This window comes from Cyprinus carpio, chromosome A7 (genome assembly GCF_018340385.1).
Source record: "Cyprinus carpio isolate SPL01 chromosome A7, ASM1834038v1, whole genome shotgun sequence".
Taxonomy (NCBI): Eukaryota; Metazoa; Chordata; class Actinopteri; order Cypriniformes; family Cyprinidae; genus Cyprinus; species Cyprinus carpio.
In genome coordinates this window covers 32,434,120-32,578,298 of record NC_056578.1, presented here as the reverse complement: position 1 = coordinate 32,578,298, position 144,179 = coordinate 32,434,120, and the positions used below count along the sequence as shown (strand labels likewise).

Genomic DNA, 144,179 nt, shown 5'->3' with positions numbered 1-144,179 from the left:
TTGATTGGCTCGTTCAGCCTGACCATTAGTCTGTGGGTGAAAACCCGACGAAAGACTGACGGAAGCTCCGATTAAACGGCAAAATTCCCTCCAGAACTGGGACGTGAATTGAGGGCCCCTATCAGAAACCACGTCAGAGGGGAGACCGTGAAGCTTGAAAACATGACTGACCATAATCTGAGCCGTCTCCTTGGCAGAGGGGAGTTTAGCGAGTGGGATAAAATGAGCCGCCTTAGAAAATCGATCAACGACGGTAAGTATCACAGTATTACCCGCCGACGGAGGAAGCCCAGTGATAAAATCAAGGGCGATGTGTGACCAAGGACGTGACGGGATGGGGAGAGGTCTGAGAAGACCCGCTGGAGGGGAGTTGCTTGACTTAGTCTGGGCACACACGGCACAAGAGGCAATAAAGCGACGTGTATCTCGTTCATGTGTGGGCCACCAAAAACGTTGGCGAATACTAGCGAGAGTACCCCTAACGCCGGGATGGGCAGTTAATTTGGACGTGTGACCCCACTGAAGGACCACTAAACGTGCAGAAACGGGAACAAAAAGGCGATTCTTAGGAACGTTACGCGGAGAGGTGGAGTGAGAAAGAGCACGCTTAACCAGTCTCTCGATTCCCCAGATGGCAGCGCCAACTACACGACCCTGAGGAATAATAACCTCCTGGGGTCGAGGGACCTCAGAGGAATCGAAAAGACGGGAAAGAGCATCAGGTTTCCACATTCTTAGAACCAGGACGGTAAGAAATTGAGAAATTGAAACGAGGAAAAAACAAAGCCCACCGGGCTTGGCGCGCATGCATTAGTCTCTTAGCGGAACGGATGTACTCTAAGTTTCTGTGGTCAGTCCAGACAATGAACGGAACGGCGGCCCCCTCCAGCCACTGTCGCCATTCTCCCAAAGCTAAACGAATGGCGAGCAGTTCACGATTCCCCACATCGTAATTACGCTCTGCGGGCGATAAGCGGTGAGAGAAGTAAGCGCAGGGGTGAACCTTCTCATCAGAGGAGGAGCGTTGAGAAAGAATAGCACCAACGCCCACCTCTGAAGCATCGACCTCGACTATGAATTGTCTAGAGACGTCGGGGTCATAAGAATAGGAGCGGTAGTAAAAAGAGTCTTAAGAAGGTCAAAAGCCCTCTGGGTGGGATCGGTAGACCTAAAACAGGACTTGACCGAAGTGAGAGCTGTCAACGGCGCGACCACTTGGCTAAAGTTCCGTATGAAACGTCGATAAAAATAAGCAAAGCCAAGGAAACGCTGAAGCGCAACGCGAGTGTCAGGGACTGGCCAATCAGTGACCGCCTGAACCTTAGTAGAGTCCATGCTAATCCCCTCTGCCGAGATAACAGACCCGAGAAAAGTAACTGAAGGCGCGTGAAAGGTACAGTTCTCAGCCTTAACAAAGAGTCGGTTTTTCCAGAAGGCGCTGGAGGACCCGGCGTACGTGTTGTACGTGAACTTGGAGAGGGGGAGAAAAAATCAGAATGTCGTCAAGATACACAAAAAACGAAAATATTAAGCATATCTCTAAGAACGTCGTTAATCAATGCTTGAAAAACTGCTGGAGCGTTGACAAGGCCGAACGGAAGAACGCGATATTCAAAGTGTCCTAAAGGTGTATTAAACGCTGTCTTCCATTCGTCTCCCTCCTTAATGCGAACTAAATGGTAAGCATTGCGGAGATCCAACTTTGTGAAGACCTTTGCTCCCTGCAAGAGCTCAAAGGCTGACGATCATAAGCGGCAAAGGATAGCGATTCTTAACGGTTATGTCATTCAGCCCTCGATAATCTATACAGGGACGCAAAGAACCATCTTTCTTCTTCACAAAGAAGAATCCCGCACCCGGCAGGAGAGGAGGAAGGAACAATCGTGCCGGCGTCAAGGAGTCAGATAGATACTTCTCTAACGCTTCTCGCTCAGGAAAGGACAGAGAGTATAGCCTTCCACGGGGCGGGGTTGTACCAGGAAGGAGCTCTATACTGCAATCGTAGGGACGGTGGGGGGGGAGAGAAGTGGCCCGGGAACGACTGAAAACCGCACGCAGGTCGAGATACTCCTCCGGGACCCCAGTCAAATCACCCGGTTCCTCCTGAAAAACAGAGACAGAAGAGACAGGGGGGAATGCTGACGTTAAACACTCGACATGACAGGACAAATTCCAAGAAAGAATAGTGCCCTTAGACCAGCTAATGTGAGGATTATGTATTACTAGCCAAGGGTGCCCTAAAACTACAGGGAAAAAGGGAGACTGAAAAATTTAAAAAAGAAAGAATCTCGTGGTGGTTACCAGAAACAGTGAGAGATAAAGGAACGGATTCACAGAGTACCCGAGGGAGGGCACTACCATCTAGGGCGAAAAGGGAGGTGGCCTCCTCATGTTCCTTCAAAGGAATACCTTGTTCCAGAGCCCATGCCTTATCGATGAAATTCCCCTCTGCCCCTGAGTCAACCAAGGCATTACAGGAGACTGAGAAACCCGGCCAGTGAAGCGTGATAGGAATGGTAGTGCAGGACTTGGGGGGAGAGATCAGAGAAGTTGCGCTCGCCAGTAACCCCTCCTCTACTGGCGAGCATTGGCTTTTAACGGACATGTAGGAACGAAGTGACTGGCCGAGCCGCAATACATGCATAAGCGGTTGACGATTCTGCGTTCACGTTCCTTAGCTGAGATGTGAAGACCCCCCAGCTGCATGGGCTCAGACTCAGAGCTGGCGGAGGCGGGCGCTGATGCGGCGGAAGGGGCTAGAAGAAGGGCGGTTTCCATGCCTCGGGAGCGTCGACGGAGATCAAAACGCTTCTCTATACGAATGGCTAGGTCAATAAGAGGGTCAAGAAGCTTCGGTACCTCACACGGCGATAACCTCCTCCTTAATGTCAGCGTTCAGTCCCTCCAGAAAGCGAGCGACCAGAGCAGGCTCGTTCCAACCGCATGTGGTGGCTAGGGGGCGAAAACTCAATAGAGAAGTCCGCGGCGGAACGTCTTCCCTGACGGAGGGTGGAAAGGATGCGGGATGCTTCGTCCCCGTGAGCAGAGCGATCAAATACGCGTATCATCTCCTCCTTAAACAGATCAAACTGATTAATGCACTCTGCCCCAGCCTCCCAGGTAGCGGTACCCCACTCACGTGCCCGTCCGGTAAGGAGCGAAATGACGTAAGCAATCCGGGCTCGATCCCTTGAGTAAGTGGCTGGCTGAAGAGAGAGAAAACCACCTCGCATTGAGTCAAAAAGGAACGACACTCTGTTGGCTCACCAGCGTAACAGGGCGGGTTGTTTATTCTGGGTTCAGGAGTCTCTGGTGTGCTGGAATGAGTAGGTGGATCTCGACGAAGCTGAAACACTTGCATGGAAAGATCTGACATCTGGGGGCCGGGGTCTCAACGGCGTGTCTGGCTGCGGTCAGTTTCCTCATCATGCCTACCGAGCATAGCTCCTTGGAGTTCGACAGCAGTCTGAAGAGGATTCTCCTTCGCTGGGTCCATCGTTGGCCGGATTATTCTGTTATGAATTGTGAGAAAGGACCCAAAAGCGAAATGCAAGAAAAAGTCTTTAATAAAGAAAAAGCAACAGTCCAAAAAAAACAGAAATCCTCTTCAGAGATAAATTCCAGCCACAGCCGTCAAGACGATAAGGCAAATAAAAATATCCTTATGAAAAAACAAAACAACAGCAAAGGGAACAGGTCTGGTGGCGTGAAGCCTCAGTCTCTCAGAGGAGGTACAACACACGGCTAGCAGGTAGGAAGCTCAGGCTGGCAGACATCAGCAGGTAAACTGGACAGAGTGCAAAGCAGCCTGATAATCAGCAAACACAGAGTAATAAATGGTACAGACCAGATCCAGACAGGACTCAGACTAGACAGGTACATAGAACGAAGAGCAGCAGCCTCTGCATAGATGACTCTAGGAATAATCCGGCAATGAAGCAGGGAATGGGAAGCTAGAAGTAGCAAACACAATCAGAGGGAAAGGAGAACAGGTGTGAGAGAATTAACACAAATGCTGATAGCAAACTAGAAACAGCTGAGGAGAGTGAATGAGTAACCAGTAGAGGGAGACAGAGACGGATACCAGGACCATGACACTGCCAGGTTTCTCTTCCTTGGGCACTTATTAATTCAAGAATGGTGTCACCAAGTTTGTGGGTAGAGTCAGCATAGGAGTCTCTTAGGTATTCCCTTTTCATATTCTTTGAGAGTTGGTAGTATTTCACTTGACATTCCAGCAATTGGTTTTCATTTAAACATATTAATAGCCGCAGAAATGTAGTTCAGGGAAATGTGTAGGCCCATATAGCCTACATTACAATGAAACAAAATATTATATCAAACAGTATTGCCTCTTTTTATTTTCATTTTAACAAATTAATAGATTAATTGAATAAAGACCAAAGATTACCTGTTAGATTTACCCAAAACGAATTATATTTTATGTTTAACCGCTAAGTGACATCAGAGCCAGCGGCAAATGTCCGAAGGACTAGCCAAGTTGAGACTGCTCTGGTTGGTAAACATGAGCACTGAGCTCCCACTGTTTGGGTGGAGCTGATCTTCTCCGAAATTGGCGAAACATTTTTAAATAGGCACTGCCTTTATAATATAACTGCATATTTGAGTTTTTAATCAACTACGTTTTCACCTGAAATACTTTTAAAACTACATTTCATGACACGATAACAGTAATATTTTGAATATTATCCGAATATATGGTGGTTGAAAATCACAATGCTGTGTGAACTCAACTGGCAGAAGCCCCTCCCATGACGCAAATTCTCATCTGTTGTGATGTGAATTTCATGCGCCAATGAAGCGAGTTTCACGTGCCAATGAAGCGAGTAAACTCAAAATGTTCAAGCATCCAACTACACGCGAATAGCACAATTTATTTGCACAAGTCGCGTCTGGTGTGAACGCACAGTAAGGATGGGCCCATACAAAACGTAATTCTACACTTCGTATAATAGGAAACAGTACTGGATTATGTGAAACATGCCAAGTTAAAGGAAACAGTTGATCATGTGCTCTATCTGTCCCTATGTATAAACAGGAAAGGAATGAACTAAATGGGAAAAATTTACAGACACCCCTAGGATGCAAAGAATTTTCAATCTGCCAACGTCAATACGATAAGGCAAATAAAAATATCCTTATGAAAAACAAAAACACAGCAAAGGGAACAGGTCTGGTGGCGTGGAAGCCTCAGTCTCTCAGAGGAGGTACTACACACGGCTGGCAGGTAGGAAGCTCAGGCTGGCAGACATCAGCAGGTAAACTGGACAGAGTGCAAAGCAGCCTGATAATCAGCAAACACAGAGTAATAAATGGTACAGACCAGATCCAGACAGGACTCAGACTAGACAGGTACATAGAACGAAGAGCAAGCCTCTGCATAGATGACTCTAGGAATAATCCGGCAATGAAGCAGGGGAATGGGAAGCTAGAAGTAGCAAAACACAATCAGAGGGAAAGGAGAACAGGTGTGTGAGAGAATTAACACAAATGCTGATAGCAAACTAGAAACAGCTGAGGAGAGTGAATGAGTAACCAGTAGAGGGAGACAGAGACGGATACCAGGACCATGACAGTACCCCTCCCCTAACGAGCGCCCCCTGGCGCTCCCAAGGGAGGAGTCTGGCGGGCACGGAGGAAATCTTCAATGAGCGAGCGGTCCAGGACATCCCGGGAGGGAACCAAGCTTCTCTCCTCAGGACCATACCCCTCCCAGTCCACTAAGAACTGGTGTCCACGACCCCGGCGGCGCATATCAAGGAGCTTTACGAACCCTGTAAACCGGAGCTCCCTCGACACGAACGGAAGACAGAGTAGGGCGAAGAGAAGCACGCACGACAGGCTTGATGCACGACACGTGGAAGACCGGGTGGATGCGACGTAGGTTAGGAGGTAGTTTGAGTCTGACAGTAACTGGGTTGATAATCTTAACGATCTGAAACGGACCAATAAACCGGGGAGCCAATTTGCGGGAGACAGACTGGAGTGGCAGGTTGAGGGTGGAAAAGCCACACTCTCTGACCACAAATATATCTCGGACTCTTGACACGTCGCTTGTTAGCGGCTCTTTGGGTGCGAACCTTAGTATGACAGAGAGCTGACCTCACCCTTCTCCAAGTACGTTTACAACGCTGCATAAAGGCCTGAACTGACGGCACGTTAGATTCAGTGTCCTGAGAAGAAAAAAGGGGGGGTTGATACCCCAGGCAGCAATGAAACGGCGACAGACCGGTGGCGGGACGTGGGCAGGGAATTATGGGCATATTCTGCCCAGGGAAGCTGCTCAGTCCAGGACGCGGGGTTACGAAAAGCCAGGCTGCGCAAGATACGACCGACAATTTGATTGGCTCGTTCAGCCTGACCATTAGTCTGTGGGTGAAAAACCCGACGAAAGACTGACGGAAGCTCCGATTTTAAACGGCAAAATTCCCTCCAGAACTTGGACGTGAATTGAGGGCCCCTATCAGAAACCACATCAGAGGGGAGACCGTGAAGCTTGAAAACATGACTGACCATAATCTGAGCCATCTTCTTGGCAGAGGGGAGTTTAGCGAGTGGGATAAAATGAGCCGCCTTAGAAAATCGATCAACGACGGTAAGTATCACAGTATTACCTGCCGACGGAGGAAGCCCAGTGATAAAATCAAGGGCGATGTGTGACCAAGGACGTGACGGGATGGGGAGAGGTCTGAGAAGACCCGCTGGAGGGGAGTTGCTTGACTTAGTCTGGGCACACACGGCACAAGAGGCAATAAAGCGACGTGTATCTCGTTCATGTGTGGGCCACCAAAAACGTTGGCGAATACTAGCGAGAGTACCCCTAACGCCGGGATGGGCAGTTAATTTGGACGTGTGACCCCACTGAAGGACCGCTAAACGTGCAGAAACGGGAACAAAAAGGCGATTCTTAGGAACGTTACGCGGAGAGGTGGAATGAGAAAGAGCACGCTTAACCAGTCTCTCGATTCCCCAGATGGCAGCGCCAACTACGCGACCCTGAGGAATAATAACCTCCTGGGTCGAGGGGACCTCAGAGGAATCGAAAAGACGGGAAAGAGCATCAGGTTTCACATTCTTAGAACCAGGACGGTAAGAAATTGAGAAATTGAAACGAGGAAAAAACAAAGCCCACCGGGCTTGGCGCGCATTTAGTCTCTTAGCGGAACGGATGTACTCTATGTTCCTGTGGTCAGTCCAGACAATGAACGGAACGGCGGCCCCCTCCAGCCACTGTCGCCATTCTCCCAAAGCTAAACGAATGGCGAGCAGTTCACGATTCCCCACATCGTAATTACGCTCTGCGGGCGATAGGCGGTGAGAGAAGTAAGCGCAGGGGTGAACCTTCTCATCAGAGGAGGAGCGTTGAGAAAGAATAGCACCAACGCCCACCTCTGAAGCATCGACCTTGACTATGAATTGTCTAGAGACGTCGGGGGTCATAAGAATAGGAGCGGTAGTAAAAAGAGTCTTAAGAAGGTCAAAAGCCCTCTGGGCGGACTCAGACCACCTAAAACAGGACTTGACCGAAGTGAGAGCTGTCAACGGCGCGACCACTTGGCTAAAGTTCCGTATGAAACGTCGATAAAAATTAGCAAAGCCAAGGAAACGCTGAAGCGCAACGCGAGTGTCAGGGACTGGCCAATCAGTGACCGCCTGAACCTTCGTAGAGTCCATGCTAATCCCCTCTGCCGAGATAACAGACCCGAGAAAAGTAACTGAAGGCGCGTGAAAGGTACAGTTCTCAGCCTTAACAAAGAGTCGGTTCTCCAGAAGGCGCTGGAGGACCCGGCGTACGTGTTGTACGTGAACTTGGAGAGAGGGAGAAAAAAATCAGAATTTCGTCAAGATACACAAAAACGAAAATATTAAGCATATCTCTAAGAACGTCGTTAATCAATGCTTGAAAAACTGCTGGAGCGTTGACAAGGCCGAACGGAAGAACGCGATATTCAAAGTGTCCTAAAGGTGTATTAAACGCTGTCTTCCATTCGTCTCCCTCCTTAATGCGAACTAAATGGTAAGCATTGCGGAGATCCAACTTTGTGAAGACCTTTGCTCCCTGCAAGAGCTCAAAGGCTGTCGACATAAGCGGCAAAGGATAGCGATTCTTGACGGTTATGTCATTCAGCCCTCGATAATCTATACAGGGACGCAAAGAACCATCTTTCTTCTTCACAAAGAAGAATCCCGCACCGGCAGGAGAGGAGGAAGGAACAATCGTGCCGGCGTCAAGGGAGTCAGATAGATACTTCTCTAATGCTTCTCGCTCAGGAAAGGACAGAGAGTATAGCCTTCCACGGGGCGGGGTTGTACCAGGAAGGAGCTCTATACTGCAATCGTAGGGACGGTGGGGGGGGAGAGAAGTGGCCCGGGAACGACTGAAAAACCGCCCGCAGGTCGAGATACTCCTGCGGGACCCCAGTCAAATCACCCGGTTCCTCCTGAAAAACAGAGACAGAAGAGACAGGAGGGAATGCTGACGTTAAACACTCGACATGACAGGACAAATTCCAAGAAAGAATAGTGCCCTTAGACCAGTTAATGTGAGGATTATGTCTTACTAGCCAAGGGTGCCCTAAAACTACAGGGAAAAAGGGAGAGTGAAAAATTAAAAAAGAAAGAATCTCGTGGTGGTTACCAGAAACAGTGAGAGATAAAGGAACGGATTCACAGAGTACCCGAGGGAGGGCACTACCATCTAGGGCGAAAAGGGAGGTGGCCTCCTCATGTTCCTTCAAAGGAATACCTTGTTTCAGAGCCCATGCCTTATCGATGAAATTCCCCTCTGCCCCTGAGTCAACCAAGGCATTACAGGAGACTGAGAAACCCGGCCAGTGAAGCGTGATAGGAATGGTAGTGCAGGACTTGGGGGGAGAGATCAGAGAAGTTGCGCTCGCCAGTAACCCCTCCTCTACTGGCGAGCATTGGCTTTTAACGGACATGTAGGAACGAAGTGACTGGCCGAGCCGCAATACATGCATAAGCGGTTGACGATTCTGCGTTCACGTTCCTTAGCTGAGATGTGAAGACCCCCAGCTGCATGGGCTCAGACTCAGAGCTGGCGGAGGCGGGCGCTGATGCGGCGGAAGGGGCTAGAAGAAGGGCGGTCTCCATGCCTCGGGAGCGGCGACGGAGATCAAAACGCTTCTCTATACGAATGGCTAGGTCAATAAGAGGGTCAAGAAGCTTCGGTACCTCACGGGCGATAACCTCCTCCTTAATGTCAGCGTTCAGTCCCTCCAGAAAGCGAGCGACCAGAGCAGGCTCGTTCCAACCGCATGTGGTGGCTAGGGTGCGAAACTCAATAGAGAAGTCCGCGGCGGAACGTCTTCCCTGACGGAGGGTGGAAAGGATGCGGGATGCTTCGTCCCCGTGAGCAGAGCGATCAAATACGCGTATCATCTCCTCCTTAAACAGATCAAACTGATTAATGCACTCTGCCCCAGCCTCCCAGGTAGCGGTACCCCACTCACGTGCCTGTCCGGTAAGGAGCGAAATGACGTAAGCAATCCGGGCTCGATCCCTTGAGTAAGTGGCTGGCTGAAGAGAGAAAACCACCTCGCATTGAGTCAAAAAGGAACGACACTCTGTTGGCTCACCAGCGTAACAGGGCGGGTTGTTTATTCTGGGTTCAGGAGTCTCTGGTGTGCTGGAATGAGTAGGTGGATCTCGACGAAGCTGAAACACTTGCATGGAAAGATCTGACATCTGGGCGGCCAGGGTCTCAACGGCGTGTCTGGCTGCGGTCAGTTCCTCATCATGCCTACCGAGCATAGCTCCTTGGAGTTCGACAGCAGTCTGAAGAGGATTCTCCTTCGCTGGGTCCATCGTTGGCCGGGATTATTCTGTTATGAATTGTGAGAAAGGACCCAAAAGCGAAATGCAAGAAAAAGTCTTTAATAAAGAAAAAGCAACAGTCCAAAAAAAAACAGAAATCCTCTTCAGAGATAAATTCCAGCCACAGCCGTCAATACGATAAGGCAAATAAAAATATCCTTATGAAAAAACAAAAACACAGCAAAGGGAACAGGTCTGGTGGCGTGAAGCCTCAGTCTCTCAGAGGAGGTACAACACACGGCTAGCAGGTAGGAAGCTCAGGCTGGCAGACATCAGCAGGTAAACTGGACAGAGTGCAAAGCAGCCTGATAATCAGCAAACACAGAGTAATAAATGGTACAGACCAGATCCAGACAGGACTCAGACTAGACAGGTACATAGAACGAAGAGCAAGCCTCTGCATAGATGACTCTAGGAATAATCCGGCAATGAAGCAGGGGAATGGGAAGCTAGAAGTAGCAAACACAATCAGAGGGAAAGGGAGAACAGGTGTGAGAGAATTAACACAAATGCTGATAGCAAACTAGAAACAGCTGAGGAGAGTGAATGAGTAACCAGTAGAGGGAGACAGAGACGGATACCAGGACCATGACACTGCCAGGTTTCTCTTCCTTGGGCACTTATTAATTCAAGAATGGTGTCACCAAGTTTGTGGGTAGAGTCAGCATAGGAGTCTCTTAGGTATTCCTTTTCATATTCTTTGAGAGTTGGTAGTATTTCACTTGACATTCCAGCAATTGGTTTTCATTTAAACATATTAATAGCCGCAGAAATGTAGTTCAGGGAAATGTTTAGGCCTATATAGCCTACATTACAATGAAACAAAATATTATATCAAACAGTATTGCCTCTTTTTTTTTTTTTTCATTTTAACAAATTAATAGATTAATTGAATAAAGACCAAAGATTACCTGTTAGATTTACCCAAAACGAATTATATTTTATGTTTAACCGCTAAGTGACATCAGAGCCAGCGGCAAATGTCCGAAGGACTAGCCAAGTTGAGACTGCTCTGGTTGGTAAACATGAGCACTGAGCTCCCACTGTTTGGGTGGAGCTGATCGTCTCCGAAATTGGCGAAACATTTTTAAATAGGCACTGTCTTTATAAATAAACTGCATATTTGAGTTTTAATCAACTACGTTTTCACCTGAAATACTTTTAAAACTACATTTCATGACACGATAACAGTAATATTTTGAATATTATCCGAATAAATGGTGGTTGAAATCACAATGCTGTGTGAACTCAACTGGCAGAAGCCCCTCCCATGACGCAAATTCTCATCTGTTGTGATGTGAATTTCATGCGCCAATGAAGCGAGTTTCACGTGCCAATGAAGCGAGTAAACTCAAAATGTTCAAGCATCCAACTACACGCGAATAGCACAATTTATTTGCACAAGTCGCGTCTGGTGTGAACGCACAGTAAGGATGGGCCATACAAAACGTAATTCTACACTTCGTATAATAGGAAACAGTACTGGATTATGTGAAACATGCCAAGTAAAGGAAACAGTTGATCATGTGCTCTATCTGTCCTATGTATAAACAGGAAAGGAATGAACTACAAGGAAAATTACAGAACTTAGGATGCAAAGAATTTTCAATCTGCAACATTAAACACAAAACAAGGATGTGGTAAAATAAAGACAATTTTAAAATTCATTAAGAATAGTGGACTAAAGAATAGAATATAGAATTCATAATACAGGTGCTGTCATATAATTAGAATTTCATCAAAAAAGTTGATTTATTACACTAATTTCATTCAAAAAGTGAAACTTGTATATTATATTCATTCATTAGACACAGACTGATATATTTAAAATGTTTATTTCTTTTAATTTTGATGATTATTACTGACAACTAAGGAAAATCCCAAATTCTGTATTCCAGAAAATTAGAATATTGTGAAAAGGTTCAATATTGAAGACACCTGGTGCCACACTCTAATCAGCTAATTAACTCAAAACACCTGCAAAGGCCTTTAAATGGTCTCTTAGTCTAGTTCTGTAGGCTACACAATCATGGGAAAGACTGCTGACTTGACAGTTGTCCAAAAGACGACCATTGACACCTTGCACAAGGAGGGCAAGACACAAAAAGTCATTGCAAAAGAGGCTGGCTGTTCACAGAGCTCTGTGTCCAAGCACATTAATAGAGAGGCAGAGGGAAGGAAAAGATGTGGTAGAAAAAAAGTGTACAAGCAATAGGGATAATCACACCCTGGAGAGGATTGTGAAACAAAACCCATTCAAAAATGTGGGGGAGATTCACAAAGAGTGGACTGCTGCTCGAGTCAGTGCTTCAAGAACCACTACGCACAGACATATGCAAGACATGAGTTTCAGCTGTCGCATTCCTTGTGTCAAGCCACTCTTGAACAACAGACAGCATCAGAAGCATCTCACCTGGGCTAAAGACAAAAAGGACTGGACTGCTGCTGAGTGGTCCAAAGTTATGTTCTCTGATGAAAGTAAATTTATTTTGCATTTCCTTTGGAAATCAGGGTCCCAGAGTCTGGAGGAAGAGAGGAGAGGCACACAATCCACGTTGCTTGAGGTCCAGTGTAAAGTTTCCACAGTCAGTGATGGTTTGGGGTGCCATGTGATCTGCTGGTGTTGGTCCACTCTGTTTTCTGAGGTCCAAGGTCAACGCAGCCGTATACCAGGAAGTTTTAGAGCACTTCATGCTTCCTGCTGCTGACCAACTTTATGGAGATGCAGATTTCATTTTCCAACAGGACTTGGCACCTGCACACAGTGCCAAAGCGTCCAGTACCTGGTTTAAGGACCATGGTATCCCTGTTCTTAATTGGCCAGCAAACTCGCCTGACCTTAACCCCATAGAAAATCTATGGGGTATTGTGAAGAGGAAGATGCAATATGCCAGACCCAAGAATGCAGAGGTGCTGAAGGCCGCTATCAGAGCAACCTGGGCTCTCATAACACCTGAGCAGTGCCACAGACTGATCGACTCCATGTCACGCCGCATTGCTGCAGTAATTCAGGCAAAAGGAGCCCCAAGTAAGTACTGAGTGCTGTACATGCTCATACTTTTCATGTTCATACTTTTCAGTTGGCCAAGATTTCTAAAAGTCCTTTCTTTGTATTGGTCTTAAATAATATTAAAATTTTCTGAGATACTGAATTTGGGATTTTCCTTAGTTGTCAGTTATAATCATCAAAATTAAAAGAAATAAACATTTGAAATATATCAGTCTGTGTGCAATGAATGAATATAATATACAAGTTTCACTTTTTGAATGGAATTAGTGAAATAAATCAACTTTTTGAAGATATTCTAATTATATGACCAGCACCTGTATATACCTAGACTGAAATCACTTCACACTCCAGCACAGGAGGTGCCTGTATGCACCTTAAAAAGCTGGTATGCGACCCGCCAATAAACACACAGAAGAAGAAGAAGATGTCACCCTCTTATTTACCTTGCGCAATGTTACAACAGAAAGCCTGTCACTCATTCAGTGCTTATCAGAGCGGAGATACTGTTGACAAGAACCAAAAACAAAGCAATATGCTCGATTTGCAATGCTCAGGTAAAATTCTATAGTAATACTAAAAATCTGTGGAAGCATTTGACATCACGCGTAAAGGCGCCATAATTTCCGCAATGAATGAATGAATGGTGGATGGTGCAACGGACTGTTTTGTTTACACAAGTGCTGACGATGTTTGCAGTGTTTTCAGCCTCTGTCGTCTCACTATGATGAGCAATCCGGTGCAGAGAAAAGAAAACGGAAGTAAAAAAAAAAAAAAAAAAAACGGCATAACGTTGGCTTGACGTTGGACATTCGATATTCGCAAATTTAGGGACCATCTCTAAAGTTACATGTACATATTGGTATACACTTTTCTAACGTCAATAGCATTTGAGGAGAATGACTTAAAGTCATAAAAACAAGTCAAGTCAAGTCACCTTTATTTATACAGCGCTTTATACAAAACAGATTGTCAAAGCAACTGAACAACATTAATTAGGAAAACAGTGTGTCAATAATGCAAAATGACAGTTAAAGACAGTTCATCATTGAATTCAGTGATGTCATCATTCAGCTCAGTTCAGTTTAAATAGTATCTGTGCAATCATTTGCAAACAAGTCAACGATATCGCTGTAAACGAAGTGTCCCCAACTAAGCAAGCCAGAGGCGACAGCGGCAAGGAACCAAAACTCCTTTGGTGACAGAATGGAGAAAAAACCTTGGGAGAAACCAGCCTCAGTCGGGGGGCCAGTTCTCCTCTGGCTAGACGAAACCAGCAGTTCAATTCCATGCTGCAGCAAAGTCAGATTGTGCAGAAGAATCATCTGTTTCCTGTGGTCTTGTCCCAGTGGTCGTCTGAGACAAGGTCTTTACAGGGTATTTGGGGCTACAGTCAAAACAACTGTAATGTGTTCATTTAGGTGTCAACTACAATGCATACCTTATACATTTTTAATATTTTTTAAAATAAATTGTAAATCATTTAGGTGAAAATGAGGCCTGTGTATCACTTTCAGGCACATTCCTGTGAATTTTTGTTTTAATTATTGTTTTATTTTTATTTTTTTTTGGCTGTTGACATTAATAATGAGTTTTAATGTCGGAAATAATTTCATCAACACCAACGCATCTAATATTCTCTCTGAGTTTCCAAGTTCCCTTACGAAAATTAGCCATGGTTTTAACAAGAAAAACACCAAAATTCATCATTTTTGTAGCTATGGTAACTGCAAATTAACCATGGTTTTGTTTCTTCAAATAATAATTTACAAAGAAGTATTAATATAATATTTTAGTTGTTGTTATAAAAACAGACCTAAGCCATCAATAGCCTTTAATGTGACTTAAAATGCATTATATAAAAAACAATGAGGCAATAATGATTGTTTAATAACACTGTTAAAATACATAATGTAGTTGCTAATACAAAATAAACAATTTATGTACATAACATGTTATTACAAATGCCTGCAAAGGGAGCCAACGGCCTGGTAATTGTTGCTGCTACACTTACAAGAACAATCAAACAATCAAATCCTTGTTTAGGCTATTGGTCAAACATTTAATTCAAATAATCACTACATCTTTCATTTTGGGCCAACTTTTTGCTATAGATGACACAGCCTCTGTAATTTCTTGAACAAAAACATGTGGACATCACAACCCTTACAAAAATAAACCTTGGTTTTATCATAGTAATACTACTTAATTTTCTTTTGCATGGTTTCTGAATGCTTGAGACTATAAAATCAATTAGAGTCATAATAAAGTCATAGCCATAGGTAAATATTGAGAACTACAATTGTAATTTGTAAATAATACAATTTATTCATGTATTTATTAACTTTTATTTATTTATTTTTATTAAAGTTCTATTTTGACCCATACAGTAGGTGTTTTTTTTGTTTTTTTTTTGCGGTCCGGAAGAGACTCGTGTGCGTGTGGGATGCGGGAGAATAAAAATATTTGCGGGACTCTTGCAAAATAGAAATTATCTAAACATAAAGTGTCTAAAATTGTTATTTGTCTGTTGCACAAAAGCAAAAACAACAACTAATATTAACATTAAAATAATTGATAAGAGCAAGCTAGGCATAGTTTCTATTTATAACACGTGTTTAAAGGGTTGCGCAATGTAGCCAATCACAGACTCAGCTGTTGATTTCTGGAATGCAATGGCCAATCAGAGGTGATTAAGTTAGAATCTACTCACCGTTCAGTGCTGAAATTGCGTGCTCACGAATCCTCTCATTTTAACACACGAAGTGTAGACATAGTGAAAGATTCATTGGGCATATATTTATTGTGTTATAACCATAGACTGTATAAAAACATGGACGTAGTGTCCGTGACGTCACCCATAGACTCCGTAAGAGTGGTTTTGAAGCTCAAAGTGTGCAGAGCGGGCCGTCGCCATCTTGGCAGCACGTCACCACGCGACTCTCCCGGACAATCGAAAATGGGCAAAAAGGCGGGAGCTGGTTGGTGAAGTCGTGATCTTGTAGGGAAGTGACATTGTCACTAGGGTGAATCCACCTTTCACTCAAGTGGCCACGCCCTTAATTATGCAGAACTTTAAGGCTTAATATAATTTAAACTGATGAGTTATAAAAAAAAATTCACCCCCCCCTCCCACAGTTGTCGTGAAGGGCAAAATTAGCTATATAGACCAAAATAATTTTTTGAACCAGACTGTAAACATGTTTTTTGTTTTGTTTTTTTTTGCTGTAAAATTGGGCATTTTAACATGGGGAGTCTATGGGATTGACCTCTAGTGGCCAGTCGATGAATTACAGTTTTAGTCACTTCCTTATTGGCTTCAGGAGAGAGAGCGGGAGGTTGCCGCTCGGTTATAACAAAGCTTTATGAGATCGCTATTAACTGAGATGTAAGCTTTTAGTGATAATAAAGTGTAACATCATGGAACTATTCTTTATTAGCATTACCTAGTTCCCTTCACAGGTATCTTAAAGGATTCAAAGAAAGGGAGAAAATGACTGGTATACAAGAAAGTTTCAGTTTATTATCACAAATGGTATGGTTAAAAGGTTGGCAAACAATACTATCCATAGGCACACAAATGGCCAACAGCTAAACCTCACTATCACACAGAATCAGTGTATCAGACACCGCATCTCAGTTAACACAGCACCCCCAATAGGACAAACCCCGTACACAGCAAACTCCAAACTGAATAGTACATGTGAAACCACCCCAAATCTATGCTACAGGCTAGCTTTGGATAAGTGCTGCACAATGTTATAATATTGTTTGCCAGACCATTCAAAAAACGACCACCCCTTCAGAAAAGAGGAAAAAACAACAAATAAACAAAATGTACAATAGACCTTGGAGGTACAGTATAATTGTTAAAATTACAATAGGGGAAAAACGGCAATTACACCCATAAGCACTCAGTTTCTGCAACAAATCAAAAACATACCATAAGCACACTAGCTTAAAACCAACTATACAAGTTTCTTTCTATTTATATTGTCCTTCCCTGGGTTACAAAATAGAATTTCACCCACATAATATCCCACTTACAGCATGCCACACAGAATAAATATATAAAATCTGATTTTACCCACAGCAATAATTCAACACGTTTAAGCAGGGAATACAACAAAAAAATAGCACAGTACATCCCACATTAATTAATTATATCATTACATAATTACCTTAATGAATGGCTACCTTGCACGAAGGGTCCCCGCTCTTGGTTGCATTAACTACTGGTGCCTCGCTCGGCTACTAGGCTTCCCGATTAAAACCAAGGAGGCTGAGAGCAAGGAAAATAGCTCTGTTGAAGTGCGGCCTCAGTTACAGCGCTTCCTAAATTGCACGCGACAATCAATAAACAGATGCTTACAGTTCCTGTTTACCGCTATGAACAGCAGTACGTTGTCAGTGTGAACGAAAAGCTCTCATTGCTCCAGCCCACAGCATCCCCGCTTTCGACCGAGAACAAAGGCGATGCACCGACCAGTATGAATTAACTACTCTTCCAACTTTAACAAGCTGTGCTTGAAGCGAACGATGAGAACTCAGACTCCTGTATAAATAACCTCTACCAGCTCGCACTTGACGCACGCGAACCGGGCGAACCAAACAACTCATCAGCCCTGCACACTGCTTTTATCGCCTTCCTAATTCCAACCACGACCCACAGCACCTGCGTGGTGAACCAAGCAAAGGAGGCTAGCCCGCAACAAACCTCCTCCATAGGAAGGGAGTAGGTATAGATAGCCTACATAGCCGTATAAGTCTTAAAAACACTTAATCCGGTCACATCCACCCCAGCTTTGAGAGCTCACCATCCCGGTGAGGATATCCCCCTTTCTAGTTATATCCAGGGTCTAAATGTTACTAACAAGGGAGCAGGGGTTATACGTCTACCCTTAATTGAGTTGGTTTGGCCCACATTGCCACGGACATTTCTAGGCAGATGGAATGGGTTACTATGTTGACCTGCAGTAGCCCTTGCTGAGCGCCTTACTACAGTGCCGGGGTTTGAGGGGAAGCCTTGCTCAATCTCCATTTTGGAGTTGACGTAGACCTCAAGGCACGTATGGTCCTCCGTCCCATTAGACACTTTTGCCATCGGCCCAGAGGGGCTAGGTGGGTTTAGGTGAGATTTAGGAGGCACGCCCCTGTTACTCTCCATATTAGTCAATGGTTCCATCAGCACAATCCCATCCTCAGAATCACTATCCTCTGCCGACCGCAACCTACTTAATCCCGACTTCTCTGGGTCTCGACGGTCCCATACGCTGAAGTATTGTGGAAGGGTTCAGGTCTGCCTGTGCCTTAGTTGGAATAACTCGAAGCTCTGATCTATGAATGTTCTTTTCTGGCCCAGTCCCTTCCAGTGGCCGAATCTTGTACTCTGAACTCTGAACTCTAGCCTTGCCTAAACACCCTTTGCTGTGGAGGTTCTCAATGGACTGGCATGTGGTGAAAGCCTGCCACCATACTCTACTGTCTTTATCCATAGGAGAGGCCTGGGCTGAGGTTGTCAATATGTCGGCGAACAATTCTTTATAAAAGCTCCAGATGATGTTCATACCTAATAGACTGGGGACTGCGCGCTTCTGTTGTTGAGTAAAAGGATCGGTTGGATCACACACTACTAAAATGCCCATGCTAGGGGAGGTATTACCCAACACTGTCACATCCAGTTCGAGGTAACCGGAGTATGGGATTTCATACCCATTAGCTGCTTGTAATTGTAGCCAACTACAGGTTTTAAGGGACTCCTCACAGGATTGAAAATTTTCCCCAAAAAAATGTTTCTGTTATTGTGGAGACCATAGAGCCCGTGTCCAGTAAACATGCAACACTACTTTTCCCCCCATGCAGACATGAACCACTGGACACTGACCTATGAGGTGGGGCATGCTATCAAAAACCGAGTGACAAGAGCCTAATTGAGCCCCCCTTGGTGTTTGGCTCTCCACACCAGAGGAAGCTAGTTTTCCTGCGGCTGCAGAGGAGCAGGTGATTCCACTAGCTGATTATGAGCTACAGCCCTCTGCCCCACCCACTGGGTTGCTACATTAGTTGAGTTTGGATCGATATGACAGTATTTGGCAGTATGACCTGCTCTGTTACAGCGAATACAAATCGGCCTACCATCAGCATTAAACCGATATGTTTTAGACTGGCCTCCTACACCTCTTAGGTTAGCCTGTGGGCGAGACAAATTTAATTGCGACAAAATGGCATCTAATTGGGCCTGCTGACGCCGTAGACATTCCTATAGCTCTGTCATTTCAGTGTTAGCCCCCGATATTGCATTAGAATCTGCACCCCGACTACCCCCAACAGATACGTGAGTATCAAAAGAAAAAGCTCTAGGTCTAGTCCTCGTTCCTTGTTTCCCCTCATCCACCCATTTAATGGCTATGCTATGGAGTGTGAAAAAAATCATATCAGGGTCCAATGCAAGCAGTCTTTTTGGCTCCCTTCTCAGCATGTCATCGTTTACATTTTCAGCGAACTGGTCGCGTAGCACTAAGTCAGGATTTAAAATTCCACCCGGTGTGTTTTTAAAATTACAGCGTCCATTAGACACTTTAAAACATGAGAAAAATCACATAGGGACTCTCCCTCTTTCTGGTGTCGCTGAAAGAAACACAACTGTGCTGCCACATAAGACTGAGAACAACTGAAATTTTCAGCAAGAATCTTAAAAATCTTTTCAGCTGTATCTCTATCTGAAGCTTCATGAAACTCAACCTCTGCACAAACTGCACAAGTTTCTTTCTATTTATATTGTCCTTCCCTGGGTTACAAAATAGTGTTTCACCCGCATAATGTCCCACTTACAGCATGCCACACAGAATAAAAATATAAAATCTGTTTTTTACCCACAGTAATAATTCAACACGTTTTAGCAGGGAAAACACAAACAAATAGCACAGTACATCCCACATTAATTAATTTAATAAATACATAATTACCTTAATGAATGGCTACCTTGCACGAAGGGTCCCCGCTCTTAGTTGCATTAACTACTGGTGCCTCGCTCGGCTACTAGGCTTCCCGTTTAAGACCAAGGAGGCTGAGAGTGAGGAAAATAGCTCTGTTAAAGTGCGGCCTCAGTTACAGCGCTTCCTAAATAGCACATGACAGTCAATAAACAGATGCTTACCATTCCTGTTTACTGCTATGAACAGCAGTACGTTGCCAGTGTGAAAGAAAAGCTCTCGTTGCTCCAGCCCACAGCATCCCCGCTTTCGGCCGAGAACAAAGGCGATGCGCCGACCAGTATGAATTAACTACTCGTCCAACTTTTAACAAGCTGTGCTTGACGCGAAAGACGGGAACTCAGACTCCTGTATAAATAACCTCTACCAGCTCGCACTTGACGCACGCTAACCGGGCCAACCAAACAACTCATCAGCCCTGCACGCTGCTTTTATCTCCTTCCTAATTCCAACCACGCCCAACAGCACCTGCGTGGTGAACCAAGCAAAGGAGGCTAGCCCGCAACAAACCTCCTCCATAGGAAGGGAGTAGGTATTAGAGAGCCTACATAGGCATATAAGTCTTAAAAACACTTAATCCGGTCACATAAAGGAAAAGCTGCTCGCATTCTGCCATGACAAACCATGCTTGCACCAGCCCATGCTTGCTTTTCTGTTAAAAATAACAGTGGTTTGTGAATGTTGATGCTTAGTCTAAATAACAAATATTATATCGGGAGTGTTTATGCTGGGATGTTGTGGAGTTTAGGAGATGTTACAGAACCATTTCATGTATATTTCTTCAATGTACAAAAAACAAAATCTATATAGATTATTTTTATGCGGCCTTTTGTGGGCGGGAGCGGGACAAAACATGAATGCCGCAGGCGGGAGCGTGACCAGATAAGATATATTTCTGTGAGAGCGGGCGGGTGCGGGACAGAATTTTGCAGGACCGGGACTGAAAAATCCGTCATGCGCAGGTCTCTTTTTCAAAGTCAGGCGCGCTGCTTTGTACTGCCATTACCGGGGAAACGGCTAGGTCCGAAAGTGAAACTTGCTGGCAGATTAATAATTTTTCTGCTATTTTTGCTATGTGAACCAGTGAATCGACAAAAAGCTGATGCATTATACAAATCTAAACAGTTAAAACACTAGACATATGTAATTATTATGTAATTTAATATAATAATTGATTAATAATAGCTTAATTGTTTAAATTAATATAATAATTTATACTTTTGACTCTTCCCTTTTCTTAAAAATTGTTTAAAGGCTGAAATGTGAAGTGCAGGTCTTAAAAGGTTTTTAAAGCTCTTACATTTTATTTTAAAAATCCTGCACTTACCCAGTTATTTTATAGTACAATTTGGAATAACTATTTATTTATTTGTTTGTTTTTAATAAGCCACTTTTAACTGTCCTCTTATGTTGTTTTGAGAATGTTCTGTAATAAAAAATAGGACCTCTGTACATTTGTTTGTTGCAAGTTTACAGAAAATGCAATTGATATGTTTATTTGTTGGGGTGATATATCAACTGACAACAAGTTTTCCTTCTGAATTAGCTTAACTGCACAAGTTTTATAGTTAATAAAATCTTTAAAAACAAATTACATTATTTATACTTTAATTTCCTTCAATAAAAAGGAAATTGAGTAAGACGATGTAAAAGGTATGTGGACGTGGATTAATAATCTGGCCCCTTAAAGAAGAAAAAATGTTGGCCCTCGTCACTATCAAAGTTTCCCATCCCTGCTATAGAGCATATGAGCACTATATTATAATCCCAGGACACCCCTAGTCTGAACGTTCACTGCTGTTTATTACTTCGCATTGTCTGAATGAATATTCCATTCATTCACAGCAGCGATTCTACAATGGGTTACATTTGAGAGATAGGCCATTGAGTTAGAAAATAGAGTAGCCTAAATGAAATCGCCTATAAGGTGATATGTCTGATTAACATGACACACACATACACACACACACACACACACACACACACACAGAGAGAGAGAGAGAGAGAGAGAGAGAGAGAGAGAGACATGTAAATACTGAGATTGAAGAATTAAGGGTAACACTTTATAATAACTGCACACTATTAATCATTAATTAAGCATTAGTAAACAGATAATTCATAATTTATAAAGCATTAATAGACATTAATAAGCAGTTTATAAATACAGATATAAATGCTTTATTCTTGATTCAAAAGCATGTCTACAATGTGTTTAATAATTTTATTGTCATACTTTATTCATGATCAATTTATCATTTCTCAATGAAGTATAGCATTATTTACAGACCAGTTATTTAGGAGTTGTCAGTGATTCATAAGATCACAAGAAATTGTAAGTAAATGTAGTAAATTCAGGTATTTATAAAGCATTTAGTAGTGGTTAGTTAACTATTTATGTGAGCTCATCTAAAGTGAGGACTAGTTATGCCTTGTAAAGCATTTATAAAGGATATTTAAAGGCTCAGTTATCTTCTAAACAGAAAAATACAGAACATAGAAATATTAACAGCCTTTAAATCTCATTTGTAAAAGCTTTATAAGGCATAAATAGTCCTCACTTTAGATGAGCTCACAAAAATAGTTAACTAACAACTACATATGTTTTATAACTACCTGAATTAACCCTGAATTACAGCAGAAATACATGTTAATAAATCATTTATTAACACTCTAAGTAACTATTACTATATGTCTGAATAATAAGATGTATGAATGCACATTTAAATAGTTTATTAATCATTTACTTACAATTTCTTAGTGATCTTATGAACCACTGACAACTCCTTAATAACTGGTGTGTAAGTAATGCTATACTTCGTTTAGAAATGATAAATTGATCATTAATAAAGTATGAAAAAACAATTATTAAATACATTATAGATATGCTTTTAAATCAAGTATAAAGCATTTATATCTGTATTTATAAACTGCTTATTAATGTCTATTAATGGTTTATAAATGATGAATTAACTGTTTCCTAATGCTTAACTAATGATTAATAGCATGCAGTTATTATAAAGTGTTACCGAATTGGGTTGTTTCAGGTTTCTAGATTCTAGGTTTATGCTTATTATTGTCATATTATACATTTTGCATTCTGCTCTTTTTATATAGATTTCAAGTATTTTAGTCCATACAATAATACATTTATTAAAAAAAAAATAAAAAAATAAAAATAGAAACCATGAAATTGTATTGGTTTAAATGGAAACTGTAATGGTGCCTGTTGGTCTCTACTGTTAACTGATCGCCTTCTATTGATGGCTTTTGTTAAAACCACTAAATCCTAATGTAATATGTCAAAAAACAACAACAACAAAAAAAACACACACTACATGATACCATTATTTGATGGTTTTAATGGTTAAAGGTTGATGGTTTTTTAGTGGTATTTGTAGTGGAAATCATTAGAATTTTTTGTGATGGTTTCTATTGTTTTTGTCAGCAGGGTCACCATGGGTTTTGTGATGTTATTTGCCATAAATACGACAGAACTGCTGTAATACTGTGAGATAGTAGCGACTGTTTGTAGTTTTGGTGGGCATATTTGGGAGAAAATCCAGGGCCATTTTTCTCTCCCAGTCCGTCCTTGCATTGTTGTTTTATGAATGGTATCTGCTCTCGATCAGAAATTACATCTAGGCCTGTGCTCAAGCGTTGTCTTCGCATGAAGACTAGAAGAGCTTTTTTTCCTAATTCAGGACAGGAGTAGGCTTATCTCACTAAATGGAAGCAAGATGATTATAGTCAGCCTTCTCTAGTTATTTATTTTATTAATAGCCTACTTATTTTAGTTACATGCTTAAATTCTAAATTGCCTATGCATTTATTCAATTATTTTATTTAGTGCATTTGTATTTTTGTTTAGTTTTTTCTATATACTTTTGCAATAAAAGCATAATTACCAGGTTTCAGAAATAATCACTGAGGGTGCTTCTGAAATTAGTGAGGGTGCTCTAGTCTTAATGCATATTTTCACATATTTGGTCCCGTCTATTGCTATGGTTATCACTATGTAAATCACTGCTACTTTGAGAGTGAATCCTGGATACTGCATAAATATGCAGATGTCATTCCCGAAACTTTGCAACATGTGTTGCCGAAAAACAAAGTTCATTTTAAATGGATTGTAGACTAGACAGCTTGCAAAGAGTGCTCATAACCACTAAAAAGTCACTCTAAGTTTAGTGAGTGTATACACAATGTATTATAACAAACATAGTGTCGCAAACCAACCCCCCAGATAAATAAAAGATTTATAATGATCCTAGTATAATAATAATAATAATAATAATAATAATAATAATAATAATAACCCTCTTGTTTTATTTTTGAGATGTCAGTAAGCTCTTTGCAGAACTTTATGCTTTGCTTTGCAATACTTTAATGACAATATAGATTAATGACCTTTTTATTATTATTTTATATAATGTTATCACATTTGAAACATGCAATTTATATATTTTATGAGCTGATGCATGAAAATGAAAACATCAAATCAAAAATGTTTTTAAATGTCATGTAGTTTACATTGAGCACTAGATCTACATTATTAATGCTGTAGCAGACCCTGTGTCCATCTTTAAGGGATCTGGTTTCTCTGGGTTCAGTGAGAAAGGCACACATGACTCTGGCTGGGGCCCTTCAGCTGACAGGTATCAGATTTAACCACCCTTTCTTTGCCAGGAACATCAGAGATCAAGGAGAGAGTTGTTTGATAGGAACAAGACAAGTGAAGGAGAGAAAGTGGCACGAATTGGAGACATGTTATACTACCACGGGTGTGTGGTGGGTGGTAACTAGGGCTTTTAAATTGAGTGAATGACGTCAGACAATCTTACATTGCATCAATCATATTGTTTTGGTGTCAGATTCTAACCCCCAGCCTCACAACAAATTTCAACTAAAAAAAAAAGACCCCGCACACCTCAAGATATAAGTGGTACAGTCCACAATTGAGGAACACCTGTTGCCTCGGGATGATTCTTTTCGTGTGACATGGGAATGAGTTTGTGGGGAGGGGGTTATAGGCAGAGTTTGTGACCTCTGAGGCATGTGTTCCAAAATAGTAAGGGATTTTTAAGCTATGAAAAGCTTGACAATAGGGACTAGTTCAGTCCAGTTAACCACTCTTGGCCCATGCTGTTGGGTTCTAAAACCATCAGGCTGGGCATCTGGACTCTCTTGAGCCAGCTAATCGTGTGGTAGAAGTTGAACCAACAAAGTAAATCTCTGATCTCAAACCATACATTCAAATAATACTTTTAGCTTATAAGTGAGGATATACAGAATGTCTATAAAACTTCATTAATATTTAACTTTATAGTAATTTGTCTCAGTTCTATGGTAAATTTAATTTGTCCACCACTCTTTTTCTGTCTCTTTAGATCTGTGCAAAGACAAAAGCTTTTAAAACAGAAATAAAGCAAACTTAATGCAAACCATGTTACTGTACCCCTTACTTTTTTACGCAATGACACATAAGGTCAAGACAGTTTGTGCGTTGACAAATCAACCTTGTAGAAATGAAGCTAGTGGAAAGTCTAGTCACTGTTGCTACACTTTTCACGTAGATCTAAACCCCTCCCCTCTGCCTTGGCCCAAACTTCAGAAATACATGCAGGGGAGAGTGTGTGAGCATGTTTTCCCATGCCCTCCTCTTAAAACCTCATGTGTCACTGAGAAAATTATAGACACTGGATTAAAACTGTAGCCTAGATCCATATTCTATACTTTTTTTGTCTAGCTCTTGTCTATGCGTGTGTTTAAAAGGACCAATTAAATTCACAGATCAGTGCTTTGGAATAATACTGTTTGGAGAAGACTTGCGAGACAGGACCAAAACTTTGAGTCTCGCACACTCAGCATCATGCCGGCTGGGTTTCAGCAGTTGGGAGGGGAGGTAATGACAATGTAGATTATGTATTAGTATGTTAGATAATATGATCTGTGTTACACTCTGATGACGATTGTTGAGCTTGAATCTTTAAAATATAAACATTTTAAACACAATTTCTAATTGCTTGCAATTAAAACAATAATATGTTCATGTTTGCATTAATGGCTGTGATATTATTTGATTTAAAAACCTAAAATAATAGATTATGAGAATGTGTCTGATTAAATATTAGACTCAAATTCAGATGTGCAGCTTCTGTCATTTCTGGTAAGATGATAAAATTGTCTTGGGATATGGCGATCAAGTGAGAGTATTAGATGGCAATTAAGTCAACTTTGCATTTGGAGGAAGTATAGTCATATGTTTCAAGGTCAAATATTTGCTATTAAATGACCTGGAGGTACTCAGTAAAAGCATTGCAGACTTTAAATGATAAAGTGTAACTAGCTGAATACCAGTACTTGTTGGTACCGCACTTTGTGGTGTGATGATAGTAATGAATCGGAGACACCACTAATGGCCAACCTCAACAATATTGTTATTATTCCAGCATGTGTAAAGACCTCATTTTTAACGTTTTGTCATTCATAGGAAGTATAGCATACTATAAAACCATATATTTGTCATGCTAATGTGTTTGCAAAAGTATACACCTCCAGATATGGTAAGCAAGAAAACTTTTCTTGTAAACATTTACTGTTCTTTAACTTAAAAAAATAGTTTTGCATTGTTTTAATATATCATTACAACTTCATAGCCAAATCTCAAAACAGCTGGGTCATGCTAGGGAACAAACCCACAATAAAGTTAATTTAGTTTTAGTTAATTGTGTTTTATATCATACAACAATGAAAATATAAGCAACACATGTTTTTTTTATTTTATTATTTTTTTTTATTTATTTATATATAATTCATTTAGAAATTCATTTAGATATGCATATTGTAAGAGTTTTTAAAACATTTATATGTGTATTTAGTGCCAGTAAGTGTTACACAATGAATACAGCATTTGGTTAGAGAGGTGTATTCAACATTCAGTGTCAGAATATATAAACAAGAAAGGGGTTATTTTGTGGTGCTTACAGTCAGTGAAAAGACAGGTGTGTGGCCCATGCTACTAATGCCAAATGAACCACAAAGACATAGGAACAGTCTGAACCATTTACCTCTGAACACATGATATATATATATCCCAATAAATATAGAATTACAATATTTGAAATATAAAATGTATATTTAAAACTATAGACAGATAGGTCTGATAGTCATCGTATTGCTGTAATACAGGTATGAAAGTATTGCTGTAAGTACTTTTTAAACCTTAGTTTATGGTCTAGATAACCAATTTTAACCTTTTTTGTAACTTTTACATTACAGATTTGTAACTGTTTTATTTTGACATGTGATTATATTTGAATAGTTCCAGTTGTTCACAATAGTTAACTACATTAGTAAACATGAACTAACAAAAAAAAATACTTTTAAAGCATTTATTAATTTACTAACATTCAAATGAAAAGTTGTCTATTAATATTTAATGGGCCTGAGCTAATATGAACTAACATTTTTTATTAACTAATGTTAACATAAACTATCAATGAGCAATATATGTTATAGTATTTATTAATCTATGTTAGTAAATGCATTAAGTGACATTAACTAATGGGTCTTATGATATTTGACATTTGACTTATGATATTGCTGTTATAAACATTGTAAATTTTGGTGTCCTGCAGAGAATAACTGGAACCCTTGCACTGTCAGTGTTCACTGCTGTACTGGGTTCCCTTCAGTTTGGCTACAACATTGGAGTCATCAACGCTCCACAGAAGGTAATATTTCATCCATACTTAAATCAGTTACTCATAGATATTTTAGACATATTATAAATGTATTGTTAAAGCTTAATAATAAAAAAACAACAACAGGATATTATGTTGTCTAAATGATTGTGATTATATTTACGACAGCTCAAAAGGGAAATGTATATAAATAATTACTATTATTTATATCAGCTGCCTGTAGTAACTTTAGCAGTATTAATATTACCATCAACTAATCTGTTCGTACGGCGAACATTCAATTGTCACACAACGTGTTGAGGAAATGCGCACAAAGACGAAGGTCATCTACACAAGAGTTTAATAGAATCCAAGATGATGATAACCCATGAAGGCAAAGGGAACACACAGCAAAACAACATCAAACAATACCGGACAACATAAGGAACAGAAAGGGGAGCACTTATTCTAACTCAAACAAGGGAGCAATGACTAGATTAACTGAACACAGGTGAACAGAATGAACTAATCAACACATGAGGGAAAACTAGGTCAGGGGAAAACATGAGGGTAGAAAACAAACTAATAGTCCATGGTGATGACAGAACTCCCCCATCCCGGAAGGTGCAACCTCGGAGCGTGACAGGGCGTACAAAGGAGGGAGGGGGTTTGGGAGAAGGACGAGGCAGTGGTGAAGGGCAGGAAGAAAGGCAGGCAGATAACCAGGGCGGTGACGATGGAGGGAGGAGCAAACAGAGGTAGAAGCCAGGACGGAGACAGGAGGGACTTGGAGCAGGAAGAGCCAGGCAGGACCCAGACCACAGCCTTGAATACGGCCCACGGTGGAGCCAGTGGAGGAAGGAGCCATGGTGGAGTAATGGCTGACGATTCCAGGAGCCCAACCAACAGTGGTGGAGCAGGTGGGAAAGGAGCCCAAGGCAGAGACAGAGAGCCGATGAGAGACACTAGGGCCGCATTAAGACCTCACTGGGCCCCTGTGCTATGACTTACTGCAGGGCCCCCCCATCACAATAATGATATATAGTTTAAAATAGGATTTTTATCCAATCAAAATTTTTGATGCATTGCAATTTTGTAATACTTGTTACCAATTCCAATATCACAAAAAAAAAAAAAAAAAAAAAAAAAAAAAAAAAAAAAAAAAAAAATACTAGCCTATGTAAAAACAAACTTACTGAAGACAAGTAAACAGTCATGAAATACAATATAACAAAGAAATCGACCTACAAACACAAAGCACTGAATAAGAAATATTAAATAGACTAGACTACAAATAGACTGAATAGACTTCACTGTATAAATTCAATATACTTTCTTATTTATTTTACAAAAGTAATTCGGTCAAGGACAGTGAGTGATTTTCGTTCTAATGCTTAATTTACATTATTGACACAAATGGCAACAACAGCTACATTAGGCTGCTTTGGAGGAATAGTTCACAGAAAAATTTAGTTTATTTATATAGCACATTTTTAATACAACAGAGCATTGACCAAAGTGCTGTACAAAATCAACACAGTTTAAAACACATTTAGTGTTGGAGCATGTCTAATATGAGGCAGAAGTTATGTTGTTGTTCTAAACCTGTATGAGTTTCCTTCTGCTGTTGAATGCAAAAGTATATATTTGGAACAATACTGGTAACCAAACAGTTTCTGTGCCCCAATGACTTCCACTGTATGAAAAAAAAAAAAACACGATTGGAGTCAACAGGGACCAGAAACTGGTGGTTAAAAGTATTCTTCAGAATACCTTCTTTTATGTTGAGGAGAACAAAGTAATTCATACAGGTTCAGAACAGCTTGAAACTGAGTAAATGATGACAGCATTTTAATTTTTGGGTGAAAATCCCTTTAAAATCTCATTATATAATGCCAGGATCTCATATAGCCAACTAGTTCACATGCATCTTTTAATTATTAACGTTCATTTAAGACACAAATGACTGTGCTGACAAGGATACAGGCATTTTGGCACATAACTATGTGTATTCAAACGTTTAAACACAAAGCACGAAAAATAACTCTTAGTTTAGTCAGGCGCTGTATGAACAGCAGAGTTGCCAAGTCTGCATATTATACACGACCGTAGGCTTCTTTTTTTGTAAAGTTGCCTGAAAAAATCCCGGGTCACAGGTTGCGGTTTTTTGGGCTTATTTAAAAAAAATATGGTTGCTTGTTATGGAAATCTGACAAGCAACTTCGTTTTTTTATGTTCGCCGTATCCTCCAGTGCACCGATTGACACTCTGTCTGCTCACAGTAAGCAATTTTACATGCACACCAGTAATGCTGATTACTCACAAATATCAGCTTATTAAAATAACAAATTCCATTTTGATACTACACTTGTACTGCGTCTTAAGCCGTTTAGGCTAAGACGCTATGGGAAAAAACTCCTTTTCTCCGATTTCTGAAGTCTTTTTCAATCACGCAGTGAAACTGCATGGCTATTGGTTCGTGGAGTTGAATAAAACAAACCAATGACGGCACGGCTGGGCCACGTGAGCCTATAGAGAGCGAGTTTGACCGAGCCCGCCAAAGGGGCGGGGTAATGGGCTAAATAAGCGGGCATCTCACCTAGGCAGACTGATTCATTCTCCTTCAGCGACGTAGATCTCTTCTCTTCGCTGGAACCCAAGACTTGAAGCCGCCTTCACCTGCAAGCAGCTGGATTTCGCCGCTGATCAGCTCGCCGCTCTGCGCAGCCAGTTCAGCTTGCCTCTCCTCTGCTCGCTGCTCTCTAACAGTACTGCGTCTTGCTAGACGCATATGGGAAAAAGCCTTTTTTCTCCTGAAGTTAAGCCTTTTTTATTCACGCAGTGAAACTGCAAGGCCATTGGTTCATGCAGTGTATTAAAAACGAACCAATGCCAATGCGTTCGCCACAGGATTCTCAGGTTACTTCGACTGAAGCAACGACTGAGTCGTGCAGCTACATAGCACGGCTAGAAATGGAGTACTCGTTCCCGTATCTCAGGGTTACGTTTACTAACCGAGTACATTACCTTTCGATACTAAACTCATACTGCAACTTGTTAGACGCATATGGGACCAGTACAATCATGCCGTGCTAATGTAGTGGAACGACTAAAAGTATCAAACTTCCATAAGCATCCAATGTCCACAGAGAATTTAACAACAACCCAAGGCTAAGACGGGTTGAGCTTCCTAAGGTCACACCTGGCCTGGTTAATCGTTCCAGAGTACTCCTGTAACATCGACACCCCGGGGTGTCGAGAGCTAACAGGTGAACTAATGCCAGAGAGCTTGAGCATGATATGGCCAAGGGTTCTCTGACAGATCTGTTTACACAGCGCGTGCCTCTTCAAGAGGAAAGGACCCTGGCTTGTAAGGCTGGGGCTTCCAGGTTATATACCCTTGCAAATGTGGACGGCGAGGCCCAACTAGCCACCTCACAAGTATCCACAATGGACACACCGCTGGACCATGCCCAGGATAAGGCGATGCCTCTAGTTGAGTGGGCCCGTACTCTAATGGGGCATTGAAGGCCCAAAGAAGAGTACGCTAGCGAGATGGAGTCTACTATCCATCTAGAGAGTCTTTGCTTTGTGACCGGAAGTCCTTTAGTGTGGTTATCGAATTTGACAAAGAGTTGTTCCAACCACCTATAAGGGGCGGAATGCTCAATATAGATTCTCAGAGCTCTGATGGGGCAGAGCAGAGATAACTCTCTGTCCTCATCAGAGGGGCACCTTAGGTACGTAACCGTGCCTTGGTTTCAGGATGACCTTTGTGTCGTTAGGCCCGAATTCCAGGCAGACAGGCAGGGTTAATGGACAGTGCCTGTAGGTCCCCTATTTGCTTTACTGATGCCAGTGCTAAATTCAGCGCAGTCTTCAGCGATAGCGACCGAATGTTGGCAGACTGTTGGCGGGGCACTTCAGAGCCCTCAGCCCAATGGGCAGATCCTATGAAGGGATGGTAGGGGGACGTGGCGGATCCAGCCTCCTGGCACCCCTTAGGAAGCAGATAACCGCCTACCAATTGGCCCGCAATAGGAGTATGAGTAGCCTCTATAGCCACCACATAGACTATGAGCATGGATGGGGAGCGTCCCTTATCCAGCAGCTCCTGCAGAAATGTCAACACTTCTGTCAAATTGGAAGTATGAGGGTCTTTGCTGCGGTTTAGACACAAAGTGGAGAAAAAAGACCACTTTAAGGCATAGAGGCGTCTCGTAGACGGGGCTCTAGTTTATTAAATTTTGTTTAAGACTCACTCTGGGAGGCTCAAAGGCTCCCGTCGGGCGGCCAGAGGTGCAGGTCCCATAGGTCGGGCCGAGGATGCCATATTGTCCCATTTGCTTGAGAGAGGAGATCTCATCTCAGCGGAATGGGCCAAGGGGCCACTATCAACAGCTGAGTTAGCTCTGATAGCCATGGCTGGTCGTCCAAAGGGGGGCCACAAGGAGAATCTTGTGTTTTTGTTCCCTTACTCGCCTGATTACCTGTGGGATCAGGGCGATCAAGGGAAAAGCATAGAGAAGGAGGTTGGGCCAGTCATGGGCCAATGCGTCCCTGGTCTTTGAGAAATAAATTGGGCAGTGAGAGTTGTCTTCTGAGACGAAGAGGTCCACCTCGGCCTCGCCGAAGATCTCCAAGATCCTCTGAACTGTCTGCAAATGGAGCGTCCACTCCCCTGAGGGGACATTGCTCCTTGATAACATGTCGACTCCTTGGTTCAATTTTCCCGATATATGCGCTGCTTTCAGTGAGTACAGGTTGAGCTGAGACCATACCAGGAGGCGTTCTACCAGAATGAAGAGATGCTTTGAGGAGAGGCCTCCCAGGCAATTTATGTAGGGCACCACAGACATGTTGTCCGATCGGATAAGCACATGGTGTCCTTTTAGGACTGGCAGAAAGAACTGACAGGCTCGACATACTGCTAGCATTTCCAGGCAGTTGATGTGGAAGCCTTTTTCCGCTTCCGACAAGTGGCCGAAAGACAGTATGCCCTTGAACAGCACCCCCCAACCCGAGTTGAAGGCATCTGTCATGACAGCTGTTCTTCTGCAAACCATGCCCTTTTCCATCCAACGGGAATTCTACCAGGGAGCCAAGGCTGTTACACAGGCCTGACTTACCCTGATGTGCAGGCGTCTGTGACGCCATGCATGGGATGGAACCCGTGGTTTCAACCAGCACTGAAGGGGGCGCATACGAAGCAGACCCAACTGTAGCACTGTCGATGCCACTGCCATATGGTCCAGCATCATCTGAAAGGTACCAATCTTGAAGGAGGTTGCCAGCCTCCGTATGGCCAGAGCCCATTCTGGCATGACTACAGCTCTCATTTGGGCAGAGTCAAAAACTGTTCCTAAGAACGATATTCGTTGGATGGGGAACAACATGCTCTTGCCAAATTTACCCTGAGTCCCAGGCACTCCAGGTGGCTGAGAAGGAGGGTCCTGTGTGATATTAATTCTGCCTCCAACTGGGCCAGAATGAGCCAGTTGTCGAGGTAGTTGAGAATGTGGATTCCCATCTGTCTCAGAGGCTAGTGAGCGGCATCCATGCACTTCGTAAAAGTGCAGGGGGCCAGAGACAACCCAAAGGGAAGGACCGTGTATTGATAAGCCTTTCCCTCAAACTTGAATCTCAAGAATTGCCTGTGACTGGGGGCTATCTGGATGTGAATGTATGCATCTGTAGCCTTTTGACCAATCGGACACACCACTATCTGTTATATTTAACAAATAATATCTAACGCCCGGTCATCTAACCAAAGGGTCTATGGACCCTTCCCCCAAAATGCAACTACCCCCTCAAGAAAGGCCTCTGGTTCCATACCAACCAAAGGCACACTATCTGATAACACTAGGTTTATTGCTCTCAGGAATATGGCAAAACAACTCTTAACTATAGTCTCTCAAAAACAGACACATAATGCACATAAAAAGGGACTCTTCTCTAATTAATTCATAGAAAAACCTTTCTTTGAATGAACACACATATACTTTAGGGTATTTTGCATGCTGTTACTGTCTTTGTATACTGTCTTTTGTCTATTGTATATGTTTTATGCATGCTTATGATGGATCTATATGATGTTTGGAATCTATGAGTTCGTATTTTCATGATCTAAATGAGAGTGTATATTATATGTTGATACCTATGCATTAGTTAGTTAGTTGATACTTATGCATTAGTAACACATTAGTTTTATAAGAATCTTAAAGATTCTTCTCTTGAACCCCCCAATCTAATTTCATATGCAAGACAACATACTAGAGACAAAGAGTTGAAAAACTTTCCTCCAAAAGGTACCATTCCTCATTGGCTCACTCAAATCCCGAGGGTGTGACATCGTCACCCTATATAGATCACTGATCACCAGATCAGGGCGGTTCTTTTAGATTCAGGAATTCCAGGAGAAGATGCTGAGCTAAGAGCCTTAATTTGTTTTTAATACACTGCATGAACCAATGGCCGTGCAGTTTCAAAAAAGGCTTCAGTTCAGGAGAAAAAAAGCTTTTTCCCATATGCATCTAGCAAGATGCTGTACGAGTGTAGTATCGAAAGTGAATTGGTTACAGCGTTTACATGACGAAGTGCATTTTCAGCTTATTAAGAATAATCGGCTTAAGAATGTGCATGTAAACATGCTCATTTAATAGACAATCAGTGCAATAATATAAAACTGCTGCAGTGTAATTTTTTACAATTTTTTTGTAATGTTTTAATTATCACAGGCTGTAATAAAAAACAAGTTGTCCTATACTAATACTAAGAGCAAATACATTTGGTTCGAATAGCTTATATTTTACTAGGATATTTACAGCTCCCCTTTGAAGCTTTTGTGTTTTTCTCCTTTTCCATCTCTCAAATCCTATTCTGCTCACAGGTGATTGGAGATGAGTTTTGTTCCCATTTTGTTGCAGTTTGCTGATTTTTGTAACATAAATTATGTTTTTGCCTTTCAGATAAAAGGGTGGTTTCAGTTTAATATGTTGCAGGCTCATTTATTGGTAATAAATAATTGATAATAAATAAAATTGATTATAATAAATCATAAAAAAAAAATATTGGGCTTGTTTTTGAAGCTGCCATTGCTTATTTATCTTGTGAGAGTTGGCACGCATTTGCCAAAATGAATTCTTTCCCACTGTAAGTAATGTCCCTGAACAGTTATATACGTATTTAAACCACAATGCTTGAAATACGTTTAAATGAAAAGCTTACATCATGACGTGCAAACTGAATTTCTCAACCCATATGCGAATATATAGGCAGGGGCGTTTCTAAGTTGTTTTTTATTTTATTTTAGGATCCCCAGTGAGGATGAGGATATATTCAAATGAAAATGGAAACATGATCCTTTTATAAAGTATGCGTTCATATGTGCTTCATTTTCACTAGAGGAAACCTGTGGTACGCAGGGGTGAACGCAGCAAAAAATATTATAGAAATATAATGCTATAAATACAAAATATACTACAGTATAGATGGGGAACCGATTGCTTGCCTATTATATTTTGTAAACTGTATTTATGACAAATAACTGCACAGATGCAGATATTATAACAATCTAGATTATCTATCGATAAACACACACCTTGTCCTCGGTTTCTCACTCTGTGCCGAAAAAGAGCACGCTGAAATACGGGGAGGAGCCATTCGAAGTCTGCCGCCATTTTCATTTGAAATTTAAAGGGGACTGAGGCGATCACGAATTCATGTACAGTACAGAGCTAATCGCAAAATTTTAGGGGGGCTGAGTAGTCATATATAGCCCCCCTAAAAATGGCCTAGCGACGCCCATGATACTAGGCCTATAGAATTTGTTCAAACACAAAAAAGCTAAACATCCATCACGTTAATAATCAAACTAACCTAAGATTGTTTTGGTTTGCATGACCATTTCAAGATTACACCAGATCAAAGTGAAGATAGGTGAATGCAGATATTAGACACAGCGATTACCTGATAGGAGATACGTGCACAGGTCATTTAAAAGTAAAATATAGAATTAATGCATTTGGTAAACCAAATTCAAATATGATGTTTTAATCTCTGATGGTAATGCATGGAATTTACAGAAAAACTTCACTAAATAATGGCGCTAAAAAGTGAGGGGCGTGGTGGGGCTACCGATGTCCGTGAATCTACTCCGCAGCCAATCATGGACCCCCTTCTTGCTTGGGCCCTAGGGCTTCAGCCCCGCCTAGCCCAATGGTTAATGCGGCCTTGGAGATCATGACTCCTATGACAGGGAGTGTCACAGAAAAGGGAACGACCTCCATGGTCGTGACAGGACAGCCAGACAAACAGTTCAAAACAGACCTCCATATTTGTGTATCGTATGAGGCCTGAACCAGACAAATTAAAGATTCGATCGGGAGCCTGGTTGAAACATGAGCCGAATTCTACAGAAAGGCAGGATGTTGTAAATCAACTCCTAGCACCACAGTCTGAAGCAAGATAACTAACCAACTCTTTCAGAGAACAGCTTTCAACATTAACACCATTAGAACCATTATTGACAATTTCAATTCGAAGAAGAGATTGTCTAATTTGGGGCAAGTAATCGAAGAGATGGACAGTCTGACCCTCACATGTAAAGCCATGAGAGTAAACCAGATCATTGGATTGACTTCCCCCGCACCTAGCAGAACCAGACTGAAATTCCTAAGGAGACCTGTTAACCCCTCTGGTCTTCATAGGACATATCCTTACCCCACAGAATGGCACAGAGAATGCCTTCCAATGCATATATGCACCAAAATGAACTCAAAAAAGACTTCTAAATGGATATCAGTCCATTGCTTAACTCCATATCATTTATGTAACCCACACATTTGACTTTAATGTTTCTAATCACTTATTGTGTATGTCTTTTTAAATAACTCTTGAATAGCTTAAGGGATCATATTCATGTTTAGTATGTGTGTGTTCGAATCTTCTTGCTTGAAACGTTTCTGACCATCAGTTATTTGTCAAATGTATCATATTCTTGTTATAGGAATCATGTCCAAATTATACCCTGCAAGAGCGGGAAAATTCGGACCACGTGCTTGATAAGATAACATATGATTTATGAATGGGTGGGGACAAACAATTCAACACCCCGAGAAAAGACAATATCTAATTGGTCAAGACAACATTTGAGGTGTGGCCAAAATGCCAGTTTAAATACTCAGGACACCATCAAATTTGGCTTTTAGCTTTTAGCTTTCGTTTAGCTTTTGCTAGCAGCTTTTTAGCTGCTGCTTTTAGTCATGCTTTGTCATCACTTTTAGTGTTCTTCGAGCGCCGTTCCAGCGTGCTTCGGACTGCACGCCTGCTGCTACTTAGCCACGATGAGAAGAAACACCACCTAGTCTCGTCAAACTTTACTTCTATTCTTTTACTTTAGTTTCTTTTCCGTTTGAGAGTTTCGTGTTCTGAGTTAAGTTTTGTAACGCTGTGTCTCCGAGTCTGATCTCGCGTGTCCGTCTGAAACTTCAACCAGCCCACAACTCCGCATCTTCAGCCTACGCCCAACCACGGGCTTCCCAAGACGTCACTTCAATGACTACTGAACTTCCGGCCAATCAGCAACTTCGGGAAACCCCCTTTTCAGCGACAACAAAGGGAACCCCATTACACAGGCAACACAAGTAACCTCCAGACTCACATCTGTACTGGTGTTATCTAATATAATTTTAACCTAATTGATGAACTCAATGCGAGGGTTAATTAAGTGACTGATGGTTGTTCATGTCTATGCAATTTCACGTATTGCTGTAAACTTGGGATTTCACATTTCCATTCTCTTAAACTCATTCTTTCCCAACTCTCTATCCTCCTGCAACTTGTGTGAATGTGTGAGCTTATGTGTTAGATTAGTTTATATGTCTTAGATTTATCTAATAAAGCCTTATTCATATTGAAAAGAGAAGTACATTGTGTTTTGTGCTTACAAGTTAATGTCTTAAACTGCAGATCTTGTTACTGTGCTAATTAATAGTGTTTTCACTATACTTTGGATATTAATATCCAGCGCAGATTTGATGTTAAACGGCTCGTTCAGTGAATCGCTGGCCGTTTCAGTGATCAGCCATGAAACAGTGATTCTGTTCAAATTCCCTTTAAAATCTTAAATGATTCCCTTTGAGCTAAATTGACCTGTTTCCCTTACATTTGTTTCAAGAAATACAGGGAGTTCGTAATCTGCCTCATCGGCCATAACAGGACATGCAGATATTTCAGAAAAAGATGGAAGACTGGGGATAACTGAATAAAAGTCTATTAAATCCTCAGAGTCATGCCCTCGCTCTCCACCGTTTCATCCACTGTTGTGTGTGTTGTTGCCAGCTCTTGCACCTGGTCAGATGATTGTGAGGCTCTGGCTCAATTGTTTGCGATGGCTCTTTGGTCGCGGAGGGCTTTGGCTCTCTGCCTGCGGTAGGCTCTGGCTGTTGCTCTGCACAGTGGGGTGATGGTTGGCTTGGCTCTTGATCTAGAGTGGGGCCGGTTTGACCGATGGTGAATGGCGAGTTATTGATGGTGATACAATGTAATTTTAAAAGAGCTCTAAGAAATGTTATTTTTGTGGCCACAGAAAATAACTTTCTTAGAGTACTAATAAATTAGAGCATGTGAAAAGATCAGGAATGGTTAAAGAGACATTGATTTAGAAACAATGACAGAATCAGAAACTCATGTAATTTGTGCACAAAAGGTTTTATTAACTAAACACTAACACAAATTAGTCTAAACAAACATATAATCACTCATACGTGGGGGAAGGGCAAATGAGACTGAATGAATGAACCCGGGAAACAGGCAATGACGCCATGAAAAGGAGTCAGTTAACCACCCGCGTCATACCATCAGCACCGTTTTACAACGGGGTCTACATCTTATACTAAACCTCTGTTTTGTTTAGTTAAATGTACGTTACTTGTATTGCCTTGGCCACTGAACGAGCACCTGGATGCAGTGTCAAATGAAAGTCTTAATGGTTTGAAGGTTTGGTTGTGTTGGAATTGCATTGGAATTCTGGGTTTGAAGGGTGGTGAACTCCAAAGATGTTATTCTGAATGAGGTGGTCAGGACAGTTTTCTCCCAGATGGAAAGCAAAGACATAGCTGTAGTTGAGGCCTGCCAGGTGTGGCTGGACTGACCCTGTGACTTAGCAACCAGAAAACAAAGTGGAAGACAGAAAGCTGATGAGAGAAGAGGCCTTACAACTTCTGTGGAGGACACACCTCTGGGAGGTCAAAGAGCCAATGGTGACTTACACTTTCAAAGGAAAAGTTTATGACTCTGTCTTTCGAGCATGGTATTTTGCATATGTTACTGGATTGGGTGCTGATGCAAAAATTAAAGATTCATAGAACACTAATATGTTGCATAGGCATCCACAAATAATATACACTCATTTAGATGATCAAAATGTGAATCTGTAGATACCAAATATGGTATAGGTGAGGTTATATTAACTAGTGAGTCTATCATAACATGCATAAAACAGTGTACAATATAAAAGGCAATATACAGGAACAGTAATAATGCACACAATGATCTGGGGATAGGCATAGTCATTCATAGAAAGGTTTGGCTATGAATTAATTAGAGAAGAGTCCATTTTTATGGGCAGTGTGTATCTTTCCTATCGGGAAATGGAGTAAGAGCTGCTCTGCCAGCATTCCTTTGAGAAATAAAACCATTGTTATCAGATGATTTGTCATTGCTTGCCATGGTAACCAGAGGCCTTTTCGGCCTTTTTGAAGTGTTTGTACACATAGTTTGCTTCTCTGGGTTAGGGGGTTTTCTGAATTATCCATTAAATATAATGAATGATTGTGTGTCTGATTGGTCCAAATGCTACAGTGACTAAATGTTTAAAGCACAGTCTTAGCTATATTATAAAACATTTTAATATTCAGCTATGATAATATCAAGTGTATCTGCAGTCTCTCAAAATCATTTTAACTTTAAAAAAAAAAAAAAAAAAAAAACTTTATATAATAACTTTCTATCTATCTTTAAGTAAGCAAGTACATTTTATTTATATAGCACATTAAACATAGCAAAGCTATCCAAAGTGCTGAACAATGTAAAATAAAGAGAGAAGGAAACACAGAAAAGAAGCAAATAAGACATAATACAATAAAACAACAATGAAGTGAAATTAAAATGCTAAAGGAGAAAAGATACGTTTTCAACCTTGATTTAAAAATGTAATGGAAGGTGCAAGGTGGCAGTCTAGAGGCAATTGGTTCCACAGATGGAGGGCAGTGACTGAAAAGGTTCTGTCACATTTAGTTTTCAAACGGGAACGAGGGACAGATAAAAGAGCCCTGTCAGTGGATCTTAAAAGTATTTGACACATCAGCATTTTTATCAGTAAGGGGATTTCTAAGTGGGTTATTGATACAAAATTTTCACCAGATGTAGCCATCAAGCCAAATATTGAATTCATACAAAGAAATCTGAACATTTAAGTATACAAGTTGAGTCATAATAAAAGTGAAATGACACAGGGAATAAGTATTGAACACATGAAGATAACAAGGTGCAAAATGGCATAGAAAGCCAGGAGATCACCTGAAATCTGTCAGTATTGAGAGAGAAACCCTGCCCCCTATCAGTACTTATTGATATCAGCTGCTTTAGTCCTAACTGATGGCCTATAAAGGCTTCTCATGACCCAGGAGGCACACAGGAAAGACTTCATGATGGGTAAAAGCAAAGAACTCTCTCAAGATCTTCGTAATCTTATTGTTGAAAAGCATTTTGATGGGAATGGTTATTGGCATATTTCCAGAATGCTGAATGTTCCTGTGAGCACTGTGGGGGCCATTATCCGGAAATGGAAAGAGCATCAGTTCACCATAAACCGGCCATGATCAGGTGCTCCACGTAAGATCCCTGTCCGAGGAGTTCAAAGAATAATCAGGAGAGTTCTCCAAGAGCCAGGGCAGAACTTCAGGAAGACCTTGCATCAGCAGGTACTGTTGTTTCAAAGAAAACTATAAGCAATGCACTGAACCGCCATGGCATCCATGCACGCTCACCACGCAATTCACCACTCCATTGTTGAACAAAAAGCATGTTGAGGCTCAGTTAAAGTTTGCGAAAGAGCATTTGGAGAAGCCTGTGGATTATTGGGAGACTATAGTATGGTCAGATGAAAGCAAAATTTAACTTTTTGGCCGTCATTCTACACACCATTTTGGAGAAGAAATGGCACTGCCCACCACCCCAAGAACACCATACCGACAGTTAAGTTCGGGGGTGGAAGCATCATGGTTTGGGGCTGCTTTTCAGCAAGGGGTACTGGCAGACTTCATATTATTGAAGGCAGGATGAATGGAGAAATGTACTGGGACATTCTGGATAAAAATCTGCTGCCATCTACCAGAAAGCTGAAAATGAAAAGAGGGTGGACATTTGAGCAAGACAATGATCCCAAACACAAGGCCAAGGAAACAATGAAGTGGTTTCAAAGAAAGAAAATCAAGTTGCTTGAATGGCCCAGTCATTCACCTGACCTAAATCCCATAGATCTATGGAGAGAACTGAAGATCAAAGTTCATAAAAGAGGCCCAAGGAACTTTCAAGATTTAAAGACCATTCGTGTGGAAGAATGGGCCAGAATCACTCCTGAGCAATGCAGATGACTGGTCTCTCCAGACAAGAGGCGCCTAGAAGCTGTAATCACCAACAAAGGCTTTTCTACAAAGTATTAAATAAAGTGTGTTCAGTACTTATTCCCTGTGTCATTTCACTTTATTTATTATCACTCAACTTTTATTATTAAATGTTCTGATTTCTTTGTATGAATTCAACATTTGACTTGATGGCTACATCTGGTGGAAATTTTGTGTCAATAGCCCACTTGGAAATCCCCTTGATACTGATAAAAATTCTGATGTGTCAAATACTTATTTTCCCCGCTGTAAGATCTTTAATATGAATCTTGATTGTTAAGAGCTTTAAAAACAAACAAAATCTTAAACCAAACTCTAAAATGGACCGGAAGCCAGTGAAGAGGAGCTAAAATTGGAGTGACATGGTCATATTTCTTTGCCCCAGTCAGCAGCCCTGCAGCTGCATTTTGTACCAATTGGAAGCGAGAAAGCGATGATTGAGGGAGACCTGAGTACAGTGAATTACAGTAATCTAATCGAGAAGTAATACAAGCATGAATAACCTTCTCCAAATCCTGAAGACACGATAAGTTTGGAGATGACCCATAACTGATAAAAACCGTTCCTAACGACAGAATTAATTTGGACAAACATAATTCTGAGTCTGATAACGCCCAGGATTCTAACCTGTGAGGAAATGGAGGGGAAATGATTGCCCAGCTCCTTAATAATATCCTTCCTTATTTTTTAGGGACCAAAAACAATTTCTGTTTTGTTCTCATTGAGTTGGAGAAAGTTATTTGATAACCACTTTTTAATATCTGAGATACATTCCAGCAATGGTTGAATGGAATCACCAGCTTTTAGCAGGAGGTACAACGGTGTATCATCAGCATATAAATGAAAAGAAACATTGTGCTTCCTGATAATATCCCTCAGAGGGCGCATACAAGTTAAAAAGAAGTGGTCCTAGAATAGAGCCCTGAGATACTTGGGGCAGATGAGGAAAACTTGCCTAGCTCTACAGAAAAAAAAACTATCTTTGAGATATGAGCTGAACCATCGTAAGGCTGTGTCCCTGATACCGATCAGATGTTCTAAATGGCAAATAAGAGCATTATGATCCACGGTATCAAAGGCAGCTGTAAGATCCAGTAGAATCAATACTGCATTTTTACCGGCATCAGCTGCAACCAAAATAACATTGAACACTTTAAGCAAAGTAGACTCTGTACTGTGAGAAGTAGTGAAACCAGATTGAAAAGGTTCTAATAAATTAGCTGTATTTAAGAATGTGATCAGCTGTAACTGCACAACTTTTTCCAAAAGCTTTGACAAAAACTATAGCTTTGAGATAGGTGGAAAATTGTTAAAGCAACTTTCATCCAAACCTTGTTTCTTAAGCAAAGGCTGAACAACCGCATGCTTAAAGCAGTTCGGAACCACACCAGTGTCCAAAGATGAGTTAATCAACACTTGGACACTGGGGCCAATTACTGGAAAAGCTGTTTTTATGATCTTGGAAGGAACAACATCCAGTCAGGAGTTAGTAGACTTCATTTTGTTAATGAAATCAGAAAGTTCTATTAAAGAGACATGTTGAAAATGGCAAAATAAAAATGGACTAGCAGGCGAGTTCAAAGACAGGTCTGAGAGCTGTGAAGTAAAAGATAAGCGAATGGCACTCACTTTGTCAAAAAAATAAATAAATTAAACATTTCTCACAGAGCCCTGCTAATGGCTCCCTAGAAAACTGGGAATTCGGATTAATTACTGAATTTATTGCGGAGAATAAAACCCTAGGTCTATGACAGTGTGCAGTAATCAGTTCTGAAAAATATTTTGATCTAGCTGACTTTAAACTTTAAAAATCTCAAGAACTTTAACTTCAGTATGTGTCATTACAAGTTTCCAAGAGAGTGAAAATATGTGTTCTCCTCTTTGATGTACAGCAAATCAAGAACTTCTAGATCTAGAGTGTGTTTTGAGGGCACATGTGAGAGTGAACATTTAGATGTAACATTTCCACTGATGAGACCAGAATAACATACAGCTTATGATTATGTTATTGTTTCATCTACTAAAAGTCACACTTTGGAAAATATTTCTGTTCTAGTGCCAGGGGGAACTTACAGGTCTGAACTCGAGGCTTGGAGCCCTCCGTGGGCTAAGCAGGGGATCAGGAGGCCTCCCTGGGCTTAACGGGATATCAGGAGCCCATGCTGGGCTTGACTCAGGAACAGGAGCCCTCCGTGGGAGCCCTTTGTGGGCGATCAGGAATCCCCCCCCCCCTTGAATTTAGGAGCTGAAGCCGACACTGGAGAGAGCTCTGGGGCTGGAGCCGACACTGGAGAGAGCTCGGGGGCTAGAGCCGACACTGGAGAGAGCTCAATGTTCAATGGGCTTGCCCAATCAATGTTCAACGGGCTTGCCATATTAATGTTCAACAAGCCTGCCATATCAATGTTCAATGGGCTTGCCATATTAAAGTTCGGCTGACTGGGCTCGGGAACTGCCGGTTGACTGGGCTTGGGAACTGCCGGCTGAAGGGTTCCGGATTGGGACCGGAGGCTCTCCAGACACCGGATGACTGCCTTCTTCCAGTCAAGGTTGGTTGTGTCTGGGAGCTCCATGGAATGATGGTAGGTAATCCCGATCCGGAACAGCGTCACAAGCATTTTCCCCTCGAGGGAGCTGGCGAGGGCGAGCGGCACGAATGCCCTTATGAAGGCGATGGGGTCTGGGCTCGCCTGAGCCATGGAAATGAACATTGCCAGTTCCTCCATTTAGGTGTGGCGGAACGAGCGGGAAGAACAAAACACTTCTTAAAAAGTGAAAAATAAACACAGGGTAAGGGGGTGCCGATTACTTTGTTTAAGGTCTGCTGTTCTGTCACGGTTCACACAGGCAGGAAGGGACGAGGAGACACTGGAGAATACTTTGATGGAATTTATTCAAGAAACAAGGAGCCAGTGAACACAGGAACATCAGGGATGACATTTAGCAGCAGACAAGGGAGAACAGAATGGACTAGGACTAAATAGGGCAGATAATGTGGGGCAGACAGGTGAGGAGGATAACTGATAATGAGACACAAATGGAGACGAATTCAAATGACAAGGACAAGCACAGGAAGGGCCAAATAAGGACAACAGGAACTAAGACTGGGGTAAAACAAGGAAACACAACACCGACAATAGTATAGTCATGTCACTTAAAGATCTACTTTATACTTTAGTTTTTTATTTTATTTTATTTTTTGCAAAGCTCTTTCACAGAACCATAATATATGTACTTTAGATTTACAATCTACACTAATATTCGAAAAGTTTGGGGTTGGATTAAATTGATCAAAGTGACAGTAAAGACATGTTACAAAAGTTTTTTTAAATGCTGTTCCTTTGAACCTTTTTATTCACCAAAATATATATAAAAAATAAAATAAAATGAGGAAAGCAGCACAACCACTAATAGTATTAAGAAATGTTTCTTGAGTACTAAATTAGCAATATTATAATGATTCTCAAGTATAATGTTAAATAAAATTCAACTTTACCATCACAGGAATAAATTACTCTTCAAAATATATATTAAAATGTAAAGCTGTTATTTTAATTAGTTGTTTAGTTTGCATAATTGCTGTTAATAGTGTTAATCGTCTGTTTAGTAAGCTACTACTAAATATTGTAGAAACTTAATTTTCTGTAAAGTTGCTTTGCAGTGATTTGTATCATAAAAAGCGCGATACAAATAAACTTGAACTGAATTGAATTGAATTAATTTGCAATGATATTCACAGTGTTACTGTTTTTTTCTGTATTTTTGATCAGTTAATTGCAACCTCAGTGATAAGGCTTTTTTTTTTGAAAACATCTCTCAAAAACATTTAAAATATTTCTGACCACAAACTTTTAAATGATAATGTATGTAAAACCCAAATTTCCTTGCTTAATTTCTTTTGCCCATAAAATCAATGAGTTATCTGTAAGTAATTTTACATTTGCATCCATGTACACCTCACATGTTGCATTCAGATTCAGCACAGCTGAAGCCCTTTCTCCTGCTTGAGAAAACAATGTTAGGCATGTGCATTCAAATGTGATTAGAAAGATTTTTGTGTCAGGAGGGTGAAACTTAGTATATGAACATAAAATTAACTAATGCTGTAACCAGCATTTGAATGTGATATGGGATATGAGTTTTTCCTAGAAGTACTAATGTCTCACGTCATCTTGTCTTCTCTTGTTTCTCCACCTATCTGATCTCAGATCATTGAACAGGACTATAACTCAACATGGAGGGAAAGATACTCAGAACCGATCCCTTCACAAACTCTGACATCTCTGTGGTCACTTTCTGTGGCCATCTTCTCCATTGGGGGCATGGTTTCATCCTTCTCTGTGGGAATCCTCTCAGAGTACTTTGGCAGGTGAGACAGCTCTATATTGACTCTTCATTATATATATATATATATATATATATATATATATATATATATATATATATATATATATATATATATATATATATATATATATATATATATTTACACAGAAACTGAATGTAACTGAAAGCAATTTTTGGACTTAAGATTGGAATTTACAAGAAAAATAGTAATAATATAAAATAATAATAATAATAAAAAAAGCTACTTGAATATTGTGGCACGTCAATGATAATGATCAGCATTCTTAGGTTTCTTAGTTTATTGACTCTGTAACAGTTAGTCCACTGTAGGTGAGTTGAAGTGAGAACCAAAGTGCAATTTATTCAAAATAATCCAAACATAATTCAAACAAACGAAGACTTGACTTGAAACAGACCTGACTTGGCATGGCATGAACATGACTTGACCAGAAACAAACTTGGCATAACAGAAAAACAACTCACCGACTGCATGTTACACAGTTTATACACGAGCGAGAACAATGGGAACATGAGGGCTATTTGTATCAAACACTGAGGGTCACATGACAAAAACCATGACAGGACAATAACCAATCAGAACATGACACAAAGGAATTAAAGCCACAGCTTTACTGTTAATAGAGAAATGCGGCAAAAAGGTGGCAATTCATACATACACAGCTTCGCTCTCTCTCGTAAATAAACACTTGATGAATTACACTTGTCTGAGAATATTGAAGTGGAGTTCGCTTAACTGCAAGCTAACTGATGTTTTCAGAAAGCAAGCGCGTTTATCTACAGTGGAGAGAGAGCGTGTGCACAGGGTTGCCAGGTTGACAAATATAAGTAGCACACTTCGTAGATATTTCCATATTGCGCAAGTGGTTAACTATGTTTCTGGGATTAGACTTTAGACTATATTGTCCCTTTAGGGAAATTCTTATTCACAGCATCATTCCATTCCACATACAGTGTCACCATGACACAAAAACATGTCATAAGTATTACACATCTAGATGTCAAAAACTACATTAGCAAAGTCCGCCCTATATCAATGTCCGTATCCTGCCCTATTCAGCGAGGCCTTTTATTCAAGGCCTCTATGACAGCAGGAATCAAGCTTTTCCTGAAGCAAGCCCTTCTGTACCTTGGTACCCTATATCTGCATCCTGAAGGCAGTAAGGTGAGGTACTCATTTAATGGGTGTGATGTCCTGTTCTCCATACATTTGATGGCCCTATTATTGAAGTCTGTCAAATTTATTGTGGGAAGACCAATTATTTTAGAAGCTTTGGTGGTTATACGAATGAGTTTGGCCTTATTCTTGACAGATAGCATACCAAAAAAAAAACAGGTAGAGCAATATAAAATAATAGATTGAATCATGCTCTTGATATAGCAGCAAAAGATGATGAGAAGCAACATAGAGTCCTTTTAATTTACGGATGGCTGACGGTCTTTGATGGCTGCTTTTCTGAATGTCACTGATATGCTGATCGAAAGTAAGTTGATTGTCCAATGTTACCCCAAGGTATTTAAAATTCTCGACTGTTTCTACCGCTTGGTTGTTAATAAGGATAGAATGCTGAGGTGAGGGAGAACTGATTATTAATTATTTTGTTTTGGTGACATTAAGATGAAGATAATTATCCTCACACCACTGAATGAAGTGTGCAATGGTGTTATGATGATTCAGTACAGAGTTGATCTCTGTAAGCAACCCAGGCAACGATTGGTTTTGTTTAACAAAGTAAAACTAATGTTTCACTGTGTCTACCCTGGACGTGAGTGGCGCGGCGTGACAAAATATTATAGAACTCATTATAATCAGTAATGTTGTCTACACAATAGATATATATACATATCTATGATCTACACTGGATGCGGCACGGCACGACATGACAAATCACTGACAGAATATTGCTGCTACGTTCTATTTATGACGTATTGACACAAATTTCAAGTGATTTTCAATGGTCGCTTTGTCGCGTCCAGTGTACTAGACAGACTTTAGCTTTTGCGTCACAGACATGGTGTTACTCCCCTATCAAGAAGAAATGAAGCAACCTCTGCATCTGATCGCAGGCCTTCTGCCCCTTGAGTTCTCTCCAGTCTCCAGCGCTGGAAAGCTGATCTGATATTTACACGGGTCCTACTTCTTGCCTTATGCCTTCTTTTGTGCCGCAGACGGTTTCTTCTTTTGTTTTTTATCCCCCATCTCTATCTGTCGCTTGGCTCGGCTATTGTTCGTCCTATGCACTGAAATCTCTCTCCTCCACATCATGAGTAGACACGCCCCTTACTGCTGATTGGCTACAAGTTTGTTTTGCTAACTAACTTGGTGTGAGCAGGCGCTGGCTTTGCAGGCATGATGTGAAGAGGCCTTGGCATAGTAAATGTGACGTGAGAAGGCCTTGGGGTAACAGGAATGTCGTGAGCAGGGTGTGGCTTGGCAGAGATGATGTGAGCAGGCTTTGGCGTAGCAGGCATGACATTAGCAGGCTTTGGCGTAGCAGACATGATCTGAGAAGGCTGTGGCTTTGCAGACATGATGTGAGCAGGCTTTGGCTTGACGTGAGCAGGCTTTGGCTTGACTGGCATGACGTGAGCAGGCTTTGTCTTGACTGGCGTGACGTGAGCAGGCTCCGTAGACTCTGATGTGACTTTAATAATCCCAGACATAACATGCAAATACTTTGGTGTGGTGGATACTGGAGGATAGCAGGATTCCTCATCAACTATCCCCACAGTAAATGGTGAGCCAGCCAAACAGAGTGCAAAGTCAATGTATTGTTCCAGTGACCAGTGTGGGTTATCGCGTGGCATTAACTATGATATACTTTTATCCAAACCAAAACGGAAAATGTCCTTGAGGAACGTATCATTGAAATCTACCTGGTAGTACAGTTCGCAAAAGTCTGCCACATAGTCCTCAACAGAGCGATTACCTTGACAGAGGCTCACTAGGCGATCTGCTGGATTCATTTTCTTTGGTCGTGTATTCTGTAACAATTAGTACACTGAAGGTAAGTTGAAGTGAGAACCTAAGTGCAGTTTATTCAAAATAATCCAAACATAATCCAAACAAAAGAAGACTTGACTTGAAACGAACTTTATTTGGCATGGCATGAACAGACTTGACCAGAGACAAACTTGGCATTACAGAAACACAACTCAAACAACAAACAGCAGGTTACGCAGTTTATACACGACCAAGAATAATGGGAACATAGGCTATGTGTATTAAACACTGAGGGTCACATGACAAACCCAACCAATGATCAAACAGAACTGAGAGTTACATGACAGGACAATAGTCAATCAGAGCATGACACATTGAACAGAGGAACCAATAGCAGGAATACAAGAGGGCAAGGGAAGCTTGAAACAAACAGCATAAATCATATTACAAAAAAAAAAAAAAGTCATGAAAACAAGAACATGAAACAAACCCCAAAACCCCACATTACAGACTGATTGTAATACCAACAACAGCTTCAAGAATATAGTGATTAAATGAAAAGGAAAGTGAAAGAAAATAAAAAGGGAGTGAAGAAAATCACAAAGGGGATAGGCAAATGCGAAACATAGCATCAAGTGAAAAAGTTTAAGAAAGGACTGGATTATTGTTTAACTAATTAATGCAAAGGCATTTAAACTACTCTTACTATAAGGCAACTCTATTGAAGGGCATTGTGGTGATACAAGCATTTAGATCTCCAGTTACAGATTACAAAAGCTGTGTAGGTAATGATGCCCTTAAGGATTCGTGGTCAGAGAAGGCCACAGTGCTTTCCTGTGATTGATTTTAGGTGGCATGCATAACATTGGGATGGCACACCTGTACTAGCCTACAGAACGTAATTGTAAAAATACTGTCAGCAGAAGTGACCAAATGTTCTTTTAAATATATGGAAAAAATTATAGGATTTCTGTTTCTGTTCTGTTGTCAAATCCAAATGTTTAAATTTTGTTACATACAGGTACATTATTTGATGTTCTCTGTTTATTATGCTAGGAGGAAAGCAATGCTTATCAATAATGTCCTTGCGTTTATTGGTGGAGGCCTGATGGGAATGTCCAAAATCAGCAGGTCGTTTGAAATGATGATTTTAGGACGCTTTACCATTGGGGCATATTGTGGTAAGCATTCACTCTTTTTCTTACACATTACAAACAAGGTATCTAGCATGTATGTGCTTAAAGAGTACATTAAGGTTCATTTCATTACAGTTTATTCTTAAATATTCTTTCAGCCAAAATTATTAGTTTAGTTGAATTTCTGTGTGTAATTCAGTAAATAATAAATTACAATGAACTTCCTCTATAATATTCATGCAAGACTGCTGTCACGAAAATAAAAAAAACTCAGATCCAATTGTGTGAAGGAAGACAGTTTATTACAAATACACAGCAGCAGTTACTAGTGATGTTCGGTTCTTGAAGAAATCATTCTTTTGAGCCGGTTCTCGGAAAGTAAACGGTCGAGCCAGTTCACAAATCAAACTGAATCAAACTTTAGTTCTGGGCTGATGACGCAGGACGCACGTTCAACCAACTGTCGAAGTTTACAGAGGTTTACCGAAGTCTCAACCAGAACCGAACCGAGGATTATCGAAGATTCTGATGAGCGAGTTGACGATACTGCACAAGCCTGAGGCGCGTACTGGAAATATGCTGATTGTGAATGTTATTAATTTACATTTTATTAAAACCTGCAAAAACTTTTCTGTCAAGTGTTTTGTGCATGCATATTATATTTAAAGTTGCTTAAGTGAAATCAAGGGTTTTATAAGACTGGTTTATTCATTCTTTATACTGTAGACATGTAAAACATATCCGCTTTTGTGCATTAATGTCTGTAATGTGTGCTGTAGGTGTGAAACTTTTAGGAATCTTATCCAAGTTGGCTAGTCAATAGGCCTATTGGTCAGTCAGTCATATCTGACATAAAAGATCCGTGAATGAAACGGTGACCAAAACACCATTAACTTAAGTTAATTATATGGTAATAATCAGCAATATGCTCACACAAGTAACTTTATTTTTTAATGTTTCAATATGTGTTGACAAAATGACTTATTTGAATTTTCCATTGATACAACATTTCACTGAGTTGTTAGAAAAGAAATGTGTAGAGATGTTATTGCTTGTTGATGTCAGGAACCAATGAGTCGGCTTTTTGAACCGGTTCAATGAGAAAATCTGTCTGAAGGCTAGTGAGAAGGTTGGCAGTTGGCAGCACTGAACTGTGACTGGAGCTGAGATGGTAGGCAGTGACGATGGATCAGGAAGTGAACAGGAGGAATGGATGGAAGAAGCTGGTGAGGGAGGTAGGACTGGAATGGAGTGGAATCTAGTAAATAGGAAAAGGAAGAAAGTACATCAACATAATACGGATAGTGATAATGAGGAAAGTAGTCGAAGAAACATGCAAAGGAAAGAAGAACATAGGGTTATCATTAAATATGAAGTGCCTAGATCAAAGAGCCCATTAAAGATGACAGAAGCACTAGGGAACATTAAGTATGCAAAAACACTACGTGATGGCAATATAATGCTAAAATGCAGAGATGAAAAGCAGAGAGAAAAGGCATTGCGATTAAAAACACTGGCAATAATTCAGAAAAATGCTTAAAAAGAGCTTAACTGGAGCAAAGGTTTGCAATGTCAAACGGATGCAGTATACAAGGGATGGAGTGAGAAAAGACAGTTTGTCTGTAATGATCCAATTTGAAGAAGATGTATTGTCAACAAGTGATGGTTGGGTTTATGAGCTACAGTACAGTGCAAGGGAATATGTAGCACTGCCATTGAGATGCTGTAAATGCCAAAGATATGGTCATGTGGCTGCTGTATGCAAAGGTAGGCAAAGGTGTGGTAAATGTGCAGGAGAACATCAGTATGGGGAATGTGGAGAAACTGCAATGCTGTAACTGCAGGAGAGAACATAGCTCAGCATATGGAGGATGTGAAGTCAGGAAATGGGCAATAAAAGTACAAAATATCAAGATAACAGAAGGAATATTATATGCTGATGCTATTAAAAGAGTGAAAAGTAGTGAAGCACCAAAAATAAATCTACAAGCATGAAAATCCAAAATCAACAAGGATTCATTAGTGGTTGATAAAGTGAAATTTGTAACATTCATGGCAGAGGTGATTAATACCTGTCTCAAACAACAAGTAAAACAGAAAGAATTAAGATAATAATTAGAGCAGCTGAGAAATAATTGGACATAAGAGAAACAACAGTAGAGCCAGTTAAAGAAGCACTTGTAGGTGGCCCCCAAGGTTAGCAGGCTACTAATGGGGAAGGTACATAATGTATTTTGAGATAATTCAGTAGAAAGCAAGGAGTCTTTTAGCAAATGGACAGGAATTTAAAAAGTATATTAAAGATTTACAACAGAAACCAAAGGTTATTTGTGTACAAGAAACATGGTTAAAACCTCATCTTGATTTTAGAATTGAAGGCTATGAAAATGTAAGGAAAGACAGGGAAATAAGAACCAGGTGGAGGTGTAGTAACTTTTATTGAACAAGTATTGAGGTATAGAAAAATTAGTAATAATGAAAAAGAAGTTGTTATGGTAGAAATCTGGACTGATAAAGGTGACGTCAGGGTGATCAACTTATATAAACCTTGTAAAAAATTACAAAAAGAAAAATTAGAAGAGATGGTGGAATTAAGTGGGGATAAACTGGTGTGGTGTGGTGACTTTAATAGTCACAGCACTTCATGGGGTAGTAAAAATACAGTTATCATTCATCTTCAGTAAAAGTGTTATTTAGAAGCATATTGGCTCATCTATGGAAGTCATATATGACACTTCTAATGGTTCTGTGTAACACATTTTGACAAATGTGCTAATTAAGCAACTTATCTTTAAGAATATGTGCCAGATAGTAACAAAAGAGGTTCCCCTATGATAAAAAGCCAAAGAACCACTGTTGAGCATCATTTTTGTTGAAGCAATAAAGTGTTATATGGCACCTCTTATGGTTCTACATAGCACCATTTGACAAAGTGCTATATGGCACCTCTTATGGTTCTACATAGCACCATTTGATAAAGTGCAATATGGCACCTCTTATGGCTCTACATAGCACCATTTGATAAAGTGCTATATGGTACCTCTTATGGTTCTACGTAGCACCATTTGACAAAGGTGCTATATAGCACCTGTAAAAATAGGTGCTAAATAGCACTAAAAGTGCTTCCCCTATGATTACGAGCCAAAGAACCGCTTTTGGTGCTATATAGCACCATTTTTTTTAGCGTGATCTTCCTGGTCTTCCATTTCAATGATTCTATTACTACAAATATAACTGAATACTTCTCATCCTGCATTCTTTAATTTCCATCTTTCTAGGTTTCCTTGTTCTGACTTTTTACTTTAACACCAATTCTTCTTTTTACTGGATAAGGATCCTACTGTTGTTTTCTTCAAAACTTTCCATGTACATACATATGCCATATTTTCTGATACTAATGTAAGATCTAGTACTGATTCTTGGCCATTTTAAATGTTCACCCTTGTTCCTGATCCATCATTAATACACACCAGTCCATTTTCATCCAGTAATTCTTCAATTACTTTACCATTAAAATCTAATAATTTCTTACCAAATTGCAGCTTTAAAAATTCAAATTCCTGCTAAATGCTTACTGAGAAACGAAATACATCCCATTTTCAAAACCTTTTAATTTATTTCTTTCAGCAGCAAATAAAATTAGTGGTGACAAGCTGGGGAATATACATATAAACATCACAATTTACGGGTAGTTGTTGTTTTATACACATACAAAATAATGCTTGAAATATGTAATTTTTTGAAGAAGATAGAGTCCTGGTTTTTCACTGTCAACAGTGTACTAGCATTTCTTTAAGTCCTTCAGGATTTAAAAAACAATGTAAACTGCAACTAGAGCTGGAAGAGGCCCAGTCATAGAGAAAATACTGACTTAGAGTGACAGGAAGTAGTGTACATCTGTGAATGAATGTTCCGTGTAGGGACACTGTGTAGGGACCATGACAGTCAGAGCACAGTACATTTATGGAGCTTTTTTCTAACAAGCTCATGGTTTGAATCCGGTGTGTTAAATAAGTGAGACATGCAAAACATGTGGGGGTGGGTCACCAGGACTGGAATGGAGGTCCGCTGCTTTAGGATACCGGATTCCAAACACAAAATATACACACAGGAGGAGTCCCAGTGCCGTCGAGATATCCTTGCTCACCTCTGTGATTAACTGTCCATCCAACGTGAGCACAGTATGGTCATACTGCACGAGATGACCCTCCTTACAGCCTTTAAGCTTCATCTTAGGTGTTGGGATGGGCTGGTCTGAGAATGGCCCTGGGGGAGAGGGGATAATAGCATTTATTTACAAGGTAAAACTTATGAGTTAAATTACTTTTAACTACTGTCATATAACTGAGGTAGGGTGTCAGTCAGTGGTACAATGAAAATCTAAGCAGTAATGATTTAATTACCTTTTTACAGTCTTAAGTCTTCAGTCTTTAGTCATCAGTCATGCACCTGAACTTCTCCTTCAGGGGACTCCGCAAAACTTGAAGGACTCTGGGTGTCATTACAGAGAGCTGTGTGAGAATTTGTTTGTCCACATCAACACTGGTGTGGTCTCACAGATCTGAAAGGAGCTTATGTTAAGAGGAAGGCAAAGGAGGAAAGACATGTATTAAAATATAGTCATAACTCATACAATTAAATAAGTAGGCAATTTTTTCAGACTTTCTTTCTGATTTTTGCGGCCTAAAATGACTGATTTTGCTTGCTCATCTGCAGTACGTTTCTAGGATGTTTCCTGTCAGATGTCAAATAGACATGTATAAGAATGCATGTAAAACTGCTTCTGAGACGTTTAACAGAGTGCACAGCAGATGATTCCCAGATCTTCAGCAGACGTCTTACAGATATAATAAATATATTACATCTGATAAAATGTACTTTTATTACAGTCATTCAAAATGTCTAAATATAATTTAATGAATACAAAAATATATTAGGGAGTGGAAATGGCCTATAAGTACTTCTCTGCAGCCATCTTCTAGTGGTCATTTAATATCTTTTTTATTTTTAAATACGTGTTTTTATAAAACTTTTAGTTTTATTTTGGTTTTATACATGTGGAGGATGAACAAATATCATCACATTAAAAATAACTTTCAAATTCGGTAATACTTAAAGCTTTGAAGTGCTGGGAAAAGTTGTGTCAAGCATTTAAAAACACTCGAAAACATTAGACCATTTCTGCCACAAGTTGTTCCTGTAGTTTTACTGTTAAATCCATGGTGAACGGTGGTGGTTATTTGTGTTTACTGAACAATGTTTTTCCTGGTTTCCACATCAGTGGCGTTTGTACTGATATCAGCTTTAACAGAATTCTGCGCCGAATTTGAATGCTTCTCACAAGATTTAACAGAGATGTTGATTCTGTGGCGAATTTGAATGCTTTCTTCACTGTATCTCCCAGCGCTAGGCATGGGCCGGTATGAGATTTTGACAGTATAAGCAAAAATATCACAGTTTCACGGTATCACGGTATTGTTGTTATTTTTAAATGACTGGGTAAAAAAATTTTTTTTTTTTTTTTTCCGCTGGATACAATATATTTTGTTTTTGAGGAACATAAAGAATATTAGAAACAGCAGAATTAGTCTATTTTTTCTTTGATTTGTTTCCTAAAAAGAAAAAATTAAGACTGACATCTTTATTTAACCTAAAACTGTAATTACAGTTATTTAATTTTAGTTATATAATTCATATACATATAATTTATATCATTTCATATCATTTAGTTATACAATAATAATCATACACAAAATCTGATTTAATAATAACCCAATTTGAAGCAAAAGCAGAATGTTTCCCTCAAGCTTTGTGAAATTATACTACATGCCTGAACGAAACAAACAGCAGAAGCTCTGAATGAGATGCATATTCACTCTCTGACAGCAGGAGGTGCCTCTGGAACACCAGATACAGAAAAGATACAGCATTTCCTTGGTTACCACTGTAAACAAAGCTGCTGCGCTGAAACACTGGTTTAATATGAACTATACAGAGACGAGATGAAAAGAAAATACCACGTAAACTTTTCAGAAGACAGTCAGGTACCATCAGAAACACATTCATATAAATCCCCAAATCAATATTGAGGATTTTATTCCAATAGTTCGTGCATCATGAACAGTGAGTGATCTGCCTGCTACAGTATTTTTCTCTGTGTGTCCGTCTTCAGCGTCTCTGGCCTGTGTTAACGGGCATTAACAAACTTCATATTTTCACATAGATTACATTTTGGAAAATTAGTCCAGAACAGAGGTTTGCAATAAGGCAAAAACTGGCCGGTTGCCGATCGCATAAAGGCCAAATTATTCGGCCGTCCGTGCACTGTCAGCATTATGTTATTTTCATCATCAAGAGGGCTCGCGGACAGCCATACACCCCGTGGTACTGCGCATGTGTCAAGCTCATCCGTCCACTCTCATCTGCGGTTGAGTATACTTTTGAAAGCTGTGCGCAAGAAGGAAAGGAACGCTGAATGTGAAGTGTACCCGGGCCTTAAGTTCCGGGGTCAGCTCCTTAAGTTCGGCCATCCTACACACACGGAGGAGGAGGGGTCAGTGTTACCCTCTACACTGCACTCAGTCTGAGGGATTCCTACTCTTTCAGTCATTGAGGAGACATGGAAAACAGCGCATACCGCAGGAATGGTATCATGGAAAATATTAGTCGTTTTGAAACCGTGACATTTTCAAATCGCGGTATACCTTGAAACCGGTAATTGGCCCATGCCTACCCAGCGCTGTGTATATCAGTGTCGTGTGATCGAGATCAGCCCACGGCTCCGGCTCAAGCAGATAAATGGTCTGCGCTGTGTAGCCCAAACTATAGTAGCACGGGTTTGTTCTGCTTTCAGTTCGTTTATCCAATGTAGCTCTTGTAAATCGGCCATGATGAGAACGCAAGGCTGTTCATTCCATTTTTGGAACTGAGAAACAACCTTTCATTGACTGAATGCGCATTGCGATGACGTCACAGGACACGTCTAAGCCCAAATTCTGCAGAAAATTTGCGGCAATTACGAAAATGTCTTTTTTTAGAAAATTGCAGAGTTTGCTTGATTTTGCAATAAATTCAGCTATAGCAAAATCCTTGAGGGATTGTGTTCTGAGCATTTTGGCCAGTACGAAACACAGGAACTCAGAGAGTCTCCTTTGTGCTATATTTGGACACAAAATTTGTCCGATAGCATTTTATCAGCCCCATCCTTTCTTTGAGGAGCTCTAGGTTTGGTCTAAGCTTCTCTGTTTACTCCTTCATTACACGCAGATGTTCCCTGATACTTTGTTAATTTTCTCCTGCATCAACCTATTGGGGTAGTGAAATTGTAAAAAATGGGGGCTGCCAAAAAAAAAAAAATTTAGAAAATCTTTAGTCGAGGGCAGACCTACTAAAAAAGAGTCCAGACGTCTAATTATTTTTAGGCAAATAACAAATATTAATGATCAAAAAGTTATGCATGACAATCAATAATCTCAAATATGGAAATGTGGCTTACCCATGTCTGTTGTATGGGTCCTAAAAATGTTAACAAGAGCTCTTTTCATCAAACTTGACAATGTACTGATGATTTTACGCTCAACCAAATTTTCTTTTGATTTTTAAGTTATTCCAGGATGAACCATCTGTAACAACATTAGAGGAATAATTTACTCAAAAATGTAATTCCAAACCCATATAACTCACTTTTGATGAACACAAAAACCCATTCTTAAAAAAGGCACCCACAAAAACTTGTTAAAAGTAGCTTATGTAAGTCATGTGTCATATCTTATGAGGTGACAAAATCACTTTTTTTTAACTCAATCAATATAGAAAGTTTGAGTATACTGTAAAGAGTTATTTCAAATGAATATTCGAAAATTGCAATCAAATCCAATAAATTGACACATCAAAATAACTTAATTTACAAGCTTCACGATATGATATGATATTTGGTCACAAGACATGCAAGTTTACAATGGTTTGATTTGACAATATGATGTTACAAAAAACATTGTAAATGAGGTATAACACTTACTTTAGTTCTCTTGTTGATAATTGTAACCTCTTTGCCTGCTCCGCATCGTGAATCAAAGCAAATATCTCCCTGAGAAAAGTTTAGGAGTGCAAATCACATGTCTTTGTAAAACAATATGATGTTATAAATACATTTTGTTAATGAGGTAAAGCACTTACTTCTGGTGTTTTCCAAAAAGTAACACCATCTCAGTCTTCTCAGTGCACAGCAGAAAAATATCATTATAAAATAATATGGCGTCATAAAATACATATGTTAATGAGACTAAACACTTACTTTCAGTGTTCTCTCTGTTAAAACCTCTATGTCTGCACCGCGAGTCAAAGGAAATGTCTTCTGAGAGAAAAGTTTTGGTCTGTTTAAACGTGCACAGCATATAAATATCACTATACTGTAAATCAATATGTTATAAAATATATATTGTAAATGAGATAAAACATCTTAGGTTACATATGTAACCATGGTTCCTCGAGGGAACGAGACGCTGCGTCGTAAAACGATTTGGGAACGCCTTCAGCGTGACCGGCTCTGAATCATGTGTGTAATCAGACCAATGGATGGGTGATACGTCATAGGCAGGTGACGTCAGAGACCAGGAAGCTTAAAAGCACGTGCGGCAAAGCTGCCATTTAGCCTCAAGGAATGAAGCAAGAGCCGGCAGAGATGCCGGAAGTGTGGCGCTGCGACGCAGCATCTCGTTCCCTCGAGGAACCATGGTTACATATGTAACCTAAGACGTTCCTCTTCAGGAACACGAGCTGTGTTGTAAAACACTTTGGGAACGAGAATGCCCATGCCGCCGGACTTTCAAATCTCTGCCTAGTGTGGGAAACTGCACAGCTAAAGCAAGAGAAGGAGCCAGGAGCCTGACAGTAATCGGGGACAACCCTTCCAATGGCCAAACTTCAGAAGGAGTGAGTCTTGACCCCCAAGAGAGGAGAGATCAGAGGACTCAAGGCTTTAGGATAGCATCCTGATCCACCGCTTAGCATAAGCTTTTTCTGGCCGGAGGCCTTAGCCTCAGTGCACCGCAGAGGAAACGTGTAACCAGAGGGTGTCTGCCCACTGACTGGCCACCTAGAGGGGCGCGGTAGGCCTTCTCTCACTCTCGCGACTGCAGTGAGGATTGACTCGATCCGAGCAGGTGACATACGTGCCTGAATTGTGGTCGAATCCCACACCACGCCCAGATAAGTGGTTCTCTGTACTGGAGAAAGCACACTTTTCTTGGCATTAAGTCTTAACCCCAGCTCTTTCGTTTGAGCGAGAACGACACCTCGATGCCAAACCACCATTCTCTCTGATTGAGCTAATATCAACCAATCGTCGATGTGGTTGAGTAGTGAAAGTGTGGGGTGAGAGTGCAAGGCCAAAGGAAGAACCAGTATTGGTAGGCTTTTGCCCCCAAAAGCAAACCCTAGGAACATCCGATGAGGAAGGATGGAGATAAGTGCATCTTTTAGATTGATCGTGACACACCAGTCCTCAGACTTGGTCTGTGCAAGTGTGCTGAACTTTAGTCCCCTAACTGAGTGGTTCAAAAAATGCAGATCTAAAATAGGACGCAAAACCTCATCCTTACTCAGAACAGTGAAGTACCGGCTGTAGGACCCAGACTCTGCAACGTGAGAAGGGACCACCTCGATGGCCTCTGTCCTCAGAGAGTGTCTACTTCTGTTACATTACCAGAGCCTGCTCGGGGCACCTCCAGGGTGGGAAAGTCCCAGTTGAATTGAGGTGGAGGAGAACCAAACTGAATTCTGTGACCTCTCACTACAGTGTGAAGGACCCACTGAGACATGTTTGGCAGTAGTTTTCATGCTGCCAAATAGTCTACTAAGGGAATCAGCCTCTCAAAACTGATCTCTGGTGTCATCAGAGCAGTTAGCTCGGTGCCCTGAAATGGCGCACCGGCAGGAGAGGGCTGAACTAGCTGCTCTGGAAACTTCCCAGGAGGTTGCGAGCCTCTTAGAACCACTACGTTTCCGGGAGGTAACTGAGAGAAGCACTTGCCGGAGACCGCTGCACCCTGGAACTCCGGCAGGGCTGGCAGATTGATCTCCTGAGGGCACAGAGGAGAGACGGGCACCATGTAATGTGGTGTACACCGCTCTTCCCCAGAGGGGCCTGCCCTCTGAGGTCCTGAGCCACAGCACCAGGACTCTCATAGATGAAGTCTCTTAAAACGACGGTCCTCAGACCCACATCGTCTACTAGGAAGACTAGACCAGAGCCTGCTCGGGGCAGGACCCCATGAAGCACACTTGGCAGCGGCTCCCACACCGCCATGTGACCTCCTAAGGGAACAAGTCTTGCGAGACTGGCCTCTGGTGCGCCCAGAGCCACTAGCTCGGTGCCCTGAAGCGGCAGACTGGCAGGGGACGACTGGACTAGCTGCTCTAGAGACCTCCGTAGAGGTAGCGAGCCTCTTAGCACCGCTACATTTCCGGGCGGTAACTGAGAGAAGCACTCGCCGGAGACCGCTGCACCCTGGAACACCGGCAGGGTTGGCAGATCGATCTCCTGAAGGCACTGAGGAGAGACAGGCACCATGTAATGCGGTGTACAGCGCTCTTCCCCAGAGGGAGCTGGCCCTCAAAAAGTCCTAGGCCTTTAGGCATCAGGACATTTATGACGAAGGCTATCCAGCGAAAATGACGGTCCACAGAACTGCTTACCGCTAGAGCCTGGGAGCACCACTCTAACTCTAGACTCTGCGGAGTACAAGAAGTGACACCCCCAGCACGAGGGGCTGGAACACGGTAGGGTTGGGACTTATCCCGCCCAGCAGCCCATGCTGACCACCTCAACCTCCTCAGAGGAAGAAAGGTAAACACATGTTCTCACTCGAGAAATTATATCCCAAGAGCCCCTGTACATCTAACTTCTCATATTCAGATAAATATTTCATTTTATTCCTCAGAATTAAATGTAGTCAACAACCAGATGAGTAAACACGGTCTGGTGTAGAAAAATTCCCATCAAAAATGAAAAGATATCCACATTGGCTCGGCAGCACGCAAGTTTTTTTTTTTTTTTTTTTGCCACTCAGTCACAAAAACAACATCAATCTCCTCAAAGAAAGATGCACGCTGCTCTCACTCAGAGGGGGAAGAAACCGCAGCACGGGCTTCCAAGCCTCGAGAACGAGCTCTAAATCCAAGGAGCACGGGTGGAAATAGGAGCCGTCTCCAACCCATCCGCCAGATCATGTGCGATCCCCGCGATCTTGGTCACTGCCGTGCCTCAGCAACAGCGGGACCACAACCGCAAGATCGCATGCACGGACACACTCCTCGGAGCGTGCCCGGCAATAGTGGACCGCTTAACAGCGAGAAAAGCACAATCAGCCCCCCGAGAGCCGATTGCGTGTGCTCCACTTCTCATTAATGCTGCTCATTATAATATCAGGCATAATATGCTTGTGTAACTGATGTTTGTGCAACTGGCGAGTTTATCGATGCCCTCCACATCAATCTCCTCAGAGAAAGATAGGCAGAGCATCGCGCCCTCTCACCTGGGGAAAAGTACCGCAACACGGGCTTCCGAAACCCCGAGAGCGGCCACTGGATCTGGTGGTTAAGGAAGAAGATAGGGACTTGCCCGTCTACATCCCTTTTCCACCAAATCCGAAAGCGAAACCCTTGAGCACAACCACCGCTCTGCCTCGGCGAAAGTGGCGCTGGCACTGCGAGAAACGGCAGTGAAAGCTCCCTCCTCAAAGAGAGCCTTCTGAGAGTGAAGTGAAGCAGTAACAAACGCTCGCATCGCAGCCGCCAGCTCCCTCGAGAGCTGATTCTGCGTGCTACACTCTCAAGCAGACAACACACAAACTGCGCGTGTCCCTACCCCCTTTTTTTTTTTTTTTTTTCGGGCAGGGAAAATACACAGCCTGAATGCTGCCTGCTCTCGCCCAAAACTTCTCTTGACTGAAGCTTTGACATAATGGAGCTTATCAGTGGACAAACAACACTAAATAAGACTCACAAACAGATTGCAACTGACACACACACAGAGCGCTTGCTGAAAGACACAAGGCCAAATGCCGGCATTGCCACACATGCTTTTAAGCTTCCTGGTCTCTGACATCACCCGCCTATGATGTCTCGCCCATCCATTGGTCTGATTACACACATGATTCAGATCCGGTCACGCTGAAGGCGTTCCCAAAGCTTTTTACGACGCAGCTCGAGTTCCTGAAGAGGAACACTTACTTTCAGTGTTCCTATTAAAAAGCAACCTCCTCGTCAGCTCCTGCCGGGAGCCACACCAACAGCACATAAATATCGTTGTAAAACAATGTGATGTCATGATTTAGCCATGATTTAGCCATGATTTAGCCCTGGGTCCAAGACGTTTAAGAAATTCTGGCAGGATGTTGTCATATCCTGCGGCGGAGCCGTCCTTCACCGTATGGAGAACCACCTCCAGTTCTGACTCTGTGAATTCCTCTGGGCAGTCACTCTCCAGTCCGACTGTCTTCAAGCAACAATACTGCCGCCACTCGTTGCGCACAGATTAACAATGTAGTCTCGACAGTGGAGCTTTTGCCACCTGGAGAAGGTGGCTGGCAACGGCGTTTGGACTGATGGCTGGTCTGGACTGTCCTGGTGGTCGTTGGGAGGCACCCAGTTGACGAATCAGGCTCCAACTCTTCCGACTAGAGTGGGTGAAGTTGAGTTTTTCCACTGATTCTTCCCATCGGCTACATCTGGCAGCATCCAGGGAGTCAATTAGGTGGTCGGCAGTGTCGGAGTTTCTAGATCCTTCGTACTTCTCAAGGAGATCTTGGCATTTGACATCCAACACAAGTCCGATGAGTAGTCCTTTTACCATCTTGCCGAATAGAATGTACCATGTTGCTTGGCATCATGGGTCAGAACGAGATCACTGCTGGATGCCCATTCCACCAGTGCCTCTCCATCCTCGTCAGGTTCTGAATAGCCCCACTCAGGGTGATGGCTGTTAAAGTCATCCACGTATGCCATGGGATGGTGGGCTATGGTGCTGATAAGTGTTCGTTTGGCTGCAGATAGACCCTCGACGTTAAGTTGTAAAACTCTAAGTGCCGGTCCAGTGGCTTGAAAGTCACTGCACACTGGCTCGTCGGGATCTGCTGATGATTGTGGCACGTGACCAGGATTTAATACTGGAGTTCGGTCTGTTGGTTGGATCACTGCAACTTCAGGTGCTGGATAGAAACCAGGTCGGAGTTGACAGGGAGCACGATGAGAACACTGATCCAATGCAGCTAAAAGAAACTATTGGAGAAATTACTGCAATAATATTGGATGGGATATACAGATTTCAGATATTTGGAGTATGATTAGTAGGATGGGAGGTATTTGCAAGAATTTTAACATGCCAGTATTAAAGAATTGAAATGAAATTGCAGTTTCAAATAAAGAGAAGGCAGAGATGCTAGCTAAAGTAATTTGTAGTAGTAATTTGACTGAAGAGGCTAAGGAGTGTAGAGAGAGAGAGTAAGGAGAGAAAATGCTGATATTTTGAATAAGTGTGCAGCAAGTGGAAACCTGCTAGATGTAGACTTTTTCACTTTATGAATTAAAAATGCAATTGTTAAAGTATAAGAAACATCTCCTGGGCGGGATGAGATATGTTATAGTATGATAGGAAAATTATCAGATGTAGCACTTTTTAAATTACTGAAATTATACAACAAAATATGGGCAGAGGGCAAACTTCTTTCAGCATGGAATCATTCAATAGTTATACCCGTAGGAAAGCCTGGCAAAGATAGGTCAATAGCAACAAATTATAGATCAATAGCACTAACATCAAACATGTGCAAAGGAACGCGGCTTCCGGAAAAGTAGAACGACAGTGGATTCAATATTATGTTTAGAATCAGAAATAAGAAAGGTACAGATAAATAAGTTGTAATTGCAGTTTTTATTGATATGGAAAAAGCTTATGACATGTTATGGAAAGAAGGGCTATTTATACAACTCAATAATATAGGAATTAGAGGAAGAATTTATAACTGGGTGTTGGATTTTTTATTTGAGAGGAAAATTCATGTTAGAGTGGGAACATTCTTGTTCTACTGTTTATGCAGTTGAAAATGGAACTCCTCTAAGGGATTGTGTTTAGCCCTCTTCTATTCAATATAATCAGTGGTCGAATTGTAAAAAAAATTCAAGGGGGGTGGTGTAGTCAATTTCTTTGGGTGGGTGGGGTGCTTTTTTGTTTGTCCTGTAGCTAATTTTACACAATGATTACAAAATTTGTCTAAAAAGGTTTTTATTTAATGAAAAATTAGTCTTATTAAACAAACTATTATTTTGAAGCTTTTTTTTTTTCATCTGGGGCCTTAAATTGAGGAATTTGGGTCAATACTGCTAATTAAACAATATTTTGCTGAATGTGTTTTTGTGCTGCGCATGATTTGTTCAAAAACAGATTGATTCAAGGATTAAAACACCATGTTGCTCTACACCAGCGGTTTTCAATTCCAGTCCTCGCGCCCCCCTGCTCTGCACATTTTGTATGTCTCTCTTTTTGCTTTAGACGTTTGTTTTATTCGAATGTAAGTGCCCTGCGAAATGGACATCACAGGATATTCCGCCATGATTCCAGTTCGAAGCGAACTTATATGTTCTATTTAAAGTCCATAGAAGTGTGTGAGACATGAATTTAAACTGTATTTATTTACAGAGGTACATGATGTCACACTTGTCTGTGTGTGAAGACGTTGCGCAGTGCAAATCCATGAATGAATGTTCCAAAGTGAGGTAAACTTTAACAGATTTCCCCTGCTCAGGGAGTAGGGAGCAATGAACTCTGTGTAGGGACCATGTCAATGGGAACACAATTCATGCATGGAGCTCACTTCTAACGAGCTGGTTATTAACCTCATGTGGGAGACTGGCAATCTACATAATCATTAGTAAAACTGGATTGTTAATACTTAAACTTTATTAATAATTCAAATAATATCTACTGTACTGTAAATTATACTGTTGCACTTTGTTCATGTATTTGTGTCAGAGAAATAATTATAAAGTGTTGATTTATCAGTAACTCGTTTTTGTGTTTCATAATATATTTGTACACAGTGGATTTTATTAGAAAGACTTGGATGCTCAATTCTTTAACTCTTTAATAATGGCATAATCTCCAGTTGTAATGATCTCTGTAAGGAAGGAAATAAAAGAAGAAGAATGCTCAACTCCAATTTATTGAAGCACAATAATAAATGCAGTACAAGCCGAATGGCTCCAGACCAGTTCTGGATCAGGAGGAGGCAGGAGAATGGTCAATTAGGTAAAGTCAAAGTCCGGGGCAATTCATCAGTAATCAAATCCAATCCATAAGATGAAAGGCGAGAAGGTCAGGCAAGGCGCAGGCAAATCAATCCAGGCAATCCAGAGCTCACAGTTCCAACGGGCAGAAGATTGTAACAGCTGGGCAATCCAAAAAGGCAAACAGAACCCCTGGGAAAATCCAAACTACAAAGTCAGTGACTGTCCATTAGGTCAGCAGCATGTAACAATCCAGGATCAGCAAGTTCTGATGAAAAACAGGTAACCACAACACAACTGGGCAGATAGAAAATAGATTAAATAAAACAAACAATTAAATAACAAATACTTAAACAAAAAGGAAATAGACTAGAGAGCAGCAAAGAAACAGAAACACACCAGCAGAAAATAGAGAAAGATACAGAATAGATATAGGAGAAAAATCAAGCAATGAAAGAACAGGTGTGTGGTAACGAGCGATTGCGCTGATTAGAAAACACCATCAGCTGTGCATGAATGAAAGAACAAATGTGGCGTATCAGACCCGAACCAGACAAATTAAAGATTCGATCGGGAGCATGGTTGAAACATAAGGAGCCGAATTCCACAGAAACACAACAGGATGTTGTAAATCAACTCCTAGCACCACAGTCTGAAGCAAGATAACCAACCAACTCTTTCAGAACAGCTTTCAAAATTATCACCATTAGAACAATTATTGACAATTTCAATTCGGAAAAGAGATTGTCAAATTTGGGGAGAGGGATCAAGATTGCTGGTCAAAGAGTTGCACAGCCTGACCATCACATATAAACCCATGAGAGTAAACAAGATCGTTTGATTGACTTCCCCCAACTAGAAGAACCAGACTGAAATTCCTAAGGGGACCTTTTAACTTCTGGTCTCCACACAGAACATCCTTATGTCAGAGAATGGCACAGGAACTGTCGTTTATAGATGCAGATGCACCAAAATTAACTCAAAAAGACTTATAAATGAATATCAGTCCATTGCTTAACTCCATATTCATTTATGTGTAACCCACACATTTGACTATCATGTTTCTAATCACTTATTGTGTATGTCTTTTTAATAACTATTGAATAGCTTAAGGATTCATATTAATGTTTAGTATGTATGTGTTTCAATCTGGTTGCTTGAAACGTTTCTGACCATCAGTTATTTGTCAAATGTATCATATTCTTGTTATAAGAATCATGTCCAAAATTATATTCTGCAAGAGCGGGAAAATTCAGACCACGTGCTTGATAAGATAACATATGATTTATGATACCCCGAGCAAAGACAATATCTAATTGGTCAAGACAACATTTGAGGTGTGGCCAAAAGGCCAGTTTAAATACTCAGGACACCTGGTGGAGTGTACTGGAAAGTGTACCCCTGTCTTATAAGTTTAAACAAAAAAGATTGCGTCAAAGCAACTGAACAACAATAATTAGGAAAACAGTGTCAATAATGCAAAATGACAGTTAAAGGCAGTTCATCATTGAATTCAGTGATGTCATCATGCAGCTCAGTTCAGTTTAAATAGTATCTGTGCAATAATTTGCAATCAAGTCAACGATATCGCTGTAAATGAAGTGTCCCCAACTAAGCAAGCCAGAGGCGACAGCAGCAAGGAACCAACTCCATCAGTGACAGAATGGAGAAAAAACCTTGGGAGAAACCAGGCTCAGTTGGGGGGCCAGTTCTCCTCTGACCAGACGAAACCAGCAGTTCAATTCCAGGCTGCAGCAAAGTCAGATTGTGCAGAAGAATCATCTGTTTCCTGTGGTCTTGACCCGGTGGTCATCTGAGACAAGGTCTTTACAGGGGATCTGTATCTGGGGCTCTAGTCCTGGTCTCTGCTGTCTTTCAGGGCTGTAGAGGTCCTTTCTAGGTGCTGATCCACCATGTGGGCTGGATACGTACTGGATCCGGGTGACTGCAGTGACCCTCTGACTTGGATACAGACTGGATCTGGTGGCTACGGTGACCTCGGAATAAGAGAGAAACAGACTAATATGAGCATAGATGCCATTCTTCTAACGATGTAGCAAGTACATCGGGTGTTATGGGAAGTGTTCCCGGTTCCGGTTTACCTAATTAGTGCAGCCTAAAAATCCTTTAACGGATTTGGATATTAGAAGTGTATTAGTATGTTATGTGTAAGCCAGGTTAAAGAGATGGGTCTTTAATCTAGATTTAAACTGCAAAAGTGTGTCTGCCTCCCGAACAATGTTAGGTAGGTTATTCCAGAGTTTGGGCGCTAAATAGGAGAAGGATCTGCCGCCCGCAGTAGACTTTGATATTCTAGGTATTATCAAATTGCCAGAGTTTTGAGAACGGAGCGGACGTGGAGGACTATAATGTAACAAGAGGTATTTGGGGTTCTGGTGTTGTTAACCATTCAGGGCTTTATAAGTAATAAGCAAGATTTTAAAATCTATACGATGTTTGATAGGGAGCCAGTGCAATGTTGGCAGGACAGGGCTAATATGATCATACTTCCTGGTTCTAGTAAGAACTCTAGCTGCTGCATTTTGGACTAACTGGAGTTTGTTTACTAAGCGTGCAGAACAACCACCCAATAGAGCATTACAATAGTCTAACCTTGAGGTCATAAACGCATGGATTAACATTTCTGCATTTGACATTGAGAGCATAGGCCGTAATTTAGATATATTTTTGAGATGGAAAAATGCAGTTTTACAAATGCTAGAAACGTGGCTTTCTAAGGAAAGGTTGCTATCAAATAACCAACTAGGTTCCTAACTGATGACGAAGAATTGACAGAGCAGCCATCAAGGCTTAGACAACGTTCTAGGCCATTACATGCAGAGCTTTTAGGCCCTATAATTAACACCTCTGTTTTTTCAGAATTTAGCAGTAAGAAATTACTTGTCATCCAGTTTTTTATATCGACTATGCATTCCGTTAGTTTTTCAAATTGGTATGTTTCGCCGGGCCGCGAAGAAATATAGAGCTGAGTATCATCAGCATAACAGTGAAAGCTAACACCGTGTTTCCTGATGATATCTCCCATGGGTAACATGTAAAGCGTGAAGAGTAATGGCCCTAGTACTGAGCCTTGCGGTACTCCATACTGCACTTGTGATCGATATGATACCTCTTCATTCACTGCTACGAATTGATGGCAGTCCTATAAGTACGATTTAAACCATGCTAATGCACTTCCATTAATGCCAACAAAGTGTTCTAGTCTATGCAAAAGAATAGTATGGTCAATAGTGTCGAACGCAGCACTAAGATCCAATAGCACTAATAGAGAGATACAACCACGGTCAGATGATAAGAGCAGGTCATTTGTAACTCTAAGGAGAGCAGTCTCAGTACTATGATAAGGTCTAAATCCCTGACTGGAAATCCTAACAGATGCCATTTTTCTCTAAGAAGGAATTTAATTGTGAGTATACTACCTTTTCTAGTATCTTGGAAAGAAAAGGGAGATTCGAGATCGGTCTATAATTAACTAGTTCTTTGGGGTCAAGTTGTGGTTTTTTGATGAGAGGCTTAATAACAACCAGTTTGAAGGTTTTGGGGACATACCCTAATAACAATGAGGAATTAATAATAGTCAGAAGAATAGCCATCAAATTTTGCTTTTAGCTTTGGCTTTTAGTTTTGGCTTTTATCCATGCTTTTTGTTATTACATTTAGCGTTCTTTGAGCGCGGTTCCAGCATGTTTCGGCCTGCATGCCTGCTGCTACTTAGCCACGATGAGAAGAAACACCACCTAGTCTCATCAAACTTTACTTCTATTCTTTTACTTTAGTTTCTTTTCTTTTCCGTTGAGAGTTGCGTGTTCTGAGTTAAGTTTTGTAACGGCGTGTCTCCGAGTCTGACCTCGCGTGCCCGTCTAAAACTTCAACCAGCCCACAACTCCGCATCGTCAGCTAACGCCCAACCACGGGCTTCCAAAGACGTCATGTCAACGACTATTGAACTTCCAGCCAATCAGCAACCTTGGGAAACCCCCTTTTCAACGACAACAAAGGGAACCCCCTTTACACAGGCAAACGCAAGTAACGTACCTCCAGACTCTGATCTAAACTGGTGTAGCTATCTAATATAATTTAAACTCATTGAGGAACTCAATGCGAGGGTTAAGTGATTGATGGTTGTTCATGTCTATGCAATTTCACGTATTGCTGTAAATTTGGGATTTCACATTTTCATTCTCTTAAACTCATTCTTCCCTAACTTTCTATCTTCCTGCAACTTGTGTGAATGTGTGAGTGTTTGTGCTTGTCTTAGATTAGTTTATATGTCTTAGATTTATCTAATAAAGCCTTATTCATATTGAAAAGAGAAGTATCTTGTGTTTTGTGCTTACAAGTTAATGAACTGGACCACTTTAGAATAGCGATCCACCATAGTGAGGATCACAGTATTACCACTGGATGGAGGGAGACCAGTAACAAAATCCAGGGACGGGAAGAGGATGTAACAGACCAGCTGATGGTAAATTAGAGGATTTATTTTGAGCACAGACTGAGCAAGGGCCCATGAACTGACGGATGTCCTCAGCCACGGTAGGCCACCAAAATCGCTGGCAAATGGCAGCCAGTGACCACCCCATTCCCGGATGACACATGAGTTTGGAAGAAGGGCCCCACTGGAGGACAGCAGCGCGGATCAAACCAGGAATAAAAAGCAGACCCGCAGGGCGCATCCAGGGGCATAAATAAAAACAGTTTTAGCTGTTTTTAGCTGTTTTAATACAGCTAAAATTGTTCTTGTAAGGATATGTACAGTATACACAGAGGAATGGTTTAGTACTATTAGTGCAGCAGGGAGACAATGCCAAATTAGACAACTTCAAGCTGTTGTGGTCACGCCGTGACAGTGCCCGTGTCCATTGTAGACATTACTATCCACAGTGTTGCCAAATCCGCATTTTCCTGTGGAATTGGGCTACTTTATCACTGTTGTTGTGGGTTGTTTTTCACGTGCGTGGGTTGAAGCGACCTAAATAATGTGTATTTTAGCCCCCAGAATGCGATTTTAATCAGGGGACCCCCTCGAAACGTGTATAGTTTGGGCTAGTTTTGGGCTAGTTTTGAGTAGCAATTGGGCAGGTTTTGTTATGAAAACCTGACAACCCTTTCCCTCTAGCAGGTAACATTATGATTCCTAACATAGGGGACTGTATCATTTGTATTAAAGAGAAGATAATCAATTAATCAGATGTTTAAATTAATAAAATAGCCTTGACAGCCTTACATACTGGAGTTCCACGACTATTGGCTTTGTTCTCTCTCACCAGCCTTGTGTGTGTGTGTAGGTGATCTAAAAGAGGAAAGCAGGCATTTGGACCAAAGCACTGTGAGGCAAGGGAGGGGGAGACTCAAAATGTTTCTAAACTTAAAACGCATTTTTGCCCCGTTTGTGTTGTTTTACTACTCACACAATTATTTAAAGTATAAAACATAGTTATTTTCAATGAACAGTAAATAATCATATTTTTAGGGGGGACAACCCTCAGATGGAGGGAGGTCCTGTCCCCCACCAACCTCCCCGGGATTTCTGCCTATGGCACATCTGGGAAATTTCAAATCCAGCCTGGGCTCGTCTGGCGCGATCTTCTATTTCCCAGGTGACCGCACCCATCACACAGCCCTGAGGCAAAATAGTGTCAGGAGGAGGCGTGTCAACAGAGGGAGTGAAGCTGACTGAATGTACTCCAAGTTCCTATGGTCAGTCCACACCACGAAATGAATAGCCGCTATAGGTCAGGTAAATTCAACTTTACTTGAAGTCAAAGCTGTCAAAGGGGCTGCTACCTGACTAAAGTTCCTGATGAAGTGGCAATAGAAATTGGAGAAACCCAGGAACTGTTGTAAACTCTTCTTTGAATCAGTTAGAGACGCCTCTCACCTTTGCAGGGTCCATGTGAATCCCCTCCACCTAAATGATGGAGCCCAAAAACAAAACCAACTGGGCATGAAAGGTCCACTCTCCGACTTAACAAATAACTGATTCTCAAGTAGCTGCTGGAGCACCTGCTTGATGTGCCAGATGTGCACCTGGAGGAAGGAATATTAAATATATCGTCCAGGTACACAAAAACAAATTTATTGATCATATCTCTCAGCATGTCATTGACAAGTGCTTGGAAGATGGTGGGGGAATTGGACAACCCGAATGGAAGAATTAAGACATAAGAGCAGTGGTGCAGTGTAACAAAGTAATAATACTTCGTTACAGTACTTAAGTATTTTTTGGGAGTATCTGTACTTTACTTGAGTTTTCATATTTCAGCCAACTTTTACTACACTACATTTCCTAATTAAAATGTTTTAATGGCAGTTTTAATTTCACATTTCTAACTACTTTTTTCCCCATTTGTGTTGTTTTACTACTCACACAATTGAGCATTACTTTTACTCCGATACATTTACCCGAAGCATATTTGTTACTTACTACAAAATAGAAGTCAGAGGAACACGGACTGTAGGAAAGCTGGTTTGAAGAATCAGTGGTCTTGCGTTTGCAAGTTAAACTCATGATAATGTGCAAACAAGTGCGCGCACAACCGCGGATGATTCATTTTCCATTCAAGTCGAGTTTGGGGTGTGCGATACATCATCGTTTTAATTTCACATTTCTAACTATTTTTTCATGTTCTAAATTATTTCAAGTATCAGTATTCAACATTTTATGTTAAAAACAAAACATTAGGCCTATTTATGCATCCATGTCCCCTTTGAGATACATAAACTGTGTAAATACATCTAAATGCTATTTCAGATGCAGATTCCAGAAATGTTTTCTTATATTGGAATGAAAGACACTAAGTACCGGATGAAGTTCTTATTCTTACTCAAAATTACAAAATGGAAGAAAGAGTTAAAACTGAACACAATCTTGCTACTCAAGCTGTGTTGAACATTTACATTTATATTATTATATTATTTTTAATTAATATATTATTTTTAATTAATATGAAATTTATATGGATTTTCATTTTTTTTTTTCATATGGAAATTTTTTTTAATTAAAATTATACTCTAAATAAGAAACTTAAACTTCCAGTAGGTGGCAGTAAATGTCTTAAGTAAGTTATTCAGTTATTCATTCTATTTGTACAAATGGCTGATTCATTCAGGAATGAAGTAAATGGCTCAATGGGGTCTCTTTATAAATGCGCTATACATGCTATAAATGAGCAATACATCAATCGAATCTGTAAAGGGTCTACTTTTTTTTTGTATACAGACATAATAACAACAAAACTTTGTGCATTTATAAAATAAAGATAACAAACAAGGAGTGCTGTCTGCAGCCTTTGTCTGCGCTGATCTTCATTTTCAAATGCGTCATTAAAATGAACTGTAACTCCGTGAATACTCAACACAGAGACATGAGAGAGATATCTATAGAAAGCCTGACATGTCTACTTTTAAACTAAACAAGTGCTGGCGAAAACAAATATTCTGTGATAAAGTAATCCATATGAAAACAACGCGATGTCCGTTGTTCACGTCTCCCTTCATTATCTTCTAATGCGACCACGCCCCCGCTCCGAGCGCGCTATTGAGATTCAAATGTTTCACTGAAGCGCGCGGCTTTTGAATACGCCAACACAACAGAAGACAATGCAGCGAGACTGTTCTTCAAGTTTTTTTTATTTTACTGTTTGCTTCGCGATGAGAGGAATAAGACATAATTCACCCCAAAAAGATGTGATGTGGTTGAGGATTTGAGGATTTGGATTTCCTCAGAAAAGAAGAATGAAGCACTTTATTCAGCAGAGATCATAAACATGAGTAAGTCTTTTTTTATTTATTTATATACTTGTACTAGTTTTCACATAACGTGTAAACATTTTACTAGTTAGACTTTTTCCAAAGACTTTTTCCAAAAAAATATTCCTGACTAAATGTATAATCAGGTGAAATATTATGAAGTTTCAATAACAATATACACTACTATACCATTCAAAAGCTTGATGTAAATAATATAAATGTAACAAATAAATGTAACTGTAACAAATGTAACAAACAATAATGTTCTTTCAATTTATCCCCCTAAAAAACCTGAAAAAAATATTCTCAGCTCTTTTCAACATTAATAATAATAATAATAATAATAATAATAATGATAATAATAATAACAATAAATGTTTTTTTTTTTTTTTTTGTAAAAAATAGGATTGTTAAAAGGATTTCTGAAGGATTGTGTGACTGGAGTAATGATGCAAAAAATTCAGTTTGAAAGTCAGCTTGATTGTTCCTTATAAACTGTTTAACTGCACTCACAAGTGAATATTAAATTATGTTGTGGGATAATTAAATATATTCTAAATAAGCTACAAACATAAAATTATATACATTTATTTTGTCCTCACATTCTTTCTTGTAACTCATCCCTCTCAGTGACACAGCTGACTGAATGGCTCATTATCCAGGCCTTTGTCTTCTCAGGTGTGAATTCATGATAGTTGACGCCTACTCGCATATGACTTTTACCCACAAAAAGTGTCTTAGAAAATTTAAATCAATATATTGTTTTCTGTAAGTGAGTAAACAAGATGATTTTCACATCATTTAGAAAAAAAAAATTCTAGGCTACAAGCTCCAGTTCACAAAAGTCCCGGGAACCAATTTTCTCTATGTGTTTTATTGCCTTATTCAAGTGATTTAACATTCTTAGTTTTTCACTAACCACGCATAACATTTTTTCTCTCAAAAACACAATCATGTACATACATGCTGCTCATATATTATTATAGCCCAGTTTGTGCTGATTACAGTGAGATTAGACTTAAGCCATTTAGATATTTATAAGAAACTGAAAAAAGCACAAATGTCAGGGCATGACAAAACTTCTCCAGGCCCCAAAAATACCCTTAGACTCCAGAGGGTTAAATCATTGGTTAACCTGACTAGTTCCAAACGCGGATTCATTCAGAAACTTATGTGGTTTAGGTAATATTGTCCTTGGCAAAACACAGACAATATTGTGTCTAAAATATAACACAATATTAAGTTGTTAACACTTAGGCTATTTATTGAACTATTGTAAAATCAGTATCAGATTTGGGACACAAATAGCACTTGTGTGATATTGCACTTGTTGAAATTTTGTGAAATTGCTTACATAAATATGAAACAAAAACTCATTCAGGAATATTTTATGCCCAAATAACCTAAATTTTAGTTGCATATAACTGCATTCTATATAGGCTGCATCACGCAGTGAGTTGGTGTCCTGCTTTATGTTCATCAGCGATCAACTGAATGAAATATACAATGACCTACATAGCCTATGTCTGTGGCGGGTGTGTTAATTGCTTTAAAATATTTCAATTGCATTATATTTTCATAAATAATTAATTAGATTAACACATTTATAATAAGATTGTGCCTTTATTTTTAATAGGACAGTGAAGACAGACATGACAGGAAAACATAGGCAGAGAGAGGGGAATGGAATCGAATTTGGGTCGCTGGAGACACAGTACGGCTACATGTCGGCGCACTGATAACAAGGCCATCAGCACCGACTACATTTTTAATTTCTACATTCTTTTTTACATACTTGCTTGTGTATGTATACATTGTCACCAAGCGTCTCTCCACTTTTTGCAATTTTGCAGAATTTTTCCTGCTCATCTCAGGTCTGTTCGTACTGAACAGCTTTGCCTTAACATCTTACACCTAACAGGAGCATTTGGATATTGGTGTGCACTTTTTCAACAGTTTTATAACCAATCTTCGACTCATTCCTGAGATCTCCAAAACACCCGAGGCTACGCACTCTACCCAGCTGGGCGGAAGTGCTCGCAGGCGGCATCAAGATCATAAAACATAGGCGGGGGAAGCGCGGAGGTCTAAAAGCTAAGCTAAAGCTAACACCGCTCCGGCTCTCTTTACCCAGCATTTTCCTTACAAATGTGCGGTCACTGGTGAACAAAAAGTATGAGTTACGACTTCGCATCACCCAGAGTATGAGACTTTTGGATTGCAATGTCATGGTTTTCACAGAAACACGGCTATACAGCGACGTACCCAATAATGCTATTGAGCTACCCAGACACTACACGCTCCGGGCAGATAGGATAGCTGATGACTCTGGCAAGACAAGAGGCGGCAGATTGTGCATTTATGTTAACAAAGCTTGGTGTACGAACACTGTCATCGTTGGGAGACATTGCTCAGCTAACCTAGAATTTCTAATGGTTAAGTGTAGACCTTTTTATCTGCCACGGGAGTTCACTTCCACCATTATAACTGCAGTCTATATTCCACCGGATGCTAATGCCAAGCTTGCCATGAACGAACTGGATGCAGCCATTAGTAAACAACAGACTGCTCACCCGGAGGCTGCTTTTATTGTCGCGGGTGATTTTAATCAATGCAAATTAAAGACAGTGCTCCCCAAATTCCATCAATATGTTTCCTGCCACACTAGAGGAGACAAAACTTTGGATCATGTTTACACAAACATTTATGGAGCTTACATCGCGACCCCACTCCCCCACCTTGGATAGTCTTATCACCTTTCTTTGTTTCTCACAATGATGGCCCCAAGGTATTTGTAAGATTGCACAGATTATATTTTTTGACTTTTAATAGATGTAACTTCATGTGGGTAGGCTTGTTTCCTAAAATCAATAATCATATATTTTAGATTTTAATAATATATATCTTAGATAAGTTTAATTGAAGGTAGGACTCCTCACACCACTTTATAAAGTCATCAATAACTGGGCCATGGCTGGTCTCATTGCCCTGAAGCTCACTGACAATAACAGTGTCATCTGCATACTTTAAAATAGTCCTGTTTTCTCACTTACTCTGACACATATTTGTGCAGAGAATGAATAATAGAGGTGAAAGCACACATCCTTGTTGAGAGCCCGTAGAGGAACAAACTTGGTCAGACAGGGTTCCATTTACCCTTACTCTCTGTGTCCTATTAGTTAAGAAATCAAGAATCCAGCCCACAATATTGTTACTCAGTGTAAACTGTTCTGTAAGCCTATTAATTAGAACATGGGGTTGGATTGTTTTAAAAGCCAATGAAAAATCAATGAAAAAAACTTTAGCATGAGGCCCATTACCCTCCAAGTGTTTAGCAAGTAAATTCAACAATGTAACTGTAGCATCCGCTACTCCTCTATGTGGCCTATAAGCAAATTGCATAGGGTCAAGTGTATGTTCAGTTTTTCTTAGAATTTGTTCCCTTACCAGTTTTTCAAGGGTTTTAATTAAAATTGATGTAAGCGCAACTGTTCTAATACTATTAAGGGTATTGGGACTACTGGACTTGGGAACCGGGACTACCAGAGCATCTTTCCACACCTTAGGTACATGCTGTACCTGTAAAGTCTTATTAAAACTATAGGTTAAAAACAGGATTCAACTCTTTTACACAGGCTTTAAGCAAACGTCCACAGATATTATCAGGCCCACAGCTTTTGTTTACCCATATTGAAAGGAGAGCCTTTTCAACATCATTTTGATCTATATCAACGTGTTGATTATCCTTAAGTTTATCACTCAGTTCCTGAATTTCATTACTAAAGTCAGAAATATCAAAATGATTATAAAACCAATTAAGTGCACTGGCAAAATCAGCATCTGAATTAAACCCTTCCAGTGTAACCTGGCTGCCATTTTATTCTCCAATTCAGATTTGTAAGTCTGTTTTGCTTTTTGAATTTATATTTGAAGTTTCTTAGTGGCTATATGCAGATCAGAGGGTACTCCCTGTTTAAAAACATGTTTCTTTTTCTGTATGCTAGACTTAACAGATTTGGTCACCCATGGTTTGTTATTAGATTAGGGTAAACCTTAACACGCTTACAGGGAATAGTGATATCTCTACAGAAAGCAACATATGAGCATGTTACATCAACAAGATGATCCAAATCATCACCACAGGATTGTATAAACATGTTCCAGTCTGTACAGTCATAGCATTCCTGCAGGCAGAGCACTGATTCTGCATCCCAGACTTAAATGTCCTTTATCTGCACTTTTTTTCTCCTGAAAACAGTTTTGTATGTGGGCAATAAATGCACACAATTATGATCTGCAGAGCCCAGTGCGGGTAATGGGAGTTGGAAGCTTTTTGGAGAACATTGGTCTGGCAACAAGAATTTCATTCTGAAGTTCATTTTTTGCAACTCCTGCTAGACTATAGAGAGGCTCAGGCAACTGAATGTCAAGAAATTTGTTGGATTTTGGCATCAAACATGAGAGGGCTTGCATCAGCTCTAAATTCTTTGTGGAAAACCTGTTTTCCATCTTTGATACAGCTGCATCTTAACTGCTGCATTTAACATCTGTTACCTTAGAGCTTCAGTGACACATTCAGAGCCTGACTGCCTTACTTGCCCTAAAGAACCCAATATACTTCAAACAAAGTTCATTTTCGTTCTTTGTTTGGGGGCAAACAGAAGTTTGAAAAGGCTGTGTGACAGTATACTGTTTCCGAACATTCCGACATCCCCGCACTGTTATAGATTAATGTAAACGTGTCGCAATGCTTGTGCGTATCCCCTAAACACAACAACGATGAAATGAAGACGTGTAGGCAATCTAGGTGTGAGATGGGCCCCAATGGTCAGAATATTATAGACAAAAGATAATGATTAGCAGCAGTTCAGAGTGTTTGCAATACAAAAGAACCATTCCATTTAGTCCTTTATGGGAAGTGTGAATGTCTCATAGTCTGAAAACTTTATCATGATGTGGAAAAAAATATTGGAGTCAATTTGTTACTTTATTTTATTATTGTTTATTTTATTAAACTGGATAAATTGTTACACCGTTTTATATTTTGTGGTGTCATGATTTACTTTTGATAAAAACAAAGGTTTATTATTGTATATTCATCTGGCATATAATTTAGTGTACTCTTTAAATTCACTTATTGAAAGAAGAACAGCAGCAGCAATGTGGTGTAACATTTATTTGAAACACATGTATTTGGTACTTGCTACCTTATATCTTTACTCTTTCCTTTCTTTCTTTTAATGGCTTTGGAAAACTTCTCTCAGATGTTTATCTACGTCGCTTTTTGCATAACTCTGGGTTGTCAACACCAAGCTTTGTTGCAATTTCTTTCTAGGAATTAAATGCTTTTTCTGAATCTCTAAAGTCTCTCCACAAGCGATCGTACAGGTGTGGATATATATGTTCCAGCTCAGCTATTCAACACTCCAGTGTATTCAGGAGATGTTGTTCTATACTTGGACCTCCGTAGAATGAGAAATAGTGATGGGTCATTCTTGAATGATTTGTTCATTTTGAACAAATCTTTAATGTGACTCGGGATGAACGAGTCGTCTCGGGGAGTGATTCATTCAGTCGTGCATGTGCAACTTCCTATGGCTCCTGTACTGAAATTAGTTTCGAGTCTTCAGGTTTTTTGAGTCGTTCGTTCATCACGTGACAGTCACATATACTTTACCTATGCAGTCTGAGCTGGAAAGAGACTTAATAATAATAACCAACTCTTGATTACCTTTGTTACCACATTCAGTGTTATGGAAAAGAACCATCATGACAGAAATTCACACATTTATAAACTGTAAGAAATAAAAAGCTACAATTTGAGACCAGAAATGCATCACGTAACTGTAAGAGTAAATAATAATTATAATAATGATAATAATAATGTAACGTGGAGTCAGAGACGTTCGGATCCAATTGCAGTGTATTTATTGGAGAATGGTCAGACAGGCAGTAATCAGATAACAGCATCAAGAATGTCAAAGGATATCCAGAATCAGAAACAATACCAGGCAGAGGTCAGGGCAGGCAGCAGAGAATCACAGGCAGTATAAACAATCCAAGATCAGACACGGAAGGAACAAACACAAGGAAACCACTCGGAAATATCAGGCTGGGCTAAACAAGACTTCGCAACAACTCAGAGTCCAAACACAGTATATATAGGGGAATGGTAATGGGGAACACCCAGAGGTGATTAGCCCTAGGCACGGAATCATGGGAAATGGAGTTCAGACCCCAAATGCAATAGTCCTGAGTGGAGTGCCCTCTACTGGAGTTCATGGGCAATCCAGCTGACGATCGTGACAAATAATAATTACAATGCACCCCTTTGTTAGGAAATTAATTTCTCTATCCAATGCTGTCACATCACGTGACAAAAGAACGAACGGTAATGGTAATGGGGAACACCCGGAGGTGATTAGCCCTAGGCACGGGATCATGGGAAATGGAGTTCAGACCCCAAATGCAATAGTTCTGAGTGGAGTGCCCTCTACTGGAGTTCATGGGCAATCCAGCTGACGATCGTGACAAATAATAATTACTATGCACCCCTTTGTTAGGAAATTAATTTCTCTATCCAATGCTGTCACATTACGTGACAAAAGAACGAACAACTCGAAAGATGAACTAATCAATTCTCTTTCCGGCTCAGACAACATAGGTTTAGCGTATGGGGCTGTCACGTGATGAACGAACAACTCAAACCTGAGGACTCGAAAAATGAACTAATCAATTATCTTTCCAGCTTAGACAGCATAGGTTTAACGTATGGGGCTGTCACGTGATGAACGGACGACTCAACCTGAAGACTCGAAAGGTAAACTAATCAATTCTCTTTCCGGCTCAGACACCATAGGTTAAGTTTATGGGGCTGTCACGTGATGAACAAATGACTCAAACCCGAGGACTTGTCAGATATGAGGTGAGGTGAGCTAATCATAGGCTAAAGACCCAGGTAAATAATGTATATTTTCTGTTTCTTATAGCATTATAGTTTTGTATTGTTTTGTAGTGTGATCAATTTTTTGCATAAGTAGTAGATGTGTTTGGGAAGTAACACTTTAACATTTTAATTACATTTTGCTGAAATGAATGAAATGACCCGAAAAAAGATTTGTTCATTTTGCTTAACGAGACTCAAAGGTCCGAGTCAGTAAAATGATCTGAACTTCCCATCACTAATGAGAAACGAACCTGGAAAAAAAATAAAATTGCACATCAAAGAAGGTGGAGTTTCAGAACACACCCACTGATTGCGTAACCGCCAAGGACCAATGGAAGCTCAAAGGTGTTTAGGAGCCAAAACAAACTCCCCCAGAAAGTTCGCTTTGGTGAGCTGTTTCGAACTGCCGAAACAAACTCAAAACGAAATTTGTTTTGGCCTGATTTTGTTCGAAATGATATCATATCAGTTCGTTCTTCGATTTCGTTTGAAGTATATCGGGGCCTTAAAAAATTACAGTCAGCATAGGAGGTATTGACAGTCCTTCAGACGTTTTGGTGAGGGCTCAGCAATAGTCATGCCTTTGCAGTACTGCTGCAATTCACTGTCATTTTCCCTGAGATTTCTCAGTGCACCAAGTAATCCCTGCACAACTTCCGCTGCACTGCACAAATTAACATGCTGAGACTGTATGATGGCATTTGCTGGTTTTAAAATGGTGAGAAGAAGTATCAGAAATTTGCCAACTTAAAAAAAAACGGCATCGCTTCAGCTGAGAAAGAAGGCCAGAGGCTTTCTTTGCAAGGTCTACTGATGCATTGTCATCATTGGAAACCTTGGAAAGAATGTCAAGAATGACTTCCTCACTCTCCACAACACATTTTGTGACTTCATAGTCACTTGTTCAGCGGATTTCCAACAGTCTCTTGAGATAAGGGCAACTGTATCTCTGACTGACAAAATGATGCCTGAAAAAAAGAGTACAGGGAGCCTGACAAGTCAAAGAATCTTGTGGCACAAGGTTCACTTTGAATTGCATGTATGATTGAGAGGTGAAGCTGGTGGTTATAGCAGTGGATGCAGGGGATATGTCTGGGGATATCTGGGGATAGTTTTAATGTTGCACCGATCCCTTGGCCTTTTGCCATCTCTTTTTAAACAGAATGCAGCTGAATCAGCTGCATCATATTTCTCTGTTTTATTTTTTTCAGAACTATGGATGCCAAAATTTCAATCACTTCATTCTGGATGGTTTTGGAAGTGTACTTGGCATTTTGTGTATTTAAACAACTTGGCAAAAAGCTATGCAATCCTCCACACTGTCAAATGTTTCCCGATCCCCACATAGTGGAAGCTCATTGACCAAACTTCACAACACCTGCCATGCTTTTTATGTATAAGCGATATTTTTCTATCTGTTCTAATGCAGCTTTCCAAAAACCTGTCAAAACAAAAGTGTCATTTTCGGGGGGGATCACGTGATGCTTGCAACTAGATAGACTCACTTTTTTCGCCTCCCCACTGGGTTGACGTAAAACAACTATTTTAAGCAATAATTTCGCCCTGTGACTCTCTGCAACAGCTGTAATAAGTGTCAAAATGTCTTTGGATAACTTTTTTGCACTGCCCGCAACGAGTAAGAAGAGAGACAGACGAAAGAAGACGGCAAGCAAGGCTAATGCTAATAGCACTGCTAACGTGACGGTTATTGCTGCTAGCCAAGCTGACAATGAACATGAAGAGGCCGAGCATGAGACGGAGCAGGCGGCTACAGAATGTGAAGCGGACCCGGAGGATGTCAACCTCCAAAGAGATGACATATTGGTTGAGAGAGTGACCACTAACATCGCTGAGATGCTAGATGCTAAACTTGCTGCTGTTGTTAAACCAGTTACGGAAATGTCTGGAAGGTTAGACTGCATTTTGTAAAGAGTGACGGCTATAGAAAATCGCATATCTGATCTTGAGGATGTGTCAACGGTGAATGGGCCGAAAATTGAATCTTTGGAAAATGCTCTCAAAAAAGCACTGGAACGCCTTGATAATTATGAGAATCAAAGTCGTCGCCAAAATATTAAGATCACAGGGCTTAAGGCTGGTTTTGAGGGGAAAGATCCAGTTACGTTCTTCGAGAAATGGATTCCTGAAGTTCTGGATATGCAGCAGGACAGGGTCAAGATTGAGAGAGCTCATCGCATGGGACCTGCGCTTGGAGGAGGAGAGAAAAGCGGCCCTCGTGCGGTCCTAGTGAGATTACACAACTATACCGATAAACAGAAGATCCTTAATGCAGCAAGGAACAAGAACAGGCTGACAGTGGACGGTCAGGAGGTGTCCTTTTACCAAGATTTCTCGGCTGAAGTGATCAAGAAGAGGCAAGAATCGGCAAGTGCCCGGCGGAGATTACGGGAAGCGGGCATCCGATATGCCTTTGTATACCCGGCCGTAATACGGATCTTTCAGCATGATGGGACTATGAAAACACTTTCCAACATGAAAGATGTCAACAACTATATTAAAGGACTGACTGAGAGATTAGACACAGGTAAATAAATTAGACTGTGTTTCAGTAATAGCAACGTTTAGCTATTACTAAGCTCTGACGACGAAGGACAGAACCTAAATAGCGCTTAGACGAATGCTTTGACAAATAATATTGGGCTTCATTCTTTGTTAAGTCATGTTATGGGTTAAGACACTCAGTTCGTAGTTGTTTTAATTAATGAGTGTTATCACAAGGCTTGTTACATGGACTAATGACCCAGTTGGGAAGGTTTTTTGTTTTCTTTTTCTTTGTAACGATAATCCTTTATCGGACTTGATAAGACCCCAGTTGGATACTCCTTGATAAGAGTATGACGAAGTTTGTTTTTGGTTTTCGTATCCTCCACCTTTTAATAGGTTTGTTGTGGATACTTAGGTCACTGTTCGTTATTCCAAGCTGTTTGTTTTGTTTTTGCTTGGAATTTTTGTTTTCCTTATCAGCACAGACAGAGTTAAATGTTGGGATTGGACTAAACATAATTATCTCTATCTTTTTGAATACAGCATTAAGTACATAAAGTATATTATATTTAGTAATGAGTATTAGAATTTGTACTTGGAATGTTAAGGGATCCAACAATCCAATAAAAAGGAAAGCTATCTTAAATAGTTTAAAAAAGGACAAAATCCAAATAGCCTTTTTACAGGAAACACACCTCAGCGACAATGAACATAATAAATATCTCCGGGAATGGGTCGGTCAGGTTTATTATTCATCTTATTCAACAAGTAAGAGGGGAGTAATAATATTGATACATAAAAATTTGCCGTTAGTTGTTACAGACACATATAAGGATACGGAGGGGAGAATCATCTTAGCTAAAGGAACGCTTTATGGGGAAATTATTTTGTTGGGTAGCATCTATAGTCCTAACGTAAACGATGATGATTTTTCTGCCTTACTTTTTGACCGGCTTGTTGAAATGGACTCTTCAAATATCTTGATAGGAGGTGATTTTAATTGCTCTCTTTGTCCTTTTTTAGACAGGAGCCCAGCTCAGAACACTCAGTCTAAAAGCGCAAGATCGCTTAATAACACATTAGAGGAAATCGGCCTGGTAGATATTTGGAGGCATCTGAACCCTTCAACACAAAGTTTTACATTCCACTCCTTACCTCATTCATCAATGTCCCGCATTGATTATATATTTATCTCAAGGCATCTGGCCCATCTAGTGGAGAAGTCAGATATAGGAGTTATTGCCATTTCTGATCATGCTCCTGTTAGTTTAGAGATGCAACCGCCCAGACCACTAAAACAAACTATTTATTGGAAGTTAAACAGGCTATTACTTTTTGATGACAATTTTATTAAACTATTAGAAGAACAGACAGATTTTTATCTAAATATCAATGATAAAGAGGATGCTGATCCTAGAATTGTATGGGATGCTTATAAAGCCTACATGAGAGGAGTCATAATCTCATATACAAGCCGTAAAAAGAAGGAACGATTAATACTACAAAACGACCTTGAAATAAAAATTAAAAGACTGGAAGAAGAATATTATGCATCAAAATCAGACGAAGTCCTTAAGGAATTAAAGACATCCAGGGACAGGTTAAGTGACTTAATAACAAGGAAAGCTAAGAAGGATATGTTATTTGCACAACAAAGACTATTTGAATTTGGCAATAAACCAAACAAATTCTTGGCGAGGCTGGCAAACAATGCCCCCCCTAAATTCTTTATTTCGGCAGTTAAGGATGATAATGGTCAGCGACATATGGATAATAACTACATTAATGAGTGTTTTAGACAATTTTATGAGGAACTGTATAGTTCTGAGACTGACTGTGATAAATTAAAGGATTGTTACTTTCTAAATAGCTTGAATATACCACGACTAACTGAAGACCAGGCTAACTTACTGGAGGGCCCCATTACACTGTTAGAAATTGATACAGCCATTTCATCACTCCAATCGGGCAAATGCCCTGGAGCTGACGGATATCCCGTTGAGTTTTTTAAGGTTTTGAAAGGCAAGATTAATAAACTATTACAGAGAGTATTTAATGCATCCTTTGAACTCTCAAGTCTTCCGGGGACTATGTATATTTCTAATATTACAGTAATACCAAAAAAAGATAAGGACCCAGAACTACCTTCTTTCTATCGGCCAATAAGCTTGCTAGGAGTAGACATGAAAATATTGTCAAAGGTGTTGGCCAATAGATTAGAGCGGGTTGTATCAGACATAGTAGGCACAGACCAGACTGGATTTATTAAGGGTCGTTTGTCCTCAAATAATACAAGATGCTTCATTAATATTATCAATCATCTGAATTACCATCAAATACCAGGCGCCATCGTTTCAATGGATGCCGAAAAAGCCTTTGATCGTGTTGAATTGGAGTACATGTTTGAAGTGCTAAGAAGATTTGGTTTTAAATCCACTTTTATAGACTGGGTGAAGATCTTGTACAAGATGCCTGTAGCCTCTGTCCTGACAAATGGTCTTTTATCCGCACCATTTAAAATTACACGTGGTACTGCTTAGGGCAGTCCTTTATCACCTTTGCTGTTTTCACTGGCTATAGAGCCGCTTGCGATAGCCGTCAGACAGAATATAAATATAGGAGGAACTTTAATAGGAACAAAACAGTACAAAATTTTATTATATGCCGATGATATTCTTTTAACTTTGACAGACCCCGATAAATCAATTCCAGCATTGACTGATTGTATTAAAGAATTTGGACAAATATCAGGATATAAGGTAAATTTTGAAAAGTCAGAAATAATGCCTTTAACAAACGGTGTTCAGGTCAAGCCTGCTTACGTTAAACCCTTTTGCTGGGCACCTAAAGGATTTAAGTATCTAGGAATAAAAATCACACCCAAAGTCGATCAGTTGTATGCGGAGAATATCAATCCTTTAATTAATCACATAAAAGAAAAAGTTATAAGTTGGAAAAAGCTTCCTTTATCAATGCTTGGTAGGATTAACCTTATTAAAATGATAATACTTCCAAAAATTTCTTATCCAGTGTCAATGCTTTTTGTGTTTTTGAATCCAAATGATCTTAAGGAAATTAATAAATTGATATCAGACTTTATCTGGGCAGGCAGAAAACCTAAGCTTAAAATGGATACTTTACAACTTCCAAAACAAAAGGGTCGGTGGGGCTTACCAAAGATTGAGAACTATGTACTGTCTATCCATGCTAGAATTGAGTGGGCAACTGAACAAGATGTGACACCGTGGCTTGAAATTGAAAAAGTAATTAGCCAACTCCTTTGTCTTATAACTTATTAGATAAACGTGCAAGAGAACTGCCTCCTGCTGTTAAAGACAATTACCTAATTAATAATGTTATCAAGACATGGAGTATTTTGAAGAAATTATTTGTGAAGTCTAAGACTCTTAACTTTCTTGCAATTTTGGTAGATATACCAGATTTAACAGCAGAGGGTGCTGGTCTCAATCTCAAGTCATGGCAAGAAACTGGTATCAAGAGAATGTATGATCTGTTGGACAAAGGTAAATTTAAGACATTTGAAGATATAAGATCTCAATATAATATACCTGCCAAAGACTTCTATAAATATCTCCAGATCAGGCATTACGTAAAATCAAAGATTGGATCCCTGGAGCTACCAACGAACTGTTACTTGCTTGAAAAAACTCTACTTGAATGCCGGAAACGTGGACGTTTTGTGTCTAGATTCTACTCTGAGTTACAGACTATAACGGTAGACAAACTGAAACCATTTACGAACAACTTGGAATATGTTGCTTAAAATGTTAATTGACTCTGAGTCGTGGGAGGAAATAGTAAGACTACCTTCTAGAATATCAATCTGTAATAGATACAAAGAAATGCAGTTCAATATTCTACATAATGTTTACATATCACCTTATATATTATGTATGTGTAATAGATGTGTTTATATGAATTTTAATATTTTTAATTATGTTAAGGGCACCAGATATCACTGTCTTTGGGAGTGCAAGAACATTGAGGTATTCTGGCAGGCAGTATGCAGTGAAATCAGTTTGGTGATAGGACAGACAGCTCCACTCAGCCCGCACATGTGCCTACTGGGGCTTATACCTGACCCTCTGAGAGCTCACAAAGAGATTGTTCAGTTTCTCCTAATGTTGGCTCGAAAGGCTATAATGGTCAAATGGGTTGGTAGTGATGCACCCTCTACTCAGATGTGGAAATCTATGATATCTGAAGCTGTAACTCTAGAAAGATTGAGGTATTGTCTCAATGGTAAATCACACCTGTTTAAAAAATGGGAGAATATTTTAAAATGTCTAAAGATTAAACCGTTATAAACAAAAACTGGATAAAATTTAGGTGCAATCATATGACGAAATGCTGTATGTAAATTGTCCACATGCTCATAGATATGTTAATTATTTCCTGTGCTGTGTTTTTGTTTTAATGTTTTTGTTTGTAATAATTAAAATGTTTAATAAAAAGAATATCTAAAAAAAATAGAATAAAGTGATCTTATTGTAAAAAAAAAAAAAAGAAGTGTCATTTTCGGAGAAAGCAACACCAAACACTCGACACGGAAAACAAAAGCATGCATTGCGCTCTACGGAATATTCAAGCCATGGTCGTGACTGATAACAAGCGGCCGAAAAGCATCTTTCCCTCCCTCCAAAAACAGTTCAGGGGTATAGTTTTAGAACTGGCTGGTGAGGATTTACCCTGTTTAAATCATTTGGGACAGAACTGCTGCATTTTTGAGAGTGTGTAATTCAATTCAATTCAAGTTTATTTGTATAGTGCTTTTTACAATACAAATCACTGCAAAGCAACTTTAAAGAAAATTAAGTTTCTACAATATTTATTAGTAGCTTATCAGTGATGACTGTCAGTTTATGTGCATACGGCTGAAATGTTCAGAAAAATCAATTAAAGACGTAAACAAACAGACGATTAACACTATTATGTGTATATCGTAGTTAAACAAAAAAAACAAATAAAGACATAATTAGCATAGCTGCTGTTCCAGCCAAGTAAAATTAATTAGTTTAACCCAAGCTAAAGAATAATAATGTGCATTTGATCAGATATAACTGCAGTCCAAAATGATGAGATGCATTATTTGAATGCTTGGCCAAAGAGATGTGTTTTACTCTAGATTTAAACAGAGAAAGTGTGTCTGAACCCCCACATATTATAAGGAAGGCTATTCCAGAGTTTGGGAGCCAAATGTAAAAAAGCTCTACCTCCTTTAGTGGACTTTGCTATCCTAGGTACTACCAAAAGTCCAGCGTTTTGTGACCTTAGGGAGTGTGATGAATTGTAGCGTGGTAGAAGACTAGTTAGGTAGGCAGGAGCTAAACCATTAAGGGCTTTTAAGTAAATAATAATATTTTGTAACTCATATGGAACTTAATAGGCAGCCAGTACAAAGATTGTAAAATTGGGGTAAATATGATAATATTTTCTTGATCTGGTAAGGACAATAGCTGCTGCATTTTGGACTACCTGTAGCTTGTTTATTAAAGATGTAAGACAACCACCTAGCAGTGCATTACAATAGTCCAGTCTGTTTTTGTAACATGGGAAATATGGTTTTCAAAAGTCAAGTTGCTGTCTAATATAACACCCAGATTTTTGACTGTAGAGGAAGTAACAGTACATCCATCTAGTTGCAAATTGTAATCTACGAGATTCTGTGTAATGTTTTTTGGTCCAATAAGTAATATCTCTGTCTAATCCGAATTTAATAGGAGATTATTGGTCACCCAATCTTTTACATTTTCAACACATTTTGTTAGCTTAGATCAGGGGTGTCAAACTCAGTTCCTGGAGGCCCGGAGCCCTGCAGAATTTAGATTCAACCCTTATTAAACACACCTGTTTCAACTAATCAAGTCCTTTAGGCTTATTTGAAAACTACATGGTATGTGTGTTGGAGCAGGGTTAGAACAAAACTCTGCAGGACTCCTATGGAATTACATTTGGTTCAATAAAAATGAACGTAACTTTATGGAACTGAACGTAACTTTTTCAGAAACTATCAAAAATATGCCATTACAAAAGAAGAAAAACACATTGAAAATGAAAAAAATGAACTCAGTCGCAAAAATTTAACAGGCTCTTCAAATATGCTTCATTCTTTGTTAATGTTTTTCAAAGATTCCACACAGATTTCACTTACGCTTCGCAGTTTTTCGTTTGGTGTTTTGACACAAACCTCTCGTGGGGGCAGGCTTAACAGTGATCTACTCTGATTGGATAGTGAGCTTTTGATGGACAGGTCCTCTCTGACCTGGAAGTACAGATGTCACTCGGTGGCGCGCATATTGGAAAGCTCTCGCGGTGATTTGTATTACTAAATATGTAAATAATATTTGGCCTTCGATCGTCTCAGTCTGTAAAGATGAGCTCTTGTCGTTCAAGGCAGCTTGAAGTAAGCTTGTGTTACTGAATGACAATAATAACCCACAACGAACTGCTGCACACTGTAACATGAATAAAACTTGTATCGATGTTATTGGTTACTTCAGTAACACAAGCTTACTTCAAGCTGCCTTGAAGGACAAGCGGAGGAGGAAGATGATGCCGCTCCGTGTCTCTCCTGAGAGCTCATCTTTACAGACTAAGACGATCGAAGGTCAAATATTATTTACATATTTAGTAATACAAGGCACGACGTATTGCATACAAATCACCGCGAGAGCTTTTTTTTCTTTTTCTTTTTTTATTAATGCCGAGAACAAAAACATAAAAAAGTATAAACATACATCACATAATATCAACCACAAACAAAAAAAAAAAACAATAAAGAATAAAATAGAACTAAAGAGAAAGAGGGCCAAAATCTAAACAAAATTACACAAGGAGATCAAAGGCAGAGCAAATTCTAACAGTCCTTATAGCTTTCTTATTAGTAGATACTGAGATTACACAGAGAAGACAGGTTTACAGTTGGAGAATTTGCATTTGTGAATGTGAAATTTGTTTAGGAAAAAATTTAAATTAATAACAAAACTGATATTTTCGTTTGTGGGGGTCAGAGTCATAATACCCAAATTTAATGTTTTTCATATGTACTGAGAAGCCTGGCAAAATCTTACTTGACGGAACACACCAATATCATCCCAAAGTTTCTGAGTGTAGTGACATGACCAAAATAAGTGTACAGTTTCTTCAGAACTCGAACAAAAAGAGCTTGTAAAATCAATGTCAGATTTAAATCTTTGTATAAACGTCTTTACAGGGTAGAACGTGTATGAGCTTAAAATAAATTTCTTTCACTTTGTCTGTGAAAAAGAATTTTTGCGGTAGAGACCAGATTTAATCACCGCGAGAGCTTTCCAATATGCGTGCCACTGAGTGGCGTCTGTACTTCCCGGTCAGAGAGCACCTGTCCATCAAAAGCTCACTATCCAATCAGAGTTGATCACTGTTAAGCCCGCCCCCACGAGAAGTTTGTGTCAAAACACCAAACGAAAAACTGCGAAGCGTAAGCGAAATCTGTGGCAATGCATTCAAAATCCACGATTAGCGAAAACAAATCTTTGAAAAACATTAACAAAGAATGAAGCATATTTGAAGAGCCTGTTAAATTTGTGTGACTGAGTTCATTTTTTTCATTTTCATTGTGTTTTTCTTCTTTTGTAATGGCATATTTTTGATAGATTCTGAAAAAGTTACGTTCAGTTTTATAAAGTTACGTTCATTTTTATTGAAGCAAATGTAATTCCATAGACTCCGGCCCTCCAGGAATTGAGTTTGACATGGTGTCGAACGCAGCATTAAGATCAAGTAAAACTAGCAATGAGATGCAGCCTTGGTCTGACGCAAGAAGCAAGTCATTTGCAATTTTAACAAGTGCAGTTTTTGTGCTATGGTGGGGCCTAAAACCCGACACCCGAAATTCCTGCTTTGGCTCAGCTTTAACAGATGCTTCGGATACCCGGGAAACAGAAGAAAAATCAGGGAGATCTGCTCAGTGTCTGATGGGCTGACCTTGAACTCGACGACACAGCTCCATTCTAGAATCAAGATGTATGGCAAGATCTATAAGATCATCCTGGAGGATCACGGGCATAAACCTCGTCTTTGATGTCATCAACAAGCCCATCCAAAAACTGAGCTGCCAGCGCCTCAGGATTCCACTGACTTGTACAAAGTAAATTTTGCAGTGTTAAATCGACTCTGTAAGAGTTGAATTTACACTCGGCCCGCGTGTATTTGGTCCCACTCAGAATTGGTGATAAATTGACTCTCGTCATGCGTTAAATTTTCAGAGTTAAATTAACTTTATTATTTTGAGTAAAAAATTAACACTGCTCAACACTGAATAGTGTTACCAGAGTTTAACACTAGGGGAAATTAACTCTGTTCAGTGTTACCACAATTTAACTCCGCAGGAAAATTTACTCTGATTAGTGTTAATAGTTAATTTATGTAGAGTTAAGTTACATTTATAATAGTGAAAAATTATCTAATTTTAAAACCCATTTGGTGTTTTAAAAACAGAATAGAAAACAAGATCAACGATGTTACATTTAAAACATTTATTAATGTAATAAATAAATAGAATAGAATAAACTGCATGTTAAAACATTAACATAGAAAACGTTATTTTAAAGTGTAATAATATTTCAAAATATTACTGTATTACTGTTTTCTTCAAGGGTTGGTATCGGGATTGGTGCCCATGTATGTTGGTGAGATCGCCCCTACCACTCTGAGAGGAGCTCTGGGCACTCTGCACCAGCTGGCCATCGTCACTGGCATACTTATGGCCCAGGTACAGTAAAGTCACCATTATTCATATAAGGCTTTACACAATACAGATTGTTTCAAAAAAGCTTTACAGTGGTAAACATGAACATAAGGAACCTTTAAATAAGAATGAGACAGACAAATTAATATTAGTGTAGATGCTATTCCACTTACTATGTAACAAGTACATTGGATGTTACATTGGATGTTAAGTATTCCCAGTTCCGGTTGACTTGATTCATGCATCCTAACAACCCTTTAATGGATTTGAATTATTGAAAAGTGATAGTGTGTTATGTGTATGACAGATTAAAGAGATGGGTCTTTGATCTAGATTTAAACTGACAGGGTGTGCATGCCTCCTGAGCAATGCTGGAAAACTAGAGTTTGGACGCTAAATAGGAAAAGGATCTACTGCCCACAGTCAATTTCAATATTCAGGTATTTTCAGCTGTCCAGAATTTTGAGATTGCAGTGGACCTGAAGAACTATAATGTGATATGAGCTCACTTAAGTACGAAGGAGCTAAACCATTCAGGACTTTATAAGTAATCAAATGTATGCAATATTACTATTACTAAAATCAGGAAGTATGACCAAATTAGCCTGGTTCTTTAGATATTGCATTTTGGATCAGCTGGAGTTTGTTTATTTAGCCTGCAGGGCAACCACCCAGTAAAGCATTACAATAATCTAGTCTTGAGGTCATGAATGCATGAAACAACTTTTTTTTTTTTGCATTCTTACACTGAGAGCATATTTTGTGATTATTTTTATGATGGAAAAATGTGGTTTTACAAATGTTGCTATCAAAGATTGATATAAAAAGGTATAAAAGTTTGTCTTACAGCATCTTTAAGTTCATTCAAACTGTTTTTTATTTTCCTTCTTGTTTTTCAATTTCCTTTTTGAACTCATCAGTAATTTCAGTGACCAGTCTTCAGTCCTCTGTTATTTAATTAACAATATTACTTTGCCTTCTGCTAATTTCTCATAACCTATCTCATTATTATTCTCCAGATCTTAGGACTCGAGTCCCTGTTGGGCAGTGAGCAGCTGTGGCCGGTGCTGCTGGGTGTTACTGTACTCCCTACAGTCCTGCAGATGACACTATTGCCTTTCTGTCCTGAGAGCCCGCGCTTCCTCTATATCATCCGCTGCCAAGAGCACCATGCAAAGAGCGGTCTGTGTCATTGTGTCATATTACACAACACTGCATGCTGAAAAGGCGTAGAGGAGCAGTGTGCCGTAAAAAAAACTTTTGAGATGTCTGACCATTTGAACAATACTCCCTATTTGTTTAACACTTATGTTATATCATAACAAACATAAAAATCGTATAAATAAAAGTTATATCTGCTCACTGAACATAGCGATAGACAGTCAACTATCACTTTGAAATAAATTAATTCTGCTTAACCTCAGGCAGATCGTAATTTATAATTCTGTACAAATGATAATTGTAAATAACTGTTTGTTTAAAAAGTATTATTTTATGTATTTGTTACATTTTTATAAATATTTCACTTGCATCATAATGCAATATACTTTTAACTGATAAACACACACACAAACACAAATACTGAATACTTCAACCATCCTATTTTCTTTAGCTTTGCGGCGTCTGACTGGCCGTCTGGAGGTCAGTGAAGACTTGGCTGAAATGAAGGAGGAAAAGAGGAAGATGGACATGGAGAGAAAAGCATCTATTGCTGAGCTCTTTCGCTCTCCTATGTACCAGCAGCCCATCATCATCTCTATCCTGCTGCAGCTCTCTCAGCAGCTGTCAGGAATTAATGCTGTGAGTGCTGCAGATGTGCTCAGTTGATCAACTAGGAAAGAAACAGATAAACTGAGATTACTGAGATTACTCAAAGGTTTATAATAAAAGCATCTCTGCTACAAGGTTCAAGTACCTTTGCTTCATTAAGTGAATTAAGTTTTCCAAAATTACGTAAACATATGACCCTTGTTGACATGGTGGCACAAAATGCAAAAAAATAAGTAAATTCAACATGATCTAATTTATTAAGTGTAACTTTTAATACATTTTAAATTTATGGCAGTAATAATATTCTCAGAATGGTAATCTGAAATATATGATCTTGATTTCACATCAGAGATTACAATGGAATCCTTGTGAATTATTTTCTGCATGCCTTAGTAATGAACCCATTTTTTCATGTTTTTCTCACACTTGCTCTTGCGCTTGCAGATCTTCTATTATTCAACTGATATCTTCAAGAAGGCTGGGGTGGAAAATCCAGTGTATGCTACCATAGGTGCTGGAGCTGTCAACTGTGCTTTTACTATAGTCTCAGTACGTAAAAAAAAAAAACTGATCTCATGAATTTTTAAAGAGGGACTAACAAGATGAGATGGCATATTAGCCTTAATTGAAAACTCAAGAACACTATTTAAAAACAATTTTTGGCTAAAATGTAGCTCTGCAAAAAAAAAAAAAAAAAAAAAAAAAAGTATTTTCCTTAATATTTTCAAGAAATGCAATTATTTTTGTATAATTAAATGACAAAAAATCAAACCATTTAAACTACATTTTTTTGCATAAACCAAGCCAAACTACATCAAACTTTATATGTCTAATACTCACTTGCCCAATCAACAGCTCTTCCTGGTCGAGCGTATGGGCCGCCGGACACTTCACATGCTTGGACTTGCTGGAATGTGTATCTGTGCCATCATCATGACAACTGCCCTCACATTACTGGTCAGTCTCACAATACTTGTCAGGAAAATAATGGATCACTTATATGGCTAAAAGGTTTTTTTCTTCTTCTTCTTTCTTTTTATGGATTCACCATGACGTTGTGCATCAAGGAATAGTTACTGAAAATCTAGAGAAAATCAGTTTTTACACTACAGACTACATTAGAAATTGTAATGCAAAAGCTGGTTGTAAAATTAACATTTTTCCTAGTCAGTGAATGCTGTCTGCCCTCATTCAGAGTTAATCTTACTTGTCTTGTCTTTGTTTACAGGAAACTGTACCATCAATGAGCTACCTTAGCATGATGGCAATTTTTGGTTTTGTTGCCTTCTTCGAAGTGGGGCCAGGACCCATCCCTTGGTTCTTTGTGGCTGAACTCTTCTCACAAGGTCCCAGACCAGCAGCCATGGCAGTAGCAGGCTGCTCCAACTGGACAGCCAACTTCCTAATTGGAATGGGCTTCCAGTATGTCGCTGTAAGTGTACAGGAAACAGCAACAGCTAGCAATGGTTCACTTACTTGTTTATGGCATCAAAACGTGCTATAAATACATTCAAATCCTAATCTTCAATCTCTCCTTAACACAGAACCTGTGTGGTCCGTATGTTTTCCTCATCTTTGCTCTGCTCCTCCTCCTCTTTCTGGTCTTCACATTCTTCCGAGTTCCTGAAACACGAGGCAAAACTTTTGACCAGATCTCAGCCACCTTCCACAATCATCCACAAAACATGATGGACATGGATCAGGGGAAGCACAGTACAGAACTGGACTACCTCGGTTCTGATGGGACAGAGAACTGAGGCTTGAGAGCAAGAGAGATGGTGAAAGGGGGGCAAAAATGAATGCAACTGATCGTTCTTTGAGGCTTGGAGAGAAAAATGGGATGCATACCAAAAAGAGAACATTACTACTCAGAAGAAAGGCATTTTGTATTTGGATATTGGGTATTATAAAGATGGATGTTGGACACTGGAAGAGAGAGCAAGTTTGAGTTTTATATATATATATATACACAGGTCCTTCTCAAAAAATTAGCATATTGTGATAAAAGTTCATTATTTTCCATAATGTAATGATAAAAAATAAACTTTCATATAGTTTAGATTCATTGCACACCAACTGAAATATTTCAGGTCTTTTATTGTTTTAATACTGATGATTTTGGCATACAGCTCATGAAAACCCAAAATTCCTATCTCAAAAAATTAGCATATCATGAAAAGGTTCTCTAAACGAGCTATTAACCTAATCATCTGAATCAACTAATTAACTCTAAACACCTGCAAAAGATTCCTGAGGCTTTTAAAACTCCCAGCCTGGTTCATTACTCAAAACCGCAATCATGGGTAAGACTGCCGACCTGACTGCTGTCCAGAAGGCCATCATTGACACCCTCAAGCGAGAGGGGTAAGACACAGAAATAAATTTCTAAACGAATAGGCTGTTCCCAGAGTGCTGTATCAAGGCACCTCAGTGGGAAGTCTGTGGGAAGGAAAAAGTGTGGCAAAAAAGCTCTGCACAACGAGAAGAGGTGACCGGACCCTGAGGAAGATTGTGGAGAAGGACCGATTCCAGACCTTGGGGGACCTGCGGAAGCAGTGGACTGAGTCTGGAGTAGAAACATCCAGAGCCACCGTGCACAGGCGTGTGCTTTTGAACCAGAAACAGCGGCAGAAGCGCCTGACCTGGGCTACAGAGAAGCAGCACTGGACTGTTGCTCAGTGGTCCAAAGTACTTTTTTCGGATGAAAGCAAATTTTGCATGTCATTCGGAAATCAAGGTGCCAGAGTCTGGAGGAAGACTGGGGGAGAAGGAAATGCCAAAATGCCTGATGTCCAGTGTCAAGTACCCACAGTCAGTGATGGTCTGGGGTGCCATGTCAGCTGCTGGTGTTGGTCCACTGTGTTTTATCAAGGGCAGGGTCAATGCAGCTAGCTATCAGGAGATTTTGGAGCACTTCATGCTTCCATTTGCTGAAAAGCTTTATGGAGATGAAGATTTCGTTTTTCAGCACGACCTGGCACCTGCTCACAGTGCCAAAACCACTGGTAAATGGGTTTACTGACCATGGTATTACTGTGCTCAATTGGCCTGCCAACTCTCCTGACCTGAACCCCATAGAGAATCTGTGGGATATTGTGAAGAGAAAGTTGAGAGACGCAAGACCCAACACTCTGGATGAGCTTAAGGCCGCTATCAAAGCATCCTGGGCCTCCATAACACCTCAGCAGTGCCACAGGCTGATTGCCTCCATGCCACGCCGCATTGAAGCAGTCATTTCTGCAAAAGGATTCCCGACCAAGTATTGAGTGCATAACTGAACATAATTATTTGAAGGTTGACTTTTTTTGTATTAAAAACACTTTTCTTTTATTGGTCGGATGAAATATGCAAATTTTTTGAGATAGGAATTTTGGGTTTTCATGAGCTGTATGCCAAATCATCAGTATTAAAACAATAAAAGACCTGAAATATTTCAGTTGGTGTGCAATGAATCTAAAATATATGAAAGTTCAATTTTTATCATTACATTATGGAAAATAATGAACTTTTTCACAATATGCTAATTTTTTGAGAAGGACCTGTATATAAAGCAACAGACTTGAGTTTTGGAATCCCACACTTTAAAATGCACATAGGTTTCCATATGCCATGGAACCAGTTATGCTTTTGCATGCAACTACAGAAGATACAGACTATGCTTTAAATTTGTAGCATTATTTTAAAAAGTTTTAGTAACAAAGTGTCAAATGCTTTCAAAGGATAAAATGCTTTTTAACAGTTTTTGCACAAAGCTAAGATTTCATCAGCACATTTTTAATGCTTATACTGTGGTCACATACTATCCTTGACACACATTACAAAAACAAGTTATTTCAAACTAAACCTCCAACATTCTTATAAATTAGTTTTAAATACAGGCATCCTACATTTAAACATCCACATTTATATTCAGTAGAGCTGTTTGTATAGAACCCAACTGAATGAAGAAAAAAAAAAAAAAAAAAAAAAAAAAACAAGTGGTGTGCTATCTGAGTGAAAAACCTATACTCCTTGTAAGTTGAATTCTGTTGTCAAATTTTGAGGTGTTAGTTAAGTGTAAACTTTTTGACATAACTTTATATGGTTGAATAAAACGTGTTTTTGTTCTCTGACAATCTTTTTAACAACTGTACATGAACAAAAAGGTTGACCAGTTTTTCAACAAGGTTTGGTACAAGAGAGCGAGGATAAATTGATAAATTAAGCTTGAGATACATTTTGAGATGTCAATCATGAATGCAGACTTCTGAATTTTCTGTCAGAAATGACCGACACAAAAAAACACATTTAGACCAAAAGGTCCAAAGAAGAGTCAGAAGGCTTTGCAAATACTTTATTTACTTCACTGGCATTGCACATAACCCCCATTAAAGAAAAGAACATACCAAAAGAAAAGAAAAAGGGACAATCTTGAACCAGTTTGTATTTTGACTGGATGCATATCTTCCCTTTTTATCTAGTTACAAGTAAGAGAAGAGTCTGTGCAGGGCTCATCACACTGGATGGCATTTCCTCTCACTGATTAACTTAAAGTAGCTGAACTGGTCAAGTTTTCTCTACTGCTCATCGCCCATAATACAGAACAAAACTACAAAGGGGAAATATTGCAAATATAATGGGCTTTCAGAGCAGGTTTCTCTCTCTCTCTTTTTTTTTTTTTTTTTTTTAATTTTAAATGGCTAAAGATGCATCAACCCAACCCTCCCTTCATCAACAGCCCCTTCCTTTCCATCCATCCTTCTTTTTCTTTCTCCCTGACAGATAAATGTTCCAGACCTCAAGTGGTGAATCAAATTGGGGGAGGGACAAGGATGTAGAAGTGAGGGGCAAGTTGTTTGTACATTGGTTGAATGTTTGACGAGACAAGCAAGGTCCTACCCCCAAACTAACCCAACTGGGAACCTATGAAGCAATAAAGGAAGAGAAAAATGTGAGGTATGAAAGAGGAAAAAACAAAGATACAGACAAAAAGGTTAACATTTATGGTTAAACATTTAGACATAAGGTACATTTACATAAAACATTTCAGAAATTAAAATCCAGTAAATGCTTAATTACCGTTGCCAACTGAAACTAAAATTTGTTTTCTACAACTTCTTTTTAAATGGCATCACTTAAAGGGATAATTAACCCAAAATGAAAATCTGCTGTTAATTTACTCACCCTCAGGCTATCAAAGATATAAGTAACTTTTTATTTTTCAGTAGAACTGTAAATTTAAAAATTAAAATTAAAAACAAGATTTTTAGCTGAAACCATGGTTCTTGGTGATTCATAAAATGCAAGTTGACGGCTACAGTCACTTTTGAGAGAAACAACAACAACAACAACAACAACAACAGCAGCATATCAGGCAACAAAAAAAAACTTTATACCCATGGCTCCGGACGATATAGAGAAGTCTAAAGCCCTATTCAAACGGGACTAGTTATACAGGGGGTTGTTAGAGAAATCTGTGTTTTTCTCACACAACCTCTGTGATAATTCCAGAGCAAATTACCTACTGTTTTTCAGCAAAGTCAGTGATCCTCTGAGAAAACTAATCCCGTCCGAATGCGAATGTCTGTGATTGCCGGCGATATTTTATTTCACAATGCGTTTCCTTGTCTGTTTTGGCCAACGTGAATTACCGTAGATGCTCTTACCGCGCGCATGTTTGAAATATTTGCTTCCCGGCAAAGAAACAATAATAATAATAAAATAATAAAAAATAAGAAAATCAAGAGCCAGATCATGTAAACTGTTAATACTGGCTATTGTAATATTAGCATCAGGTAAGATTACTCACGTTCATTTATGCACTCAGTTACATAATGTTTTAATTACAGATGTACCTTTATGAAAATTAAACATGGGTTTAGCCTACTACAAAAAATAAAAAAATTAAACTAAAGAAACCACACATTAACATGGTTTTGCTATACTAGCCATTTAGTTTTTAGTGTTTATTGTGTAATACTAATGGTAATCAATCCGAATGACCAATGTTATATTCAATGCACGCATACAAAACACATGATTTCTGTGACTACCAAATGCACAAAACAGACCCTCCCACCTCTGTAATAAACATGGAGATGTTAGTCCCGTCCAAATTGGTACATGAAAATCGCAGAAGTCAGGTGGTAAGAATCGAAACTCAAACGTAGTTTAGAAAACTAGTCCCGTCCGAATAGTGCTTTAGGAAGCAAATGATCGTTCTGTGCAAGAAAATACATCAAGTGCATATAAAGTGAATAAACTAGTCTAGGGTGACCAAACGTGCCATTTTCCCAGTACACGTCCTGACCAGGATTTCTATATTGCCTGAAATATACACGTTTTGGCTTTGTTTGCGCTGCGCAGACCAATTGTTGTATGACAAAGTACCATGATGTCATACACTGATCGATATGCTCAGTGCTGCTTTAAGTCGAACACTAATATGTACACGTATTTGCATTGCTTTAACCGTTCTCTGTAGAGTCCACCTTCGCACGCACCACGATTGGTCGATTATGTACAATGTCTGCATGTTATTGGTCAAACGATCATTACCTTCATTAAGTATGAAAACAGGACACCTAAGCCAAAACCTTGATATTTTAGGCAATATAGAAATCCTGGCCAAGACGTGTCCTGGGAAAATGGCACATTTGGCCACCCTAAACCGGTCTCAAATCAACTCACCGTTTTACATAAACCATGAGAAAACAAAAACTTCACTCAATTTAGCTACATCATTCAAGTGCTTGGTTCATGCACCTTATCAGCTATCAGCCACGTTCAAAAGAGTTTTGATTGAGAAACTTGTAAATTTGTGCTGGCTTGAGCCACAAATTGTTTCAGATGGTTCAGTCCATTTTAGTGTATTGGTTCATCCAGTTCACTCAGAAGAACCGGTTCAAAAGAATGATTTGCACACAAACTGGACATCTCTCCGGATCATTTTCCAGAGGCTGTGTAGAATAGGTAACGTTGTAAATGTTTCTTGCACATACCGATCATTTTGCTTTATAAAAGACCAAAATATAATTCTCAAGAGCCACATATTAATTTGTGGTGCCTGACGTGTTTTTTTTTTTTTGTTTTTTTTTACACTCTTAATGTGACAGTAGCCATTGACTTGCATTTTATGATTTTGCATTTATCACCAATGACCATAGTTTCAGCTAAGAACTTTTACTGTTCTAGTTAAGTTACATCTTGGACAGCCTGATGATAAAAAACAATTACCAGCAAATTTAAATTTTTGGATGTAAAATCCCAAATTAAGCCTTTCGGAACAGAGTAGCTGCTGCTTAGTTTAGCTCGTGGTCAAGCTGACAACTTTTGATGTATTTCAGAAGCAGTTTTAGTTTGAAGGGGAAAACTATTTACCACCTTCAAAACACAGCACCAGTTTAGCTCAGGAAGTCTCACCTCTTGCCAGGGGTCACATGATTCCTCCCAGGTCACAGAAATCATTCTGAAGGCTTGGAAGCTGTGGGAGGAGGTGTCTACACAGGGAGAAAGAGTCGTTAGTGCACATGGGGTAGTTGTCACAATTGTAATTGTAATCACATGACAAATACCAAGAGACAACATATGGCCAAAATACAGCTTGAATTTAAAAAAAAAAAAAACAGACAGACAGACAGACAGACAGACAGACAGATAGATAGACAGATAGATAGACAGATAGATAGACAGATAGATAGACAGATAGATAGACAGATAGATAGATAGGACACACAAGATGCATAAATAACTCACATCAGTTTTAAGGGATTGTTTCGGGGAAGCTTCAGAAGAGGATTTGACGTTAGCAGGTTTGGAGGCCTGAGCCAGGGACTCAGGTTTTTCAGGTTCATCTCCATCCTACACATTGACAAGCCAGATATTTAAAGACATCTATATAATCTAGTTGAACAAAATTAATTTTTAGTCAAATATTTCACATCTGAGAAATTGATTATCTGTCCAGCTAAACAGAAAATAACCCTGTTGCAGAACTGTGGCAGCTAATGATAATTTCACTTCAAAGTCAGGCAGCAAAGACAAATCTAATGGTATCAATTTCAACAGCTTCACTTAACTGCATTTTTCTAGAAAATCACTCACTTTAGAGGCACCAGATTCAGATTTCGTCTGTCTGCGCCGACTGAACTGTCTGCGGGGTTTCCGGGGCTGCCCCTCAGTCTGCTCCCTATTGGTCTGGCTCCCTTTAGGGGGCGACTCTTGCTCTTCTGCAGGGACAACTGTCTGTTGATCCTCCCCAGGGGTTGGGCGAGGACGTAATGGCCTGGACGTTCAAGAGAGACTTTTCAGACTGTTTACATAAAACACAATAAATACGCACAGGGTACATGCATGTTTAAGGTAATGAAATGATAGACATAATGCAAAAATAAATAAATTATTTGTTTGTGTGTGTGTGTGTGTGTGTGTGTGTGTGTGTGTGTGTGTGTGTGTGTGGTGTGTGTGTGTGTGTGTGTGTGTGTATATATATATATATATATATATATATATATATAGATAGTGGTTAGAGCTGGTAAATCAAGCATTATAAATATAATTTTATTTAAAACTATGCATTATTCATAACTTTTTCCAGACTTAAATACACTTTTCAAAATTTAGGGCATTTCAACATTTGTCCCTACTCCTTATTTCCAGTTTCCCTGTCAACTCAACACCACTGTGTGAACTTGATTCAAGACAACAACAAAAACTCCAAATATAAAAGTGATGATATGAACCTTCGAAATCGAGGTCTGAACCTGCGTGGTGGCGGCCTCTGCTGGGCACCATCTACTTCTTCATTCTTCTCTCCAGCTTCTCCCTAAAGCAGAGACAAAAAAACTGTTCACTGACCAGCTGTGTGCACTTAAAAAAACAAAAAAAAAAAAAAAACAAAAAAAAATTCCAAAAAAACCAACAAGAGCCATTTAAAGGCTTATCATACTCAATATTTAAAGTTCACATTAAACACACAATGTAACTCATGTACTCTGTGAAATGTCACCAGGGCCTACAAGATTCTCAATTTACTAACAACGTTTCAAAAATACTTCTATTAATCTAAGGCATGCTAGACCTTTGGTTAAAATGCATTTAAATGACCTCACCTCGCCTTGTGGCTGAACAGGTCTTCTGCGTGGGCGCTGGCGCCGAGGATGTGGCTGAGGGGCTCCTTTCTCTTCACTGCCCTCTCCCTCAGATATGGGCCCTGCTGGAGCCCCCCCAGATTTCTCCTCTCCTTCAGCAGGTTGTGCATTACGGGGGTAAAAGCGCCTACGGAATCTTCGTTTATTGGGGGCGTATCGACTGCCTTTGACTGGTATACCCCCTGGACCAGTCACATTTGCTGCCTCTGAGCCCTGAAATAACAGCTCAGTTTTAGAGGATATACAAGTTATAAAACTCACAATATTCCTCAACACTCTTTTGATACATGCAGATACCACGTACTTTAGCTGCTTCGACAACATCAAACTCCACAACCTCACCGTCCCCCACACTTCTGAGAAACTTTCTTGGGTTATTTTTTTTTATTGCAGTCTGCACAAAGGGAAATGGCAAAACCTTAGTATAACATCAGTTTTCAACAATGCTGGGTGGGTTAAGCTGCAAGTCAAAGTACCATTTCAAAATCAATGTTGTTATCTTAGAAACATTTGAACTTTAATATAACTGTAAAGGTGATCTTAATAGAGTTTTTATTTTTGTAATGTCATTTTAACTTACTAGGGAAGAATGTCATGTATATACACTGCATTTACCATCTGAGTCAAACATTTGTTCAAGATGACGCATTACACCATAACCTTTAATTTACAGAGTTTCTATTTTAAAATGAATTAGAAGTCTAAATTAAATGTTGCTGTTTATAAAGTTATTACCTGATGAACAAACACATCTTCTTTAGTATCATTTCTGGGAAACAAAAAGCATTCAATAAATTTTTTACATTTCAATTAATATTTTAACCAATTTTTATTCTGAAAACAGATAAAATTATTTAAATGCTTGCTTAGCAATACGAACAAACAAAGAGAGGTCCAGAAGCCTGAGATCACTTAGAACATCTGGGCTTTCTTTTTTGAAACATGGAAATAAGGTTTTAGATTTTCAAATTTCAGACGGTGTTCTAGGTCACTGATCAAATTTGTTACATTGTAATGAAAATGGCTGTCTTAAATTAGGGGGGAAAAACACTAGTGGTCTCAGACATTTAGACCCCACAGTATCCATCAGACTGTGTATATAGTTAGTCAGGTGAGGAGTCCTTTAAGTATTATAAACTTACCTATTGATGAAGCCATATCCATTGCGCACATTGAACCATTTCACAGTCCCCTGCACACCTGTCGCTGCAATAGATTAGAAAAATAGTATATCTACGCATTCATATGTTCAGGCAAAGCCAGAGGAACAGACTCATTTGAACACTGTGGGCCATGAGTGTGAATCAACTACAAACCGAGACCCTTCAACCACTTTGGCCACTCAAGCGCATGTCACAACTTTAAGTCATAAAAGGTAGTCGAAACACACGTTTGTTTGTTTGTTTTTTGGTCCGATAGGAAGAGTTTTCTTATTCCTATGCGATCTAACGGGTAAATATGGGCAGTTATATGGCTGATAATGTAAAGCTTTTACCTAACGAAATGCATCACACCTGCAGTTAAATCCCTCCCACATAAAGCACATGGTGACAGCAAGCTGAATTATCAACGAAGTCTCACTGTATAAACAGCCAAACACTGGCCTGTGTACCGACGATACATGCTACCAAAAATATTTTTGCATTGTTTTAAGGGTAAGCTTAGAGTAAGGGTAGGTTTAGGGTATGGTAGGTATGGACACATGAATAAAATGCTGGTAGCACAATCTGATAGGTAGCGTTTTTCGCTATAGGTTTGTGCTACCTATGTTTTTAATGGGAGGTAGCACAAATCGTCAGAACAGCCTGCTTCTAATATGAACAACTTAAGATCCTACCAGGCATGTTCCTTTCATTTCTCTTTATGCTGTAATTACAGAAACGGCATATTAAATCCCAACAAGAGACCATCAGACTGCCCAGTGAGAAGTTACTAACGTTAAATGGTAAAATAAGTTCCAAATAGGATGACGGTAAACATGTGGTTTCTAAAAAGCTTAAATCTACATATTTGTCGTTACTATCCATACAAAGTTGCACGTGGAAGTAGAGAATTCAACTTTATTTCAGTCCGCCACAAAAATGAAACCAATATTTTAAAAACGATACTGTTGAAAGGTAGAGCAAAACAGAAGATCAGGAAAAAAACAGCTGATAAATGCAAAAAGCAATTTTGTCAGTAAAGCCTGCCAGTCGCGTTTCACACCTTATACATGACGTGTTCATTATACTATGATCTGCAACGTGTCTTAAATAAACGTACGTATTATTGTTGCTAAAGTCACTGAACCCATACCGATAACTTTTCTTTCTGGCTGAGGTTGCTCAGATGCTTCTGTGTCGCTCATCTTCTCTCTGGAGTTAACCCTTTCCCTCCAACTCTCCAAACTTTTACTTGTGTGTCCACCTCAAACTTTTTATCCCGATTCCCTTTCAAGAAGGATAGATTTAATTGGTGTTCAAGCGACCAATCCGTGAGTTCCAACTTCATTCTCGCGTGATCAGTTGGGAGTCAGCAGATTAGGTGCGTTCGACTTGAAGCACGGCTACAGGCGGCGGTCAACGAGAGTAGCCGTTTGCAGTCGGGGGCGGAGTTGAAAACAGACAGGTTAAGCTGGACACTTTCTGCTCCCGTAAGTGACACTCACGCAGTGTTTGAATTCTTTATCACAGATGAAGTGAATTAAATGCAATATTTGTCAAATACAAAGAAGTTTCAGAAACATTTTCATGAGCATGAATAAAATTCACCATAATCATATATTATTTAAATACCGAGTAGTGGTATATATGCTTTTATCTGTGTTGTATGATAACCGTGACAGTGCGACTACAGTAAAAAAAAAAAAAAAAAAAAAAAAAATCCGTTCTAAAACACAGATTTGTGGCCATTATTGGAATTGATAAGGTTAGAATAAACCGAGCGGCAACCTCCCGCTCTCCGCTCTCTCTCCTGAAGCCAACAAGGAAGTGACTAAAAATGTAATTCATCGACTGGCCGCTTGAAGCTGGCTGCAAAAGGGAGTCAGTCCCATAGACTCCCCATGTTAAAATGCCCAACTTTACAGCAGAAAAATAACGTTTACAGCCTGGTTCAAAAAATTATATTGGTCTATAGAGCTAATTTTGCCCTTCATGAAAACTGTGATGGGGGTGAATTTGTTTAATAACTCGTCCGTTTAAATTATATTAAGCCTTAAAGGAGCATTGCGTAGGTTCTGAAATTTCTAACCGTTACTGACACCAGTGGCCGTTAGAGGAACTGCAGCCAGTCTCATGCTCGTTCTCAGTGTGCACGCTCTGTCTTTTTGCCACACTAGATACGTTTTTTTTTTTTTTTTACTTACGACGAGTGTCCGTGGGTGTCTGAATTGTGCTGCCGGAGGCTGGTCGCTTCTTTCCATCCACAGAGTCCATCTGAAAACACTATTGCCGCTGCTTACTATAATGGCTGGCGTGCCGTACGGTTGTAAGCCCAAGTAGACGAGAACGCGCAAGGCCAACTGCTGGAAGTGAAAACGATTTGAAGCAACTTTAGGAACATAGTCAGGCCTTGGCCGCAGGAAAAAAAGTCCATGCACGAAGGTGAAATCGAAAGAGCTTGTAAATCCCCAACTCCCTTGAGGGAGGATAAAGCTAACAGTAGGACTGTCTTTAGAGTCAGGATTTTTTCAGTCACAGTTTTCAAGGGCTCAAAAGGATGTCCTGATAACCCTCATAATAGAATGGACAGATCCCATGATGAAACTCGCACAGGGCGGAAAGACCGCAGCTGTCGCGAACCCTGCATAAATCGAGAGACCAGGGGAAGACGGCCCACTGAAATGCCATCTCTGTACGCATGGTTAGCTGATATGGCTGCCATGTATACTTTAAGAGGGGCTGGTGTTACTCCTTCTGAAAAACGGTCTTGAAGAAACTCCAGAACTGAAGCAACGGGGCAGTAAGCTGGATCCATATTAAGAAGTCTACACCAGGTAGTAAACAGTTTCCATTTGAAGGCATATAAATGTCTCTAGAAACCACTCTAGAATTAATTATAGTCTTGTTGCCTCTGCTGAAAGACCGGGACATATTAACTCAATCCGCTCAAAGGGCACGATCTGTAGAGGCTGTGGGTGCCAGATCATTCCCAGTGCTTGCGACAGCAAGTCCTGTCTGAGTGGAATCTCCCAGAGAGAGCCCACTAACAGACTGATTGTGCTAATACCAGCCAATCGTCTAGGTAATTAAGCACACAAACGCCCCTGGAGCTGCAACGGAGCTAGAACTGCGTCCATGCATTTCGTGAAAGTCTGTGGAGCCAGGGCTAATCTAAAGGGAAGAACACGGTATTGTGAATCTTGAGAAAATTCCTGTGTCTCTTGATGATCTGAATATGAAAGTATGCATCCTTCAGATCGATCGTGACAAACCAGTCATTTGGTTGAATCTGAGACAGAATAGATTTTATCCCGCGGAAAGGAGGAGGGCCTTTTCGAAACTGAATGGTGTATCCATAAAGAATTGTGTGTAATACACATTGCAGAATGTCAGGCTAGCGTTCCCACGCGGCTCGAAAAAGCTTTAATGGCCCCAAGACCTCTGTGTCTGTGATGTCTCCACATGCGTTAGAATTTCCAAGTGCGGAAAGCTTGCGGCGCCATAAGAACGTGAAATGCATGCGTCAAGGTTGCTGCGTTTCATTGTATATAATCCTGAAGCGTGTTTACGGCAGGATTTATTCCAACTGGATGCACATTGGGCCCTGCTGCTAGCGAGAAAGCGGCAGCTTTCTGGGCTGTCATAAATGGGCCACCTTTGCCAGACCCTTGGGCCGTCCCTCGAACTTTGAAGGATGAAGTGCGCAGAGTGTCTGAGGGGGCGCTTGGAGTGGTAGCTCGGTCCAATGCTGCTCGAGGCACATTTTGCGGCGAGACAGTCAATGTTAGAGCCTGGACTGCAGTGAGAGGGTTGGATGCGCATTAGCAATAGGATTGGTGGGATGGTACAGGACTTCAGACATTTGTCACACCAAGAGGTGTTCCCATACGGTGACGTCACCGCAGCATTGAAGTGACCTATGAAGGGGAACAGTCCTTTCCCCCTCATTGGAAAAGCATGGTGTTGACTCAGAATGGCCTACATAAAATCATTTCTGCCACTCGATAGAGCAACATACACATATAAACTGAGCCGCATTGGGTCGGACTGTCCATACAGTACCTGTGACTGGACAAACGACCCAATGGAGTGGCCAGAGGTGTCATTTCCCGACATTTTTGTTACCTAATTGAGCAAGAGACCACTTACTACAAACCTATACGAGAACGAGACGGCTTGTGAAAGTGATGTTATTAGATGAAAGTACAGTCAAATTTTTAATTAGCATGTTTTTGTTTTGCTTTGGTACCGAAATTGGTACCGAGAACCGTGGATTTTCACTGGTATTGGTACCGAATACTGAAATTTTGGTACCGTGATAACACTATACCACACTGTAAAAATACTCTGATACAAGTAAGAGTCCTGCATTGAGAATGTTACTTAAGCAAGTATAATCAAGTATAAACATTTCTTAATGTAAGTATAATCAGGAAAATTGATTTAAAGGTTTAAAAGTGAACTGGGACTATAATGCTATCATTTTTGATATCATTAGATTATTATTCCTATTGTCATATGTTGTTCTAAACAATACCGTTGCTATGCATACTTGAACTGTAGTGCTGAACCGGAAATAAAGTAGTTGAGTTCCTCCCTAGTGCTATGATTGTTGTGTATATGACATGGTGTCAGAACAGAAGTAAGTCTATCGTTAATACAAAAGGATTATGACATTGAACAACGGATGAATATTTTAGAATGGATGTTCTACACTATAGGCCACCTGAGCCGTTTGATTTTGACTGTCCTAATGTGAGCACCGCATGGAAAAAGTGGCAGCAATGTTTCGCCTTGTTCCTCACAGCATCGGGAAACAGTGACACATCTTCAGCGAAAAAGGTTGCTATTTTGCTCACGATACTGGAAGAGAGAGGATATGATATATACAGTAACTTTGGATGGGCACCAGCTGAAGGTGATAGAGGTGCGGAAGATCGCAATGACTTTGATACAGTTCTCAGAAAATTCGAGCAGTATTCCAACACGAGGAATCCAGTGATGGCTCTCCGTGCACAGTTTTGGGCATACCAGAGGCCTGAAGGACAGGGTCTAGAAGCATTTGTGAATGATCTCAGGACGATGACAAGTAACTGTCAGTTTACCGATTTAGAGACCATGCTATGAGACAAATTATTTTTCTCCATAAAAGATCCGGCAATGAAAATGAAAGTAATGGGTGATGACGGCAATGCATCCCTTGAAGTAGTGACACAGTGAATGCGCACGTTTGAGAGCGCTGAGAGGGAACTGGATATGATACAAGGCAAGTCACCGCAAACCCCGGACCAGTCTAAACTCCTACACGTGAGGCAGAGACCGTGAACGTTATCAAGGATGAGGAAAACAGCGCACGCAGTCAGCGCGAGCTAGTAACCACCTGCAGAGTGGAGCTACTGCTCAAGCAACACAGCACACGTCCAATGCATGTAGCAGATGTGGCACAACGCATCAACCTCACAACTGCCCTGCATATGGTAAGGAGTGTCGTCGCTGTAAGAAATTAAACCACTTTGCAGATCAATGTCAAGCCAGAATGTCTAGCTATCGGTGCAGAGGTTGTGGTCGTGGAGCATCAACTGTACACACAGTGGAGTCTGATTTTGAACATTTCTTTATTGACTCATTGAAACATGATATCAGTGACTCCTGCTGGTATGAAGAGGTAATGGTTAATGAGGACAAGATTGAAATGAAGCTAGATACAGGAGCAGATACAAACTGTATGCCACTGTCACAGTTTAAACAGCTAACAGGATACACCAGCATCCCTGTTTACAAGTCTACAGCCAGACTGTCAGGATATGGAAAGCACAGCATAGAGCATATAGGAAAAGTTAATTTAAAATGTGTGACGCGCAAGGGTGCTCAAGCAAGCTATGACTTTTTCCTCACTACTGAAGACGGACCAACCATCTTAGGTTGTTAAGCATGCTCTGGTCTACGACTCATTCAAAGAATGGACAACAATGAAAATCACTAACTCAAGAATATCTGATTGCTCAGTACCCTGATGTGTTTAGTGGTCTAGGAAAATTCACGGAACCATATGACATTAAGTTGAAGCCCAATGTGACGCCAGTAATTCACCCGCCACACAGAGTGCCTTTGAGTCTTCATACTCGTCTTAAAGAAAAGCTTGATGATATGGAAGCAGCTGGCATTATCCGTAAAACGTCAAAACCCACAGACTGGGTCAATAGTCTTGTAGTAGTGGAAAAGAAAGATGGCTCACTTCGTTTATGCCTTGACCCTAAAGATCTGAATCCAGCCATTAGAAGAGAACACTTCATGATCCCAACCAGCTTAGATGTGATCAGCCAGATGTCAGGGAAAATGGTATTCACTAAGTGAGTGTTTTTTTTTTTTTTTTTTTTTTTTGTAACTGTAAATCAAATGTAAGCTGCTAATACAGCCTATCTCAAATAAGTTAACATTGTCAGTTAAAATGTAGTCTGATTTTTAATTCCGTGGTTTTACCTTTTAATTTAGTGTTTAAATGCTTTAAAGAGCAATTTTAGATTTAGTACATGTCTTTGTAATGGCAAGTCAAAACAGAATGAACATTATCATTTCTAAATTAAGCAAATCAGTAAATCAATCAACTGCATTAAAATTTAAATAATTTTTTTTTTAAAGTCATGACATTTGCCAAGTATGGTATCCCATACTCGGAATTGGTGCTCTGCATTTAACCCATCCAAGTGCACAAACACAGCAGTGAGTAGTGAACACACTGTGAACACACACCCGGAGCAGTGGGCAGCTATATCCAGCGCCCGGGGAGCAACTGGGGTTTCAGTGCCTTGCTCAAGGGCACTTCAGCCATGGGTATTAAGAGTGGAAAAGAGCACTGTTCATTCACTATATATATATATATATATATATATATATATATATATATATATATATATATATATATATATATATATATATATATATATATATATTTTTTTTCTAAATAACAGTTTATTTGAAAATATGTAAAGTTACAACCATAGGTTACTGGGCGGTCAATTATTGTTTATTTTGGCGTGATCTCCATGGTAACAGCAGCTTTTCTGGTTGGTGGATGACGTTCATGTGATACAGCGCCGGTTAAAATAGATATATATAGATCAGTGGTTGAAATTAGTTTTCTCCCGCTGAAGGGTGAAGACGTCTGTCAGACAACCACTGTTCAGGGTAAGTGATGATTATCTTGTGTACGACCTATAGATGTAAATTACATCTAATTTACATAATATGTATACTGCACATATGCAACCACGTTGGTTTTCTTTCACTCTCCTGCCGAAACAGATCAAGTCTGCGATGTGTTCAATGCTCTCTTACTGTAACATTAGTATTTTTATTTAACCTGAACAATCTGTATATCAATGAAAAGATATAAAACTTTTGCATTAATATTTGGCATCTTTTTTTTTAATCAGCTAGGAATTAAAATTAACAAAAGCCCGCCAAATGCGGTTAAAAATCTGCCTTTTTTTGGCAGGTTATGATTCATGAATTCCATCACTTCTTATGTAATGGCTATCACAGCCCTACCGCTAGTCTGAAAGTGTAAAAGGGGTCGCACATTGAGAGTGTCTTTAAAATATAGAAAAACAATCTATTTTTGACAATTTTTTTTTTTAAATACCTGAATTCAAACTCGGATGCCACTTTGTTCTTTATTGAAGTGAACTTTTGCCCACATAGCTGATTCACTGTTGCCGTGAACTTGAGAACGCGAGGGCAGACTTACGCGACCTGCCTGCGGGATGTCCAAGGCGCGGTGCTTCCTATCAGCATTTATAGACATTCTGAACTCTATTGGGGTTAGACAACATGTCTCAGGACCTACTCATTGTCGAAATCATACTCTAGATTTAATACTGTCACATGGAATTGATGTTGATGGTGTTGAAATTATGCAGCCAAGCGATGATGATATCTCAGATCATTATTTAGTTTTGTGCAAACTTCATATAGCTAAAACTGTAAATTCTACTTCTTGTTACAAGTATGGTAGAACCATCACTTCTACCACAAAAGACTGCTTTGTAAGTAATCCTTCCTGATGTATCCCAATTCCTTAGCATATCCAAAACCTCAGAACAACTTGATGATGTAACAGAAACTATGGACTCTCTCTTTTTTAGCATTTTAAATACAGTTGCTCCTTTACGCTTAAGGAAGGTTAAGGAAAACAGTCTGACACCATGGTATAATGAGCACACTCGCAGCCCGGTAAATGGAGCACAGCTGGAGGAAAACAAAACTAGAGGTATTTCGTATTGCTTGGAGGGAAAGTGACCTATCTTACAGAAAAGCATTAAAAACTGCTAAATCTGATTATTTTTTGTCTCTTTTAGAAGAAAACAAACATGACCCCAGGTATTTATTCAATATAGTGGCTAAATTAACGAAAAATAAAGCATCAACAAGTGTTGACATTTCCCAACATCACAGCAGTAATGACTTTATGAACTACTTTACTTCTAAAGTCGATACTATTAGAGATAAAATTGTAACCATGCAGCCATCAGCTACAGTATCACATTGGACAGTGCACTATAGATCCCCTGAGGAACAGTTCCACTCATTCTCTACTATAGGAGAGGAAGAATTGTATAAACTTGTTAAATCATCTAAACCAACAACATCTATGTTAGACCCTATTCCATCTAAGCTCCTAAAAGAGGTGCTTCCAAAAGTCATAGATCCTCTTCTGACTATTATTAATTCCTCATTGTTATAAGGATATGTCCCCAAAACCTTCAAACTGGCTGTTATTAAGCCTCTCATCAAAAAAACACAACTTGACCCCAAAGAACTAGTTAATAATAGACCGATCTCGAATCTCCCTTTTCTGTCCAAGATACTAGAAAAGGTAGTGTCCTCACAATTATGCTCCTTCTTAGAGAAAAATGGCATCTGTGAGGATTTCCAGTCAGGATTTAGACCGTATCATAGTACTGAGACTGCTCTCCTTAGAGTTACAAATGACCTGCTCTTATCATCTGATCGTGGATGTATCTCTCTATTAGTGCTATTGGATCTTAGTGCTGCATTCGACACTATTGACCACACTATTCTTTTGCATAGACTAGAACACTTTGTTGGCATTAATGGAAGCGCATTTGCATGGTTTAAATCATACTTATATGACCGCCATCAATTCGTAGCAGTGAATGAAGAGGTATCATATCGTTCACAAGTGCAGTATGGAGTACCTCAAGGCTCAGTACTGGGTACTTTACTCTTCATGCTTTACATGTTACCCTTGGGAAATATCATCAGGAAACACGGTGTTAGCTTTCCCTGTTATGCTGATGATACTCAGCTCTATATTTCTTTGCGGCCCGGCGAAACATACCAATTTGAAAAACTAACGAAATGCATAGTCGATATAAAAAACTGGATGACGAGTAATTTCTTACTGCTAAATTTTGAAAAAAACAGAGGTGTTAATTATAGGACCTAAAAGCTCTGCATGTAATGACCTAGAACGCTGTCTAAGATTTGATGGCTGCTCTGTCAATTTTTCGTCATCAGTTAGGAACCTAGGTGTGCTATTTGATAGCAACCTTTCCTTAGAAAGCCACGTTTCTAGCATTTGTAAAACTGGATTTTTCCATCTCAAAAATATATAAATTACGGCCTATGCTCTCAATGTCAAATGCAGAAATGTTAATCCATGAGTTTATGACCTCAAGGTTAGATTATTGTAATGCTCTATTGGGTGGTTGTTCTGCACGCTTAGTAAACAAACTCCAGCTAGTCCAAAATGCAGCAGCTAGAGTTCTTACTAGAACCAGGAAGTATGATCATATTAGCCCGGTCCTGTCAACACTGCACTGGCTCCCTATCAAACATCGTATAGATTTTAAAATCTTGCTTATTACTTATAAAGCCCTGAATGGTTTAGCACCTCAGTATTTGAACGAGCTCTTGTTACATTATAGTCCTCCACGTCTGCTGCGTTCTCAAAACTCTGGCAACTTGATAATACCTAGAATATCTAAGTCAACTGCGGATGGCAGATCCTTCTCCTATTTAGCGCCCAAACTCTGGAATAACCTACCTAACATTGTTCGGGAGGCAGACACACTCTTGCAGTTTAAATCTAGATTAAAGACCCATCTCTTTAACCTGGCTTACACATAACATACTAATACACTTCTAATATCCAAATCCGTTAAAGGATTTTTAGGCTGCATTAATTAGGTAAACCGGAACCGGGAACACTTCGCATAACACCCGATGTACTTGTTACATCGTTAGAAGAATGGCATCTACGCTCATATTAGTCTGTTTCTCTCTTATTCCGAGGTCACCGTAGCCACCAGATCCAGTCTGTATCCAAGTCAGAGGGTCACTGCAGTCAGTGACCACCGGGACAAGACCATAGGAAACAGATGATTCTTCTGCACAATCTGACTTTGCTGCAGCCTGGAATTGAACTGCTGGTTTCGTCTGGTCAGAGGAGAACTGGCCCCCCAACTGAGCCTGGTTTCTCCTAAGGTTTTTTTCTCCATTCTGTCACCGATGGAGTTTTGGTTCCTTGCCGGTGTCGCCTCTGGCTTGCTTAGTTGGGGACACTTCATTTACAGCGATATCGTTGACTTGATTGCAAATTATTGCACAGATACTATTTAAACTGAACTGAGCTGCATGATGACATCACTGAATTCAATGATGAACTGCCTTTAACTGTCATTTTGCATTTTTAACACAGTTTTCCTAATTAATGTTGTTCAGTTGTTTTGACGCAATCTTTTTTGTTTAAAGCGCTATATAAATAAAGGTGACTTGACTTGACTATCCAGTGTATGGAACTTTGTAATGCTGTTAAAATGACAGGAAAAATCATTGAGAAATCAGCAACACTTTTAAGCTGAAAGTGATGGTTGTATAAACAGATTTAATTATATCAAAATCTACTCTGTGACTTTGATAATCAGGATATTTCTGATATTTTTGTTTTAACTAGTAAACGTTCTGAATGGCCTGTAATAATTTAAATATTTAGTAGCAGTGGCCCTGAAGGGCAAAACAGATAAAAATTCTGAAAACAAAATAAAAATTACAAATGCAAATCTAAAAAACAAAATAACAATTCAGAAAACATAACAACAATTCAGAAAACATTATAACAAGTCAGAAAACACAATTCAGACGAACCGGAAGAGGTAGGTATAGTTTGAAACAGCACCATTGGTTTGGGATTACTCCCCACTGACTGGACGAGACATCTGTCAATCAACGTATACAGAAAGAACCAGCTGAAGGACAGCCGAGTCGTGTTAGAAAGTTCGGAGATGGTCTTAAAGTAGCTTGGTTTAAATGTATTGTATGAATTGTGCTTACTATGGAATAAAACATACGGAGTGTTTATTTACACTTTGTCCAAATAACCTGTGTTATTAGCATTTTGATATGGGGATTTTGTCACCTCCAATGTTGCAGGTGGTTAAATGTGTGTCCTTAGCTTTTTAAAGCGATCGACCTGGGTTCAATCCTAACTTTTTCAGAATTTTTTTTTCTCCCTTTTCAAATCTTGTATTAGCAATCAATTCTATTTACACTAATTGAAAATAGCAGGATTTTCTGCTATGTATACTACTTGCTGCAAATAGTGGCAATTATCTGCTCTTCAGTATTGTAGTACATTATAAAACAGCATGCAATAATAATGTATTGAGTGTAAATTATAATTTTAATTCAAATTATTAAATGGATGCCACCTTATTGGTACAATAAAGCCCTCCCTACACCTACCCTATACTTTATTTTCACCTTTTTGATTATTTCCTTAATTTTTATAAAAAAAAAATAAATGCCTTTACGATGTGATACGATATTTGAAAAGGGAGAAAGGGAGGTTTGGAAGGTTTTGGTATAGGTGGTATGGTATATGGGTTTATAAAGTCAATGAGTCAATGTTTATAACTTTATAAACTGGAGCTGTGGAGCTGACAAAATATCACTGCCAAAATGCTGATAAGGTAGGTTATTTGGACAAAGTATAAATAGACACTCCGTATGTTTTATTCCATAGTAAGCGCAATTAATATAATACATTTAAACCAAGCTATTTAAAGACCATCTCTGAACTTTCTACCACGACTTTCTGTATACGTTGATTGACAGATGTCTCGTCCAGTCAGTAGAGAGTAATCCCAAACCAATGGCGCTGTCTTAAACTATACCTACCTCTTCCTGTTTGTCTGATTTGTCATCATGTTTTCTGACTTGTTATTTTGTTTTCGATTTTGTCATTGTGTTTTCTGACTTGTTATAATGTTTTCTGAATTGTTGTTGTGTTTTCTGAATTATTTTGTTTTTTTAGATTTGCATTTGCGTTTGTAATTTGTTATTTTGTTTTCAGAATTGTAATTTGTTTTGCCCTTCAGGGCCACCAAAAAAATAGCCTATAAAACACGTTCATAGACGGATACTTTTCTGATGTCTGGACTCTGCTTGGGATTTAGAAAAACATAAAGAGATGGTTCAATATATTGGTAATGAACACATTCTGTGAGAATTTATATTTCAGGTTTTGACTGCGAATGTCACATCAGTAATGCTGGAATTGCCTGATAATGAAACTAAAAATAATTAGACCTATGTGATGTCTCAGGACAGTTTCTTATTATTGCAATATATTTTTACATTTGTATTGCCAAAACGACTGCAGCGTTGCCGCGTACAATTAAAACAATTGAAAATAGTACAAAGCAGCATAGGCTATACATTAAGAACAAAGGTTTTTGTTTCTTTGGCAGATGCACATCTCTTTCACCAGTTTCTTTGTCTCTCTCTCAGAAGCGCATCATCTCTTCTGAGATAAAACAAAAACATATTATATTGTATGTAATACTCTTTAGGCCTATGCAGTTGCAAAAATGGCAAAATCCAAACCCAACGAGGCATGAAAACACTTTGCCTAAACCTGCTCTGCAAATTTGAAAACCTCATTAGACACTGTCCATATGAAAGAGCAAGAGATTCACACTTTTATTTCAACCTCCACATGCTATACAGAACTACCCCCAACCCCCTCCAGCTGGACTGAATTCAGTTGCTACTGGTTGCTTAGTGTAAAATGGACACGCTTTATCTAAAATATATATATATTTTTTTTTAAATGGTGTGACATAAACCAGCTAACTGCAGAATTTGTATTAATCATTTTATAAATTATGTTATTATATTTAAATAATAATAAAAAAACACCACAACCGGGATTTGAACCTGTGTTGCTAAAATCACTGACTAACTTGATAAATGAAACTTCCCTTTTCCAGACATGCTCTTCATAATCTCACTTTTCACAATAATAAAAATAAATATTATGTCATCAAGCAGATAATTCTGTTTTTTGGCTGCGATGGAGTGTTGTCATGCTACTGGGTGGAAATATGCTGCCTGCACTCACAGCCACCCTACTCTTTTTATTTATTATTTTCTCGCAGCCCATATTATTATTTTCATCATAATAATCATTGTTATTAAAAATAACAATGAAATAGAAATAGAAATCATTGTTCTTTGTGAACGTAGGTGTTTGAGAAAGGCTTTAAGACCAAGCGGAATACTCCGCCAGCTGCTCCCGCTTCACAGCAAGCGACTCACACTAACCGACCCAGCGTCACTGTTTGATTTTACAAAATCAGTTTGAGCGAATACAACTCCTTGATCATGAGCCCAACATTTAGCAAGGCAGGAAACCATTCAGTCTACCTGAAGGAAGGCATATTTCATTGTAAGTGAATGCTGTTAAATAGAGAGAGAAAAAAATACATTGAGGAAAAAAAAACAAAAAAAAAAAAAAAAACCTAGTGTTGGCTATTCTTAAACTTGGACCTCATTATATTGAAGTTTCAATCCAGAAGCAACCTACACTCTCTTTAATTGTTCTTTCATTAAAAAAGTATGCATTTTTATTCATTCACAGGCTATATAGTTGAAATAATGTTTTAGTTCAAAACTTTAAGTGCCATTGTTTAAAAAATGCTTTATTGACTGACGTTTTAATAGACCTTCAGGTTTTTTTTTAAAAAAAATTATATATATACTAGATTTAACTTGAATCTCAATACTATTAAACTGACTTTAAAATCTCAAGGATTTTAAAAGTTGAAACAGGTGAAAATGTCACAGTGCATGTTAAATAGCCTAAATGAACTTGTATCTTATATAGTAACCAAAGACCTTGATTGCATGTTACCATGAAACTAACAATATAATTTGATTGCTTTTAAAATGAGCAATTCCTGTATAAAATGAGACAGCAACTTTTATATCAAACATTTTTAAATTGTCCACAGATGAGCAACGCGGGAGGCAGGTTCTGCGCCAGAGCACACAAAGTGAATGTACATGCACAATTTTTAGGGGGAAGAGGTTTTTTGTTTCTTAAAGTAATTTTCAGATGCAATGGGAAGAAACAGGATAAACACAAACACGAAACTTGTAAATAGTTAACAACATAGCCTAGATTAACCCACACTAACAAATTTTAATCGATTAATCACCTATTCTCGTTTGCTGCATGTTTTTAAAAACACGGTTAAAATAAATTACGTTTTTGAGAAGGAAAAAAATATGTCATGTATAAGTCGCATTTTATTACATTCAGAAATAATAACAGCAGGCCTAATAATGTTATAATGTACCAACAGGATATTTTTTTATTTCCCCTCACTTTACAACAAATCCTTTAAATGTTACTATCAGAACAGAACAACAATTAAAAATATATAATTCTAATGGATAAATATAATTGCAGTATATAATAATATAGGATTAGCTATAAACAAACATAATAATAATAATAATAATAATAATTGTTAAATTTAATTAAAGTATGTTATGGTTTGGGTTTAGTTTTTAATTAGGGAAAAATAAAAACGTTTCCATCATCGTGATGTTGCCCATTTTGAAGCTAAACTATTATTCAGTGTTGCTTAAGACTATCCCACATTTTGAAATTAACTCACTGTAAATTTTCTAATGGTTTTTAAGTATGTTACAATATTATATTATAATGTTATTGTTATTTTACTTAGTCGTTTCATCTCCATTTAAAAACCAAAATTTTACAGTTACATTCAGTTTGCAACCCTTGCCTTTGTGCTACCTGGCGGTAGTTTCACGAATAACTTTAACACGCAACTGACTTGCAGTTAACGCCGCGGCCCTGCGGCGCTGGTACACGGGGCGGTATTACCCATTTTGGTTGTCCACCTACTGTAGGTAAACTTTGATATATAGTATATTTATAGTCAAAATCTGTCAGTAGGTTAGTTGTGTATAGGTTTATACTGTTTTACTACATTGTTTTACAGGTCCTTCTCAAAAAATTAGCATATTGTGATAAAAGTTCATTATTTTCCATAATGTAATGATAAAAATTAAACTTTCATATATTTTAGATTCATTGCACACCAACTGAAATATTTTCAGGTCTTTTTATTGTTTTAATACTGATGATTTTGGCATACAGCTCATGAAAACCCAAAATTCCTATCTCAAAAAATTAGCATATTTCATCCGACCAATAAAAGAAAAGTGTTTTTTAATACAAAAAAGTCAACCTTCAAATAATTATGTTCAGTTATGCACTCAATACTTGGTCGGGAATCCTTTTGCAGAAATGACTGCTTCAATGCGGCGTGGCATGGAGGCAATCAGCCTGTGGCACTGCTGAGGTGTTATGGATGCCCAGGTTGCTTCGATAGCGGCCTTAAGCTCATCCAGAGTGTTGGGTTTTGCGTCTCTCAACTTTCTCTTCACAATATCCCACAGATTCTCTATGGGGTTCAGGTCAGGAGAGTTGGCAGGCCAATTGAGCACAGTAATACCATGGTCAGTAAACCATTTACCAGTGGTTTTGGCACTGTGAGCAGGTGCCAGGTCGTGCTGAAAAACGAAATCTTCATATCCATAAATCTTTTCAGCAGATGGAAGCATGAAGTGCTCCAAAATCTCCTGATAGCTAGCTGCATTGACCCTGCCCTTGATAAAACACAGTGGACCAACACCAGCAGCTGACATGGCACCCCAGACCATCACTGACTGTGGGTACTTGACACTGGACTTCAGGCATTTTGGCATTTCCTTCTCCCCAGTCTTCCTCCAGACTCTGGCACCTTGATTTCCGAATGACATGAAAATTTGCTTTCATCCGAAAAAAGTACTTTGGACCACTGAGCAACAGTCCAGTGCTGCTTCTCTGTAGCCCAGGTCAGGCGCTTCTGCCGCTGTTTCTGGTTCAAAAGCACACGCCTTTGCACGGTGGCTCTGGATGTTTCTACTCCAGACTCAGTCCACTGCTTCCGCAGGTCCCCCAAGGTCTGGAATCGGTCCTTCTCCACAATCTTCCTCAGGGTCCGGTCACCCTTCTCGTTGTGCAGCGTTTTTTTGCCACACTTTTTCCTTCCCACAGACTTCCCACTGAGGTGCCTTGATACAGCACTCTGGGAACAGCCTATTCGTTCAGAAAATTTCTTTCTGTGTCTTACCCCTCTCGCTTGAGGGTGTCAATGATGGCCTTCTGGACAGCAGTCAGGTCGGCAGTCTTACCCATGATTGCGGTTTTGAGTAATGAACCAGGCTGGGAGTTTTTAAAAGCCTCAGGAATCTTTTGCAGGGTGTTTAGAGTTAATTAGTGGATTCAGATGATTAGGTTAATAGCTCGTTTAGAGAACCTTTTCATGATATGCTAATTTTTTGAGATAGGAATTTTGGGTTTTCATGAGCTGTATGCCAAAATCATCAGTATTAAAACAATAAAAGACCTGAAATATTTCAGTTGGTGTGCAATGAATCTAAAATATATGAAAGTTTAATTTTTATCATTACATTACGGAAAATAATGAACTTTTATCACAATATGCTAATTTTTTGAGAAGGACCTGTATGTCTGTATTTATGTAGCACCGTAGTCCTGTGAGGCACGACATTTCGTTCCACTGTATGTCCACACATGTAGCAGAATGATAATAAAGCTCAACTTGAACTTGAAGAACATAGTGGAATATGGAAAAACAGTGGCGTTTTCCTTCAAAATGAACAGATATAATCTGAGTGTAATGTATTATGAGCATGCAAAAATTTTTATAATATTTTCAGAAACTTGAGATAGTATTTCTCATTTTCAGCTGATGTGGCTGAATTCCTGCATCAGCCAGGGAAACCGATTTGTGTGAGTACAAGTTATAGAAATGTTTTCTTTCATTCAAAGGTTTGTGGCTAGAGATGTTCATTTCGGTTATTTTTCCTAACCGACAACCGATGCTCATTAACCGATTATTAACCATTAACCGACAAGATTATTTTAAATTAGAACTGAATTAAATTAGATAGGATAAGTGTTTGTGACCCTATAAAAATACTAACATTTGTTTCCTGTGGATTAATTTTACATGCGCAAAAAGCAGCAAACAACAGAACATGAGGATTCACAGTGTCTTCATATCACACACCTGCAGCGCTTCTGCGAGCAGAGAAAAACATAATAAAGCTAGGCTATATATATAAATATATATATATATATATATATATATATATATATATATATATATATAAATATATATATATATATATATATATATATATATATATATATATATATATATACACACACACATACAGGTGCATCTCAATTAATTAGAATGTTGTGGAAAAGTTCATTTATTTCAGTAATTCAACTCAAATTGTGAAACTTGTGTATTTAATAAATTCAGTGCACACAGACTGAAGTAGTTTAAGTCTTTGGTTCTTTTAATTGTGAGGATTTTGTCTCACATTTAACAAAAACCCACCAAATCACTATCTCAACAAATTAGAATATGGTGACATGCCAATCAGCTAATCAACTCAAAACACCTGCAAAGGCTTCCTGAGGCTTCAGAATGGTCTCTCAGTTTGGTTCACTAGGCTACACAATCATGGGGTAGACTGCTGATCTGACAGTTGTCCAGAAGACAATCACTGACACCCTTCACAAGGAGGGTAAGCCACAAACATTCATTGCCAAAGAAGCTGGCTGTTCACAGAGTGCTGTATCCAACACTGAGTTGAAGAAACTTGAACAAGTCATGTTCATTCGACTTGACAAAATGAACCAAAAGCTGTCAACCATAAAAACACTGTTAAGGAGTGTTGCTCAGCCAAGTGACATTTTTGAGTTTCTTCTTAATCCTTGTAAGAGCACACAGGAACTGGAGGACTTGTGCTTGAGGATGAAAGACAGTGAATGCAGGAAAAAAAAAAAAAAACTTTAAGTAAATTTAACAGCAGATTATCATTATTTGATCTACTGTATTTTCCAAAACACTACTCATGGGTTTTTTATCACCTGAAATGTGCTGTGATGTATATAATGTAATTTTCTTCAAGCATGCAAAACTATTGCAAAGTGCACATAAATATGCACACACAACATATCAGTTTGATTAATTCCAATACAATAAAAAATCTAATATAAAAAAGAAGTCAAACATAGAAATGTCAAACATTTATTCTGTGTCTTCTTACAAAGCATTCTGAAAATCAGCAGCCTACAGAACACTTGCAAGAGGAACTTTTGCCTATGCTTTTAACAAAAATAACACAGCAAAAACTAGACTAATATAAATTTCAAATATTAAAGTGTTAAAGAAAAGTAAACAGTCAGTAATAAAATAGAAAAAAACAAATTAATAAGAAATAGCATAAATAAATACAACTGAACCAATTTTCAGGTACAGAAACTAATTAAAAGTTTAAAAACACTGCATAGTTTTCTTTTCATAAATAAAATATAGATTAATTAAAGTTATGAAAGATATTCAGTCAAGATCAGTGAATGATATCTTTTGTTCTTTGATTAACATTAATGACAGGCAGTGTGTTTATTAGGCTGCTGTCTCTTTAACACCGAACGCATGCAGATCTATACTGTTACACTTGTATTTTCTTTCTCATCTGTTTACGTTCATAAGACAAAAAACGGCTATGTTTATGATGATTTACTTACGTAGTTTTCTGCATACTGGTCGATAATATGAAAGAAGTCACTTCAGGCTCAGAACAACCTTTTCTGCAGTGGAAATGCACGGAATGTTTCGAAAACAAACACAAACTGGGAATCCACACTGTGACCACTGTTTTCTGTGCTCGAGCTGCACTTCAGACATGTGCGCTGCACGTAAACAGGGCACAAGTTCTTTCCGTTCCTGCACCTAAATTATTTTAAAATCACATTAAAATGTGCAGGAAAATCACTTAAGCAGAATGTTAAGCAGAATTGAAATGCAAGCATCTTATCGAATACCCGGTTCTCTGAAATTTGGAACCGGTTTTAAAATGGAACTGGTTTTCGATATCCAACCCTACACTGTAAAACCGAACAGTGAAAATTAATTAAAAAATTAAAGTTAATTTCACTCAAATAATAATGAAAGTTCATTGGACTTAATTGAAATAAGTTCTGTAAACTCAAAATGCTGTTGTAGTAAGTTGAACTTAAAATTATTGCCTTTTCTAGTTCCCATCATGCTTTATATCAGCCAACAAGGAAAATAAATGTAGAAATGAAGTGTTATTTTGTGTGTTTTTACACAAGATTAACATAGAGACATAAGTTAGTACTTAAATGTTGTGTTATGTTAGGATTTACATATGTTTCTGTAATGTTAGTTTGTAGTGTTAACGTTGTGGTGAAGAGTAGAGCCTGTGGTTAGGTTGAGGATGGAAAGCAAAATTTAAAGGCTATATATACTGCATGATGTTTGAATATTTATATGCAAGTATTGTGAGTCTTTTTGATTACTTTAGTACATACCAGTGTGCTGTTGCTAACTAGCACTGAACTATAAACATCTGAATGAATATGCTGTTAATGGAAGTAAGTTGTATATGACTATCATTGTGATAAGTGGGGTGGGATCATGGAAGCGAGGCTTGGTTTGGCTCCCATGGCTCTCAGTCCTGCCCCTCTTGTCATAAAAATTTTAAGCTTTATTAACTTAAAAAAAAATTGAGTTTGTTTACTCAAATATTTTAAGACAATAAGTTTCCACAAATGTTTTGAGTATTCTTAACTTAACAGGTTTTACAGTGTATATATAAGTGGAATAAACAGAAATAAACCAGTCAAAACATAAAAATTTAACCAATCAACTATCTGTCCGAAAGTAATCATTGTTTTTTTATTACAGGTCCATTACTTAAGCCTCCTTGGAGGCAGAACCCCTGGAAATGACATCCGCAGGGTATTGCGGACAGTTGGAGTAAACAGTGTTTGGTCGCAGTATAGCATGAAGAGAAGAAAGGGGAAACAAAACATTTCAAGACCTTGACATTTGCAGTGTGATCATTCGTAAGTATTACATTTTGTAACACTCTCAATGCATTTACACCTGGTATTAAAGGAATAGTTCACCCAAAAATGAAAATTCTGTCATCATTTACTCATATCTTCTTTTATGTTCAACATAAGAAAGCAACTCATACAGGTTTGGAAGGACATGAGGGTGAGTAAATTATGACAGAATTTTCATTTTTGGGTGAACTCTCCCTTTAGCACACTGAGAGCAGGGATCACGCTGTGCACACATAAACAATCAGGAGCTCTAAAACTTGTCATCAATGCTCCCCTGCGAAATTTAGTAACAAAATAGCTTGCTACTGAGTCGCTACCTTATATTACTCAGCAACTAGAGGGTTACATTGCTAATTTGAAGTAATTAAATGCACGTTGTTAATAGAAAGAGGTGCTAAACAAACACAGGTACAAATCTGTCTTTCTTGACAAATCAAATACTATACAGTGGGTACGGAAAGTATTCAGACCCCCTTAAATTTTTCACTCTTTGTTATATTGCAGCCATTTGCTAAAATCATTTAAGTTCATCAGACCCTTTGCTGTGACACTCATATATTTAACTCAAGTGCTGTCCATTTCTTCTGATCATTCTTGAGATGGTTCTACACTTTCATTTGAGTCCAGCTGTGTTTGATTATACTGATTGGACTTGATTAGGAAAGCCACACACCTGTCTATATAAGACCTTACACTCTCAGAAATAAAGGTACAGAAAAGCCAAAAAAAAGGTACAAATGCTCGTCGCTGGGGCAGTACCCCCAAGGGGAACAAACTTGTACCATATTAATGGGTACAAAGAAGTACCCCTACAGTTTGTGCCTTTTAGGTACAAATATGTACCTTTGAGGGTACAAATGGCTCATCGCTGGGGTGGTACCCCCAAGGTACAGCAATGGTACCCTTACCATAGGTACAGAGTTGTACCCTTTTATAATGTACCTTTTGAGAGACAATTTGGTACCTTAGCAATACATTTGTACCTTAATCCACTGGTACAAAAATGTACCCCATTAGATGGTACTTATTTGTTCTCGTTAGGGGTACCACCCCAGCGACGATGCCATTCTACCTATAAAGTGGCAAAAAAGTCCTTGATAAATAGAAAAGAATGAGAGCAAAAGAAAGCAATGTTTTGTTTCCCACAATCAATGATTTAAAAGAAGTTTAAACTGTACAAATTAAAATACTGGAAAGAGAATAACGACCGCCCACCACAATCTTCGTTTGCAATAAACTTTAATAAACAAAGTTTTTCACATTTAAACAACTTTAACAGAGAATCACTTTATGAATGCATTACTTACTGCAGTGTAAGAACATAACATAACATTATGCTTTATATTGACTAAAAGCTATTGTGAGTGTTCATTGTATGCTTAAAGGATTAGTTCACCCCAAAATGAAACATTTCCTAATAATTTACTCACCCAATGCCATCCAAGATATCCATGTCTTTCTTTCCTCAGTGGGAGAGAAATTATGTTTTTGAGGAAAACACATTTCTGGATTTTTCTTCTAACAATGTAGTTCATTGGTTACCATCGTTTTTTAAGTCCAAATCAATGCAGTTTCAAAAAGTCTTTGAAGTGTTTAAACGGGCTGTACGCGATCACAGCTGAAGAAGGTTTTTTATCTAGCGAAACGATAGGTCGTTTAAAAAAAAAATTATAATTTATACTTTTTACCTTCAATAGTTCGGATTGAGCTGATCAACAAATGGACAGGGAACTACGTCATCACGTTTAAAGGTCACGCCGGCGACGGCAGAAGTACCACCCCACTGTTTACAATGCGACCGTACGTAGGAGAATAGTTCAAATAGTATTGTTTGCCATATATACTATTCATATTCACTGAATACTATATGAATAACATTCTGATGTACATGAATAGTAGTTTAAGTAGTATTGCCGGCGCCGGCGTGACCTTTCAACGTGATGACGTAGTTCCCTGTCCGTTTGTTGATCAGCTCAATCCAAACTATTGAAGGTAAAAAGTATAAATTATAATTTTTTTTGAAAACGACCTATCGTTTCGCTAGATGACAACCTCTTCTTCAGCTGTGATCGCGTACAGCCCGTTTAAACACTTCAAAGACTTTTGAAACTGCATTGATTTGGGTTTAAAAACGATGGTAACCAATGAACTCCATTGTTAGAAGAAAAATCCAGAAATGTTTTCCTCAAAAAACATAATTTCTCTCCCACTGAGGAAAGAAAGACATGGATATCTTGGATGGCATTTTCGCAATACATCGCTGGAGGAAGGTCAGAGTGTTCTTGTTTTTGGGTTGGTATTCAAGATTGAAAACAAAATATGAAATAAAACGAGAAGATCATGGCTTCCTCTACCTTCATGCCTTCACACACCTCGACCCTGTCTACCTTCAGGGAACAGGAGCTTCGTCCCTCAAATGTGGACTTCCAGTCTTCTTGGGTCACCTGGACAATTGGGTATGGTGTGTTGTGTTCACCCTGAAGAATACAGCAAAGTAGACATGGGGCAAACATGTGAATGTTCACAGTGCATTTTATGCAAACAACTCTAATCGTAGTTGTAACTCTATATTTACAGTAGGCATAATTGTCATTGCGTATGTATATGCAGCATGAGTCAAATACAATCTTCTGTTCGTGAACAGTCGTATTTCATTCATTAATCTGACTATACATCCGTACATTTAATTGCCATTTGCTCGTGTGATAGTAATATGCATCTTAGTATTATTTTAAGTAATAACTGATTCTATAAACAACTATAAAATATACATTTCGGCTTTCTCCGGCTCCCTGCACAGGACGTAATGCAAAACCGGAAGTGTCTAACCGCACACTCGCTGGTCCAAAATCCAAAATGGCGGCCACGTGCAACTAGTCTATTCTAACCATAGACAGTAAAAAGAAATGGACACAGCGACCCCGTTGGATTCAACGAAGACAAGTGAAGTCAATTAGAAGCACTCATTTTATGGACTCTCTATGGTCTTCTCCCTTGACTTCATGCCTCCACGTCCCCCCCGATAGCCTCATAGAGAGTAAAAGATTGCCTGCGAGCTTCTCCTCCTGTCTATACGGTAATTTCTCTACTGTGCGACAGAGAGTCGCAGGTTATGACGCAATCGTTAGCCTATTTTTACAAAAACTGCTTCTACGGGGCCATAACGTAAGATACAAGGTAATGGGGCCTTTTATACATTTTCGTGTTTCTTTAGAAATAATTAATGGACAAATGGAGTCTTTAAACGCCTCAGATGTAAAGTTATTCGCTGTCAAAGTGATGCCAAAATGAATGGGAGTCAATGGAATGCTAACAGCAGGTGGGGGTCCGCTAGCCAATGGCGGCGCCCAGGGATGCTTAAATAAAATATGAAACCCTACCCCCCTGATTCTAACGTACACAACATAGCCGCCATCTTCTAACGTTAAACTGTGCTCCACGTGCACAAATGGAATCGAACATCATCCAACTTATAAATATACAATACCCATACACTAAACACTTATATAATTGATTATCTACATAGCAGCAGCAGCAGCACTATTTGGGCATCAACTTAACTTTAACTCAACTTTTCAGTTGAGTACGTTGGCTGTTTGAGGAACTCAAGCTAGCTAACGATAGCTGTAGCCAACTCTAAGCTAGCTGGCAAACGTTAGCTAAGGTTATGCTTTTTTCTTTATAATCTTTACAACTAGCTACATATAACAAACGTTAGTGGTAACTTACAAATAAGTCCCGATATAATGTTAGTTCGATCTAACTGTCGCTAACATGCAGCCAACTTTAATCAGCCGCAAGTGTCACTTAAATGTAACTTTACGTTAGCTAACTACAGTATTACTCACCTCTGAATTTCTGTGCTTCAGCTTCTGTCATAGTTACACCACCTTCTGTCATGTTTGGATAAGTTCATCTGAGGATAAAGTTGTTGAGCTGTCAAGCGTCCTGCAGGCTCCAGCGACTGCCGCCGTGCCGAGTGAAATAAAGAGGCGTGACCACTGACCTAGAACACGAATAACGGCGCGAAAACACAGCCAGTCATAATATTAGACAGACCAACAACAGGATAATTTAACAATTTTCGCCATCTTATTCATCACTAAATTCACTTTTGAGAACGTTTTAGGCGAGAAAAGAACTGTTTAGATTTCGAATATAGGCAGTCTTGTGAAAATTGATGCCGAATTGAGAATTTGCTTCAAAGTTTGGAGTTGAGAAGCTCCATGAAGTGAGGCGACAGCCAGCAGGCGCCTGCCCCAGCCGCTAGCTCGTCGCTCGGCCAGTCCTGCTCAGAGACCCCGCTGTGAACTGGAGGTCTCTCAGACCGGTCTCGTACATTAGAGGCTTTTATTTCGCCGTTGACGATTCGTTTGTTTACATGCTGTTCATGTAAACACTCAAATTCCATTCAAGCCATTGATGTACAAACAAATTCACTCGACTACATACTCATGACGTCACATACATACTCACTATCAGTGAAACAGCACGAAATAAACTCAGAACACAGAATTAATGAATAAAGGAAGACATAAAACATGCAGAATAACACTATACTCGGTGCTTTATCTCCGCATCTCTGCATAATTTGCGGCGCGCGCGCTAATCACACCACATTTGCTAACAACGTGCGCAGCACAGATCGTTAACACTGTAAACAGTTTACAGTCTCGTATAGGAAACAATACAGTTACAGTCCTTCTTATGAAGATCTAAAACAATGATGATGTGCATTTTATACATTCGTTACCTGTAAAGGATGATATTAATCAACAAGTTTAAGCGATGCGATCATCAGCGTTGCTTTATCTTGAATGAAACTTATCGGAGAACTCCTTCTCTAAATGCGCGCAATGCCGCGCCCATGCCCGCACAACCAAGCACACACATCCATCTTAATTATAATAATATATATTGAATTAATTTGAACCAATAGTGCTTATTATAGAACCCAAAATATATGCAACAATTATTTAAATGAAAACAATAATGATAAATATATAAAAATCGAGTATAAATCTGTAAATAATCCCTTAGCAGAAACAAATGGAAATACTTACGAAAACTGATAGTGATAATAATTATGCACTTATCACAGAGGATTATTCAGCATACCACATTTACAAATTATGACAAAGGCTCTATCAGTCTTAGAAAAGGCACGCATAAGTAGCTGCTACCCCAGAGGTTTGTGTACCCTGTAACTTGAAAAGTACTTCTTAGTACCCCACAGGAAGTGTACCCTTTGACTTGAATAAGGTACTTTTTTGTACCCTACAGGATGTGTACCCAAAAGGTACTTCTAAGTACCCCATGGGAACACGATAGGACCTTTAATGGTACTTTTGTGAATGTTGTACCTTAACTATTACTTTATATGACAATGTACCTTTTCAAAGGGTACATATATGTACCTTTCTCCATGGATATTTCATTGTGTACCCCTTTTCTTTGGAAAGGTACTTTTTGGTACTCAGCTGGATACATGTTTGTTCCTTTGCTGGCACATTTGTGAAATTTGTACCTTAAAGTACTTAATTGTACCCTCACTGTACCTTTATTTCTGAGAGTGTACAGCTCACAGTGCATGTCAGAGCAAATGAGAATCATGAGGTCAAAGGAACTGCCTGAAGAGCTCAGAGACAGAAATGTGGCAAGGTACAGATCTGGCCAAGGTTACAAAAAAATTTCTGCTGCACTTAAGGTTCCTAAGAGCACAGTGGACTCCATAATCCTTAAATGGAAGACGTTTGGGACGACCAGAACCCTTCCTAGAGCTGGCCGTTCGGCCAAACTGAGCTATCGGGGGAGAAGAGCCTTGGTGACAGAGGTAAAGAAGAACCCAAAGATCACTGTGGCTGAGCTCCAGAGATGCAGTCGGGAGATGGGAGAAAGCTGTAGAAAGTATGGCCGACGGAAGCCTCTCCTCAGTGCAAGACACATGAAAACCCACATGGAGTTTGCTAAAAAACAGAGAAATAAGATTCTCTGGTCTGATGAGCCCAAGATAGAACTTTTTGGCCTTAATTCCTAAGCGGTATGTGTGGAGAAAACCAGGCACTGCTCATCACCTGTCCAATACAGTCCCAACAGTGAAGTATGGTGGTGGCAGCATCATGCTGTGGGGGTGTTTTTCAGCTGCAGGGACAGGACGACTGGTTGCAATCGAGGGAAAGATGAATGCGGCCAAGTACAGGGATATCCTGGACGAAAAACCTTCTCCAGAGTGCTCAGGACCTCAGACTGGGCCAAAGGTTCACCTTCCAACAAGACAATGACCCTAAGCACACAGCTAAAATAACGAAGGAGTAGCTTCACAACAACTCCGTGACTGTTCTTGAATGGCCCAGCCAGAGCCCTGACCTAAACCCAATTGAGCATCTCTGGAGAGACCTAAAAATGGCTGTTCACCAACATTTGCCATCCAACCTGACAGAACTGGAGAGGATCTGCAAGGAGGAATGGCAGAGGATCCCCAAATCCAGGTGTGAAAAAATTTTGCATCTTTCCCAAAAAGACTCATGGCTGTATTAGATCAAAAGGGTGCTTGTACTAAATACTGAGCAAAGGGTCTGAATACTTAGGACCATGTGATATTTCAGTTTTTCTTTTTTAATAAATGTGCAAAAATGTCAACAATTCTCTGTTTTTCTGTCAATATGGGGTGCTGTGTGTACATTAATGAGGAATAAAAATGAACTTAAATGATTTTAGAAAATGGCTGCAATATAACAAAGAGTGAAAAATTTTAAGGGGGTGTGAATACTTTCCATACCCACTGTATTTCATTTACTAAAAAAATTCTGACGCACTATTTTGTCTCTAATTCTGATTTAAAGCAGGCAGAATGTTAGATCTAATGAGTTGTAACTGACAAAAATAACCGTCATTTTTACTCTCCCATTGAAATATTGTGCTGCAAACATCAACAGCTTTAATTTTTCAATGATATTAAATGACCTTGGTATAAGTGGCATAATCCAGGGCTAGCTGTGCATTAAACAATTTTAATATATGATGTGGAGGTATTCAGCAGTAGCAGTATTTACATCACCAAGGATTATGTGACAATACAATTTTATATTAATATTTTGCACACAGCCCTACAATGCAATGTAGTCAGTCACATCATGCATTTGGGGCTGCTTTCATGTGGTTTTATCGTAAAATATTTTAAACCCTTTTTACACCTGTATTTAGCAAATGTTAAAGTAAGTTGTAATATGGACTAAGTTTCTTTAAAAATGGCATACATTAATATTTTTTTGATGTCCATATAGACCTGCACGATTCTGGATAAATTGAGAAACAATTTTTTTTTGTCTCAAATATAGATCTGAACTAAAAATAATGAGTGGCAAAATATTATTGCTGCAGTTTATTTAAAAGTGTTTAATTAATTTGAATGAATTATTAAACATTTTAATATACACTACCAGTCAAAAGATTTTGAACCGTAAGATTTTTTCATGTTTTTTAAAGAATTCTCTTCTGCTCACCAAGCCTGCATTTATTTGATACAAAATACAGAAAAAGCATTAATATTGTGAAACATTTTTACTATTTAAAATAACTGTTTTCTATGTGAGTATCTGTTAAACTGTAATTTATTTCTGTGATCAACGCTGAATTTTCAGCATCATTACTCCAGTCTTCAGATTCACATGATCTTTTAGAAATCATTCTAATATGCTGACTTACTGTTCAAGAAACATTTTATTATTATTATCAATATTTAAAACACTTGAGTACATTTTTTTTTAGGATTCTTTGATGAACAGAAAGATCAGCATTCATCTGAAATAAAAAGCTTTTGTAATATACACTCCACCATTCAAAAGCTTGGAGTCAGTATTTGTGTGTGTGTGTGTGTGTGTGTGTGTGTGTGTGTGTGTGTGTGTGTGTGTGCGGTTTATAATGTATAATTTTGTATTTTTGTATTTTGTATAATTTTGTACATTTATAATGTTACAAAAGATTTCTATTTCAGATAAATGTTGCTTTAAAATCACAGGAATAAATTACATTTTAAAATATATTCAAATAGAAAGTTATTTTAAATAGTAAATATATTTCAACATTTTACTGTTTTTGCTGTACTTTGGATCAAATAAATGCAGGCTTGGTGAGCAGAAGGTAATTCTTTTTTTTTTTAAACATTAAAAGTCTTACGGTTCAAAAACTTTTGAGTGGTAGTGTATATGTATTTAAAATAATATATTTAATACACCAAGTTAATATTAAAATTATGTGTAAATGATTGAAAGACTCATAAACCTACTGGATGAATCAGCATTTTTTAAAGATTCTCTTGAATAAATGATTTATTCAATTATACATTTTAAAGACACTTTTCACCACCTAGTGGCGAAACAATGCAATCGACACAAATGTTATAGTCTAGATGGAAATAGGGGTCCACGCGCACCCCCGGCTTTTTTTATGCCACCTGATTTTTAAAAATCCTTAAAGTGTCTATTTTCAGAATCTGCCAGGTACCAAGCTGAAATAATGTCCCAAAGGGTTCTTTTTTAACCCTTTGCTGCATCAGACCGGAACCCGAAAAATCAAAAAATGATATAGAAAGTTGCATAACATTAGAAGTAAACAACATACAGAGACAAATTAACACATTTTCCCATACAATTCTGACCCCATGAATTTAATGGAATGGTTATTTTTGACATTTGACAACATATTGACCTTATTTCTAGACAAAAATAGCAAAAAATGGCCAAAGATGTGTAGAGGATCAACTATTTTTTCGTTTTCTCAAGCGCATAGGGTGATTTTTTTTTTCCACAACCTGTTATTTCTTTATCATTCAAGAGTCTATTCTATTTTTAAATTGGGTACCAAGCTGAAATAATGTCCAAAATGCTTTATTTTTAACCCTTTGCACCAAACCCGAAAATCTAAATACTGTATGATATAAAGTGGCATAACTTTTAATGTAAACAACTCACAGAGACAAATGGACACATTTTTCAATACAATTCTGACCCCAGAAATTGTTATTTGTCATGTTTTACAACATCTTGACCATCTGTGTTCAAAAAGAGCAAAAAAAGTTCATTTGACAGCGTTTTTATTATACTTAGCAGCCTGAAATGGGGTTTATTTTAACCTTTTACTTCTCCTATCCTGAACCTGAAGATATTTAAAATAGCTTTACTTTTGAAGTAAACAAAACAAAGCAAATTCACTTTTAAATAATAATAATAAAAAAAAAAAAATACAGAAAAAAATAAATAAAGGTAGGTAAAGTTGACTGAGCATCAACTGCCAGTTTTTGAATTTTGGGGCTTTGCAGTTGGCAGTTGGTGGCCGTCAGTTGGTACCTGCAGATCGCCATCTCTCACTGCTCTCTCTTTTGGAAAAAAATCAGTAAGTATTTGAAACTATAATTAAAATATACCTTTGTAGTCATAACTTTAAGTGATTTTTCAACAGTTTTTACTATACTCACAGGCTTTCGGAAATCGAATCTGTATTCTTGACTAGCAGTGTTGGTAGCTACTAGCTACATTATTTTTTTTTTTCAGGCTCAATACTTCATACATACTTACCATGGGGAAAATTAAACATTGTAACACAGCTGAAGTGCCTCCAAAGAGGATTCGTTCCCTAACATGTATTTTACATGTCTCAACTCTTTCTGAATATGGTAATTTTACCACATTCAACACATGCGGGGGGGGGGGGGGGCAATCATATCTACACAGTATACAAGATATGAGACTCTGTGGAGACGTCAGTTCATGTTTGTGAACAGATTCCATTGACATTAGAGGACTTGTCTTTGGATACAATTGGCTATCACCAATACTGCTATAAAAGCTTTACTGGGAAAATAGATCATTTACAAGTGTCAAAGGCTTCTACATCTGGTGAATCATTATCATTGAAGAGGGATTCTCTGCGCCATGTCAAATCTCTGTCAGTTCAATCTGAAGGAGCTCCAAGAAGGTGTTCCTTCTTGTTTCCCAATCAGTGCATTTTCTGTGACAAAGCAAAATCCGAGTTCAAGGGCAAGACTGAAAAGCTTACAAAGTTTCAGAGTTGGAAACACAAGGAACCAGCCTGGAAAGTTATTGAACCTAGGGCACAGGAATGAAAGAAAGAGGCTCTTTATCGCAAGGTGCAGGGCAAGGACCTTTTTGCAATGGAAGCTAAGTATCATCCATCATGCAGAAACAACTTCAACACAGAGTTCCAAACCCATGAGCGAAGGGAGAGAGTAGAAAAGGCAGCAGACAACATTGACAGCCTGCAGGCCCAGAAGATAGCAGCACATAACAAGTCATATTGTGTGGTAAAGGATTACATTCTTAGGAATGTGATTGAATGCAAAGAGGTTGTCCAGCTAAGATCCATGTGCAACTTGTACATGAAGATATTGGAAAATCAAGGTTTTCCTAATCCTGAATACCGCAGTGAGAAATTGGCAAGACGGTTACAAGGAGACAAAGACATCTCTCATGAACTCACATTCTCCAAGGTGAAACAACATGGGTGTATTAAGTCGAACCTCATATACAGCTCTAGCATTACTGTAGATGAAGCAGTTGGATGTGCGTACAAACTTGGAACAGCTGACCAACTTCAAGAAGCAGCACTCACCCTCCATTCTCACATTATTAAGGCATTCAAAGAGTCAAAGGAGCTACCATGGCCCCCGACAGCACAGGAGCTAGATGCTGTGAAGATGAACGTGCTTCTTCCAGAGCATCTTGTACAATTACTGAGCTCAGTGGTGACTGGGACACTTGATGGCGAAAAGTGTGAGAAGACACAGAGGCTGGTCTATTCGATTACACAAGATGTGTGTCGAGCAGCAACTAACAGCAAGTGGAAACTCCCAAAGCACATCCTCCAATGTGCTATACTTCGACACCTCTATCGAAACAAACAGGTGAGTTATAAGTTAATTTACTGCTTTCAAGGTCCTACATTGTCAATGCTGAACTCTTTTTGATACAGGTATTTGATTCTGATATTTACTAAAGCAATTTTCTGTCTTTGTAGCTCACAACCATCCTTTCATTACATATGACTTCAGTATGGAACTTGAGACAGCAATGGCCAAGGCTTTTGATGACATTTCCACCCACCTGACCCCTCAAATCATCACCGGTGAGGGAAACACTGTTTTTCACAGCGAGTGGGACAACCTGAACAGAATCACAACCAACGTTCATGGCTCAAATTTTGTAAACAGCACCGGGGGAATCATGATTCAAGAGGTGAAGGAGAGCCATGTGAGCACCAAGAAGAGGACACTTCCTCTCTATGACAGGACATCCAAGATGAGAAGCCTTAAGATCACGCCTCCTGAAACGTTCCCATAGCTGGCATTCAAAAGAGCTGGCCCCAAATTCCCCAACAATTCCAACTTTACCCCTCCTGCTGAGAACCAAGAGTCATATGATGCCTCTTTGTCGGTGCTGACAAAGTCCTGGACTCAAAATCAAAAGTAGACCTGGAACGCCTGCCATCCCCCAAAGTCTGTCTCATCCCACATGTACAGAGAGCCAACTACAGAGTTGCCTGCTATAAGAGAAGAGCAGACGAGGCAATAATCGAGAGCCCCAAACCATATGATCCAGGCATGGGCTGGGAGAAGACAGGAGAGGAGGAGGTGTTGAAACCTGTTTGGACAATTGGACCCATCCTCCCTCCTTCTCTTGTTGAGGTACTGGCTCAGAGAGCAGAGTCAGAAGAGCAGGCAGCTGGTTCCAACAACAACAACTTGTCTGTGGGTGAAGAGGATGGAGAGTATGAACATAATGATGAGGATGAAGTGCTGGTAGAAATAGACTTAGAAGATCTCTTCAGTGATCATGAGGAAGATGAGTAGGTCAACTTTTATTATTTATTATTTTTTGGCCATAAAAAAAAAAACAGTCAATATGTTGTCAAATGTCAAAAATAACCATTCCATTAAATTCCTGGGGTCAGAATTGTATGGGAAAATGTGTTAATTTGTCTCTGTATGTTGTTTACTTCTAATGTTATGCCACTTTCTATATCTTTTTTTTTATTTTTCGGGTTCCGGTCGGGTGCAGCAAAGGGTTAAAAAAGAACCCTTTGGGACATTATTTCAGCTTGGTACCTGGCAGATTCTGAAAATAGACACTTTAAGGATTTTAAAAAAACAGGTGGCATAAAAAAAGCCGGGGGGGACCCCTATTTCCATCTAGACTATTATGTGGCCGTTACTTTCAAATGCGGATTTGTTCTATTTTGGTCACGCTACCATAGACATTAATGTTTATATCTGAATTATAAACTTTCATCCCAGTATTTATGTGATAATATGAATGCCTGTATGATAGAAATAATACTGTGTAGTTGAAAAGACTGTTTGTGAAGCTGTTTCTTAACCAAACATGGTAACTGCTCTCTGTGTGTCAGCGACAGTGCGAAAACAGATTTGAATGACCCGGTAAGACTTTGTCAAAGGTTTAATAGACACGGGAGAATCGTTGTCATTTAGAAATGAGATTGTGTGGTTGTCTGAATCGAGCCTGCGATCTTTTAACGATTAATCGTGCAGCTCTATGTCCATATACTGGTTTTTCAAACATTTTTACTGAAGTACTAAACCAAGATGTTGTAAATTTCTTTTTAGAGGCTTGTCAAAAGATGCACCCAAATGTACAAGTCAAGGTGTTTGAAGAATACATTGCAGAAACCCTGAAGTACGCTCCTCATCGTGATTCAAGAGAAACATAACATTCAACAATTATGGCATGTTTTCTTAACCCTAAAAAGGTTTTTGGTAATTTTTTTTTTTTTATTTTTTTTTTTTTTTTTTTTTGTCCATTTAAACCACGAGCTGTCAGCAATTCATACTGCACTTTTAAGGTTTTATTTTGATGAACACGACAGTTGAGCTTTTATTTTGAAGGAATGGAAATTACATGAATATGACAGCGGGCAAATGCATAAAGCGCAGCATAGTTTGAAATCACGAGTTTAAAGTTATGGATCGCTAGTCTCCATTGAAGCTGAACTCTCCTCCTGTCTGCATTCATTTCACATGGACCGACCGTGTAGACACGATCATGCAGGATACAAATACACACTTCACAAGATCTCAACTAAATTCGACTAAGTTTGCAAGGTTTGTTAAATATTCATTAGTCATTCAAAGATTTGTTTAAATGATATAAATGCATATTTGCTGAATGCTGACGGCAAACAAGAAAGTAATATAATGTTTGCTAATAATATAAAATCAATCGGTATGATACTTTTTTTATACATTTATATTCCTTTGTTTAACCGTTTTATTTGATTATTAGACAGAAGTGTTTAATTACGACAGCGAACAAGAGGGAGAATGTGAGCACTGTGTGCTCTCAGCTCTGTCAAAATATAAGTCCCGAATGTTGACTTTATCCTATTATGTATTTCCAGTTTGTGTACCCATTAATTTACTAAATTTGGTCAATTTCGCATTGTAAATTTAATTTGATGAGTTATGCGTTATTCTAATTTAATTTATGATAAAATTTAAGAATTTAATTACATTTGTAGTAATATGGTTAGGGAATAATTGGGTTTTATAAAGGTAAAAATTATTATTTAAATATGTAAATAAGTTGATAGAACACTGATGAGAATGTTGTTTCAGAATAAATTATATTTACACCACAATAAATAAATAAAAATATTCCTGGACAAGTAACTTTTTTGTTTGGGCAAGTGAAAGACCGATTTATTTGTCCAACGGACAAGTACAAGACCAGGGTAAATGCCAAGCCCTGGTTTACAACTTTTTATCATTTTAATAATCATAACGGTTTCAGAAGACTTTTCTTCATGCTGCTATTATGTCATAAAATGAAAGTAGTGTATTTCTACTTTAAGTGTATGGCAAATTATTACCATGAAAAAAGTCAAATTAGTTTAGCAGGTACAAAATTTAGATGCACATTACCTTAATTTCCCCTCACTGATCAAAAATGTTTAATTTTTAGGTGTAATTCTTTACCTTGTGTTATGAACCTTTCCACTGTAAAACATTTGTAAGCTACCTTTGAATCATGTTTGATTTAATATTTATAGTACAAATTTTTAGTTCTTATCATACATAATTTAAGGGTTAACTTTTAGGGAGTAGCCACACCGTTATCATTAAATGCTTAATAAATAATAAATCACTATTAGTAACACTAGTCAATCTGTTCACTTTACAGACGGAGCATAAAGAGACTGGACCTGCTAGTTTGGCACCACCACACACTCATATTCTCACTGATTAGGCTTAATTAAAAAATAGAATGAGTTCCCAGTACAAGCTTAAATATTTATGAAAATGTTTGTTGCTGTTGTCTTTTCAAGTTTTTACCATATTATTACTATAAATTTCTGACTAATTCTTTAATAATTGACCAATGACTAATAACTTTTTAACCAGTTTTTCTTTTTAAATGTGCAGTTTATATAACTACTTTTTGTAATTCACATTATTGTTATATGTTATTGGAATGGTTGTACCTTGTGTTAATAAAAAAGAAAGTTGAGAGAATGGTTTAGGCACATTATTCTAACCGCAGATCTCCTCAATATGGATGAGGCTTGACGCACGTGCGCAACCTGGGTCGACTGGCGCCTGGCTCCACATTTAAAACGAATGCAAATTCAGTCTAACTGCTTTGCTAATTTCAGTTGGATGAAATGAAACATTCAGAACATTTTCTTAAAAATACAATGTAACATATAATACTTTAATAACTGACTAAAGAAATACAGTTCTTTATTTATAAAAAAATGAAAATAAACAAATCTTTCCAGTGAAATTCGGTAATTAAGTTAATTCTGTAAAAGTAGTTATACCATTATAATAAACAAACAAACAAACAAATAAATAAATAAATAAAACCCCTCCCAAAACACAATAGAAAATTGAATGGATTTCAGGGTTATAATGGGAATTGTATTGGTTTTAATGTAAAATATAATGGTGTCTATTTGATGGATTTTATTGGTGGGATGTAATCTGGCAACGAAAAGAACAACAGTAATTCCTATTGGAATAATGCCAAACACAAAAAAGGAATTTTCTAATGGTTTAATGGAAACTGTAAGAATTAATTAATTAATTAATTTATTTATTTATTTATTTATTTATTTTCAGCAGGGTAATGATACTCATATACTGTGCTGCACATTATTGACAATATTAAGCTGAAGCTTGACTTTGCAAATTTAAAATCGCAAATCAAATCGCAACCGCAATATCTGTCAAAACAAAATCGCAATTAGATATTTTCCCCATATCGCACAGGCCTACTTTATATAATAGCTTGATCAGTCACATGAAGTAATCAGTAACCAAAATTATAAAATATACAATTGAGTGTTAAATACCGTAAACAGATACTGAGGTCTAAAAAAAAACTGACAAATTCAGATTTATGTAGCTTTATTGGTATAGTATAAAGTTTTTGCAAAGTATAGCACTCTGATACTATAGTGCTAAGCATTGTCACATTGCTTTTGTTTAACATCGGCTCAATGGTGTCAGCAGATTATATGATATAGGAAATTTCAATGTAAAGCCAAACCAATCCAATAGTGTTAACACCAACTCACAATCCAGTATGAACACATGGGAATCTAGCCTAATAGTACACAATTTATAAAGTATCATGTTTTAATTAAGTTGTTAATTATTTGCTTATTTTTAATGTATATGTACATTAAAAGTACCATTCTGGCAGTGACAATGATCCTAAACTAAATGAAGATTAATGTTTTGGCATGTGATGTGTTTATTGAACCAATCTAAATGGAGAGTCAGCCAAAGCCTCATTTGATTGGCTACAAGAAGGTGGTGGACCCGCGTCCCCTAATGCTTGCAAAATTCAGTGAGAGAATCGTGCCAAAATTGTAAGCTCAGAGAAAAGAAAGACAGAGCCATTAGGCAGAGCGTGTGTAAGGCTGGGCCATTCCCTGGTCTTATGGTAAAAATGCCACTAAATTGGACAAAAATGTTCCTGCACAAACAAATTAAATCTATTGCGTCTGTTGCTAACAACTTGAAAATGAATGGAAAGTGTCGATTGCGGCATTAGATTAAGATCTGCTCATGTTGCACAGTATTTCATTTTAGGCGTTTTTACAGTTTTGTGCATTATAACCAATCCCACACGATTCTGTTGAGCTTAGCAATGCAATGGCCAATCAAGAGGCGTTCAGATGAGTCATTGCTGAAACTCATCAGCTTTGTTGAGTGCGCGCGGGTTCACTGACTGACTCTTGCGAATTCTCTCATCATATACAGCAAAACACAGATGTACGTACAATGTAAGTAAGAGATTAATTTCACAGCTTCAGTAATTATAACGACCAATTATTATTATTTTTTTTGAGAGAGTGCTCAAACTCAAGATAGATGAAAGTTAGTGATGTCACTTTCTGTAGGCATGTAATTTATTCGCTGTTTGAATAACCGTGGAAAGGACACATTTTATTATCAATTTCTAATGTTTTAAAAAAAATTGTAATCACGTTAAATTCAAATTCAGTTCCATTGAACATATTTTATTAGCCTACATGACACCCATGTCTGATTCTTGCCTAAAAAGACATGATGTTTGAATTTAATAGATTTGGCTGCTTTTAGCCTTTCCCTGGAGTTGAGAAGGGTCTGGATGCAGACTTGCACTTGCACTCTCAGACTTCCATTCTCAGACTTGCACTCTCAGACACTTGTGCTTCCGCTAGCGACGTCACTTGCAGTCTTTATTTTTTATTTTTTTTTGTTCTATTTAACTTTTTGTTTGAATCTCTCAACATTTTACAACAGTAGCCAGGTGTTGAAGACAAGAAAAAAGAAACTAAATTACAATGTCACTTGCAATCTCCGCTACCTTTGACGTTACTTGCAATCAAAACAAATTGTGCATGTTGCCAATGGAGAAAAGACGCTGTGGTGGTGATTATACGATTAAAACTAAATTAGTAGGTCTACTACTATAACGTACAGGGTCCTGCAAGAAAAAGTCAAGACCAGTTTTCCTCCTGTAGAAAAAACAAACACTTAATATGGCATAATGTATTAAGATACATTAAGTTCAATTAAAAGACCAAATTAGATATATAGTTATTATTTAATGTACTACAAGGCAAGCAGATGGCTATGAACACAATGCGCAAACTTTGTCCTCCCATACAGCAAAACGCTTAATGTGGCCTAATAACAGACTAAGATGATAAAGACAATTCAGTAGGCCTAGTCTATACAGGTGCTGGTCATATAATTAGAATATCATCAAAAAGTTGATTTATTTCACTAATTGCATTCAAAAAGTGAAACTTTTATATTATATTCATTCATTACACACAGAATGATATATTTCAAATGTTTATTTCTTTTAATTTTGATGATTATAACTGAAAACTAAGGAAAATCCCAAATTCAGTATCTCAGAAAACTAGAATATTGTGAAAAGGTTCAATATTGAAGACACCTGGTACCACACTCTAATCAGCTAATTAACTCAAAATACCTTTAAATGGTCTCTCAGTCTAGTTCTATAGGCTACACAATCATGGGGAAGACTGCTGACTTGACAGTTGTCCAAAAGACGACCATTGATACCTTGCACAAGGAGGGCAAGACACAAAAGGTCATTGCAAAAGAGGCTGGCTGTTCACATAACTCTGTGTCCAAGCACATTAATAGAGAGGCGAAGGGAAGGAAAAGATGTGGTAGAAAAAAGTGTACAAGCAATTGGGATAATTGCACCCTGGAGAGGATTGTGAAACAAAACCCATTAAAAAATGTGGGGGAGATTCACAAAGAGTGGACTGCAGCTGGAGTTAGTGCTTCAAGAACCACTACACACAGACGTATGCAAGACATGGGTTTCAGCTGTTGCATTTCTTGTGTCAAGCCACTCTTGAACAACAGACAGCGTCAGAAGCACCTCGGTTAAAAAAGGACTGGACTGCTGCTGAGTGGTCCAAAGTTATGTTCTCTGATGAAAGTAAATTTTGCATTTCTTTTGGAAATCAGGGTCCCAGAGTCTGGAGGAAGAGAGGAGAGTCACACAATCCACGTTGCTTGAGGTCCAGTGTAAAGTTTCCACAGTCAGTGATGGTTTGGGGTGCCATGTCTTTTGCTGGTGTTGGTCCACTGTGTTTTCTGAGGTCCAAGGTCAACGCAGCCATATACCAGGAAGTTTTAGAGCACTTCATGCTTCCTGCTGCTGACCAACTTTATGGAGATGCAGATTTCATTTTCCAACAGGACTTGGCACCTGCACACAGTGCCAAAGCTACCAGTACCTGGTTTAAGGACCATGGTATCCCTGCTCTTAATTGGCCAGCAAACTCGCCTGACCTTAACCCCATAGAAAATCTATGGGGTATTGTGCACTGTAAAACCCGACAAGTAACTTAACTCAAACCGTTTGAGTAAACAGATATCCTTAAAAACCTGACAAGTTAGGTTTACTCAAACCGTTTGAGGAAACCGATTGCCTTAAACCATTTAAGTTTTTAAAACTAACACACTGTAAAACCCGACAAGTAACGTAACTCAAACCTTTTGTGTAAACAAATATCCTTAAAAACATGACAAGTTGGGTTTACTCAAACCGTTTGAGGAAACCGATTGCCTTAAACCATTTAAGTTTTAAAACTTAACAGTTATGAGTACTCTGAACTTAATTCAGTTGAGTTCACTGAAAGATGATATAAATTGCAATTAAGTAATTAAGTGATTAATTGAGTGATAATTGAGCATTAGTGATGAACACCTGCTGTTAACAAACAGAATTACTGAAGAAAAGAGAGAAAGGAACTACAACTGACTTCAGACACAGCCTCACTAAAACCTGACAAGTTATGTTAACGCAAACCGTTTGAGGAAACCGATTGCCTTAAACCATTTAAGTTTTAAAACTAATAGTTGTGAGTACTCTGAACTTAATTCAGTTGAGTTCTCTGAAAGAAGATATACATTGCAATTAAATAATTAAGTGATTAATTGAGTGATAATTGTAAATTAGTGATGAACAGCTGCTGTTAACAAACAGAATTACTGAAGAAAAGAGAAACACAAGAACTACAACTGACTTCAGACACAGCCTTAGATAAAATAAACTGAAATAAAATACATTAAATCTCTCAAGATCTGATTAAACAACCCCACAAACAGCATCACCAGCTCCACTTATTAATAACCAGACTGACTTTATTTCTGTCAGACGTCTACAGAAGATCTTATTTGAGAATTAACTAAGGTTTAGATGTTGATTTATGTTTTCATTTAAAGTAACCATGTTAGAGATCAGTGTTTGCTTTAGTTGGGCTCTTGACCCTTGATTTCTGTATTAGTTTTTTCTTTGGCTGTTGTAACCATTTGTTGTAACTCAAAAGCCCAGAAAAAATATCATCAGGTGTTATACACACACACTCTTAGAAGCTGCTTTTATTCAAAGCAACTTACAGTGCATTCAGGTTAGCATTTTTTTTTAATCTAAGCAGTACCGAGCTGTTGGTTGTTATACTGTATATTGGTGATGATAATCATTGAACTGTTTGGAGTTTAATCTCCGATGAAATAGGTGTTGTGTAATTAGTTGGATTGATTACAGTAAAAGTGATTCTTAGAGCCAGTGGTTCTGTGATAATCAGTTAATATAAAGAACTTTCCAAACAGTTTGGTTTTCTGTGGTGTCACTTAGTCACACACAGACATCAATTATCAGCATATGAACCTCAACAATGGTGACCATAAAAAAAAAAAAAAAAAAAAAAAAAAACCAAAAATGCAGCAGAGCATGCTGGGAGCCATGGATGAGTTTTGTACTACAATAGTACCCAGCATGCATTGCAGCATGTTTTTTTTTTCGTAACCATTGTTGAGGTTCATATTCTGATTATTGATGTCTGTGTGTGACTAGTTGACACCATAGAAGACCAAACTGTTTGGAAAGTCCTTTATATTAACTGATTATGAAAGAACCACTGACTTTTTGAATGGCTTTCATTGTAATCAACTGAACTAACTATAGAACACCTATTTAGTAAAATTTCGGACTCTGAACAGCTCCATAATTGATGATTATCATCACCAATATGCTGTACAACAACCAGTACCTGATCATATTTTCTCTGGGTTTTTTTGAGTTATAACAAACATGTTTCAAAAACACATGGTTACAACGTCCCAAAAAAAATAATCTAAGACAGAAAACAAGGGTCAAGAGCCCAACTAAAGCAAACACTGATCTCTAACATGGTTACTTCAAATGAAACAATAAATCAACATCTAAACCTTAGTTAATTCTCAATAAGATCTTCTGTAGATGTCTGACAGAAATAAAGTCAGTCTGGTTATTAATAAGTGGAGCTGGTGATGCTGTTTGTTAACAGCAGCTGTTCATCACTAAAGCTCAATCAGCACTTAATTAATCACTTGATTACATAATTGAAAAGTTTTAAAACTTACATGGTTTAAGTAAAGGCAATCTGTTTACTCAAACGGTTTGAGTTACTGTGACTTGTCAGGTTTTACAGTGTGAAGAGGAAAATGCGATATGCCAGACCCAAGAATGCAAAAGAGCTGAAGGCCACTATCGGAGCAACCTGGGCTCTCATAACACCTGAGCAGTGCCTCAGACTGATCGACTCCGTGCCACACCGCATTGCTGCAGTAATTCAGGCAAAAGGAGCCCCAACTAAGTATTGAGTGCTGTACATGCTCATACTTTTCATGTTCATACTTTTCAGTTGGCCAATATTTCTAAAAATCCTTTCTTTGTATTGGTCTTAAGTAATATTCTAATTTTCTGAGATACTGAATTTGGTATTTTCCTTAGTTGTCAG

General features: G+C 39.1%; 2 protein-coding genes and 1 long non-coding RNA gene across 3 annotated transcripts; 1 reads left to right on the top strand and 2 right to left on the bottom strand.

Annotated features, from left to right (window-relative positions):
• Positions 1 to 25,640: 25,640 nt before the first annotated feature.
• On the top strand, positions 25,641 to 94,748 carry LOC109053535 (solute carrier family 2, facilitated glucose transporter member 4-like). Its single transcript, XM_042760851.1, has 11 exons — positions 25,641 to 25,759; positions 27,495 to 27,590; positions 45,433 to 45,593; positions 49,590 to 49,714; positions 90,833 to 90,948; positions 91,944 to 92,106; positions 92,537 to 92,724; positions 93,139 to 93,243; positions 93,550 to 93,651; positions 93,923 to 94,126; positions 94,239 to 94,748. The coding sequence occupies exons 1-11, from the start codon at positions 25,727 to 25,729 to the stop codon at positions 94,449 to 94,451; spliced, it is 1,506 nt and encodes a 501-aa protein (XP_042616785.1). The 5' UTR covers positions 25,641 to 25,726; the 3' UTR covers positions 94,452 to 94,748.
• A 1,894-nt stretch (positions 94,749 to 96,642) lies between these two features.
• LOC109049976 (Y-box-binding protein 2-A-like) lies at positions 96,643 to 104,273 on the bottom strand. The gene is made up of 10 exons (XM_042760850.1): positions 104,118 to 104,273; positions 102,965 to 103,028; positions 102,558 to 102,591; positions 102,127 to 102,216; positions 101,784 to 102,035; positions 101,415 to 101,497; positions 100,777 to 100,957; positions 100,429 to 100,533; positions 100,096 to 100,172; positions 96,643 to 97,596 (listed from the first exon to the last, which is right to left on the bottom strand). The coding sequence occupies exons 1-9, from the start codon at positions 104,167 to 104,169 to the stop codon at positions 100,137 to 100,139; spliced, it is 897 nt and encodes a 298-aa protein (XP_042616784.1). The 5' UTR covers positions 104,170 to 104,273; the 3' UTR covers positions 96,643 to 97,596; positions 100,096 to 100,136.
• A 21,097-nt stretch (positions 104,274 to 125,370) lies between these two features.
• LOC109107171 lies at positions 125,371 to 128,314 on the bottom strand. The gene is made up of 3 exons (XR_006160494.1): positions 128,077 to 128,314; positions 127,172 to 127,329; positions 125,371 to 125,800 (listed from the first exon to the last, which is right to left on the bottom strand). It is a non-coding gene; the product is annotated as an uncharacterized LOC109107171 (long non-coding RNA).
• Between the last annotated feature and the right edge of the window lie 15,865 nt (positions 128,315 to 144,179).

What these genes read in the sequence shown, in the direction of transcription:
- LOC109053535 (XM_042760851.1), top strand. Translation starts at nt 25,727, where the DNA reads ATGCCGGCTGGGTTTCAGCAGTTGGGAGGGGAG. An exon ending in TTCAGCAGTTGGGAGGGGAG is followed by an intron (nt 25,760 to 27,494) that starts GTAATGACAATG and finishes GGTGTCCTGCAG; the next exon opens with AGAATAACTGGAACCCTTGC. An exon ending in TGGGCTTCCAGTATGTCGCT is followed by an intron (nt 94,127 to 94,238) that starts GTAAGTGTACAG and finishes TCCTTAACACAG; the next exon opens with AACCTGTGTGGTCCGTATGT.
- LOC109049976 (XM_042760850.1), bottom strand. Translation starts at nt 104,169, where the DNA reads ATGAGCGACACAGAAGCATCTGAGCAACCTCAGCCAGAAAGAAAAGTT. An exon ending in GCCAGAAAGAAAAGTTATCG is followed by an intron (nt 103,029 to 104,117) that starts GTATGGGTTCAG and finishes AATCTATTGCAG; the next exon opens with CGACAGGTGTGCAGGGGACT. An exon ending in CTGAATCTGGTGCCTCTAAA is followed by an intron (nt 100,534 to 100,776) that starts GTGAGTGATTTT and finishes GTCAATGTGTAG; the next exon opens with GATGGAGATGAACCTGAAAA.